Source organism: Ambystoma mexicanum, chromosome 2p, assembly GCF_040938575.1.
Source record: "Ambystoma mexicanum isolate Mex_15411 chromosome 2p, UKY_AmexF1_1, whole genome shotgun sequence".
NCBI lineage: Eukaryota > Metazoa > Chordata > Amphibia > Caudata > Ambystomatidae > Ambystoma > Ambystoma mexicanum.
The window spans coordinates 757,206,093-757,350,271 of record NC_090923.1 but is presented as its reverse complement, the minus strand read 5'-3'; positions in this window follow the sequence as shown (position 1 = coordinate 757,350,271).

Genomic DNA, 144,179 nt, shown 5'->3' with positions numbered 1-144,179 from the left:
TAAAAACATTGGGACACATTAGAAAACCATCGCACCATGACAAGTGCAGTTTGGCATGTTACAACAAGCACCAAGGCAAACATTGACCTAGTTAATGTTAATGTTAAAGGTTATTTGCACCGCACACTATAACCAATGGAGTGGTCCGCTGGCACTCTGGCGGATCTGAAAAAGAACGGTGTGAAACAGGGCGGCTGTGGGAGTGGTTAGTAGGGTGCAGTGGGAATAGGAAAGTGAGATATGATGTTCTGTTAGCAGCTTCAGTTCAGTTTGCACCATTCACTGAGCTTAGGTGTGATTTTCAAGTCTGAGCAATTCCCATGTGCTGTTGTGCATGGTTATGTGTTGTTTGTATGTTGCAGTGTGGCGTATGTTGTTGCAGTGTGGTGAATTATGTGCAGTTTGCTGTGCAGAGTGCAAAAAGGATACATTTGCACAGTATTTCAGCTTGAGGGCAAACTTTGCCTATGTGAAAAAATGCATCAAGGTTATTGGGATGGCTACTCCAAACCTGATTCCTCCTTTGCGCTTGAGTTTGTATCTTGGTATCCGGAGGATGCTGCTGTCAGTAGAGGACAAGTTCTAGGGAGGACAAACTGGCAAAGATTGTCTATCCAGTAGATGCACCCAGTGGCCCCATGACTTCATTGTCTGTGCAAGGAAGCGTCATCTCAATCCTCTCTTCGTTGAGCACAAGTTGGGGCGTTTTCATGCCTGGAGGGATGTGATCCCTGTTTTAGGCATATGATCATCCTTGCCACCAGTGCCTAATTTGTAAAACAAATGAGTGCCAGGGCTCAAATATTTTCTAGCACTCCTGTGACAATGCAGGTGAACTGTTCCCCACCACTGCTATCACCCATAGTTGCTCCCCACTGTGTTGACATGTTTGGAGTTACACTACAGCTCGCACCTGCTCATTCTAGTTGATGGATGCACTATCACCACTTCATAATTAAACTGCTGAGTCTAAAACAATGGGCCTCATTACGAGGTTGAAGGTACAACCCAGCCAACCCGTAACACTGTTTCCGCCGCCTGACATCCCGGTGCTACCGAGATATCATGGGTGGTGGCAGAACAGTTATTTCCCATTCCTGTGGAGCCCCATGGGAAACCTGAAGCAGCAGCACTGTTATTTAATTGTTTTGGTGGGAGACTGGATAAGTGTGCCAGAGGTCCAAGCAGTAGTTTCTCTCAATCCTTCTCAAGTCAGGTCACTATTGCTCCATTAAAGTTAGGAGTCTAGAGGTCAGTCTGATGTGGTTTCTTTAGGAACAGGATGCTGTGCACCTAGACTTGCAAGCCAATGAATAAAAGATGGCTTTGTTTGACTTTATACAAAACAGATGCTTGAGCCTGGTTTACAATCCCCAGAGAGGAGGCGACTTAGAGAGAACACTATCCCACCGTGAGTCGTTCTGGATAGATCATCTGGACACACTGATACTTAAAGGGATGAATGAAGAATTAAATGTATCCTTTTTTGTGTGATGTTATGAGTTTATTATCAGTTTGCTAAAATCTCTTTTTATTGATTTGTTATACCTATCCTCTGTATAGACCTATGAAATCTTGATATGCAGATAATGGTTAACTCTTCTTAAGCAGAGATGGTACGCATTATGTAATGATTAATAATCTTTTTACAATATCTGGATTTATTGTATATACATTCCATTTTAGTCATAAAATCCAAAGAGAATATGTTATTGACTACATCACCATAATTTGATATCTCAATTATCTCTATTTCTGTTCTCAGAACTTACATATTGTCTGACTGACCATGGTCTGATATCTTGTAAGAAAAAACGCTGCATGATAATTTTAATTTATTTTTCTCATTTGTTATTTTCACAGGTTCTCTTTGCACTGGTAATCTCACACAGGTACAACCTCCTTGTAGTTTTCTGTTTCTCTTTTGACATTCTTTCTAACACAAGTCAGTGCCCACATTATTAGCTTAATACTGTGAACACTTTGTTCACTGTTTACTATTCTACTTTCCTGAACTAATCGGCACAACTGTATTAAACATGCTCAGATGCATTCTCATGTCAACATGATGACATCATTGTGGTGGTGATGTCATTACACCTATCTATGCTAAATTACACAATTTGGCCATCTTGATATTTATATGGAAACTTCTCATTGAGCTCTGTGTTTAACTTAACTCTTTCCTCTTGGCGTACACATGAGGAATGATTAGTTGGTGAGTAATTACCTTTTTGATGTTTTAATCCTCTAGATTCTCTCATCCATTTCTGGAACTCTTTAGAACCTAGTTGACTGTCCTTTGTCTTTCCTCTCCAGATTAGATTCCATACTGGAAAAGTTGTTACTACCCTTTGGTTGGGAGCTCACCTTACTATTATTTAAGGTACTTTCACGAATCCTTTGATGTCATCCCTTTTCCCTGAGGGGGAGACCCTTTCCATGAGGTCAGGGAGGTGAGACCATCGCCCAATGGTCCCCTTGGGGGTGGCACTGAGCAGGAGGATCTCATGGGGAGTTATCCCCACCCCTGGGGATACAGGGAGGACATCATGGGCCCACAGAGTATAATCAACCCTCATCCACCTTTCTCCCTTTGCTTTCCTTACTTTCCTCTTACCCCATAAATTCCCCTTGCAATTATGTGACACCAATAGTACTAGTAGTATTGGAACAAGTTAGAATAGATTTGACTCTACTGAACTGTCATCTTGAGATACTTGGACGAGGAAGAAACTTGTAGCTTTGAAGAACGCTCAAGAAAATATCACTGAACACTCTAGTTCTCATATGAGATGGGACTTACAGATGGAAGAGGGACTTACCATAGGGTCAGTCCCTCCCAGGAGGCACCGTGAGTCAGGCAGAGAAGATGATTCTACAGCTGCTGACCGGGATGCAGCAAGAGAAGTTTTGACGTCCCTACCTGCTCCAGAGAAGACCAAAACAAAGAAGCCGGAAAAGGCAGAGGCTCCCAGAAGAGTATCGTGAGAGACGGTCAAGCAGGTATACACAACCCAGCTCCTGGGAAGTGCTGTTTAGCCAGGTATGGCAACACACTAACAGGACACAACTTCAAAGAACAATCGGAAGAGGCGTAGAAATCTGAGACAGAGTAGAGCAACCAGGAGTCCATATGGAAGGCACAGGGGCAGCTCGGGAACTTCAAGGGGACTAGAGACGCCAATGTGAAGGGGTCTGGGACCCAAGAACGAGAAGCAATTATAACGGGGTCAAGGACCATCAAGTGGAGAGCTGGTATACCTGGCAGGGGAGTGTGCCAGGGATGCTGGAGGAAAACTATTTGGGCAAATACATGGCGCTGGACTCGGCTGTGACTGAGGAGGAGTTCCTCAGACATACACCTTCATATGGCATTATCTGACAGTGGACTATACCAGGTCTGTCCAACTGAGCCACTGGAGAAGCTCATCAAGGGCCTGAGAATGGCCAGGGGGTGGAGACATTCCCCCTACTTTCTAGAACTGTGAAAACAAGCCTGAGTAAGGCCAGGAAAGAGAGGCATCCCCCCTACTTTGTGGAACTGTAAATACAAGCCTGAGAAGGGCCAAGGGAAAGGAGACATCCCCTACTTTGTGGGCCTATTGCAGCCAGCCAGGAAGCGCAGGGGAAATTAGACATTCCTCCGACTTTGTGGAACTGTGGAAACCTGCCTGAAAAGGCCAGGGGAAGGGAGACATTGCCCCTACTTTGTGAACTATACCCGTACAGAAGAAGGGAGTCATTCTTCTGGAAAGAGAAGAGATAAATGCAGGTTAGTTTGGTTATAGGTGTAAGGGATAGAAGTAGGGTTTTGACACGGGACGGTGGACTTTTTAGCTATGGACATTCTGATGTTTCCTTAGGATTTTGTTGAGGCAGGAAAACCCTTCATGGCTTTAGGGATAGGTAGGTTTTCTCTTCTTTTGCATATAAATAAAAGCATTTGCCCAAAGGAGTACCACCTGTGTGTCAGTCTGGTACTGCTGTACCCTTAAAGTACTTTCTTACTTTTTTACTCTCACCCTCTCTTTTTGATCCCCAATTTTTGATGAAAGAAACTATTCATCATCTTATTGCCGCTTAGCTCCAGACCTAAGTTAACTGAAACACTATTTCAGGTACTCTTAACTTGATTCATACAATAAGAATGACTTAATTTGTAATCATAGGATTCGACATACTAAACATATTGTCCATGATTGCCCCTTGAGTACATATACTCTTAGTTAAATACCTTTATATACACTTTTGATATAGTAATTGTTAATATTGGTTATATGACTTTGACATTATGAATGCTGCTTAATTATTTAATTATTCAATTTGCTCTTATTTGAACCCCATTCTGAAAAAAGATTTCTTCTATGTTCAATAGTTAGCTACTCTGATCCTGATGAAGGGATATACCTTATGAAATACATAGAGCTCAGATTGAATAGATTTGAATATATTCTAATCTACTTTGCAGTTGGACAACTGTTTTTGAATTTTTCTAAAAATAATTGTTTACTTCTGAACTAAAACTTGGTGTATCCGATCAAAAAATCAAAGGGAGGGTCATGGAGATTCATACAAGATATGAGACTGATTAACTAGATTGTAGAGGCAGAGTCTCCTTTAGTTCCTAATCCAGCAATGATACTATGCAGTTTCCTAGTAGAAGGGCAATATTTTACATTGATTGATTTGAAAAAAAAAAAAAATTCTCAATTCGCTGCAAGAGCACTCACAAGACTTGACTTCCTTTTTGTTCCACCAAATCCGACTGAAACATGCTTGTTTGCCTCAAAGGTACTGTGAGTCCCTGTCGATCTATAATAGGGTCCTTCAGATGGACATAGGCAATATTGATTTGAAGAGCATTGTGATAACAGTACGTAGATGACGTTCTGAATTGTAGCACTACAGAAGACGAATGCAGGCAAGACTCAATCCAGTTAATGACTATCCTAGCAGACAAGGGATATAAAGTAGTTAAAGAGAAGTTACAGTAATGTCAAGAAGAGATGTTGTACATAGGCCAGCTGATTTCACATGAGGGAAAAATGGTCACACCTGAAAGAGCTGAGGCGATCATGAAAACAGCAACGACGCACACAGTGAAGCAAATGCAGCAGTTTTTGAGACTTTGCCATTATATTCGAGCATGGGTGTTTGATTATAGTTCATACACTAAAGCCATTTTGCAAGCTCTAAAGGAAGCAAAGGTAAACCATGTGAAAATATAGTGAACTGAGGAAATGGAGGGAGGGTTTGAAAAACTGAAGAAAGCAATTTGTACAGCTCCCATTTTAGGAATTCCTAATTATGGCGAGGAGTTATTTTTATTTTAACACGCAAATGTGACAGTCACGACAGCAGTACTTACTCAGAGAACTAGGGTATAATCCTCTGGCATATTACAGTGGGATTCTAGATCCAGTTATGAAGGGACACTTTCCTTGCGAACAGTCGCTGGCAGCAGCCGAATTCGCAATTGATAAGTTTATCAGTATTGTAATGGGGTGTCCTATGACTTTTTTGTGGTGCATGCTTTGTTTACTATTTTGGAGAAACCTAAGGGTACATTGACATATCAGAGAGCTTCTACATAAGCAGTGATCATATTGAATTCACTGATTAAAAAAGTCAGATGTAGAATAGTGAACCCTGCCACATTTGTAGCTGGCCCAGTGGTAGAGGGTGAGCATGTGCACGATTGCGCAAACTATGAGGTGTTCTACGACGACATCCTGCACGGAAAGGAATCTGGCGGGAGATTCTGTTTATTGATGGTTCTTCGAAAATTGATCAAATAAGTGGAGAAATGCATTCTGGTGCAGCTGCAGTGAGACATAGAGAATTCGGTAAATTTGAGGTTGTAGTAAGTGCAAGCCTACCGTCTCACTTTTCAGATCAAGCGACAGAATTGTTAGCGATAGTTGTCAGGCTCGAAAATCATGCAGCGCAGGAAGTGATGGTGTACAGTGACTCCACATATGCTACGTCAACCATGCACGCAGAACTAACACATTGGAAAAGAAGTGGCTACCTCAGAGTGGATGGCACTCCAGTGCAACATGCAGCATCATTGGACAGGCTTAATAAGGAACTACAACTCCCAGTAGTCATAGCGATAGTTAAATAAGCAGCAAATACTGAGAAAACTGACTTTATTTCTCACGGGAATGAAGCCGCAGAGGTAGAGGCCAAAGGGGTTGCATAGTCACCAGATATTTAAAGTTTTGATACTCCAGATGTAAAGGAGAAAGTAGTCACGATTATGGTAGTAAATGAAGGGTTTAATCATTTACCGAGAACACAGTTGATGGAAATGCAGGGCAGTGAAGCGAGGAAGAGCAAGTATTATGAAAAAGAAGGGGGTGTTCTTTATCCCTTTCTGAAGCATTATCGAGACAAAACAGCACTGGAAAGCCGGTGATGCCAGTAGCATTGTAAAGGGTGGCGCTTGAATAGCTGCACTACCCTGCACATGCAAATTGGGAAAGCCTTGCAGCAACAATTGTGGAGGACTGGATCATACCGAAACTGTTAGAACACGTTGCATTTTATGTAGTAAATTGCATCGTATTTCAAAGGTTTACTGCTGGGTATACACTGTGAGTGATTAGAGGAGTGATTCCTCGACCGAATGGTCTTTTTAGCATTTACATATTGACTATGTTGATATGCTGCAAGTATGTAATGGATATAGGTATATGATAGTGGTGGTGTGTCCTGGTGGATCAAAGAAGGTCCTTGTACACACCCTGATGCCACTTGCGCAGCAAAGTTCTTAGTACGATAATTCCTTCCAAGATGGGGCATGTGTGAGATGCTGAGATCTGATAATGGGCCCCATTTTGTTAATGAAGTATTTGAACAGATTAGTGTCTCTGTCATTTCAGATCAACTCAAACGCCAGGGGGGGTCGGTCTCAGAACACACATGAAGACCATACAGGTACCGGAATTTCTGAACTATTCCCTGAACCTAGACTTTTTGCTGGAGACACAATATTGATTTGGAACTTTACCAGAAAGTGGCACGAGCCACGATTAAGTGGACCTTATATAGTCGAGTATGTTACTCTCTCGGCAGTGGAAGTCCAAGGGAGATGTGCTTGGATACATTTGAACAACGTCAAACTCCACACTGGTGAGACCGTCACACCCCTAACGATCGCTTTGGAAGCAAGACAAGAAGAAGAAGTTCAGCATGTGCAGACCAGATCAATAAAGAGGAAGAAGGACGCTAAGGTTGCTGATTCAATTAATGCAAGTGTGATATGATATGATATGATAGGTTATTTATAATGCACTTAATACCCAGAGGTTTCTAAGTGCGAACCCGGGGATCAAACCTGTGTTTCTCTGCGTCACCTAGCTTCCAAGGCTAGCAAGTTGCCGCTGAGCTATTCTCCTGAGACTGTGAATTTGGACTGTGGCTTGCCATGGACACTATAGAAATTATAGCTATTATAGCAGGAGTTCAACCTCAGTTCTTGAGTCACAGGAATCTTTGAAAAATGAACTTTAGAAAGTTGTTGACATGTTGTGGATATGTTTGAGCAACAACATCTGATAAGAGATTGGAAGCGTGACCAATACACTGATTCTTTTCATACAATGAAATTGTTTGGATGAGTCAATGATTCTGACAAACGACGATGCCCATAAGCTCATTCTCTCTGTTTTTGTATTTATTCTTCGAGCTTATCCTGCTCTTGCTGGGCGTAGTGTCAACATACCTACTTTTCTGCATGATCCTAAAAATGGCCCTGCGATAAGGAGGCTGCTTGTGGTGATAGTTGAACAGATCCTGTATCTACCTGATTTACTAGAATTGCCTGATTAAAATGTTTTTTTCCTCCCTTAAAGCAGTATACAGCCACAATGAGGAACTTTGAAAATGGTGCAGGTTTGGAAAATGAGCGAGCCCAGCGGAGTTCAAAATGGAGAGAATTGCTGGGAGTTAGCATGTTGGTTCGTGATATATGTATGTGCCACCATACTTTGTGTCTTTTTGTTTCTCCTGTTCAGCCTTCCTTATTATCTTGATGCTCCTGTTGAGATAGAGACTACTATAATTTCCCCCACTTCGGTAGCTTGCGTAAGGTTGCTTATTGCTGAGACAAATGTTCCTATGTTTCTCCCTAAAGGGAGGACCAAATCTGATATGCTTCTTGATTATTATGCAAACACTTACTTTGCAAAAGGGAGACACAGGTGAAGCACAAGGGAAGATGATAATGAATTAAATAATTATCAAGACAGCAAAGCGCACTTGGATAATAACATGTGGTATCAGCACATGAAAAAGGTGGGAAAGAGAACGTCCAAAGAGAGTTGCTATGTGTGTGCTCTCATACCTTATGCCATGGGGACGTCTAAGATATTTATAGCAGTAGAAGTCCAGAAAGCTCATTGCCTGATGCACCTTGCATTCTACCAGACAAGAGGTCAGTTCCAGGGTCGAACAACATCCTTGGTATGGGTGACTGAGAAGACATCTCCAAGAGAAGATAACTATGTGTAAGATTTAAAGACATAGAGACATCATTAACAAAGAATCATGTGATATGATAACAGCCTGGAATAAACAAAGCTGAAATCAGAAGAGAAGAAAACCAAATGCTCAGTTGTCAAGGAAAGAACCCTGACGAAACACAAAGATGCAAGGAAAGAGGTCAGCTGCAAATCAAGGGAACAGTGCTGACTCCAGAAGGATGGGTGGAAGGTCTGATTGTGTGCAAGGCGCAAGCACTTACAGGGTGACCTGAAGCAATTGTGTGACATGCAGAGAATTAATGCAAGCATCATTGGGCGAACATTGTGAAGTTGCTGATGTGGGTTGATGATAAAGGAGGACCTTTGCAGATAGTACCTCTAGCAAATGTGTCACTGTGTTTCAGAAACAATGGCACTAGAATGGTTGGAATGAATCAGCAGTGTGGCCGAATTTTCGATGTACTAGACATGAAGGATGGAACAACAGTGTTAATGGATCACTAATGGACCTGTGGATCCAGAACTCATATGAAGTTGGCTAAAGTTTGGGGAGGGCTGTGTTGCATAGTACTTATTCATGTTCCAGCATTAGTGATTCCAAAGAGTGACCTGATGCTTATATGAAGAACAGAAGATCATTTGGATTTCTCAATTGGGCAAGAAGAGAGAATTATTTTTCAGCTAATTCAATAGAAGCGTTTGACGCTATTCCGTATGAACACCGGTTGTTCACTCAGACTGCTGCGGCATTCACAACCATCTTTATGCCAGGGATTCAGACAGTGGTCAATGCTAAATGGCTACAGATTACCATATGGGAACTCCTGCAGACGATCAACAGTACTATAAAGTGATTCAACTATATAAAAGAAGAATTGAGAGCCGGAAGACTGATGACGCTCCAGAATAGGTATGTCCAGGACATGATTACAGCAATGGATGGAGGTGTTTGTGCCAAAATCAGAGAATCATGCTGCACATTCATACCTAGTTACGATGATGAAAATGGGACATTGACAGAGGCCATAAATTTGCTAATGAACTTGCACATCAAGATGGAAGATGAGACAGAAGATATTGCAGATGACAGCTGGTTTGCATCAATCTTTTTGTGGGTTCCACAATGGATGGTGAAAATCTTCAAGTTTCTTGGAGCACTATTGGTAAAAATTATGTTTGGATTCTGTCTGATCAGGATAATCATCACAGTGTAAGAAGACAGCAAAGAAAGCAGTAGGAATAAAGCTCATGATCGATGTTGAGTCTGGGTTCGGACCCAAGGAGCTGACAGATGAAGAAATCAGAAAATATATAGACGCAAGCATTCTAGCACCTGAGGGAACAAAGTTAGCAGGAGCTCTAAAGGGAGTAATGAAGGTATGCACTTCCTCCAGATAAGCACTTTTTCAGACGAGGATGTCTAGATGTGAAGAATGATGGGAGAGTAGTCGATGAATCAACCAGAAGGGTGAGTGTACAGGAGGAGCCAAATGCCTCTACCAGAAGTCCCGCCCCTATTCCGCCTATACGTTGGAAGCCAGAAATTGTGACATGCACAACGCCGACAATGATACCTATAACACGAAAGATCTTCCAAACAAGTATCCATTGAGAAAGCCCTATAAGGTGTACCCAAAAAGAGATGACGGTCTCCCAAGAGAGAGCCCCGAAGAAGTGTGAAGATGTGAACAAGATAGGGTGGTGACATCACAACAGATGAGAGTGACGCACTGATAAGGATGACCAGAGAAGAGAACGCATAGACCTTATAGAATCCGATAACAAAATAAATAATGGAGTAACCTTTCATGTGCGGAATGAAGATTGCACATGAGAAGTACACTGAAGAAAATATAAGTCACTTTTTACTTTTTAACTGTACAGATGCTGCAACACAAGTAGACTAAGTAATCATGAAGGCTGGCTATACATAGTGAATAGACTGCAGGCGGTGCCACCAATATATATATATGTATGGAATCTGGCTATTCAATGTTGCAACTTTAGTAAGCAAGGACCCATGAAATGGGAGGGCTGAAATTATGGCACATCAGAGAAAATGGCTGAAAATCGAGGAAGTATTCAGAAGGCTGTCTGGCCCAGTGTCAAGGTTTGGGGCAGCCAAGTACTGGTTATCTATTCAAGAAGATACAAAGAATGTGAGAAGCAAGGCAAGCTCTTCTTAAGGTGCGATGAAAAGACACTATGAGTGGCAAGTTTTATTCCTTTAATTTCATTAAATGCGAAGAAGGAGCTAAAACACGGTCTCCTGTCACATGGGGTAGATGGAAATAGAACATGGGCAAGCAGCACAGAGACTTGAAGATAAGAATGTGCAGCACTCCCTTATATTCACAGAGCAGTGATACTTTGCAAGGCCAAGATCAAAGACAATTCAAATGGCTGACGGCATGAGTGATGATGGATGGAGTGCTAATTGGACGGGAGGCATGGTCAAGTCCACCCACCAGCATTCGGTGTAACAGCTAGCGTGCTGCTAGTGAGTCGAATATTCCAGAAGGTTACACGCGTGCCAACCAATTATAGAGGGCCATGTATTGAAGAGCCCTATAGTTTGAGAGCCAATGGTGTGTTGCGTATCTAACAAATATTGAGAGTGACTTGCACAAGGGGTGGGCATAAGTTGTCCACCTAACTATAGAGACCCAATCACAATCAAATCCCCTACAGAAAGTATACTTAGATGTTCCTCTATAGAACAACCTGAATCCTAAATAGGTTTTCTTAGTTTGCCAAGTAGTATGACATCATTTATGACAGGTGTTATTTATTATTTGATGCGTTGAGATTATGCTGATGTTCATTGTACTCCCTGTTTTAGACAATTGAGAATAAAACAGATTACCTTTGCCAACTTCCTGAGTCGGTCGTGTTATTGGTGTAAGAGTTTTTCTTCATCCCCATCCATCTAGCGATGCACTACTTAATTTAAAAGGGTCTAATGGTTCACAAGCCTTAGTGAGTGGCTGTGACATGTGGAAGAAACCAAGAACCTTAATCAGTTATTGTGGGCTGTGAAAAAGCAAAAGAACCATAGTTTGGTGGATATGTCCTGTGAAAGGCATCAAAATGTTAGTGGGTGAGTGCACCCTGTGGGAAAACCCAAGAACTTCAGTGGGTGGCTTTACCTTGTGAAACAGCTCAAGAAACTTAGTGTGTGACTATGCCCTGTGGAAAAATATGAGAACTTCTATCAAGTGGTATAATCGTGAGTCAATACAAGGCCTCAAAAACATTACTTACAATCTCATCATTGGCATATCTATGAGAGCAGCCGGTCAGGGACTCTCATTCATAGCCCATACTGCAAACCATTTCCCAATCACAAGCAACATGAAACAACACAGTTACACTTTTCAGTGTCTGACATGTACTGGGTAAAGAATCATCATCATCATGCAAGCTGGCGTGTTGGGTAGGGTTAGATGTTGTCCTACAGTGTAATCTAATCACTATTCATTTTTATAAATATCAATTATTCCTCTTGCAGCACTGCAGGGTTTCTCTTGCAGTTAGAGACATAACTGCTGAACCCATGTGCATGCATTAGTAATGGCCGAACCCCAAACCCTCACCCATAATGATAGGCTCACAACTTGTTTCAAGTGTTGGCAATAAAAAGGCCGTAGGATTTTATTGTACAGATATGGGTTATGACAATAACAATATCACATATCATGATGGGATCCTACTTTTGGGCACCGGGTCCTGAGGTTACCCCCTCGGACCCGTGCCACCATCTGGGTCTTTGTTGTGTATGTGATGGGGGCCGCTGTTGTCGCAGCCCCCGCCGGATAGCCGACTGTCTGACCCCCCTGGTGGGGGCAGATCTTTGAACCTGGGCCCTGCCTGATGGTTGTTTCCTTGTGGCGCTTTAGCACCTTGCTGTTTGGAGGAAGGGTGCGATGACTGTTCGCACCTTACCCTTCCGTGGCTTTTGTGCTGCAGAGACTGCGTGTCTCTGTAGCTGGGGGGAAGGAGAGGAGCAGGCGCGGAGGGTTGGGGCTGCCCCTCTCCCAGCTGCCGAGGGTAACAGCAGTTACCCTGCCTCGCTTGTGGGATGCCCATGCAGCATTGCCCAATAGTATTAATGCACTAAAAACTCCCTCAGACTTCACACTTGCAAGGGGTACTGCTTAGTGATTCTACTGCTACTCACACTAGTACTGCTGGCAAGATGGACCACTTACTGTACCAGTATTGTAATGGCCATCATCCATTCCCATAAGTAAAGTGTCCAGTTGATAGACATCGGGCATCTGTGTGACTGTTGATGCCCCATTGACAACACATCTGTATTCAAGATGCCAAATCACATAGGTTAGTGTCCCCAAAGATTCTCCTAACTGTAGGCTGCACCCGCACTGTTTACAAAGCCTACAGTAGTTATCAGAGATCTATTGCTCATTGATTCCATCATTAATGAGCTTAACATGGCCAGTATTAATGGCACAATATGGGCTTGTTGTTGTTTTTTTCTGCTGCCTACGTTCTTTATCCCATTGATATTGCGAATGTTGCAACAACACATCCATGTATATTTGCAAAGTGTTTCCTCCTTTTTGTGCTTGATGTGAGTACCCTGAGACGCGTGGAGGCAAAACATAGGGCCTCATTACTAGTCCGGCGGTAACCGTGGTGTTAAAACTGCCTGGTTACCGCCGGACTCGTATTACCATTCTGCCTCTGTGATTCCCGGAATTACCGGGGCATTACAACCCCGGTTTTCTGGGAATCACGGAGGCGGAATGGTGTTAATCCCCATTCTCATTGAGTCCTATGGGACTCGATGGGAATGGGGATCATTGAAACACCGGCAGCATCTCGTAATGCTGCTGGTGTTTCCTCGTCCGCCTGCAGGCGGGCGGTGTTAAACCCGCCAGGTCAGACCTGGCAGGAACATCACCTCCCGCCTGCAGGAGTTGTGATCGCCCGGAATGGAAACAACGGTGGTGGCGGGTTTACCGCCACCGTTGTTTCCATACCGGGCGATTTGTAATGAGGCCCCATACAATTCTTCTTTGAAAAGCAGCAAAGAAACTAATAGAGACTTGATAATTGAAGTCTACAGCTATTCAAGGGTGTATTGAGACACCAGCACTACGACTATTACACTAAGAGATACGTAGTTTGTTTCTGAGATTGTTGAGGCAGGGTTGACAGCAACCTTGGACCTCACCTAGTACATTACGACTATGGAGCTTATGTACGGGTTTGTTGAGCTATGTTTCAAGCATAGACTGACTATAAGAGGTGAGTGATGGTCCCCCTTTTTTCTTTCTCCTGTTTTTAGAAGTAACTTTCTGGTTAAAAATTTGAACATTTTGTGTGGCCCGGGATTTCATGGTGGAGACTAAGAAAATCGTGTTGTTCTTCCCCTGAAGAAAGTTTGTGCAATTAGTGCAAAAAAGAATGGAAACATGTGGGGATCTATTTTTGTCTGCGTTAGTTTACTCAGAATGAGTAAGAGGTGTTAAAGCCAATTGTATGTTGTATGTTTTTTACTACTGTTTAATGTGTTTATATGTATGTGAATTCAGGGACTTATTTGTTTTTACACCTACCATGTTTTCTTGTGTTGAGTCATGTTCATGCTGAACATTTTTATGAGTTGGTTTTATCCTTTTGTAACTTTATAAAAATATTTTGAATACTATGCATAAGTATCACGTACTTGGTCTATTGTTTCAAGACTAGGGGTACAGGGAGGGCATGCTCATCAGGCTATCTGTATAGATCAGAAATCTTGAAAAAATCGAAACTGTCTTCTTTATATATACATATTTCTGGTCACCCCCTGACCGTGTGAGAGAGGGAGTATTCTAAGGGGTACTTTTTGCCTTTAGTAAGTTTGACCCACAAAGGGAGCCAGTGGGTACATTATTGTATCTTTAAATCCATCTAGTCATGGATCGCCATGCAAAGTGGCACAAGCCCCTGCCATGTTGGCCAGGTTAAGCTCAAGCAGGTACAGAAGGAGAACTTCACTCAGGGATGCATTGTGGTGGCTAATCCTACTGGCGGCCCCCTCGATGGTTTGTAGCATGGGGCAGAGGCCACTGACACGGTGTTAACAATGCCCTATCAAGTGATCTGCTGTGCGTGTTGCAGTAATTTGCAATGGCATTGCATTGCTCACATAGCCTGTCCACCATATGCAAAGTAGATAGCCAGCAGTTGGCAACTGAGGTCTTCAGGTTGTGCCGGGGTAACCTATGGCACACTGGTATTTGGTGCACACTGCATGGCAAGCCCTGCTAAAATGGAAGCTGCAGATTTACAGTACTGCTTTGTGAGAGAAAAAGCATCAGCTGGAAATTTGCCATTTCTGATTGACTTTCCCAATAAAGCACTGAAACCTCGGGTTTCCACAAAATACTAGGCCATGTGATGTATTTCCAATGCTATAGTCAGCTTAGAATCGAACTGATACTGTTTTTCATGGGTCTTGTGATGCTTTTTGCCACACTCAAATTCTTTCATAACACTATCCTAAGGCAAGGGGTTCACTGCTATGCACCGTTGGGCAGAGGGGGTAGAGCTTGGCTTTATTTTCAGGGGTAATTGTATGGTCTTCTGCAGGTATGCAAAGGTGTGCACTTCAATTCTTTTGATATGTCTGTGCATGATATGATATGCTATGATAGTTTGAGGAAGCTTTTTAATATCCTCAAAGAACTAGAGACTCCCTGCTCCCCACCGAGTTAGGTTGTTAAAAATGCAAAATGGTGCAATGGTATTCAAGAGGCATTCTTGGATAAACTAGAAAAAATGCAGGAAAACATCTGCTGTAAAAATAAGAGTATCCGGCGGACTTGAAGGACACTGCAGAGCATGTAATGCCCAAGACGTTTCCGGAGTTTGCCTTTCAGCCTATCTCGGAGCAGCATCTGGCCGAGATCCTTTGTAAATTAAAACCTACTAATTGCAAGGGTGATGTCTGTCCGGCCATCATGGTAAAAGCCTGTGCCCCACCCCTGGTCCCCCTTATAACGAAATTTGTCAATGCGTCTTTCAGGGAAAATGTTGTCCATAGGTCCATAAAACAAACCTGGATCTCCCCATTAATAAAAAACAAAAACTCTCTCGACCCGAGCATAGCGGGCAACTATCGGCCCATCACAAATGTACCTTATCTGTTATAGATCCTAGATAAAGTAGCACATCTACAGATCAAACCCTATTTAGTCGCACATGACATCCTGGGGGCGAAACAATCAGGCTTTAGAAGAGCTCATAGTATGGAGTCTACCCTTCTTGAGCTCAAGACCAATATATGACAGTCCATGGCAGAGGGAAAGATCACCATGCTGATGCTTCTTGAACTCTCTGCCACTTTTGATCTTGTGGATCACTCTATTCTGGCAGAGAGGTTACCGGTCTCAGCACATTTTTCTGGTCCAGCCATTGAATGAGTCAAATCTTTCTTGACAGATCGTAGAGCAAGGGAGGAAGTCAGGCCTGAGGAGTTCACTGTTTTATGCAGGGTTCCGCAAGGCTAGTACATGGCACCCACTCTTTTTAACATCTTCATGCTCACTCTATTCGAGCAATTATGAACCTTTTCAAACATGGATGCAAGTTAATAAACTCACCCTAAATAGCTCAAAGGCAGAACTTCTAATGCTAGGCACTGTGACACAGCTGAATCCGGAGTACCTTTCTTCCAAAATTGCAGATTGTAATATTGCCACCAAGCACAAAGTCAAGACGCTTGGGGTGACTTTTGATTAAGAACTGTCTATGAAAAATCAGGTTAATGGTCTTGTGTCTAGCACTTGTTACCATGTGAATCTCTTGGTCCAGCTACAGTCCTTCCATTCATTGGCTAATCACACCATAGTTGCGCAAACCATTATAGGAGCTAAAGTAGACTATTGTTCCAGTCTTCTGCAGGGAATTTCCAAACAAGACATGACTCAGTTACAAGTGATTCAAAACAACGAAGTGCATGTTGTAGCAGGCCTGAAAAGAAGAGAACATGTCACGGCTGCTAGGAGAGCCCTACATTGGCTTCCCGTTCGCACTCGAATTACCTATCATGTGATGTGCATTATGCACAATTGCATTAAGGGGCAAGCCCCCAAGTATTTGGCTAGCCGTATTTCGCACCTAGCGGCTCACAGAGTGTTGAGATTGAACAACACCTGCCTTCTTGAAAAGCCGAGATCTCATCTTACCTATTTGGAGCATAGATATTTTCTGTATGATGCTCCACGGATGTGGAATGCCCTTCCTCTGGATCTCAGATCTTGTATAGTTTGCAGCTTTTTAAATGCAGGCTGAAAACTTTTTTATTTGAGTAAATCGCTGACTACCGTAGCATGACCGTTTCTCCCTGACCTGCTCTGATCCTCCTGATTCATGTTTTGATATATTGTCTTGTTGGCGCCCCTATGCCTCCGGACGTTGTCTTGTGTGCGATATAAATAAAATAGATAAATAAACATGGGATTTATAACGTGCCTGTACACAGGTGTTTCATGGTGCTTCAGCATATGGGACACCTTAGATGTGGTATCTAGGTTCACCCGTGGCTTCCTCGGCACACTGTTTCCAGTGCAAGTGGCCAGTGGCCAGATTTGGTTGCTATTTATTGTCTGAAAAAGTTGTGTCACACTTTTGACTTTTGTAGTGGGCTCGGAAGCAGGCTGGATTCATATAGGCAAAAAGGTGCTGTTGCTGTGCTGTTCTGGAAGCCACTTAACAAAGTAATGTTTATTTACGTGTGTCAATGGTTTAAATAAAACCTTACACAAAATGCTCACACAATGATAAAGCCATACCAAAACATCATACATGATGTAATATAGCCATGAAATTACAAATAGCAATTAGTTAATGCTTAGCCAAATATAACATACTGTATCAATTTAAGTTTATAAAAAAGTAATTGATCATTGACAAAATATTACATACGATACCTATTTAGATTAAAAGAAAGATAATGACAAAATAAATACAGAATTGTTGTGAAGTATAAACCATGCAAGTACATAATACTACCTAGAATCATCCTATTAGGATTGCATTTCTAAAATGTGCATCAAATGTCTTAAGACCGCCAGAATTCGTGTAATTTGCTTACCAGCACACATTCAATGCTAGAAGGAATTGCTAACCAGGAATTCCAATCTCTACCAAGAATACGTTCAGCAATTACTAGAAACAATTTCACCAACTATTGGGTTTATGTGCAGTTTTGAAAAAGGCTAGGGGCCAAAACACGTGTGAACCTAAGGATACAAATGCTAGGAAAGAAAAGCAAATTCAATTTCAATCAAAAAACAAAATCCTGGCGCAATCTGTGGAGTGGCAATCCATTCTTTTCAGTCTATAAGAATGTGCTTTAACGTTTCAGTAGGAATGTGGCTGAAGGTTTAAATGGTTTAACCAATAAAATGTTAAAAACAATTTTTTGGCTATCACAGAATCGACAGGAGGAACATTTGACATTATCACTTGATCACAGGTTGGCAGAAGGTTAAACCCAAATAAAGAGATATCTCCATTTGGGACAGCACCATTTGATTGCATAATCATGAAGAGGTGTTTCCTCAGCAGACATGGTGTGGTATAGACGGTAAGTGCCAATCTTTTCTTTAGAACAACACCAATCGTACAGTTTTATTACACTTTTTCCAAGCTTTCCCAGCAGCCATCGTGAAAGACCGCCTGTCAGCACGAGAGAACTGTATTGACAGGCAGTCTTTCATGGTGTGTCAACACGAGAGTACCGTATGTAGGGAACTTGAATGATTAATGAGGATTGGGAGCAGAGCTCTCTCGAAGGGACGTAAGGGCAACATTTAGTCTGAAGAAATTGAGTACAGAGCTTATAAAAAGCTTTGTGTACAATGCAAAAGGATTCAACCAGCACACATTTCTCAACAGGGAGCCAGTGTAGCTGTTGTAAGACGGGAGTCATGTGAGCACCATAAGGAGGATGATGAACAGCTTGTGCAGCTATATTCTGCAAGAGTTAAAGCCGATAAGTCAGATGGGCCGGTTGAACAAGATAAAGTGGTTTGCAGTAATCAAATCCACTCATCACCAGAGAAGACACAACAGGGGCATAGAAATTAGAAGGAATAAAGGGTAGAACCTTACAAAGGGTCCTTAACTTTAAATGACCAGTTTGACAAACAGAAGCCACTTCATCAGACATTGACAGTGAGGCCGAGATTTTGATGCCCAGATCGTTCACCAGAATGGCAGGTGATGGGAAAGGGCCAAGACTGAGAGGCCAGAAATCCAGCATCCAGAAGGATGAAGGGTGAGCAGAACCTACAACCAGTACCTCTGTCTTTCCACCATTCAATTTAAGCCAGTTCTTGGTCATCCATTCACCCAATGCCAAGATGATCTATATATCATCATCATAGGAATATCACAGGAAGCTGTGGCAGTGGATCAGACCACAGAGTGCCTGGATATAAATGTTGAACAAGGTGGGTGACAGAGCAAAGCCTTGAGGGACTCCTCATGACAGAGAAACTGGTTTGGAAGAAAAAGGAGAAAGATAAATAGATTGTTTACAACCTGACAAAAACAAGCAGAACCAGGTAGGCACCTGGCCACACTAACCTGCAAGAGAAAGGTGGGTGACCAGGGTTGGGTGGTTCACGGTTTCAAATGCAGCAGAGAGATCTAATACAATAAGCACACCTACCCCACCCTGGTCCACCAGACATGCAAGGTTGTCCATCACTGATACAAGGACTGATTCATTGGCCCTGCCAAGGTGAAAACTGGACTAAAAGGAATCAAAGAAGAGAAAAGATTCTAGAAAATAGACAAGAAGAGGAGAGACCAGAGATTTGAGGAGCTTCATAGAAAACGAGAGAAGTGAGATAGGATGGAAATTAGAAGGAACCACAGGATCAAGAGAAGGTTTTTTTAAGAAGAGGGATAGCAAGTGCATACTTCAAGCAGTTAGGAATGTGACCAGACGAGAAGGACTCATTAACTGCTACTACAATCCAGGAAATAATGTCAGGTGAAATATCTTTAATGACAGAAAGAGGAATAGGAGGAAGGGGAGATGCAGATTTGAGCCTATTAATGGCATATAGAATATCTTGAGGAGAGAAGTTTGTGAAGGTAGACCAGACCATACTAGACCTAATGTCAATACAAGTAGCCTTGGGTGCAGTATGATGAAGATAGGAACTGATGATTTTGCTCCGAATGATGGTAATCTTTTCATTAACAAAAGTATACAGACAGTCACTGATCTTGTGAGGGAGTGATACTAGAATGTGTTTTGGCAGGCGAGAATAACGACTGAACCAATCTAAATAGAACTTTAGGTTGGTTAATCGCACTCTCGACTTGACTGCTACAAAGACCTTGCTTGGCACAATAAATGGCCTTCTGATATGTAACTATGGTGAGACGAAAGAGGACCTTATCAGCCAGCCGAATGCCAGTTCTCCATTTCCTTTCTGCTTGCCTACTTGAGAGCCTAGGGGATTTCAGATTGTCATTAAAACAGGGTTCTGATGGACAACTTTTAGATATGCAGCCTTTAAGAGGAGTAATGGAGTCAGCCACATTAGTAAATGCTTGGGACAGAATAGTTAGGGTACAGGAATCTGACTTAGCACAGTGGGTGGCAATATGAGTTCCTAAATCCTGAAAGGGAGCAAAGTGCCAGCCTCATTTCCAAGTTTTCTGTCTGGGTACTGAAGTGGGAGAATGGAACAAAAGGCTCCCACCAATCCCCTCACACCCCTGGCCTAGAGGATCGCGGCCCAGACACCCGCCACGAGAGGAGTTTGCCCATCTACCAGATGACCAGATACCCTGGTACAGGAACATACGGATGTGCCCACCAGCCTGCCCTGCCCATGCCGACGCCTGCGGCATGGATGAACTCGACTGAACCATTCAACAGTAAATGAACACATCGTTAGAGATGCCATGACGACCTAGCCATCGGTCAGCAGACCCGTGCAAACATGCACACTGGACACTCCTACACCAATCCACACGAAGAACATATTCAGTGCTATGACGTAGGTGACGGACACACCCACTGACGCGCATCTTTATTATTTTTCACATAGGTTCTTCAAAATGCAGAAACGCAAGACGCACAATGAACTCATCTAAAATGCTTGCTCACGCTTCTCCTAAACCCATGCATTGCAATGAGAAATATAACGAAGACATGATACTGGGGATAAAGCAATATGATACCATAACCTAAAGCGCCGTGCATCAAACGTTTCCACCTATGCACCAGGCCCAAGTAGACCGCAAGCAAGAGCTTCCATGAACATTGAATGAGCAAGAGTACAGTTGCTGACCCTGCAGAATGAGCCCGGCGAGAGCAGACAGTCAAGGGCACAATGTTGCAAACTCGCATGACGCAAGCCGACGCCAAGGTCACACCTGCAAATTAAGCCAGGCGCATAGTGGACAATGCAATATTAAATGTGCAGAATTCTGCCTCAACCACGGTCTCACCTCACGTGACCAAGCCGAACCTGACAGGGTGCCAGGCCCAGGAGGAGGGAGGCACCTGGATCCCACATTTCAAGACACAGGCAGATACAATTAAGCGACTCAATGGACATCTGAGGCGGTGGGAGTAGTCTGCCTTCCAGCATATGAATAAATCCTCACATTGTCTGCACATACCCATAGTGATACATTGTTGCAAATGACAGGTGCACCGCGAGCTGGGAACAGCGATGGTCCCAGACTGGGGGGCTCGCGAGTGGACCAATCAGAACACGGGGCTCTTATCACTGACGCCATTAACATTAGCCAATCCTCAGGGGTCTTCATGTAACAATTTTCATGTATCAAATTGAAGGGACAACCCAAGTATACCACCTGACTGACCCTCAACCACTAATAACGCTCTCTATACGTATGCTATACTAACCCTACCACTCGAGGAACCAATCCAGAGTGGCGATAGGTTTTTTGCTAACTTTCCCAGGTGACGCAAATAGTGCGTCATACTAAGGTAAAAAGGGCCTGCGAGCCCCACGATTGAAGAGAGAGTGTCAGGACGGACGCGTACGATCCTTGACCCATCCCTGCCGTTTTGTTTAATAAACAGCAAAACCACCTTGCTTCTTGTGTGTGTCTCATACTCATTTTTTGGGATATACGGGAGGAGTTGGGGCCTCCCTGCCCGGAGGTCCGCGGACGGCCCAGCCGACCCCGGGAGAATTCCCCCCGACAGTACCTATAAAATAGGGACCTCAAGAGAGATGGAAAATGGTACTGCATAATGGTCAGACCAGAAGACACGAAGTGGCGGGGAAACAGCAGTGGAAATCACTGGGGCAATAACAAGATCAAAGGTGTTACCCGGGTTATGAGTCAGGTAAACAACCAATTGAGATAGGTCTAAATCCAGCATAGATGCCAGAAAGTGAGATGCCTAATGCTCACTAAGTTTGTTAGCTGGAAGATTGAAATCACAGACAACAAGCAGATTGGAAAATGTCTGCTGAAGTTCAGATATAAATATTGGAACGTCATAGCAAAATAACTGATCATGCCCTGGAGGGCGATAGACTAATATGACATACAGAGTAGAGGTTGCAGATGCTGAGATGCGGACCAGTAAGCTTTCCATTTTTAGGGTGTGTTTAGTGTGTATAGAGGTGACTTTAAAGGATGTTTAAAAATCACTGTAATCACCCCCAACAGGGTGGGCAGATATGCGGTCACAGCATAGAATGTCATAATCAGAGGGCAGTGCTTGAATGACAGCGGGGTCAGAGTGGTCAATGAGCAAGGTTTCAGAGAGACAGAGTATATCAGGTTTGTGATCATCTATGAGATTTTAACAATCCTGGGCGTGAGCTACCAAGGAGCGAACATTAAGTTGAAAACAGCCCAGAAGAGCGTGCCTAACACCATGTATTTGCGTCACACTAAGCGATGGCATACTAAACCCCAGTGGCCAGAGCTTGATCACCAAAAGTTAAATAATTAGCATCTGCCATCCTGCAATTGGATTTTTAAGTAGCCAAATAATGCATTACCTGTAGAGCTCATACTTTTCCCATATAGCATAAGTGACATATATTGATACATTAAACCTAGCTCGAATAGCAATACGGCAATTGAAAGCCAGTTTAGCAATGACAAGTTTTGTGACCAAATCACCCGGTCCAATTTATTCGAGCATACTTCGTTATATTTTAACATTTATTTTAACACCTTTGTTATTAGAAAATGTAAATGTTGGTAATTACCAAGCTTGCTTTAGATCGTAAGATAGTATAAAATATTGTTTTCAGCTGGTGATCTATAAAACATGTAACCTACATTTTTAAATTGATCTGTTATTTCAATCTTAACATCTTCTAGGTGCCATGCGAAAACCAAATTTGTAAAGATTATTGAAGGTCAAAACTTTTGTTTTTTAACAGTTAATCTCAAAGCATTAAGGCTTTGTTGTAGTCCTACGTGTATTCTGTCAATAATTTCCAAATCGTCTGCAGAGACAAGATAGTGAATGGAACCTGGTTCCAATTTCGGAGGGAATTCAATAATTAATCAATATTTTGTAATGCGCTTAATACCGGAGACCAGTCTCTAAGCGCGGGACAGGGTTTTTGCTTTGTGTTGTCTTGCTTCCAAGACAAATGTGTTGCCCCTGAGCTATCCCCCTAGCCCGGGAAGGCTCTACCTTTACTCATGCCTGCCCCACATCTGCCCAATCGAGATTTAAAAGAGCTGGGGCCAACAGGCATCCCTGACGCAGCCACAAAAGGTGTTGACGGGTAATGACATCTTGCCTGAGGTGTCCAGCTTTATTGCGTGCCACAGTGAAGCTGGACTATATAGTATAGTAATCATTCTGCCATGTCCCAACATTTTTATTTACCACATCTTGGACCCATTAACCTTGTCAAAGGCAGAATCCAGATCAACAAAAGCCACGAAGAGTGATATTTTTTCTGTTTTCACTCTGACTGCATGCATGACAGAATTAGTCCTTTTAAATGAGTACCCATTTCTTTGGAAAACCTGATTAAAATGTGTCCCACAAGTTATTACCAAGATCCAATTGTTCAATTTGTCTAAAAGCAAAGCCCTAACAACTTTTCTAGGAACATCCAGAAGGGAAATTGGACAATAGTTGGACAGATCGCCCCGATTGCCCTTCTTGAAAATGCAGAAAATAAAAGAAGATAGAAAGGGCAGGGTTTTGAGAATGCTATTGATCACACAAGTTGCAGATTGTGATACCTTTCTTTGGGCTAACTGAAATATCTATGCAACAAAACATTAGCTAGATGTTTGAGAGATCAAATTAACATATGGTCTTTTTAAAAAATGTCTTAATCCTCTCTCTTCTTGTCCATACTTTCCATCTGAGAGGTTTAGAGGTGTTTTTTTTGCAAGTCATAGGTCCGTGATGGTGTCGGAGGACCCAGTAGATAGATGGGGGATAGTAATTCCTTGAATGGACAAAGAATTAGTCCTTTCACTCTGGGGCACCGCGAGCTGTGAGGCTTCATTAAGGGGCCACATCCCTTTCTCTTTTTCACCATTGGCCATCCCAGGGGCGTAGGAGACACACACAATCTGGGAGTGGGGGGCACCTTGGGGACTTTGCTACAGTGCAGACACAAAGCAGAGTAAAATCAGCCAATGTTTTGTAGTCAGTGATGATCATGCATATTTGTTCAAAAAAACAAATATTCTTTTCCAATGGACCAATCTCATTATAAAAACTTTGTAAATCAGGCCGAAAGAGTTCAGAACAATATAGGATGGTTCTGGTTTAGGTAACACATGCTAGCTTACTTGAGAATTCCATGACCGTAGGGTGCAGGACCCCTGACACTGGCACATTAAACATCATGTTATTGACTGCAACCTGGTAAATTTGCACAATGCTGGGAATTATAGCAACCGCTGGGGACATTAACAGACGGGCAACTCGGAAAAGCCCCTCCATGCCACCGTTTCCAAAAAGAAAGGAACCTGCGACGATGTAATTAAACGGTGTACACACCCCAACACAAATAAAAGCAGTTCAATACTTGAAATACAGGTAGCTCAAATGATTGTCCCTTGGCAGTGGTCAAAGTGTATGAAAAGTAGTAGTGGAACTACGTTCCCTGTTGGCTTACACTGCTCCCCACAAAACCCATCGCCTACTCCCTCATACACATAATACAACCCTCCAAACAAATGTGCCTGCTGTTAAAGGGAACGTTCAGTGCAGTGCACTGAAGCGCAAGTTGGAACTGCTTCCTACACTTTTATTTTAAAACAAAACCATTCTGGAACGGTTTCTTTTTAAAATAAGGTATAGGAACAGTAAAACACAATAATAAAAAGTAGAGGAGTACTGCCCCTAACCGCTCACGCCCACTTCGACCATTGTTCTTTGGTAAGTCAAGTGCCCTTCACTGAGAGTCTGTGACAACGCATACTTTCATCAAGTTTTTGCTCCTTGTAGCAATGCGTAATAATTGACTTGTAGACCGAAACACAGTCTCCAACTGCTTACGATTACCGCATATCAAAGCAAATATTATCGCTTCATCATCACATAAAATACAACAAATGCAAAGCCGCAGTCGATGGGACAATGCAGGAATTGGGAAACACTACGAACACGCCAGTACTACTGTGGGCAAAGCTTTATGCAGACTCACACACAGGGGCTGGCCATTGGCCTCTTTCTGAAAAATGTGCCAGAAGCTGCACAAGTGCCAGTGTGCAATCGGCAACCACTTACCATGAAACGTCAATTAACGACCCAATTGAAGATTACCCAACCATGCTTTTTTTTGTGCCCTGCACCATTTCGCAATATATTACCATCACTGGGCCACGTTTTGGGGAAGAGCAGGCCAGGCAAGCAGGAATGGCAGCAGTTTAAATTAAATAAATAATCAATACATGCGCTCTCGCATAATGGACGAATGTGCATCGATGGGTCTCTGCCATTCCTGCGCCCTGTTGGAATGAGCAATAAAAGCCTGCCCCAATTGTCAGTGCCATGGGGAATACATAACAGAGCCACATTCTACACCATGCCTTAACTGGCATGTTGGCCTAATTAATACCCTTCTTAATCTCACATTACGAATTTATGATTTACACCCTGCCACTTCACAATTAATCTGGTAGACAGACTGGTCACACTATGTGAGCTGCCAGCCTGTCCCTTAATGCTCCCCCATTCTGCCACCACAATGTTTACTTGATTACCAATGCCATATCTCGTCCGCCCCTTGCTTCACCTAAAATATGCTGTACCTCGCACACTCTTATCATGCAGCATATTATATATATATATACATATATATATATATGTTTTTTCCCACTAACCTTTTGCTCGTTTGTATCTCGCTAAATCAGACAAACGCGAGAGGCGTGACAATACAATCAACAGCCAGCAACCCCTTGAATTTCGCTGCTGCAAATATGCTGGCACAGCCTGACGTGACTGAGCACAAAGCATGCATTGCTGCCTGCTTGTGCTTGCTGCCTTGTCGATGACGAGTCAGCCAGCAGCAGCAGACTCAGGGCACAACCAGGCTGCGCTGTGCACTGCATCATGTGTGATGATGCCAGCAGGGCACGTGCAGCTTTTTCCCCGGGCGGTACCCCAAGTCAAAGGCGCATGCGTGTGCGAGCAGAGCTGGCATGTACATAGTAATTGACTAATAGTTCCTCCGCCAGCCAGGAATATGCCAGACTGCCAGCAGCACATACTCTCTCTCACTGTCACACATCTGATGAGGCCAACCGAGGAGATTTATCTCAGTAAAAGTTAAAGCACTAGTGGTAGCGATGTGAATTTTTCACAAAGTGAAAACGTGACACACAGAGCAATTTTCTGGAACAGGATGCATACAAGTGAATTCATGTCCGGTTTGAGCAAGAGTTTCTGGGGGGGATACATTAAATTATATCCCCCCTGCTTAAAATTCTGGGGGGGATTTGTCCCCCCTGAACACCCTATTTACAACGCCCATGGGCCATCCTGATATCCATAATTACCGAATCACACAATATGATGCTGTCCAATTATGTATTCTCACTTAGAGGCAGGGGCGTGATTGAATTCAGCAGTGGCGGCCTCTTAGTCGGTGGTTCGGATAGTCTAGTACTGTGATCATCAATAATGCGACCCGGTTTACTAATGTCTGGTGTAACCGAGTCTTTGATGTTTTTATTTTGGTGAGACAAGCCCTGTGTGATCAAAAAGTCTCTGACAACGACGTGCATATTTGCATTATCAAATTTAGAGAGAACGGATTCCAGAAGCACGATATTGTTTTTTGTCTCCATCTTCAAACTTTCATATAAGGAGTCTAGCACACACAGAACCTGATTGATCTCAACCAGGGAACCTGCCCAAGGAGGTGCCTGATCATTTTGCCTCAGAAAGGGATCATCATTTGTGTCCTTATCATGAAACTTCATTGGAGAATTGATTGTCGATAATGTGGCATCAAAATTCGGGGACATACATTCACCCCAAGTCCGAGGGAGTGTCCACAAAGCTGGAACTTACATTTGTTCGGATTAAAATAGATGCCACTGGGAGAGTGGCTCTTTGGGTGATTAAACAAGTCAGGGGTCTCCCCATAAGGATACATGTGCTGGAGACCAAAGGTACACCCGTCCCTACAAGGGGGGTAATTCATAGAATTCTGAGCACAAGTGGCGCATGCGGCTGGAGCACAGTGTGCGCATGAGACTTCCTGCGCCAGCCGTGTGCACTAAAATCCATTTACGCGCACAGCGTATTCATGGATTTTAACATCGAAAACCAGCCGTGGAACAGAGTGGCGCAGCGACCCTGCAGCAGCGCCAGTTATGCCCCCAACCCCTCCAGGTGCGCCATGTACAGCGCACAAATCCCGTAAATGGCGAACAGGCTCACAACCTCGAAAACGTCTGTAAAACTCCCCGCGCACCCCTCCGAATACACGTACCCCGCTGTGCGGGTAGTCTCACACGCGATTGGGCCTGTGCGAGCGGGGTATGTGGATAACTGGGGTGCGCGGGAAGTTTCACACGCGATTGGGCCTGTACGAGCGGGGTATGTGGATAACTGGGGTGGAAGGGAAGTTTCACACGCGATTGGGCCTGTGCGAGTGGGGTACGTGGATTACTGTGGTGCGCGGGAAGTTTCATACGCGATTGGCCCTGTGCGAGTGGGGTACGTGGATTACTGGGGTGCGCGGGAAGTTTAACACGCGATTGGCCCTGTGCGTGCGGCGTACGTGGATTACTGGTGTGCGCGGGAAGTTTCACACGCGATTGGCCCTGTGCGAGCGGGGTACGTGGATTACTGGGGTGCGCGGGAAGTTTCACACGGGATTGGCCCTGTGCGAGCGGGGTACGTGGATTACTGGGGTGTGCGGGAAGTCTCACACGCGATTGGGCCTGTGTGAGCAGGGTACGTGGACAACTGGGGTGTGCGGGAAGTTTCACACGCGATTGAGCCTTTGCGAGTGGGGTACATGGATAACTGGGGTGCACGGGAAGTCTCACACGTGATTGGGCCTGTGCGAGCGGGGTATGTGGATTACTGGGGTGTGCGGGAAGTTTAACACGCAATTGGTCCTGTGCGTGCGGGGTACGTGGATTACTGGGGGCGCGGGAAGTTTCACACGCGATTGGCCCAGTGCGAGCGGGGTACATGGATTACTGGGGTGCGTGGGAAGTTTCACATGCGACTGGCCCTGTGCGAGCGGGGTATGTGGATTACTGAGGTGCGCGGGAAGTTTAACACGCGATTGGCCCTGTGCGTGCGGGGTACGTGGATTACTGGGGTGTGCGGGAAGTTTCACACGCGATTGGCCCTGTGCGAGTGGGGTATGTGGATTACTGGGGTGCACCGGAAGTTTCACACGCGATTGGGCCTGTGCGAGAGGGATACGTGGATTACTGGGGTGCGCGGGAAGTCTCACACACGATTGGGCCTGTGCGAACAGGGTATGTGGATTACAGGGGTGCGTGGGAAGTTTCACACGCGATTGGCCCTGGGCAAGCGAGGTATGTGGATTACTGGGGTGCGCGGGAAGTTTCACATGCGACTGGCCCTGTGCGAGCGGGGTATGTGGATTACTGGGGTGCGCGGGAAGTTTAACACGTGATTGGCCCTGTGCTTGCGGGGTACGTGGATTACTGGGTGTGCGGGAAGTTTCACATGCGATTGGCCCTGTGCGAGCGGGGTACGTGGATAACTGGGGTGCACGGGAAGTCTCACACGCGATTGGGCCTGTGCGAGCGGGTTATGTGGATTACTGGGGTGCGCGGGAAGTTTAACACGCGATTGGCCGTGTGCGAGCGGGGTACGTGGATTACTGGGGTGTGCGGGAAGTTTCACACGTCAATTGGCAGTGTGGGTTCTCACAGGTGTGCCCTCTACCCCCTCCATGTACCCTATAGGCAAACCACACCACAGGGGACTACCGAGCACCCCTGGTCATGTCCCGCAGGCAGTCCATCCACCATGGGCATGCCCCCAGCCAGGCCACATGTAACCTTGCACTAGTGACCACCAACTCATGTCCCCCAGCACCCCCACCCCCCAGCAGTGATGGGCAGCTGCCAGCAGGCCCCCACTCATGTCCCACTCATGTCCCCCTGCACCCCCACCCCCCAGCAGTGAGGGTCACCTGCCAGCAGGCCCCCACTCATGTCCCCCGGCACCACCACGCCCCCAGCAGTGAGGGTCACCTCCCAGCAGGCCCCCACTCATGTCCCACTCATGTCCCCCAGCACCCTGACCCCCCAGTAGTGAGGGTCACCTGCCAGCAGGCCCACACTCATGTACCCCAGCACCCCCACCCCCCAGCAGTGAGGGTCACCTGCCAGCAGGCCCCCACTCATGTCCCACTCATGTCCCCCAGCACCCCCACCGCCCATCAGTGAGGTTCACCTGCCAGCAGGCCCCCACTCATGTCCCCTTGCACCCCCACCCCCCAGCAGTGAGGGTCACATGCCAGCAGGCCCCCACTCATGTCCGCCAGCACCCCCACCCCCCAGCAGTGAGGGGCACCTGCCAGCAGGCCCCCACTCATGTCCCACTCATGTCCCCCTGCACCCCCACCCCCGGCATTGAGGGCCACCTGCCAGCAGGCCCCCACTCATGTCCACCAGCACCCCCAAACCCCAGCAGTGAGGGGCACCTGCCAGCAGGCTCCAACTCAAGTCCCACTCATGTCCCCCTGCACCCCCACCCCCCAGCAGTGAGGGGCACCTGCCAGCAGGCCCCCACTCATGTCCCACTCATGTCCCCCTGCACTCCCACCCCCCCAGCAGTGAGGGGCACCTGCCAGCAGGCCCCCACTTATGTCCCTTTGCACCCCCACCCCCCAGCAGTGAGGGTCACCTGCCAGCAGGCCCCCACTCATGTCCCCCTGCAACCCCACCCTCCAGCAGTGAGGGTCACATGCCAGCAGGCCCCCACTCATGTCCCACTCATGTTCCCCTGTACCCCCACACCCCAGCAGCGAGGGTCACCTTCCAGCAGGCCCCACTCATGTCCCACGCATGTCCCCCTGCACCCCCACCCCTCATCAGTGAGGGTCACCTGCCAGCAGGCCCCCACTCATGTCCCACTCATGTCCCCCTGCACCCCCACCCCCAGCAGTGAGGGTCACCTGCCAGCAGGCCCCCACTCATGTCCCCCTACACCCCCACCCCCCAGCAGTGAGGGTCACCTGCCAGCAGGCCCCCACTCATGTCCCCCTGAACTCCCACACCCCAGCAGTGAGGGTCACCTGCCAGCAGGCCCCCACTCATGTCCCACTCATGTCCCCCCACCCACTCACCCACCCAGCAGTGACATGCCCATCTCATGACACAAACCAAATGTCAACTATGTACATCAACACATGTCCGTCACACACACACACACACACACACACACACACAGGTTGCCATTGATTGAGTAAACCCACATGCCAACATGCATAAACCCAATGAGTGAATCCCACACATTGAAGTAAAAGATCAAAATGTATTAACAAGAAAACCAATTGAAAGTACTTAAAGCATAAAATAATGGCAAAAATGAAATGAAATGCATGTCCAAATAAAAAAAATATAATTCCTCAAAAAAACCCAAGTAATCCAAAAGAAAAATGGCCAAAACTCTCTGTCCACCAAACCAAATCCAAATGAAACGCAAAAGGGTAACTCCATTGATCCATGGTGAAATGAAATTAAAATGTCCAAATAAATCCAATGTCCAACTATGTACAAACCAATTTTCAAGGGTCCATGAGCCCAACGAAACAAATGAAACCTATCTAATAACCTAACTAATAAAGAAACTATATACAAAAGTGTGGGGCATAGTCCAAAAGCCCCAAAATAAAAATAAAAAAAAGGAAACCTAACACTATAAACTATTTACAATGGCGACGGGCAAGACCTGCGGCTCACTCAGTGATGTTTTCGGCCAGGGCATCATCGAACTCCATGTCTATTTGCTGGAGGCGGGCCTCTGTCCTGGCCCCGAGGTCTTTCAGGGAGGCACTCATGGCCTGTTCCACCTCCCTGCGAGTCGCGTCGAGGCATTCTGCCCGCCTCAACGCCCGGCGCATGGAGAACTTCGCCCTGACCATGGTGAGCCGCGCCTCTTCCGCCCACCGCCGCTCCGCACCTTTACGCTGGCCCAACCGCAGCCACATGGAAGACACACCCATTCCAGGCTCCTCCTGCCCTCTGGCCGATGCCTGCCCCCCTGTTGTCGATGGCCCAGAGCCATCATTGCTCCCACCTAGAGCCTGCTCCTGCTGCTGCTGCTGTCCATGTGCCCTGTCCGATTATGCCTGCACATCCTCCATCAGCTGGTCTCCAGTTGTGGTGTCCACCCCTGCTGGACCGCCGACTCCTGACTGTGACAGGGATGGGATCTCCACCAAGCTGGCTGTGTTGGTCAGGCCAGGTCCACAGGGGACACTGGTGGAATATGGGCCGAAAGACGGTGGGGAGAACGACTGGCGCATAGTTTCCACAGAGGAGGAGAGGTCTGCCAGAGTATGCGTCACATGTAGGAACCCACCCTCCAGGGCCCCTCCCAACAGTAGCACGTCGCGACGCTGCTGTTCGTGATGGCGTGCGTTCTCCGCCCAGGAAGAACGCACATCATCACGAATTTCACGCGTGCGCAACGCGACACCAATCAGGACGGAGCCCATACGTTCATGGGACCCCTCGTCCGCAGGTAGTGGAGAGGCAGATGACATGGCACTCTCCCATACCTGCGGACGGGCCTGGGACGGGGCATCTCTGCTGGTGCATGGTGGTGCAGTCACAGGGTCAAGGACAGCGACATGCACAGGCCCCTCTGTGGTGACCTGTGCTGCCTCCTGGCCCTGTCCCTGGACTGCACCACTTGCACCAGTGGTACTACCCCCACCAGGCCCCATGTGCGGCTCAGTAGTGGGCTCCTCCTCCTCTGTGGAGACCACCAACCTGGATGTCTCCACACCGTCTTCTGCCATTGCAGGCCCCTGTGGGGGCTCACCCGGCCCTTCCACCACAGCCATAGTGGCAGACGCGGCACCAGCCCCCTCGCTCCCGGATGATGGCACGTCCTGGGAGGGTGGCTGGGCCTTGCGTCGCCGCCCGGTGGAGGCATCCCCGCTGCTTGGCTCCACAGCGCCATCTCCGCCCTCTTCTTCACTTGACGCTGCGTAGAGGGAGACATAGAACACAAGCATCAGGTTACAGTACAATATTCCCCTAGACAGGAAACAATAACACATGAGTGGAACTGTCAAACGTCACTTCCATCCTGTCCCTCCATGACACATGGGTGAATGCATGCAACACACATGCAGAAACAGGCCCGGCGCCTGCAATCAACATCAGCATCCATGTACAAGGGCCTCTATTAACTAAAATGTTGCTTTCAAACTCACATGCATCATGGCTCACACTGATCCCATGCACACACATCACCGGAGGGTCATGCATCATGGCTTGTACACCACAGACACAGTGGATGGACACAGTGCATACAACGGTGACCGCACTGCATGAGTGAATGTACACATCATCACAGACATGTGTCATGTATCTATGGCGTTTCAAAGTCACACACACACTTCTCATACACACACACATGTGCACCATACATGTACATGACAGCAGCACCCATCCCTCACACCTCATCCATGTCCAATAACAGAGACTGGCATGCTTTCATGTGTGCATTTGGCATACAGCTCCCCATATTGCATTGTAACACATGCACCAACCATGTTGTTCACACATTACTGGTCTCACATGCATGACCATGATGTCCCTGCACACACACATCCATATATGGCCTATGTCACACATACAGGCAAGTATCAGACCACCAGTACACTGCAACATGCCCTGTCTCACACACCAATGCTTGGCCACTTACCGCTCAACTCCAGACGGGTCTTCCTCTGAAGGATCTGGGTGTGGAGCGCTGGGCATACACGTTCCATGACCCGAATCTGGATGTCACTCATGCTGACCCGGCCCCCCTCCGTGAGGCGCCGGGCCTTGTAGAGGGTCCTGGACCTGAAGTCCTCCCAGCGCTTCTTGACGTGCTTGATGTCGTGGGTTGCCACCCCCTCCGCGTTGATGGCAACCACTACGTCGTCCCAGATCCTCTCCCGTCCTTCCTTGTTGGCGCATGATGTTCCGAAGAGGGCATCAAAATGCCCCGTGACATGCTCCACCAGGACACCAACTTCCTTCACACTGAAGCTGGTGGCCCTCTGCCTTTCTGACTGGCTGAGTGGTCTCAGATGGTGTTTGCCCCGACATGGCGACACCCAAGGCAGGAGTGGGTGGGCAACTGGGTCCTAGGGCTGGGCTGTGGAGCAATGGTATCCCAATCGGGAATCTTCTGTTCCAGCAGGGGTGGACACAGCAACTGGAACCCTGGCTGACGTGCAGGCACCAAATAGCAGGGCACATGGGCAGCAGGCAGGCAGGCAGCAGCAGATGACAGGTGGGAGCGTGCTTGGGGCTCTGGGGGGCAGTAATTCGTCCTTCTTGGCAGGAGCGTGGTCTTCTGTGTGTTGTTGTATGGCCAGCTTGATACGGAGTGATTTGGCACGTGAAAATTTTGCACGTCTGCGTGTAATTCGAGGAAAGGCCCTTAGCGCATAAGCGCGTCTGTGACGTTACACGCGCGGGCGTTTCCCTCGTGACGTGGGCATAGTGGTTCAGGATGCGTGAAAAAACTGCACGTCCGCGTGTGAATGCGTGTAATCCAAGGAAAGGGCCTACACGTCTGTGACGTGACGTGCAAGGGCGTTTCCCTCAACACGGGTGCATGTTCATCATACATGTGCAAAAACTGCACGTCCGAGTGTCTGCTCGTGTAATTGGAGGAAAGGGCCTTAGCGCGTGCACGCATAAGTGATGTTGTACGTGTGGGCGAGTTTAAAAGGTACATGTAGGACGCCATTTCCTTGTACATGCTTTTCGTGAATAGCGAGTGGGTGAATTCTGTACTTCTTGTTGCTTCACACACGATTACTTCACAGCGTTTCAAGTTCGTACTCCCTGTTACCTCTGACAGCGTTCATTTTTTTTGTTGGGCCTGTTTCCTCAAACAGCATTCACTTCTTCTTTTGTCCTGTCTCCTCAGACAGCATACAATTCTTCTTTTGGCGGGGGTGTTGCCAACGCGCACACACGCGGCTTTTTCACGTTCTTTTTCCAGGCAGACGGTGAGTCGCACACAGATTTACCAACTGTGCTTGCCCCATATGTCAGAGGTCATTGTAGGCTGCGTGTAACACGCGTACGCTTATTTTTGTGTTTCTGGGTGCCACAGCGAAGTGCAGGTTCATTTTTCCACGCACGTGGTCTACGAGGGGTTGCGTGCACGTTATTATTTGTTTTTTGGGTGCCTGTGCGTTGTGTGACCCGTCATCTTCCCCCAGGGGTCACAGACAGCCTTGCTAGAGCACTAGGGTACGAATTCCATCTAGTACCCTCCTCCTTTCACCCCCAATTGCCCAGGACAATTGTTTACTGCTACTCCCATACGCACAACAACATCAGTGCCATGGTTGGGAAGCGACCAAGAGGTAAGGGAGGCAAAGGTGGCCGACCTCCAAAAGGTGGGCGTGGTGGTCACGGTAGGGGACGTGGCCAGGATTTGCAGGGTGCCACTAGACCCCATGTGTGGAGGAGCAATCAGGGACGCCCATGCCCCCCCATGATTGTGGGAAACGTAGCTGACACCATCCCAGCTCAGCCCTTGTTGGACCAGCCCATTGTGGCACCTGAACCGGCACAGGATGACTCCCAGGCTGACTTCCAGGTCAGCATGTCTATGCCACGTGTGGCGGTGCAAGTTGGTGTCACCAGGCCACGTGGATCTGGGGCAGCTATGTCATCTGCTGCCCCAAGTAGGCAGGGTGGGAAGGCTGCAGCGGCAGCTGCAGCTCTATCCACCCCAGCTCTGAGTCTCCCAGCTGGGACAGTGTCGGTCCCGGTCCATCAAACAGACGTTGCCCCTGCCAACATCACCCTGCAGCCAATGCCTGCACCAAGACCTATGGTCAATGTGCATTCGCACACTCCTAGTACCCAGGCCACCGGCGCTTCTGCTCCTACTGACCAGAGCAGCGTAAGCCACTCAGGATCCGCACCACCTTCGATAAAGAGGAAGAAGGGTGCTCTGGCACTACAAGCTGAGACCCCAGACACAGCTACACACTCCGGCACGGAAGCCTAGTTTTAATGACGCCGAACTTGATGCACTAGTGGCCTATGTGTCGGCACATAGACGCAAAATGGTGGTGATTGCAGGGTGCAAGACCACACCTGGTCAACGTGAGGCACACTGGCAGACCATCGCGGACATCATTAGTGCCCTTGGATTTGTGAGGCGCTCAGCGGATGATTGCTACAAGCGGTGGAATGACCTGAAACGCAGAACAAAGAACAAGCTGGCCTCAAATCATGCTTCTACTCTGGTGACTGGCGGTGGGTCTCCACAAGAGGACAACCAACTCACTGAACATGAGTCTGTTGCTGGAACCTTCGTCACAGAGGAACAGATCCAAGGCATGGGAGACCTACCAGATTACGACCCATTGTCCGGTGAGTGCCCATGCATGTGTGTGTAATCCATGTGTATGTTGTGTGGGTGACGGGTTCTGATTGAGGGCCAGGTGAGGGTGTGTGCACCTGAGTGGTATGGGTCATCCATGTGCTTCCTCCAAAACATTAACTGGCCTTGGATTTGGGTATGACAGTATCCCTTCTGCCCACAGTAGCCATTTAGCGCCACATTACTGCAGTTGCCCTTGAACTGTCATCTTGCAACAACAATGTTCAGAATTTTTCAGTGTTCATTCAGGCTGATTGTTTTAATTCCCCCACTTTTGCAATGCATGTTTCAGCCCTATTGTCACATATGTGACATGCTTCTGTCATTGATTACACCCCACATTGGGCGACATTTGTTACCTTGTTATGTGAATGATTAGACCATTCAGGCTGATTGAGTATTGGCCTGCTCACATTGGTTTTTGGTGCATGTTTGTATGTGGTACATGATAGTGGTTTCCTGTGAAGTTTAAGTGACCAACCATTGATGTGTACATCTGCCTGCAATCACTGTATTCTTGTACACTGGATGTGTTGCAGTGAGTGTCACATGCGTATTGTGTCACACCATGTAGCATTTTTCATCTCATCATGTCCATCTCACATGGATGGCTGACAGTACTCATTCAGTGACATGTGGCTGTACTTGTCATATGTACCATGGCTATGCTACATGCCATCTGTGTGCTGGCATGTGTCATGTATGTGTATTGGACATGCCACTCACAGGCTAATGTGTGATGCCAGTGCTACCCAGCATGCAGCAAATTTGTTGCTTTTCCATCTTGGTGTCATCAGTGTCTGCTTTTTGCCTCCCTTCCAACTCAGTGACAGTGCATGCATGCCAGGGTTATAGTCATGTGGGACATGTGTAAATCATGTACTGGATCACTGGCTTGTCAGGCTTATGTGTGTGCTATGGTGCTAATGCCTGTTTCCATTTTTTGTCTTTCATGTTTTTGCAGGTGATGACGCACTTGATGATGTTGAGGTTGAGGAGATGGTGCAGACCCACGAGGAATCTCAGGCACGACGGGGCACCAGTGGGGGACGTGGTGTGGTGGTGGGTGAAAACCCAATCTTACTGCAGACCATACTGTCCAGGGGTGTCCCTGGGTGCACCTCCCCAGACCTCTATTCAGGTGCTGAATCGGATGATGAGACTTATGTGCCGTCGCAGGTGAGTGTTTCTGGCAGGGATTCTGGTCTGTCCAACCCACCTGAACCAGGGGTAGAACCCTCTATGGAGATGTCAGTGTTGGTAAGTCCGCCTTTGGCAGTTACGGATGCAGGGTCACACTCCACAACATCTGATCCTGTTCCTGGGCCAGCAGATCAGAGGGGGAATGCAGTCCTGCAGCCTCAGGCAGTGCCAGCACAGCAAGGTGCAGATCGCCTTGCCACGAACAGGTGTGGTGCCCGCTGACATGGTGGCCGTACGCCACCAGGCAATACTGTATGGGAAAACTCCATGTACGCTATGGCAACCCAACAGGCAGCATCAGTTGAAATGATGGCTCAGGCAATGGAGAGGGTGGCCACTTCCATTATGCCCCCTGAAAGGCAGATGGAGCAACAACAGCAGGCAACAGACTCCATTTGCCAATCACACAGGGAAGACATGTTGGCATCCAACAATGACCAATGGGAGGCACTGGAGACTCTGCGGGAAGCCATTTCTATAGAGTCACAGGGCCACATGGAAGCCCTGAGGGTAAAACTCCATAACCTCAGGGAGACTCTTGTTGAACTTGAGGCTTCCACAAATTTGAGGACAGAACAACAGCTGGAGCGGCTCACACGTTCGCTCTCAGCTGAGCTGCAGGCAACTCGGGAGGAGATCCGAGCATCACGGGAGGCCATGCGTGCAGAAATGCAGACAAACCGTCAGGTGCTGCATGGGGATCTCCGTACTATCATCCTCCAGAACGAGACCTTCCACACCCGCATGCTTGCTGCCATGGAGACCATACCAGGGCTTTGCATGGGCTGCCTCCCATAGCACCACCACCTCCTGATGCAGCAGCAGAGGGTGATGAGAGCAACAGCAGCACTTCTCCCACAGTAGCGTAGCCGTGCAGGCCATGAGCCCATGGAGGTGTTTTTTTTGCAACTTCCACACAGGTGGGTGTTGGTGTGCACCCTGTCCTCGGACCTCCTGGGTGGCCTCCCCCCCTGGCCCCCACATGGCCATTTTTGATTTTTGTGATTTTTTTTTTTTTACAGTGTGTTGCCTTGTGTGGCTCCCGTGGGCATCCACTGTGTATTCCGGCTGGGCACATGCAGGCTTGTCCTGTGTTTGGGTTAGATGATTGGGTTCCTGACACACACACCCCTCCTGCTTCGCGTTTCCATGGGCTTGCAAAGGGTGTGACCAAGTGACAGTGACTTACACAGTGAAATTGGGCTCCCATGAGCTGCGTGGGCAGTCTGTAGTCATAACTGTGTGGACATCCCTAGTGGGGTTTGTTTTTGTATTGAACACTGCATGGTGTATTGATTTGTGCTTGTGCATCCATGTCTTCCTCCTTATCTGCAGGTACCTTCTTCGTGTCTTCACAAGGCCGTCTCCTTTGCAGATGCAGTTCATGTTGTATGCAGTACACTGACACATTTGCCTGACAGCAACACTCTGGAGTTGGAAGGGGTTGATGTGCTGGCTTATTGAGGTTGTATGACTTACATTAATTTGAGTTTGTACTGTCATATTTTAGCAATGTTTCATGCTATGCTGCTGTATTGTGTTGCTGGTAAGTATTTGGTCATGTGTGCTGTTTGTTATTGATTACTGGGAGCATATTGTCTGTGACCTGTTTCCATTTGGGACAGTGCACTTTGTGACACTTGTGTCATGTGTTGTACATTCCTTTGTTTGCTTTCACATTGCAGGACATGCCATGGTGTGCTGGGTGGCGGAGATGGGGAGGGGTTGGGTGACATGGCGCTATTTTCATGTTGTTTTTTGCAAGGCGGTAGTCATTCATGCAGCATAAATGTGTGTATTTTTGTGACACAGCAATTGTTGTATTTGTGTAGGTAGGGATGCACACAAGGTAGCACTTCCAGGTGACCAATCTCAGGGTGGTATGGTTGTGACAGTTGACTGTCCCTTATGTCATCATCAGCCACCAGCTGCGTACGGGCTGCCTCACCATGTGCCCTTTCCCCTCCCATGCGCAGCGGGCGTGCTTGTGGTTGGGGATGTGGGGGTACCACCATGTCCACCGGCAGGCTCCGGCGTGTTGCAGCGTTGTGCAGGACACATGCTGCCACTATGATCCTGCACACTACTGGGGGTGCGTATAGCAGCTGCCCACCAGAGTGGTCAAGGGAGCGAAAGCGAGACTTGAGCACTCCGAATGTGCGCTCCACTATGCCCCGGGTTGCAATATGGGCTGTGTTGTATCTTACCTCGGGTGGTGTGGTGGGGTTCTGAATTGGCATCATCATGTGGGTGCTCAGAGGGTAGGCACTGTCCCCTGGGGAGGTGATGATGGGTATCATTAGTGGGGTTGTGACATTACTCAGTATCTGACATGCATGCATGTGCAGGGGCATTTATACTCACCAAGCAGCCATGTATCGCCATGCCACCCAGCTCCTAGGTCCCGGTTTAGGGTTGACATTCTGTAAATGAAACTGTCATGGGTGGACCCTGGATAGTTGGCATATACTGAGGTGATGATTCCCTTGGCATCACATACTACCTGCACGTTGATGGAATCCCAGTGCTTGCAGTTTTTGTAGATGTGCTCAGTTGCCCTGGGAGGACGTAGAGCCACATGGGTGCAGTCAATGGCACCTAGCACTTTAGGGAAGTGTGCCACCCCATAAAAATCCTGGACGACAGCCTGCCTTTCTGCAGGTGTTCTGGGCAGGTATATGTGCCTGCGGACTTATGGGCGTGCAGTCATGATGGCCAACACCTGGTGCAGGCAGCGTGATTGCGTGGCCTGTGACACCCCCCCCACTATGGCACTTGTCCGCTGAAATGAACCAGTGGCCAAGAAGTGCAGTACATTGAGCACAGGGTGGGTGATGTGAGGTCATCCTCCCACTCACTCACCAGGTCGAGTATTATGTGAGGTGGAAACCTGTACCTCCCATAGACCTGGTCATCAGGCATCCCAAAAAGGCTGGTTCTGGGTGTAAAAAATCTGGCCCTGACAATCCTCCTGCTCCTCCTGCAGTATCCCACGACCACTGCTGCGAGGAACGGTATATTCATCTTAGCGTCTGAGCTTGTTTTTTGTTTGCGTGCACTTTTATGCTGCGCTGGTCCACGTACGCCTGCTTCCTGCTGGCGTACATGTTTCCGGATTAGTGCGTCTTTTTTGGCGCACGCGTTAGCCCCATTCAATTCCATGAATACGTGTTGTGGGCGCGCGTGTGGCCGTTCCGCGCATTTGCCTCCTGTACTTCCCCCGTGACGCCCACATTTTCACGCGTTGTTCCCCATTCCACGTGTTACGCCCCGTGTTACGCCTACTTTTGTTGTGTGTGCTGCGCTATGTGCGCTTTCGCTGTGCGCATAGCGCACGCTGTTTGAAGACGTGTGCACCAGCGTGTGCCACGCAGAATTTTAGCGCACATCCATGGATTTACACGCGCACGGACTTCCATGAATCGCTGTGCGCAGCTTTCGCTTGCGATTTTCGCACTTGCGCTGTGATTCGCACGCTTTCACACGCTTGCGCAGAAATTTTCAGCGCACATTAATTCCATGAATTGGCCTGAAGGTTGTTAGGTAGAACAAAAGCGATAATAAGGCCTTGGCAGGGTAAATGCGTGACAACAGCAGCCCACAATTCTGTCCATGCCTGCTCCTCTGAACATTTGATATTCATCTCCCGGCTCGTGACATCACCGCAGGAGGTATGGCCTCCTGGGGGAGGCGGGCAGCAGGATGTTGGCCACGGCTAGCCATTCCTCATTCGATATGTACATAGCATGCTCATTAGGGGGCATTGTCAACGTTCTGCTTCTCCGGCCGTACATGAAAAAAGGGGACAAAGTGTTGCAAATGAATCACTGAATCCTGCGCTTTTTGTTAGTTTACAATGGAGAGCGTGGATGCCAGACAGTACGAGTGTGTAGCAGGCTGCCAAGGACTCACCCGATATTTGAATCAATCAAATCCTTAGGGTGTCACTCAGATCCACAACATGTAGAATTCGAGGGGGTGAGATCCTGTGGCCCAGCCCCAGCAGTCTGCAATGACTGCAAGGACTGGCACTCAATCGCCACTCCGTGCCACTCCACGATGGCTAAGGGTGTTATGTGCTCAGCTCCTCCTCTTCACGATAGAAATGGAAAACACACTTTCCACGAGGAAAGAAAGGTTTTCCCTGCACGGACTGCCACTCAATCGCCACTCTGCGCCACGGTAGCTCAGGGTGTTATGTGCTCAGCTCCTCCTCATGATAGCAATGGAAAACAGGCTTTCCACAAGGCAAGAAAGATTTTCCCTGCACGGACTGCCACTCAATCTCCAATCCGCATGTTTTTTTACTGCACCTGTTCACCACCATAGCGGTCTCAAAGCGCATAAACCTTGTTCGAGTAATTAGCAGTCTGTCCCACACCACGGATCGTAGAACCTTTATCTGCTGGAAATAATTGACGGGAAAATGAGTGTGTAATAAAGAGTCGAATACCAGAGTGTGTTTTGGCTTTTTAGGTGTGTTTTTACTTATGGATTTCCAAATGAAAGAAAGAAGAAAACGAACAGAGTGTCGTAAGGTGTATATGAAAAGTTTGAATGAGTGAGAGGCTCGAGATGTACTCTGGAAATCCGAAATAATAATTAAACTCTCCCAGCAACTTTATGCCCTACTTCACCCACCCTCTTCCAGGCAGCCTCCGGCTCCTTTTCACACCAAACACAAAATGCCTTTTTTTCCTTTTAGCCCTGCATCAGGCCCAACCCTCCATTCCATTCTGGCAGTCTGGGCAATTATTGTCACTCTTTGTTCCTTTAGGCTCACAGAGACATGCTAAATTGGTGGGACATGGAAGATATCTATAAACACCCAGCTGGCAAACATGCCCTTGCCTGTCTCATGAGGGTAGAATGACGTGGGCAGAGCAGGCTTCTGTCTTCTGCCACTGTCCCATTGCTGTTGCTGCCTGTTGATGAATAACAAAAAACAAAATACAGTCCGATCCCTCTCTATGGTGAGAGATTGAACCAGTGTTCAGCAGTGCCCACTTCCAAAGGTTCCACAGCCATTGTCTGGTTTCCCCACCACTAGAAAGGGTCCTGAGCTCAGCAACATGCTCTCTTCAACATGTTGTCTTCCACATAATGACAATAGGGCATTAAGGATGAGCGGTACCTTCTGAAAACCAAAGGTAAAAGCGTCAGAAGCATTTTTTACTATTTGCATACCTCCAAAGACTTTGACACGTTTCCCAGAATATCAAATACGTACGCAAGTAAATCCCAAATTAGCCCAAAACATGCCACTCTTACTATGAATATAAGTTTCTTTTTATAGAAAAAAAAAACATTGGGCACAACAGCGCATTTCACTGTGACAAGCCCCTGAGAGGCCTATCACTGTAAAATGCAATCCAAAAAGAGAAAACATTTCTATCCAGTTTGAGGAAAAGAAATACAAGTGAGGCATCAGTGATTCATACCTCTGTTATCACACGTAAAAAAGAAAGTTCGATGACAGGGTCAGGAAAGACACTATTATGCAGTGTGCGCCCCTTGCGCCTATTCACAGCAGATACATGTGGCTGCATTCGTTTTCTGCACATTTAAAAGCGCTTCTTGTTTGTAAAATGCACTTTTAAAGCTCAAATGTGCAGAGAGGTGCGCAGAGGTGAAAAGTGCATCTGAATGAAAACATATAAGATACACCATTCAGATGCCATCTGCGGATTGGGCTGCTCTTTATTTTGGCACAGTGATGAGATGTGCTAGTGCATTTCCTATCTCACGCCCACTCACTGGAATGCCCTACCTCCCACTATCCGAGGTGAGGCCTCCCTCACCACCTTCGGCAAAACTCTGAAAACTACCCTCTTCACATCAGCACAAATACTTATCATATATGTTGTAATATACGACCAAATGCAATATCTGTAACAACAGTATGATGTCTTGTGGTATTCATAATGTGTCAACAATCGCTATCATGCCTGCACCATGTAACTAAGTTATTGCAAGAAACAGCGCCTCAATGCCCCTGGGCTGCTTGCGCGCTCTATAAATATAAATACAATTTTAAAAAAATAAAAAATGTCATTAATTCTGGCCAAAAAGGTTTTGAGAACTTGGCCCCTCTATGGCATTTGTTTTTGTGGGTGTTTTAGCAAAAACTGCCATTGCCTTGTCTTTTGGTATCACAAAATCGCTGAAAGCTGGAGGGTCTGTTAATTATGTGGGGCTTCAGCGTCAATTAGGAGGCCAAAACTATTGGCATAGGAGTACAGAAAGGAAGGTGATAGGATGTGAGGAGGCACAAAGAGCCTGTGGAGGTTGTTTGGCAGTACACCCATCCATTGATCGCCATAACCATGCTTATCCCTATGTCCAGTCCCACCCACTACCAGTCCCCCCCAAATCACAACCTCCTGTATGTCTTTGAGCTAGCTCTTTAACGTGGCCACATCAAACTGTGGGCTCTTACCGAGCTGGAGTTAATTGTGTTGCAAATCAGCTCACTGTGTAATAAAAACATCTTAGCCACGAGCGCCTTCAGCCACTGGATTTTGGAGCAATATGGGTGTCCTTGTACCTGTTCCTTGCTTCGAATTCCTTTTAGAACCAGGCATTGGCAAACACGGCTACACACACCATTTGGCAGCTGTTGCAATATTCTGGTCTTGTGGTATCATTATGATATTGCCTGGCAAATGCCCATCTCGTGCCTATACACAAGACAAAACTGCTTGTTTTTTCAGCTTTGGCGCTCGTGTCTGTAGAGCCATTGGAAGCGCGCTGGAAGGCCAATGAGTCAGTACATTCCCATGATTTTATAATTAGTAGGGGACCGCGATCCAGATGTGGGGAAAGGAAGCAGTGGGGCTGGGGCGCAGGAAGGAAAGAGTAAAGGGGGAGGCAAGGCTTGTTTAGCAGCGATTACAAAACAAACGAGAGCCCGATTAGCCACCGCTTTTCTCACCACATGAGAAGGAGCATTGAGCTAAAAAACATCATACGTGCTCCCGTTGGCCATTGACTCCCGACGCCCGCTCCCTTCCAGCCTTTGTAGTTTAACAGCACCGCGTCCCTCGAAACACTTTGATTGGCTCCAGCAAGAGGTGGGAGGAGGCAGGAAGGAAAAGTTTCAACGACCGATTCGTGGGTCATTGCAGAGAGGAGCCGCCTTGTTTTAATTGTCCTCATGAGCTTTTAATTTCACTTACACGTTTTGTTTAGCGTATTAATATTATTACAATGATGTGATTATGTCACACAATGTTTCCTTGCCTGCGGCTGGCGCGCATGTGTTCCAACAGCTGGAAAGTGCTGAAATGCCGCCTTAAGACGGGCGATTCAGAAATTCGTCTCTTTTCCTGCCAGTCCTTTGACTCCTAACCCACTCCGATTGGCCTTCTGCATGTATCGAATATTTCGCATACAAAAAAGTGCATCTTTTATCACTGGCCTCGCAATATATCCGAAAATTAGTACCACCTGTAGTCCCCCTTCAGGGGTTCGTGATTTGGTGGCGGCGCGTGTGCATGGAGGCTCAAGCGGAGTCTGTTTCCCCCGGGCCCTTCTGCCTGAGATGTCGGTGCTGGCTGTGAACGCCACATGCTTTTGGTTTTTCTATTGTCATTGATAGCTACATTCCCAGGAATGTAGGCCTCCACATAGCCTCTCATCATTAAACTTCTCTTGCCTCCTCAGGCCTGTCTGTCTCTTTTTCTCCCATCCCATCTCAGCATTGTGTTAATTGCCTCCAATTCCAAGGGAGCTAGGGAAAGGGTAGATCTTTCGGCACCCCTTATTACAACATGTATCCTTGCATTCCGTGTAACTTCCGTTCCTTTCACTCCTTAAGTATAGCTTGCATTCAGCAAGTCCTTTGTCTTTAGGACCCGTCACAGCGACCACTTATGGTTTACTGGTGAGCCCTAGGAAAGTCTGAACCTTGCAGCACTCCAGATGTAAAGGACTGCGACTCCCATGAACCCTCACCATTGCCTATCGTGGATAAGGATGATGGGAGTTGTAGTCAAATACATTTGGAGAGCCACATGTTGTGTACAAAAATGAAGAGTGTCCACGGTCAGTGGATTACTCGCGTCCCCTGCAGACTCAAACAATTGTATGGTAACAAACAATGGATAAGTATGATTACATTAATTGTTAGTGGATTGGAGATCAATCCATTATGGTTATATAATAGGTGAAGGAAAAGATTGTTGTTGTTCTTTCAAGAATTCGAATCCGTATGAGGATCCAATTAGTTTTAGATTTAGTTCTTTGTGGACAGTGTAACAAATCAACTTGGTTTGACATAAATTTAGAGTTGAAACATCGTGTTTAATTTAACTCAAAAAAGTGGAGCAAACAATATTCCAAATATGAGAACAAAGTTACAATATTTCTTTCATGTTGGTACAATGTCATTACAAGTAATTCATATTAAAAACTCAACGCTTTTCGGAAAAACAGTTTCCTTCATCAGGAGTGGACTTGTAGGTATATTCAAAAAGTTCAGTAATTCCAATTCTGATATCTTCAAATTGTAAAGCAAATGAGTCTCTGTCAGTTTACATGTTTAGAGGAGATACACTTTCAAATAATTAATTAATGAACGGAGACCCTACCTCTCATAGGTGTCCCACTGAATTTCAGCCTGTGTCTGTGTTGGATAAGGGTCCAATTTCACAGCAAGTTTAATTGCCTCTAAAGGTTGATAAACACATAAGTAAAGGTACCCAGGGTTTCAAGAAGCACCTTATATCCATGTTTGGATTTGTTTCATGCAGTACTGAAGGACCTACCTTTACAAAATGGGTTGGTCTCAGGTTGTATGGAAGGTTAACAGTAGAGTTGCAAGGGGATGCTCATAGCTCTTAGAGCACACTTTCTGATATGTAGATTGGACGGCTCAACCCAATTTGTTTCCACTGGAAGGAAACATGATTAGACTTTAGAGTAGGGTTCTATGTGTATATAGCACTTCGATTATAGATAAATCACAAAAATGAGCTTGCCTCCCAACAGGAAGCTTGATTTTATGTGGTTAGTAACTAGGGTTTCTGTGCCAAGGTGCACATGAGGTCTTCATTTGCAATGAGAGTTCTTCTGAGTATCCCCATAGGTAGTTCAGGAAATGGAGGAAATGTCAAGCTGGATGATTACAGATAACCTCAGTTTGACTGTAAGAATATGATGGAATAAAGTAAGAACCTGATAAGGTTCGTTGTATGATGTTATATTAGGCATAATGTAAAATTTATAAGGATTCAAAATAATTTAGATAAAATAGTGTGGCATCACGGCCGTGATTGATACTAAAGTGCAGTGGCCATGTGATACCTGCTCTTAGAAATATAGCGTTATGCCTATAATGTAGTCTAATTAGAACGTGTATTTAAATGCACTAATGAAGGTGCATTAAGTCACCAAATCGTGCTGACTTCGCATATCAATAGTTTTTAACCAATCCGTGCTGAAAGATGCGTCATCCCACACCAGCAGAATGGCATTAAAAAAGTGAGGCTAGTGCTCACAACATTTACCTGGGCGGTAAACACTGCAAAGTGTCCTGCGGGATCGGTCCATAAACTCGGAGAATCCGAAGCCGTAGCCCGGAAGTACATATGCAGCTTGTGGAATGACGTATACCAACGCGAGCGTGATGTAAACATCTGACGTCATCACGTACCGCGCCATTATGTGCGATTATTCCCGTAAGTAATAAACAAGTGGAAAGTGTCAACAAAGTTTCTGGAAATGTTCGTGCTCAAAGGACAAGTGAATGACTATGAAAAGGTCTATAGGGAAATTAAAAGTTGATGAAGTAATGAAGTATAGACACCGATGGTCATCTTAATATGAGGTATGGAATAACAATAGGTATGATACACGACACAATTGTCTTACTTCTTTACGGAATCTCTAGGCCATTATAGTACTTAGAGTGATGTCTCTGTCCCGAAATAAAAGAAGAGGATATGATTCAGAATGCGTTAGGTACGAAATTATGCATGGGAATGGGGCACCTATGCTAAAAATCTTGTTTTACAAAGGAACGAGTTAACTCGATCTATTCACTGTCAGGTAGTTCAATACACAATATAAAAATACACCAATTAAAAAGTCAATATATCCTTATTTATGGAAATAGCTTACATGAAATGAATTGTTACAAACACTTTGAAACACTGAGTGTTTATATTCAACATTCTGTTGGTAATATTTATATTGTTGTGACTCTAGATATTACATAGTTGTTATAGAGACCAAGTAGTCTATCAAAATGTATTTGCCATAGAAAAGGAGATTAATGATATGTGTAATACGAATGATGGTTATTGCCTACAATTAGATCAAATACCCGGATGAGGCAGATTTAGGATGAATAGAGAGACCACCCAAGAGTGTATTTTTAGACAAAGTTGTGTAAACCTTGGATGTATTGGCTATTCCCTGAGAGAGTACAATCATCACTTGAATTGATTATGCCTTGTCTGCAATGATACTAATGGCCCACAGAATTTACCATAGGTACTTAGGGCCAGAATTCCTCCTGATACCGTGCAATTCCTTTGCGGGGTACAATAAGACCCCATAATGTCCAATGTAAGGTGGTTCCATTTTCTTAAATTCGTTCATTCCATGGGGACTCACTCCTGCCCTAGGAGCAATCAAAAAAATGCTGCATATCAGCTGTGATGGAGTCTACAATAATTATGAGTACTCTCGGCCAAATCTAAGGGCCTCATTACATGGTAGGCGGTAACCATGGCGCTATTACTGCCATGGTTGCCAGCGGTATTTTACCGTGTCCGCCTTGGTGGATGGCGGAATTACCACCCTACTCCAAGGTGAGCGGGGGTGGTAATTTCCCATTCACCAAGGCTCTTTCCCATTCCCATTTTTGCCCCCATAGGGCATAATGGGAATGGGGAAGGCGCTAATTACGGTACCGCAAATTGCGGTAACGTAATTAGCACCAAGGTCCCTTTGCAGGTTCGTTTTTTAAAGTACCAACCCGCAAAGGGACCTCGTAATAAGGCAGTAAGGGTTAACGGTCACCGGTAGCATTACCGGTGACCGTTAACCCTTACCGCCTTCCGTGTAATGAGGCCCTAAATGTTTGTTCTTGGAGAAAGACGGCTTAAGCCAAACTATGCTAAATGGTGCTTTTTCATAGGTGCAGGTGATAATGAAACTTCAAAGAACTAGCCAGAACCATATGGCAGATGAATAATTACTGGAAGGCCTTCCCCCACAGTGGTTAAGGCTAGTTGTGGTGGCAACCTTTAGTGCCAGAGGCAGAGGCAGATGGCTACTTAATGGGTACCAGTATTCTAAATGATTCAAAGTCAGTGGCAGCAGGTACACATTTTCAGTGGAGGAGCGTTACTATATTTAGTTTTCCAAATTATGTCAGCAACTGATCTATGCAAAGGAGCCCTTCATTCGTGGGGTTAACCGAAAGGCACAGTGCGTTTTACAGCACAATCTTTTTGAAAAATGGAGTAAATGGCCGCACAAATTTGAATCACTTCTGTAAGGTAACACACAAACAAATCCAATACATGCCAGGTCACTAGCAGCACACAGGATCATTTGACAACATGTTCATATTCCTTGTGCCCATAATATATGAGAGCTTTGACACTTTAAAATACGTTCATGATGTTGCGCCTACAATATACGCCAGCATTCCAATGTAACATACATTCACGATGTTGCCCACACAACATATGCTATTATTGCCACTGTAAGATGGACATGATGACATTGAGCATATGGCCCTAGGAACGTACATATGGAATGGATGCAATCACACCAGAATAATTCTGAGTCCAAATAACCAAACCAACTCAGGAAGATGGCAAAGTATTGTTTTATTAACAATTATCTAAAACAGGGAGGTCACAACGAACAACAAAGGACGTACACTCAGTCTCTCAATGATCTCCACACAAAATATGGTCTTTATACTAAATAATGCATCAGAGTGATGTCATACTACGTTGCAATAGTGAACAAACTATCAAGCGTCGGGATTGGTTAAAGGAACCATCTTATACATTCCTACAGGAGCTAGGTTTATTATTGGCTGCCTACCTCTTAAAACATGTAATTTCAGAAACAATAGATATACAGTTTCTCATTGGTCTTCAAACTATAAGGTCCTTCATTATATGGACTAATATAATTGGTTGGCACGCTTTTACTATGTCTGGACCATTCAGTTTATTTAGCAGCACATAAGCCCAGACCCAGGTGCAAGGAGATAGGACATGAAACCACCTCACCACCCAATTAGCCCATCATCTCTCATCACCCATGCCTTCTGCCATGAAATAGTCTTTGTACTTGGCCTTGCAGAGTATCCTTGTCTTTAAGAATGCACACGAGTGAAGGCACTCGCTATCGTGTCTGGAACTCAAAGTTCAAACTCTATTTCCATTTTTGGCTCACGTGGCAGTAGATCACAATCTCGTCCATTTCGGCAGATTTTAAATGCCCTTAATGAATTAAAACTTGGCATGCTTTGTGTTCGTTCTTGCACCTTAACATGAGGAGGTTCATCCTCTGCACACTCGTTCTGCTGACCTTGCGTTCTAGGATCTTGACTTCAGGCTAGGCAGCCTCGCCAGACAGTTCCACGAGCCTATCATTCTTGCTGTTACACAGTTTTCCATTCCCGCTTCATGGGTTCTGGCTTACCTAATTCATGATATGATATGATAGTTTATTTATATTGCACCTATACACAATGTGTTTCAAAGCGCATCAAGGCAAGGGGGGGGAACAAGGGAAAATACAATGACATTCTTACAGGCCAGGAACAGTAAGGATGTGAAGTTAACTATCATACTTGGTCTGACAACATTTCAGATAGTGCAAGAGCTAAGACATAGATAAGGAAGGGAAGGGGAGAGTGGGAAGGAAATGGAAACAGACAGGCGACTACCGAATAAGGCCTGACAGCATTTCTGGTAGAGCCAGAGAAAAACAAAAGGTGAGGGAGAGGGGTGCAGTAAGGGAGGAGAGGAACAAAACAAGAGACTATCGTACTAGGCCTGATGACATTTCAGATAGTTCTGGAGACGGGGGGGACACGTAAGGAGAGGGGGGAGGAGACAGATGAGGTTGCTATCATACTGGGTCCAGGGACAATTCTGATAGAGTAAGTGCACAGAAGAAAGTAAGGGGAGGAGGGAAGGGGATAGGAAAAGGGAGAAAGGGAGAGGAGGACAGAACAGAGAGTAAGCAGTCAAAAAGAGTGGATAAGCAAGTGGGGAGAGCAAATACAATTGCAGAAGTCAGTAGTAACACATAATGTTGCAAGCCAGGATACAACATGAAGATGGGAACAACATGATTCAGGGCCATCATGTGTACAAGATGCAAAGGAAGCCCAGTGTGAGAGTTGAGAAAGTGTGATGCACCATGAATCAATGAAGTCCATAAACGTCAAATCCAGCATTGGCCACAAGACAGTGATGGTGAAACCAGAATGTATCAGGACAGACTCCTGCAGAAGTAGGCTGGAGGGGGGCAGGGTGAGCAGGGTAGAAGAATTGGTATCATGATACCAATGTCAAGTTTTCTGTACAATGGCGGCTTCGCCTGCATTCTATTCACTACTTACAGCTGGCTTCTTTGATGACTTAGTCTACCTTGCATTTCAGCATCTGTACATCTTTTGAACGGTTGTTTTCTGCAGCACTTCATGCATGTGTAATCTTCTTCTTTTAAACTTGAGAGTTTACTTTATGCTTACTTCACCATTAGCCCTTTGAAATCCATACATCATCTTCAGCTAGTATCTCAGGACGCCGTGCATACTCTTTATGATGTCACTAACTCCTCTTCTTTGCTCTTTCTCATATTCCTTCAGGGAGTTCCTCCGGCAGGTTGTCATCTCTTCGGGGGTACATTTCATACGGTTCTCTTAATGGGTATCTTCTTCCAAACACTCGCTGTGGTATTGGCACGACGGCTGGTGTCAAACATGGCACAATCTCATGTCTCCAATATATGGGAGGGAGGGGGGCAGGATCTCCTGCAGATGTATACAGCTGCTCATCTACATTCCCCCCTCTGGTCGAGTCCTCAACCACCTCCTCAAGTTTTTCTACATCTTCATATATTATCTTGAAAACACATTTCTTGGGTGTCGATATTTTCATCACCCTCCTCAGGGTGCCCACTGTTGTAATGTGTTCATCCACACTCTAGGCCATGTAATTACATTGTCCATTCAGGGTACAGTAGACCCAGCATCCCACATACGTTTTATGATACTTTAGATACCAGAACTTTGTTCCTTCAGGTGCTACAATGCTGTCCTTTATATAATCTCTGAAAGCGTCATCAATTAGCTCTTTAGCATCTGGATCATCTTTGGCATCAACCATGATCTCTATTCCTGCTGCTTTCTTTTCTATTTTCTGACATTGTGCCATTTGTTTATACTGACTACACAGAATCCAACCATGATCAGCACCAGAATTGCTCCAAGAAACTTGAATATGTTTGCTATCCACTGAGGACTCCATGAAAACAAGAATGAAAACTAACTGTCATCTTCAATGCCATCTGTCTCTTCCTCCATTTTAGTATGCAGGTCTGTCAACATCGATATGGCCTCCATCAAAGTCCCACTCTCATTGTCATGGGAAGGTGTGAATGTGCAACATGATGGCCCGATCTTGGTGCAAACTACTCCTTGCATTGCTGTGATCATGTCAAGGGCATACCTGTTCTGGAGGGTCATCAGTCGTATGGACCTCAACTCTTCTTTTATGACATTAAATTCTTTCATAGTAGCATTGATTTTTTGCAAAAGCGCCCATCTGGTGATTTGTAGCCATATGGCATTCACCGCTGTTTGAAGTCCAGTCATAAATATAGATGTCATTATCACAGCAGTCTTGCTGAACAACTTGTGTTGTAATTCTTTCCATGACCCCGGAAACACATTGTCACATTGCCAATGGGACTATGGCAATGGGCCTGATTTATCTTCCACCCATGTCAGTAGTTTAGAGTACTTTGCCAAAGACTTCAAACACTCATCATGTACATTTTGTATTCCTCATACTGCTTGCTTCCTCAACAGATGGGCTACACAAGACATCATTCCATCTTTCTATCCTTAAATTGTGCTCACTTGTCCATAGATTAGCAGCTGTAATCTTTCCCAGCATCCGGCATCCAATCTATTTCTGTCATTTCAAAACAGTTAATTCTCTTAATTTCTTCAATGAGCACCTTATCTTCTCCTGCAGCAGGATAAATGACCTTCTTGTCTGTCCATCCAAGCTCCTTCTTCATCTGAGTAGTCTTGATATAGTCATCCTGGTACTGGAATGAATGTCTGGTTATCCGTCGCAAGGTTGCCCAACTGCCTTGGAATAGTTCCAGAGTAGTGCATGCTGCAATATGATTGAGGTACTTTGTATCGGATGTTGACAGCTCCTTTGAAATGAAAGTCTTTACTGCATTCATGACATAGGGGATGAGAGAGAACACATCGCAATTCTCATCATATTCTCTTTCCCCCACCTTTTTCATGTGTTGATACCACATGTTATTCCCTGGGTGAGCTGAATTATCAAGATAGATATTAATCCCCTGGTTATCTTCCTCTGTATCCCTCTTACGTCGTCTGACATGCCCATAAAGTTCAAAGAAATTATCACCATTTGTACTCATAGTAGGGAAAATCATAGGAGCTCTTTCTTCAATGGGACCATTAGGATAATAAAGACCTTGAAATGTAAGATACAAAAAGATAAAGAGAATACACATGCATATGTATATTACGCATATAATTCTGGAGAAACATTTGGTGTGCCATCCCAACACTTGTTGAACTTGTGCTCTCTCTATATTCACATTATCCTCATCCTGAATCATTTTTAATACAAATATAATATTGTTTACATTTCTAACTAGGCAATCTGATCAATGATAGCAATCAGGAGTCTTCTTCTTATCATTGGACCATTTTTGGGATCCTGTAAAAAAGTATGACTATTGACATCTCTTCTGACAAGAGCAGGATAAGACTAAAGTATAAATACAAAGATAGCAACCACAAGCTGATGTGTGTCACTGTCAACAGGTATCATGTATTTATCAATTTAAAACAGATATTGTCCTCGGAATGAATCTGGATATTGATCTCTCTTCCAATTTCTAATCAGGAAATAAGGTTTAGGCATGATACTGATACAATATTCTCTCCTTTCAAAATTTCTAAAAGTTAGTTTCAGCCTCTGGAATTTCTCTGCAAGTCTATGCACTCCCTGCTAAAGTGTGTAAGAAGTGTCCATTAAATACCAATCCAAAAGAAATATGTGCCAATCACCCATCATTTTATCGTCCTCCTTCTTGGTCAATGATCGAGTCTGCACATGCAGAAATTATTCTTCTTTTCTTGCTTCTTGGTCAGTAACCGCTGGAGGGAGGGTCTCGCCTTTGTAGATTTTCACATTGCTTAAATGCAGCCAAGCTCGTCTTCTCAATACCTTAACTGCAGAAGGGGAGACTTCCTCAACACAGAATGGACCATTGGACCTAGGTCCGTGCCACTTTCTAGTAAATTATTTTATGAGAATTAGATCACCAACATATAACTTTGGTGGTGGCAATAGTTCACTTGAATTGATCAATGGATTGTCATCTTCCATGTTCCTAGACCTCTCCCTCCGATGCTTGTCTTGATCTGAAATGAAAGAAACACTGGTAGTCATACATGTCAAATAATTGTGCATCTCATTACCTAGAGGCTTCGCTACAGTCTGGGCATCACTCCTTATTCTAGATGGAGGCACAAGAGGCGCTCTCATGTGGCACCCTGTCACTAACTTGTGAGGGGTGAGATGGTGGTCAGAACCTGGTTGATTCCAAAGGGCATACACGGCTAGGGGTATGCAATATAGCCATCCCTCCTTTAAAGTCAATTTGATCTTGGCAATCCTCTCCTTGAGGAGGCCGCTGAGTCTCTCACATATTCCATTTGCTTGTGGGTGATAAGCAGAAAAAAGTTATGCTTTATGCCTAATAGAAGCCCTACTTGTTTGAATAGCTCATTTACAAAATGCAGCCCATTATCGGATCGTATTACTTCACACACCCCACATCGGGAAGGCTTTGCGCACTAAAAACGAGTGGCATTAAGGTGTGTAAAGGGAACAGCTTCGATCAACCACCACCAATAGATACCTTTATTCTTGACATGTCTGCAGCACATCGATGTAGCCGATCTGTAAATGCTGAAATGGACCATTCGGTTGATGTACTACTCCTCTGATTGTTCTCAGTGTATGCCCAGCAGTAAACCTTTGACAAATGATGCAATTCACCATGAACTGTGCAACATGTTACAGTAAGTTGGGGATGAACCAGTCTTCTGCAATTGTGGCAGCAAGACTTTCTCTGGTTATATGCACGGGGAAATGCAGCTGCTCAAGTGCGACTTTTAATAATGCTGCTGGCATCACTGGTTCCCAGTGCTTCCCTGTTGCCATAATGCTTCCGTGAGGGATAAAGAACACCCTCTTCATTGCCATAACTCTTGTTCTTCTTGTGGGGCTCTCCCCTGAATCTCTATTAGCTGCGTTATTGACAGCATATTAAACCCCTCTTGTACTTACATGCTTCTAGTTAAAACTTCCTTAGGATTTTGAGTATCAAAACTGAATATGCCTATAGAATATGCAACTCTCTTGTCTTCTACATCTGCGGCTTCATTTCCGTGTGAGATAAAGCCTGTTAGTTTAGTATGGGCTGCGTATTTCATGACCACTATGGCTGCTGGGATTTGTAGTGCCTTAATAAGCCTGTCCAATAAAAATGCATGTTGCACTGGAGTACCCTCTGTGTGGAGGTAGCCCCTCCTTTTCCAATGTGACAGCCCTGCGTGTACAGTTGACGTCACATAAGTCACTGTACACTGTCACTTTCTGCCCTTCATGTTTCTCGAGCGCAACAATAAGTGCTACTAATTCTGCTGCTTGTGCTGAAAAGTGAGACAGTAGTCTTGTAATTACCACTACCTCACATTCACCATTTAATATGTGTCTTAAAACTGCAGAGCCTGAATGCCTCACCCCACTAGTCTGATCAATTTTCGAAGAGCAATCATATCAGAGAATTTCTTCTCCCGCCAAAGCATTTTCCTTCACATGGTGTATATCATCATAGAATTCAACATAGTTTGCACAATCATGCACATGATCACCTTCTTCTACTGGTTCAGCTACAAACGCGTTTGGTTCACTATTTTACATCTCACTATTTTAATCGCTGGGTTAGAAATCATTACTTCATAAGATGAAGATCTTTGTGACATCAATGTACACTTGGGCTCCTCTAAAATGGCAGATAAGGCATGCTCCAAGTAAAGGGTCATGGTACAGTCCATGACAATACTTGTGGCTTTCTCAATTGCAAATACGGCAGCAGCCAAAGATTGATCGCATGGACATTTTCCTCATTATTGGGTCTAAAATCCCACTGTAGTATGCCAAAGTCCTATACCCTAAGTGTGTCCATTGTGTGAGCACTGCTGTCATTACTGACCCATGTGTGTGTGAAAACAAATAAAATTCCTCGCTATAGTTAGGAATCCCTAAAATCAGAGCTGTACAAACTGCTCTTGTCAACTCCTCAGATCCTTCCTCCATTTCTTCAGTCCATTCTATCTTCTCCTTACCAACTTGTTCTTTCTTTAACGCATGCAAAAGTGGCTTCGCATATGTGCTGTAATCAAAAACCCAGGCTCTGCAATAGTTGCACAAGCTCAGAAACTGCTGCATTTGCCTCAGTGTGTTTGGCTTTGGCGTTTTCATAATAGCCTCAGCTCTTCCAGGTGTCACTTATTTTCCTTCATGTGAAAGTAACTGACCTATGTACAACACTTCTTCCTGATAATATTGTAATTTCTCCCTTTCCACCTTGTATCCTTTGTTTGCTAATATAATCAACTGAACAGAGTCTTGTCTGCATTCATCCTTTGTTTTACTGCAAATCAATATGTCATCTATGTAATGAATTACCACACTCTTGAGTTCAATATTACATAGATCCACCTGTAAGGCCCTGTTAAAGATCAATGGATATTCACAATACCCTTGAGGTAAATGAGTATGTTTTAGTATCTTTTGTCTGAACGCAAAGGAAGTCAAGTCTTGCGAGTCCTTATGCAACAAGATCGAGAAAAATTCATTTTTCAAATTGATCACTGTGAAATACTTAACTTCAACTGGGATACTCCACAATATCGTTGCAGGATTAGGAACTAAAAGAAACTCTACTTCTACAATCTGATTAAGTGGGCACAAGTCTTATAGAAATCTCTACAAACCCGCTTTCGATTTTTTAATCGGATATACTGTGGTATTACAAGATGATTCCAATAGCACTAGTATTCCCTGATTCATCAGTGCTGAAATAGTCTGGAAAATGCCCTCATGAGCTTCTCGAGTTTGCCACTCTTTTTCCACACTTAGCAAGCCCCGCCCACCTGGTGCCTTCCTGGTTGCCTTTCTGTTTCCCTACTTAAGGAGCCCTCCAGCCTCTTTTCCTTTGCAGATGGGAAGCAGGTGCAAGTGGATCTAGGTCACCTGGCCTAAGCCCCGCTCACCTGGTGCCTTCCAGGTTGCTGCTCTTTTTCCACACTTAGCAAGCCCTGCCCACCTGGTCCCTTCCTGGTTGCCTCTCTTTTTCCCTACTTAAGGAGCCCTCCAGCCTCTTTTCCTTTTCAGATGGGGAGCAGGTGCAAGTGGCTCTAGGTCACCTGGCCTAAGCCCCGCCCACCAGGTGCCTTCCAGATTGCTGCTCTTTTTCCCCACTTAGCAAGCCCCGCCCACCTAGTGCCTTCCTGGTTGCCGCTCTTTTTCCCTACTTAAGGAGCCCTACAACCTCTTTTCCTTTGCAGATGGGGGGCAGGTGCAAGTGGACCTAGGTCACCTAGCCTAAGCACCACCCACCTTCTAAGCCCTGCCTCTTCCTTCCTGCTCTTAACGCTTATATCAACGTTGTCTCTCGCCCAGGTGTCCACAGTAAAGGGCAGGCAAAGAAAGGGCAATTCCTGTTTGGACCTATTCGGACCAGGAGGACCCAGGGCCCGACACCCTGCTCAGACAGCAGGTAAGCATGCACCAACATGTGTTTACTCCCTCTGGCCCCACGGGCCATTTTCACCCCCTTTCCCCTGTGATGTTCCCTTGTGCCCCCCTTCTCGCACCAAGTGTTGCCTGTTTTGCTTGATTGTTCTACCCTGCTCCCCCTCCCCCATCCTACTTCTGCAGGAGTCTGTCCTGATACATTCTGGTTTCACCATCACCATCTTGTGGCCAATGCTGGATTTGACTTTTATGGACTTCACTGATTCACAGTGAATCACCCTTTCTCAACTCTCATGCTGGACCTCCTTCGCATCTTGTACTCATGGTGGCCCTGAGTCATGCTGTTCCCATCTTCATCTTGTATCCTCGCTTGCAACATTATGTGTTACTACTGACTTCTGCAATTGTATTCGCTCTCCCCTCTTGCTCCTCCACTCTTTTTAACTGCTTACTCTTTCTTCTCTCCCTTTCTCCCTTTCTCCCTTTTCCTATCTCATACCTCCTACCCTTACTTTCTTCTATGCACTTAGTGTATCAGAATTGTCCCTAGACCTAGTATGATAGCAACCTCATCTTTCTCCTGCCCCTTCCGCTTACTTGGTTACCCCCTCCCCTCCAGCACTATCTGAAATGTCGTCAGGGCTAGTACGATAGTCGTTTGTTTTGTTCCTCCCCTCCCTTTCTGCACCCCTCTCCGTGACCTTTCGTTTTTCTCCGGCTCTACCAAAAATGTTGTCAGGCCTAGTACGGTAGTTGCCTGTCTGTTTCCATTTCCTTCCCATTTCCCCCTGCCTTCCTTATCTATGTCTTAGCTCTTGCACTATCTGAATTGCCGTCAGGCTGAGTATGATAGTTAATTTCACATCCTGTTCATGGCCAGTAAGAATGTCATTGTATTTTTCCTTGTTCCCTCCCTTGTCTTGAAGCGCTTTGAACACATTGGGCCTCATTACAACCCTGGCGTTGGACCATGGTGCTATTAGCACCATGGTCCATGCCGGATTCCGCCATGGTGGATGGCGGATTTACCACCCCATTCCAAGGTTGGCGGGGCGGTAAATCCCCATTCACCATGGCCCCTTCCCCATTCCCATTTTTGGCCCATAGGGCTCAATGGGAATGGGGAAGGCGCTAATTACGGCACCGTAAATTACGGTGCCGTAATTAGCACCAAGGTCCCTTAGCGAGTTGGACTTTAACGCCTGCAAAAAGCAGGCGTTAAAGTGTGAATCGGGCGTTAAGAGTTTAACGGCGCCACAGCCTCTTACGGCGCCGTTAACCCCTTAACGCCAGGGTTGTAATGAGGCCCATTGTGTATAGGCACTATATAAATAAAGTATCATATGATATCATATCATAGGGTATTGTTTTGCTCTGGGTAAATTTGCTCCTGGCTTAAGCTTTATTTTAACCTCCCTTATTCCCTTCAATAGGCTTACGTCAAAGGGGACCATGGTCCACAAGACACTTGGCACCTTTTCTAGATCTTCCTGGAATGATGCTGGTTATTGCTGCATTATCTCCATTTGCTGTGGGATTTCTCTTTTCTGGATCCTTATCCAGTAAGTAATGCTCATAAAAACCATCACCTCATCATTGATACGTTCTTCTCTGAACATATCTTCAACTGTTATGTCAGTCAATCTGTACCCCTCTTCACTGTTCTCCATGATCTTCCTTCATCATCCACCCCTTCAAGCATTGCTATGTCTACTCGTACTATAGCTGCTTCCAGTTCTATAGGAATGGTGTGTCTGCCTTCCTCATCCATAGCAATGTGTAGTCCAAATAAAAACTCATCAGGTATCCTCACACTCCTCCCCAACAGTCCAGTTAGCCATGTCAATAAAATGCTTACCCCATAAAGTAAGACTTCTGGATCCACAAGAACCCCTCGTAGATCCGCTTGCCCTATGAATGCCAGTATGAACTCTCCTACATTTAAATAGTGTATTCCTGGAGTGGAGCACACTATTCCCTGATCAGTAAATGAAATCGTCATGTTAAGTTTTGTCATCAAATATCTTCCCAAGATATTAACTGGCGTCTGTCGTGAATATAACAAGGGGACAGACATGTCAAATTCCCCTATCGAAAAAGGCAATTATCAGTAAAAGGAACTATATTTGTAGCTCCAGAGAACCCTTGAGCATTCATGGCAATACCTGACACTGGATATTTTCCCTCCCATATACAAGAACTAATCACCCCCATGTCTACAAGAAAAGAAAAGGAGTTTCCTCCTATCGTCAAATTTACACTTGGTTCCTCTTGGGGATCTGGTGTCACAGATATTTCTGAACACATCAAGTCAACCTGTGAGCTGTCCTATTGAGGGTATAAGCTCATCTCCGTCCCTGTGAAAGGATATCCTCCTACCACAGTGACAACCCCTATCCTAGGTGTCAGTTTGTGCCCTGTATTCGCATTGTTTTGTGCTTGCATATGTGCTTGTTGCAACTGCCCTTGCAATGGGTGCATTTGTACTTGCCCCTGCTGTTGTACCTGCTGTACTTACAGCGCCTGTGCCTGATAGGATGTGTGATCCTGGGCAAAGCCCTCCCTTGTTTATATGCTGAATGGTGGCGGATAATCTGTCCCCTCTCTTTCAAACTGTCAGTTTTGTTGCACATTCCCTCAACCCCTACATATGCATGCAATGTGCCATATTATTCCAAAATTCCAACATACAGGGGGCGTCCCTCTGACAAACCATCCTTGGTTATATCCTCCCTGCGCATTCTGATTCTCATTCTAAGTGTCCTGAAATCCACCCTGGGTGTTCTGGAATCTGCCTCCTCTTCCTCTGAAACCTACCTACACCTTTACCTCGTGTCACAAACCTGTACCCACTTAGATCCATCGAATGTTCCCATTCCTTCTCCACTTGTCAATACGTCCCCTTCTATGGCAAACCTTGACCAATTTTTCAGAACTAATTTGGCATCCTCAATCTTTCTGTTCTCATCCTTCTTTTTGTTTCTCTCTTGTAATAACTGGCAATGATGCACAATCGTTAACTATATCTTAGCCCAAGGTTTCGCTTCCATCCCTACTTGTTTTTTAATTTGTCTTTGTACTGGTTCTGGTAATCCCTGGCATAAAATATGATAAAATAGTGCCACTGTTTTCTCACAAGGCGCACGAGTTTCAAGCACCCATTTCTCCTGAATATCCTAAATGTAAGCAATGGGGTCTTCATCTTCTCTCATTTTAAATGTCATGATTGCACCCACATCTGATGTGTCAGGATACTGTACCCTGAGAGCCCTCCAAACATCTGCCCTGCAATTATTAAATGGCACTCTGTCATGCGCTGTGTTTTGTGCTGTCACTCCCGCATATGCCTCCAAATGTCATCAGCCCTCTCCGAAAGAATAGCTGCCAATAGACCTTTTATGTCTCCTACGGCCATCATGTTTTATTCTGTCATTTTCTATAACTCATATATCCATTTCCCCGCCCTCTAGTCAAACTAGTGAGCTTGCATTTTAATTTATCCTTATGTATCTGTGGCCATGGAACATATTGCGGTCTCCCCCCCTTTCTAACAAGGGGAATTGTGAGAACACCATCCCATAGTCGTATCCCACTAGTTGTCTCTCTATGGCAGTGGTAATTTTCCCTATTCATTTTCTTGCTGGTAACAACCTTAACCTACTCACATGAGACATGAGATGGAGACACTCCTTTCTCACTACACAATTGTCTTCGGGGAAATTCAGGATATGATATGGGATCTAGTGTTCTTTCTTTACGGTGTTCCAGATCTGACCATCTTACTTCTTTATCCATCTGTTGGTTTCTGAGGGGGATGCACAAACCCCTTCCCTCTGCCCGACGGCCCGATTCTCTTTCCTTGTCTGACATTGCTAAACCCCAACTGGTATGACTCTCTACATCTTCTCGGTCTAAATCTAGCCTACTTAAGGATGATGCTCGATGTTCACTAGTGAGAATATTTTCCTCCTCAACCTGTGATTTCAATATTGGGGATTGCCCACTTCTTCCTCCTGTCCCATACTCACTACCCTGCCTCAGTTCTTGGTATACTTTATTGATCCTTTCCCCAATACTTTCCGCATCATCTCTTTCTTCTTCTCATTCTACCCTAGGTATTTCTGGCATTATTCCCTCTAACAGGGGAATCTTTCTTATTGTATCCCATCATATTTCCTTGCTTGGTCTCATTGGTTCCTTAAGGATGAGATTAGCATCCAGACCTCACTGCCTCCTATTCTGTTTGATTTCTTCATCCACTTCCCTTCACTTTCTCGCATCCCTTCTTACCCTCTCTTCCTTTTGTCTTCGTTCCTCCCTTCTTATTTCCTGTGTTCGTTCTTCTCCTTCCATCCTTCTCTGTTACCTTTTACCCTTCACCCTTTGTGCTTCTTCTTCCTCTCTCTTTATTTCCTTCCTATCCCTTTCTTCTTTCTCTCTTTTTTCTATTGTCATACTTTCTTTGTTCCTCTGCCTGTTTTTTAGTCTTTCTTTTGTCCCTCCCTGTATATCTGTTCCTGTCGATCCATGCTTTCCCTTCCTTGCTCATCCTCCCTCAATCTCTTTTCTCGTTCTCTGTCCTTCTTTTCTTACTCGTCCTTATCTGCTTTGATAAACTGACTTATCCATGATCAGGCACATCAATGCCCTTGCTTCTTCTACTGCCTATACTGCAAGACTCATCTCGCTGAGTAGGCAATTCCTTGCTCTGAGCAACTGCCTTACACTCGCTTAAGCACTGATTCTAACAAAACTGGATTACTGCAATGTCCTGCTCATGGGCACCACTGCTTCCAACATGTCCAAACTGCAATTACCTGAAAATAAAGCACTTAGAGCGTCCCTTGGATTAAAACACTCTGATCACATCACAGCAACCAGATACGAGACCCCCTGGCTCCCTATTAAAGCATGGGTTGACTTTAAAACTGTTGTCTATCGCGCAACGATGTGCATTACTCAAAACATCCCTGCCAGGCACTAAGATCCTGCTCTAACACTCTTCTGGTCTCTGTCGACTTCAAGAACAAATAGTCAGCGAGGTCAGCTTCTGAGTCACAGCTCCATCTCTCTGGAACACCTTACCAGCACCCATGGAAACGAATGAGCCTACACTACTTTAAAAAAAGGAGTTAACACTGTTTTCTGGTGCTCAACACCACTGCCTGCTATTAACTATACTGTCTTTACCAATTTACTGTACTTAACACCCTGATACCCTCAGGTCTGGGCGTTGTCACAAATGTAAAAATAAATAAAATATATAAATAAACTTTCATCACTCTTACTTTTCTTGCATCTACCCCCAGTGCCTCTCTACTTCACAAACTCAACATCACTTTGCTTCTACATCTCACTCTCTTTATATTGCTCTTTGGTGTGCATATTATGTCTGTAACAAGACTTCCTTTACCTCTAACTTCCTTCTTTCCCTTTCACCCTCGCCTGACCTCATTACCCTTACAGAAACCTGAAATTCTCCCCCATACTTTGCCACCCTTGCTGCCCTTCACGACCCTGCCTACACATTCACCATCCCCTCAATTGGCAAGGGTGTTGGCATAGGACTCTTCTCATCTTCTAAATTTCCTATCTCTCCTACTCTCCAATTTCCTGCAATTTCTCCCTCTTACGAATACAGTGTCTTCACAATTCCTCCCCCCACCCCCGAACAACATTCATATTATATCTGTCAGGTCCTGCAGTTCAGTTTATTGACCACCTCTCCCAACTAATTGACTCCCTTCTTCCCCAATGTCACCTCATCATCAGTGGTGACTTTATCCTTCCCCCTCTCCCCTCTCCTCTAATCACTGACCTTAGTTCTCTTCTCCTAAACCACTCACTCTCCTTTGTCCACCCTCTGCCTACCAATTGAAATAGTAACTCCATTGACCTTATTCTCATATTCTCTCAACTCTCCACCCCTAATATCTCTACCACTCCTTTCACTCCTAAATCCTCCCATCAATTGCCTTGAATTACAGCTTCCATCTCCATTCTTAAAACAACAATGAGTAAAAACCTAAACACATGACAACGATCTAGACATTCCTCAGATCTCCAACTCTACCTGACTGCTCTTCAAAACTACTCCTCTATTCTCAACGCCAAATGTGACTTCTATCTCTTTCTCATTTTGTTTCAATCCTCTCAACATAGGTGACTACAAAATCTCTCAACTCAATTCTCCCACATCCTAAAACCTCCTCCATCGCTTCTACTCTTTCCAATAATGATCTTACACTCTATTTTGCTTCTAAAATATCCCATTCAAAATACCCTCGCAAATTATCTTCTATCCCCCACCTGCTTACCTTTCTCCGCCACCTCTATCCTCTCCTCCTGCAACAAAGTCTTCCTTTGCTCCCACTAACCTGGATGAAATTCTTGCCCTTGTCCTAAGGGCTAACTCTTCACACGCCCTCATTGACCCTCTATCCCCATACATAGTGAAACTCATAGCTCACAGTGTTGGTCCCTATCTTACTTCCCTCTTCAACTCCTCTCTTGACAGTGCCACTTTTCCATCATCTTGCAAGTTGGCTCCTGTCATCCCCATCCTTAAAAAACCTGGCCTAGATTCTAAATGTCCTGCCAACATTTTTCCTACCTCTCTACTGCCTCATTATTCCATATCCTAGAATGTGCCATTTTCAACCGACTCACTGGGTTCATTGACACACGCGACCTCCGGAATCCTCCTCAATCTGGCTTTCGACCTCTGCCCTCTACTGAGTCAGCTCTTCTGAATGTCAGAAACTGCATCTGTTTCCGCTGTCATGCTAACCATTCATCTATTATTATTATTCTCAACCTCTCCTAGGTATCAGGGACAAGGCACTCATTTGGTTTTCTTCATATCTTGGCCCAGACACTTCCAGGTGTCCTGGTGTCCTGGAACATCTTTACCTCCCCACTCACCCTCCTTACGGTTTATATTCTCCTTGGGTCAGCTAGGGTTCACTTCTCTTCACTCGCCATACCTCTGCTCTTGGCACATTGATCTCCACCTTTGGTTTCTTGTATCAATTCTTCGTTGATGACACACCGATCTTCTCTTTTCCCTCCTTATCTGACAAGCTATGGTAAAAAATCTCTAGCTGTCTCTCCGCAATCAAATACTGGATGGTATCTCACATGCTCATGCTCAACTCCACTAAGACTAAAAGTCTTAACTGCCCATTCAAATAGGCTCTCTGTTCCTCTCCCCCTCTTCTAGTTTTCTCTCCTGACCACCTTCCCTAATCACTTCTGCTTGCAACCTTGGTGTCGTCTTCGACCATCTCAAAACGTTTTGCTCTTTATCTTCAACATTGAAATTATTAAAACACTTGTGTATAGGTGCATTATAAATGCCATATCATATCATATCATATATCATATCATATCATATAATTTCATATTTGCCACTGTGACCAGACTTGCTCTCCTCAACATCAGAAATAAGACTGTGGGCCTCATTACAGGGTCGATGGTAGAACCTGCTGGTATGCGGTGGGCTACCGCCGACCCAGTAAGACTGTTTCTGCTGCCTGAAATCCAGGTGCCACCGGAATGTCGTGGCAGGCGGCAGAAAGGTAAATCCCCATTCCCGTGGAGTCCCAAACGTGCGCCGAAAATCTTTGCGCAAGCAGGCGCAAGCGCAAAAAAACAGGCGCATGCGTGCGATTCATGGAAGTCCCTGCGCGTGTTTTCCTCAGGATGTGCGCCAAAACCGTGCATGGCGCACACATCACTGCAACATCCCGAAAGGCGTGCGCTACGCGCACAGTGAAAGCGCACAACCTCGGCGCATACACCAGAAAGTGGGCGGAACACGGGGCGTAACGCGCGGAATGGGGAACAACGCGCGAAAATAAGGGCGTAACTGGGGATGTACTGCAGGGAAGCAGACGGAACGCCCACACGCACTCGAACCACACGTATTCATGGAATCGAATAGGGCAAAGCCACGCACAGCCAAAGACACGCACAAGCCGAAACACGTCCACCACACGAAGGCTCGTGGTAGCGTCCCTGCGCATTACAAAAGTGGCAATATACAGCAATTGGGCCTGTGCGAGCGGGGCACGTGTATTTCGGGGGTGCGCGGGAAGTCACACACGCGATTGAGCGGGGTATGTGTATTTCGGGGTTGCGCGGGAAGTTACACACGCGATTCCATCAGGGTACGTGTATTACAGGGGTGCGCTTGAAGTTCCACACGCGAATGTGCAGGCTACGTGTATTTCGGGGTGCGCGGAAAGTTTCACACGCGATATCAGCAGGCTACGTGTATTTCGGGGTGCGCGGGAAGTTTCACACGCAATATCAGCAGGGTACGTGTATTCCAGGGGTGCGCGGGAAGTTCCACACGCGAATGTCCAGGCTACGTGTTTTTCGGGGTACGTGGGAAGTTTCTCACGCGATATCAGCAGAGTACGTGTATTCGAGGGGTGCGCGGGAAGTTTCACACGCGATATCAGCAGGGTACGTGTATTCCAGGGGTGTGCGGGAAGTTCCACACGCGATATCAGCAGGGTACGTGTGTTACAGGGGTGCGCGGGGAGCACCACATGTGAATTGCACGTGTGGGTCCTCCCAGGTGTTCCCTCTACACCCTCCACGGCCCCTGCAGGTGGCTCACACCACAGGGGCCTACCCTGCACATGTCCTAAAGGCACCCCATCCACCATGGCCATGCCCCCCAGCCAACCCACATGTCAACTTGCACTACTGCCCACCAACGCATGTCCCCCTGCACCCCCAGCCACCAGGGGCACCCTCCACCAGGCCCCCACCCATGTCTCCCACCACCACCACCCCCCAGCCACCAGGGACAGCCTCCACCAGGCCCCCACCCATGTCTCCCACCACCCCCACCCCCCAGCCACCAGGGCCAGCCTCCACCAGGCCCCACCCATGTCTCCCACCAGCCCCACCCCCCAGCAGTGCAGGGGCACCCTCCACCAGGCCCCCACCCATGTCTCCCACCACCCCCATCCCCCAGCAGTGCAGGGGCAGCCTCCACCAGGCCCCCACCCATGTGTACCACCCCCCCACCCACCACCCACCAGGGGCAGCCTCCACCAGGCCCACACTCATGTCCCCTATCAGCCCCACCCCCCAGCAGTGCAGGGGCAGCCTCCACCAGGCCCCCACCCATGTCTACCACCGCCCCCACCCCCCAGCACTGTGGGGCACCTGCCAGCAGGCCCCCACCCATGTCTCCCACCACCCCCACCCCCCAACACTGTGGGGCACCTGCCAGCAGGCCCACACCCATGTCTCCCACCACCCCCACCCCCCACCCACCAGGGGCAGCCTCCACCAGGCCCACACTCATGTCCCCTATTACCCCCACCCCCCAGCAGTGCAGGGGCAGCCTCCACCAGGCCCCCACCCATGTCTACCACCACCCCCACCCCGCAGCACTGTGGGGCACCTGCCAGCAGGCCCCCACCCATGTCTCCCACCACCCCTACCCCCCAGCACTGTGGGGCACCTGCCAGCAGGCCCCCACTCATGTCCCCACCACCCCAACCCCCAGCAGTGCAGGGGCAGCCTCCACCAGGCCCCCACCCATGTCTCTCACCACCCCTACCCCCCAGCACTGTGGGGCACCTGCCAGCAGGCCCACACCCATGCCTCCCACCACAACCACCCACCACCCACCAGGGGCAGCCTCCACCAGGCCCACACTCATGTCCCCTATCACCCCCACCCCCCAGCAGTACAGGGGCAGCCTCCACCAGGCCCCCACCCATGTCTCCCACCACCCCCACCCCCCAGCACTGTGGGGCACCTGCCAGCAGGCCCCCACCCATGTCTCCCACCACCCCCACCCCCCAGCACTGTGGGGCACCTGCCAGCAGGCCCCAACTCATGTTCCCCAGCCAACATGTCATCACAATCTAGATCCCTGGTACCTATGGTCAGCCTCCAAATGCAAAACACCCACCCGAGTATTGCATCCACCCACTCAGAAATGGCAATTACATGACAGAACACCAATTGCACGTTTCGAAACAAACACATGTCCCTCACATACACCCAATGGGTGTCAGTGAATCTCAAAACCCATATCATGATATGCATGAAACCAATGAGATGATACTACACATTGAATTTCGATCAAAAAATATGTATTAAAGGAAACATAAATAGATTCAAAAATAAAGAAACAGAAATGGCAATGTACAGAAATGAAAAGAAGCATGTCCGTGAAAAAAAGCAAAACCAAAAATCATAATCCAAAATAATGGTGTCCAAAGTCACTGTCCACAAAACAAAATCCAATGGGATATAATAATTGAAAGCCATTGCTTCATGGGTAAATTGTGAAAGTAAAATAAAATCCAAAAGTGAACTATGTACAGCCGAACAAGCCAGGGTCCATTATCCCAACAAAATAAATGAAACCTATCTAACTACACTAACTAATAAAATAAACTATATACAAAAATGTGGCCAATGTCCAAAAGGTCCAAAAAAAAACAAAAAACAAAGGAAACCTAACACTACCTACATAACTATGTACAAGGGCAGCGGGCTAGTCTGACGGCTCACTTTTGGATGTCCTGGGCCAGGGCATCATCGAACTCCTGCTCAATGTCCCGGAGGCGGTCCTCCTCCATGGCCCCGAGGGTCCGCAGGGCCGTCGACGTGTCCACCTCCAACCCCCTGCGGATTGCCTCGAGGCACTCGGCCCTCCTCAGGGCCCTCCGCATGGAGTTCTCCGCCCTGACCATTGTGAGCCGTGCCTCTTCCGCCCGCTGCCGCTCCGCATCTATGGCGTGGCCCAATTGCTGCCACACAGAAGACACTCCCTGTCCTGGGTCCCCCTGCCCTCCGGCCGATGCCTGCACCTCTGATGTTGAAGGCCCCGAGCCTTCATGGCTCCCACCACGTTGCTGCTGCTGCTGTGCCTCTGCCCGTGCACTGCCTCCTGCTGCCTGCACATCCTCCGCCGGCTGGGGTGCAGTCGTTGATGTGGCCACCCCTGCTGGACGTCCGACTCCCGACTGTGGCAGGGATGCCTCCTCCACCAGCCTGGCTGCACCGTCAGAGGCAGCTCCACAGGGCACCCAGGTGACTGATGGGTGGGAAGAGGGCACGGAGGACGACTGGCGCGTAGGGGGTTCCGTTGAGGAGGGGGTCGGAGAAAGCCCCATTAAACGGAGGAATCCGGCCTGGGTGACCTGTCCCAGCAGGCTGACGCGCTCAACGAGCCATTCAAGATGACGTGCAGTCTCCTCATGAAAAGACTGCAGGTCACCTCGCATGGCCCGTTGACGCAACGCCACACCAGTCAGGATAGGCTCAACCCGGACCCGGATAGCCACGTCCGCAGACAGAGGAAGGCCAGTTGTCGTTTGCTCATCCCCTGCCTGAAAACGGGTCTGGACGTAGGCATCCCTGCTGGTGCAAGATGATGCAGGGACAGGATCAGGGACAGGATTGCACACAGGCACCTTCGCGTCGGCCTGTGCTGCCTCCTGTCCCTGGTCCTGCACTGCACCACTAGCACCAGTGGGATCCCCACCTTCAGAACCCGTCTCTGTTGCTTGCACGGCCTCCTCCTCCACCAAACCCCCCACCAACCTGGATGACTCCATGCCATCTTCCCCCGTTGGGCCCTGTGGGGTCCCAGCTGCCCCTGGTGCTGCCGAGGAGTCCAACTCCAATCTCCGCCTCTTGGACCTTCCCCCGGCAGCTGCGGCCTGGGACGCGGCACCGGACTCCTCACTCCCCGACGAGATGACAACATGGGAGGGGAGCCGGGCCTTGCGTCTCCGGCTGGCGGTGGGATCCCCGCCGCTGTGCTCTACAGCACCTTCTCCGCCCTCTTCATCAGTTGACGCTGCAGACAGGGAGAAATAAAACACAGGCATCAGGGCACTGTACAATGGACACATACACACATGACAGTTGTACATGAGTGGCATTGGCAAACCTCAGACATGCCATCACAATACCCAACACACATGTCATTTCAACTCGCACACATGAGCCATACCACAGCCATATCGCAACTGCCAGCACCATCCATACACATACATCAGCATGAGCAGGCAAAGGTGAGCCAGACATCACATGCAACACAGGAAGTGCACCACACATGTACACACACCACCACATTTGCATGCATGTGTACACCTCTGCCAAGTGTCGCAGTGTTCAGATGGGCATCCATGTCACATCTGCCGATGAGGCTTCCACATCCCGCTGTCACATGCATCCATGTTGCATCACTGTTGCACCCTTGTCAAATACACACACATGCACATGTACACAGTGCTGATACATGCAGCTGAAAACAACATACATGCGTGACATTACGGACATGTCTACTTACATACACATTCATCCAAACATGTGTGCCCACACAACTGCATTTGGCATGCAAGCCTACACACACAAGCACCATCCATGTCTCACAAATTCCAGCCCTCGCATGTGTTAGCCCCACGGCCCTGTACACCCCCACCCATACTCGACCCCATACAAACAGATGTGCAACCTGCACACTACTGAAACATCACCAGACGCACAGCTCACAATCAGGATGCATGTACACTTACCGCTCGACTCCAGACGGGTCTGCCTCTCAAGGACCTGGACGTGGAGCGCTGGGGATATGCATTCCAGGACCCTCATCTGTTCTTCCGACAAGTGGCCCCGGCGCCCCTTGGCATCCGCTGCCTTCAAGAGGCGCCGGGCGTTGTTGAGGGTCCTGGACCTGAAGTCCTCCCAGCGCTTCTTGACATGTTGTAAGTCACGGACTGCCACCCCCTCCGCGTTGATTGCAGTCACGATGTCAGTCCAGATCTGAGTCGTCCTTCCTTGTCGGCGCGGGAACTTCCGAAGAGGGCATCATACTGCCCCAGGACTTGCTCCACCAGGACACCAACTTCGGTGGCACTGAAGCTGGTGCCCCTCTGCCTCTCTGGCCGGGGGTTGTCAGTGGTCTCAGATGGTGTTTGCCCCGACATGACAACCCCAGAGGCAGGAGTGGGTGGGCAACTGGGTCCTGGGGCTGGGCTGTGGAGCGATGGAATCCCAGTCGGGAGTCTTCGGTTCCAGCAGGGGTGGTCACAGCAACAGCACCCCTGGCTGATGTGCAGGCTGCAAATGGCAGGGCACGTGGGCAGCAGGCAGTCAGGCAGCAGCAGATGGCAGGTGGGAGCATGCTCGGGGCTCTGGGGGGCAGTAGTTCAGCCTTCTGGGCAGGAGAGTGGTCTTCCATGTGCTTACGCGTGGCCAGCGTGATACGGAGTGAATTGGCACGTGAAAATCCTGCACGTCTGCGTGTAAATCGAGGAAAGGCCCTTAGCGCGTATGCACGTCAGCACGCATATGCGATTTCATTGGACCAAGGCCCTTCGCGCGTAAGCGCGTCTGTGACGTGACGCGCGCGGGTGTTTCCCTCATTACACGTGATGACAGCGCACACGTGGATTTCCACCAATCGCGTGTGAAAGTTCCCGTGCACCCCGAAACACACGTACCGAAGCCAATCGCTTGTACGCTCACTTCCCTCCGATTACACGCGATGACACTCGGACGTACAGTTTTACCACGTATCCGAATACGGGAAACCCGCACACGGCAAAAGACGTGCACAGGCGTCAATGCGTCCGCCACACGAAGGCAGGCGGAAGCGACCCCGCGCACAGCATAAAAGTGCGCGCAAACAACAAACGCGTATATACAGCTACGATGAATGCCCCATTTGTCGCAGCACTGATCGTGGGACACCGCAGGAGGAGGAGAATAGCCAGGGCACGCATTTTCGCACCACGGACAAGCCTTTTTGGGATGCCTGACGACCAGGTCTATGGCAGGTATAGGTTTCCACCCCATATCATCCTAGACCTGGTCAGGGAGTGATGACCTTACATCCCCCACCCTTTGCTCCCAAGCATTGAGCCCCTTGGAGAAGCTGCTGAATTCCTGCATTTTTTGGACACTGGGTCATTTCAGCGGACCACTGCCATAGTGGGGGGGGTCTCACAGGCCACGCAGTCACGCTGCCTGCACCAGGTACTGGCAATCATGACAGCGCGCCCCTCAGTCCGCAGGCACATATACATGCCCAGAACACCCGCAGAAAGGCAGGCCGTTGTCCTGGATTTTTTCAGGGTGACACACTTCCCCAAAGTGCTCGGTGCCATAGATTGCACCCATGTGGCCCTACGTCCACCTATGGCCACTGAGCACATCTACCGAAACCGCAAGCACTGGCATTCCATCAATGTACAGGTGGTATGCGATGCAAAGGGAATAATCACCTCTGTCTATGCAAACTACCCTGGCTCCACCCATGACAGTTTCATATACAGAATGTCCGCCCTGAGCTGGGCCCTGGAAGCTGGACAGCATGGCGACACATGGCTCCTAGGTCAGCACAAATGCCCTTGCACATGCATGCAAGTCACACACAGACAAATATCCAAACCCTAATAATCTCAACTATTATCACCTCCCCAGGGGACAGTGCCTACCCTCTGAGCAACCACATGATGACCCCAATCTGGAAACCCACCACACCACCCCAGGTAAGATACAACACCGCCCATATTGCAACCAGGGGCATAGTGGAGCGCACATTCAGAGTGCTCAAGTCACGTTTCCGCTCCCTTGACCGCTCTGGTGGGCAACTACTATGTGCACCACCAGTAGTGTGCAGAATCATTGTGGCAGCATGTGTCCTGCACAATGTTGCAACACGGCAGGGCGTCCCGGTGGACATGGTGGTGCCCCCACACCCCCAACCACAGGCACAGGCGCTGCCCATGGGAGGGGACAGGGCACGTGGCGAGGAAGCCCGGACCCAGCTTATGGCCACATTTTTCACCTAAACTCCCACCCCTGCGGAGTGCACACAGGCCTGGCACATACCAGGTGACAATCGATGATGACAAAGAGGCAGTCAACTGTCACAACCCTACCACCCTGAGATAGTTGCCATGGAAGTGCCACATCGTCTGCATCCCTAGCTACTTAAACACAAGCTATCCCGTGTGACCAAAAGGCACACATATGACATATGATATTATATGGCCTATACACAAGTATTTCAAGGTGCGATGAGGCAGGGAGGGGGGAACAAGGGAAGACAGACAACGGTACTACTAGGCCAGGTGTCATTGAGATTGTGCAAGTGCAGGGGTAGGGGGAAGGGAAAAGTGCAAGGGGAAGGGGGGGGAGTGCAGTACAGGGGAAGTAGACCAAAATAAAAATACATAGGTCGGCTGGTGGCAACTGCAAAGGTAAGTGCAGACAAGTGCTGGGAAGGGTGGGCTGTAGGGATAGAGAGACAGTATCGCAGTGCAGGGGTTGCCAGGGAGGCAGTGCAAGTGGAGAGTGGCTGGGTCAGGGACCGAGGTCGGTGAGAGTGGCCCAGTTGCAGCTCCAGTGCAGTTCCAGGGAAGAATCCTGCAAGGGAGAGGCAGAGAGAAAGCAGAAGCTAAGAGGAAGGTCTTGTGGTGCTTCCAGAACTGGAGATGGTTCCCCTCAAGTTCAAGTGAGGCAGGAAGGATGTTCCAGAGGGAGAGCCCTGCCGCGGAGAGAGATCTACCCCCAGCTAGTTGCTCTGAGAAGCGACTGACCCTGACATGCAAGGTGTGCATCACACACACCTGCAAAACAGGCCATGGCCATCACTGTCATGTCACTCAAACCCTCCCAAACCACAACATGACATGGCAAGCAATACCCATACACCAACACAGTAACGATAAGGAACACATTGCCATGTCCTAAATGTACAGTCGCATCAGACAATGATGCCTGACCCGGAATCAGATGAAATGACAGACCAACAAAATCTCCCACCCAAAATAAGTCATTTCCAAATGCATTACAAGAGTCGTAGACGTAACATAACAATGAATGCTTGTCTACATGCACATTGTGCATTGCAAAATCAACACTGCAGCTCATGTGTGCTGTGTCCTACTCCTGCAACACACTGCTCAGCGCTCAGCACAGTTAACAGCCATTGTGTGTGATGCACACCCTGAGAATCACATCTAAGTGACAGACCACATCAAACAGCAAATCAGGCATGTACAGCATCCATAATCGGTCACAGAACATGTGCTGCAGGGACACAGTGGGCACCAGAAGGCAAACAGTGTACACGTGGATATGCAAGGGTGGGAGTACATGTAGTGCATCAGAGTGCAAGTGTGTGGTTCTGCAAGGACATGCACTCCACATATGCATGTGCACTCAAGTGACCATTAGTGTTCTCCACACATAACATGTGAACATTCACCATGTGTACACCCCAGCATGTCAAACCACAACTATCCCCTCGCACCTGAAAGGAAAACACAACACATGAACAGGCATTGATCAGCAGAACACAACATGTAAATAGGATACCACCATTAAAATGTCAGAGTTCCCATCACACTGCAGGGCAAGGGAACTATCAACAACAACCCCCCCCTCCCTCACAAATGACCATGACCCACTGAACAACTGCACCTGGGTCATGGAGCCTTCAAACCTCAATTCCACCTGGCCACAGGATCACCTTTACCCTTCGTCACCATCTCCCACCTTGTGTGTAAAAAGGTGCCTGCACCCTCATAATCCACACCCATGTCTAAAATCACAAAATCCAAGCCAGAAAAACGAACCAGAACACCCTCCAGTAGATGACTTGACGTAGCAGTACCTCACAAAGGCCAAGTACTACCACAATAATGCAACAACCAAGGTAGCACAGTAAAACAATGTCACAACAGGATGTGAAACATGTGTGGTACATGACATAGGATGATGCACCATGAACGGATGTGTACTGTCACAGGTCCCCTGTACTGTACAGGCGCGGGAGTGTCACGAAACAACCACCCCCACCATGTCCCGGGTGCCTGCAAGGTCAAACCCACACAGGCCCCTGAGACCCTGGTGGGGAAGGAGGTTCAGGGATATGCAGTCGGGACAGGTGTTGACACACTGGATGACTGGAATGAGTGGCAGGAGAGGGGAGGAGGAATGACACATGAAACTAGGGAATGTACGAAAATGTACTACCTGCATGAACACATACACAATCCAAACAAACTTAGACATTATTGTCATGGCCTTCTGTAGTCCAGGCTCAGGAGTGGTACGAACCAACCACCCCCTCTAGGGTTTTGGCGCCTGCAAGTTCGGGGCTTAAACAGGCATCCGCAACCCCAGCGGGGAAAGAGGGTCAGGGAACGTTGCTTGGATAGGTACGGGAAGCAGGAACACCGGGTAGAGGGTACAGGGTTCAAAATTGCATAGGAGTATGGGTGATAAGGGAGAAAAAACATACCAAATTGAACCACACATACATCCATGCATTAGTACACTCCCCAGCAAGCCTATGAAGAGCAGTTCGAAAGAAAAACAACAAGACACTTAGCTATGGTTTTGAGTGCTGGCCTCCTGCCTGCGCACTCTCAGGTCCGGTTACAGGAGCACTGCAATGCTGCAAAGAGAGCCACAGTCAACAACCTGTACGTGCCAATTACACAAAAACACAACACCAAACATGCCCCATAGCAACAAACTACTCTACAAACAGACAATCTGGTGTAGATGCTTCGTCCCCATATATAACATCACCCCTGTGACGGGTCATACACAGTCAATGCAGTAAGTAGGCCGCCGGTGGGTGCATGGCAAATGGAACACCAATGTGTCACAATTCACACAACATGCAATGTTCCCTGGGTAAGCAGACAGACCCATATAGCAAGCCATGACTTCTGAGCAAGTTGCGTACCACCATGGCCGAAACAAAGTTGGCAGTGCATTTATCATAAAGTACATGGAAAATACATGCACTGCACCCGAGTATGTCCCTTGCTGTATGTCCCTGTGAGCTGCCCCTTTCCATGTCACGGAAGGCTATATGATTGAAGCAAGTGCCTCAATGGACCTTGGTGTACCGGAGGGTATGTGCCACTGCCCCTGCATGTGTCCCAGACAACCCTACTATCAACAGCCATCAGTCCACCAACACATCTGAGCTGCATTGTGTGCTTCAACACCAATATTCGTCTAAGCTCACCCTCAGTGCTGTGACTAAGCCTGCATGTGCAACTCGCCTGGTGCAAGCTTTGCTGTGTCGTGGCCCCCCTGTGCTGCTCACCTTGCCTGGAGTTCCTTGGAACATGTCAGCAGTTCTAGGATGTGGGTCTGCAATCCCTGTGCCTCTGCTTGTGCACACATGTGCATGTGGGCACCAACAAACGTGTCCAGAATTCCGTCGTCCAATGGGCCATGTCTGCTGGCAAAGGTGCTCTGGAGGCTTATCCCCCTGCAGAAAGGGCATGAAACACATGATTAATGCTTCAAAGTCATCTGTGTGTGTCTCATCAGGAATCTCATTACTTGACCATGTCAGAGAGTCACATCACAAATCACAGCATCAGTCCGTCTTTCACATCCAAAGTGTGGAACACTATCTACAGCATGAATTGCAACAAGCACGTGTACAGTAAAGATATGAAACATACTACACAATGCATAGCAATTAATGTACACATTAATCATGACACACCCCATCTAGCAAAAGGTGAACAGTGGACAATAATACCAAAATAATCCCCACTAGGGGTGTCAACACAAGTCACACAGCACCAGACATGCCACAGATATGACAGTCCAAAGCCCTTGTGTAAAATTCTGTAACAGCGAACCATCCTTGCGAGCCCATGGATAAGGGCGGCAGGAGTGGCATATGTGAGTCAAGGACCCCAAGCAGCAAACACATACACAAGACAAGCATGAAGGGCCCAGCTGGAACAGACAGTGGATGCCTTCAAAAGCCACAAAGCACCGCACCGTCACATGAAAGCACAATAGACTGGCAATTTTAAACTAAATCAACTATTAACTAATTACACTAACAATGGAAAACCTACATTACCTAATTAAACTAACTATCAAACAGAAACTTAACTAACTAAACTAAAAGAAAAATCAAAAATGGCCACATACGCCCCGGGGGGGAGGGGAGGCACCCAGGAGAGGGGAGGTACAGGGTGCTGCTCAACATCCACATGCGATGATGCTGAGCCAAAAAAAAAACCTCCATGGGCTCGACGCCTGCACAGCCCGACCTATGTGGGAGATAGATGGTCGTCCGAGTCTGGCTCATCCTGTGAAGGAGGACGTGGCACAGTAGCCTGTCCACGCCTAGCCGCAGCTTGCCCCTCGTCGGCAGCAAGTCTGCCGGACGGGTGAGCCTGGTTCTGTGTGGCGATGTGACGTAGGTCTGCATGCAGAACCTCACGTGATACACGTGCTTCCTCTTGCAAGGTAGCATGTATAACTCGGAGTTCCTCCTGCAAGGCTTGGCTGGACAACCGCTGCACCTCCCGGCAAGCCTGTAGCTCAGCTGAGATGGTACGCTCAAGCAGTGCAAACCTCTCCTCTGCCTGCTGCCTCGGGGACATCATAAGGACACCCAGAGTGGATCTGAGGAAAGCATACTTCTCCCTCAGGGCATCCAAGTGCGCCTCTGCGTGAGCAGCAATTGCTTGACGCAGAGACGACATTTCAGCCTGGCGTGCCCTGTCTGAGGCCGCCATGCCCAGCCTGAGCGAGCGGGCCGTGGACCGTGCCGCCTGCTGCTGGAGAAGCACCTGCCTAGCAGGGGGGAGCACAGATCGGGCCACGCGCTCCATGCTCTCAGCGATGTTCTCCATTGCTGCCCCCTGCCGTTCGGAATTGGCAGTCATGTCTTGCTCCCACTCAGTATACAGCGGTTGCGCGCGGCGACCGCGTTGCCAAGCTTGACCCCTGCGGGACCCAAGGACCGGGGGTCCTCGCTGTGTTGGCACCGCCCGCAGCTGCACGACTACATGCCCCCGTCGACGTGATGTCCCAGGCACATCAGTGACTGGTGTGGAGGGTGACCCTGCGTCCCGATCCACCATGGGCGGAGGAACCAAGACTGTCTGATCCCTCAGTGCAGGGGTCGCAGACAGAGGAGTGTCCACATCAGAATCACTCACCCCTGACACATGGACCTGATGATCATCCAACTCAACATGGACGTCAGAGTCGTCATCAAGGCTGGACTCATAGGCAGCCAGAGACAAGATGGACTGCAGCACTTGGGGGTTTTCGTGGCCTACGACCCCACGACCCCCACTAGTGCCGGGTTGATGTGGTGTTACCAACCCTGTGTCTGGCATGACAACACCATCCTCCGCCTCCATTGAGTCATCACCTGAAAAATAGAGAGAAAAAAGGTCACTACACATGTCAGAAACACACAATACACAGATACACCGACAGCAAACGCATCCGGCAGACATGTGACACACAACATATAACCTGGCATGCATGCTACGTCAACTTTGAATAGCTTCTGTGATCAGACCTGTTGAAAGGTGGCAGTTTCCATGGAAGTGGGTCTATACAGTGCAGAAACTGTGTACGCCACTCACTACCTACATGTACAAGGACTCCATGGTGTGTGCCAGGAAATGTGAAGGCAGTGCAATGTCAAATTCAGACATCACGTGCATTGTGCATTCAATGTGTACCATATCTAGAAGCCAAGCACCCCTCCACCCCAGTACCAAAGCAGGGATGCCTAGCATGGTATCAAAAGGCTGACCATACACCTGTGTATTGACAGGCAGTGTTGACTGGCATCAACATCTTAATGTGATTCAAATGACAACACTGCAAATGATGCTGGGACAGTAGCAGGACACATGATGAAAACTCTGGAGGCCGCCCACGTGTGAAGAAGACACAACAAGAGTTGGACAGAGTCATTGGCCATTGAACAGGCAGAGGCCTGTGAGGCACACAGATTGTCAGAGCCCATACATGTGTGCAACGCAGGACTGAGCCACAGTTGACATGGGAAGGCTGATGAGATGGCAGGCGATGTATGTAACCAAGGACTTGTATTACAGTGATCATCCAGTCAAGGACACATAGGGGCATGCGTGCAATGCACATGGAGCATGAATGGGCACTCATGTCCCTGCGGGATTCTGACCCATGCACAGTACAAGTGAGATACCCTGCATCGAGTACTAAGGCTGTACCACACGGCATATGTCTGGCAGATTCTACGCTGGAAGTTTGCATCTACACAGGACACATGAACAAAAAAGTACACATTGGCAAGATTGAAGCAGACCAGTGCAAAGGTGGAACTGGGGTGCAGAGCGGCGGAGGAGGGGCAAGGGAGCATGCCTACATGGAGTCCCGCATGCAGGCAGAGGAGACATGCATGACGGAAGCATTGCATTACTTACACATCAGAACCATGTACACGTCACATGTAGCAGCAATCATGCACAACACATCCCACAAGTGAAACACACACGTCCTCAACAAACACGCATCAACACTCACTGGACTGCGCATCAAAGTCCAGCATCTCTCCCACTCCTTCGATCAATTCAGGTGGTATGAACTCCGCAACGAGAGCCTCATGCGGAGTGTGCTCTTCCTCCTCTGGTGCAGGCCCACCGCCAGTCACCATAGTCAAGTTGTAATTAGAGGCACGCTTAGCCTTAGTGCTGCGCTTGATGTCATTCCAACGCTTTTTGCACTCCTGCGCCGTGTGCACCTCATGGCCGAATGAACTGACATGTTCCGCAACATGCTTCCAGTGGGTGTCACGTTGGGCAGCCGTAGTCTGACTATTGGCACCCACTAGCATGTCACGGCTGTGGCCCCGCACGTAGTCCACGAGGAAGTCCAGTTCCTGCTTACAGAAAGGCTTCTTCCTCGACGTGCAGGAGGTCATGGCTGTGTGTGGGGTCCCAGCCTGTGCTGCAGGTGCAACCTTCCTCCTCTTGGACTGTGGCGCAGACTCTGGCTGGCTAATGCTGCCCTGACCAGTATGGCAAGTGGGTTCGGTGGATTGAGCCAAGGGAGTGGCAGGTGGAGGGATGACCAAAGGCCTGTCAGTGGCAGCTGGGTGCCCACTAATGGACCCTGCGCAGCAACATCAGCTGTGGCAGGGTCATTGACCGCAACGGTCCTGGTTGGCAGACTCACAACCGGGGTGCTGTTGGGTGCATCTGCCCCTGCACTTGCCAACACCCGGCTGTTCGGGGCAGCAGATGACATGACTGCCCCAGGGACACGTGTTTTGGTCTGAGCAGCCCGGTGTGCCCCTATGGTTTCCCCCCTGGCCTGTTGGAGATCTACCAAGGGCTCTTCAAGTGCCAACGCAGCCTGCTCTGGCAGACCCTGAGCCTGGGTGGCGGTGTCCACAGCTGCACCTGCAGCTACCACTACCCTTGGGCCCGTGGCAGTTGATGGAACGGACTGCCGGGTCGAACGGGTGCCAGTGCCAGATGCAGGAGCTGCATCCCCCGGAACCACAGGGGGTGGTGGCATGACTGCACCGACACATGGCACAACATTGTGCTCAAGTGGCGCACCCCTGCCTCTTCCCCCTCTGTGGCCGCCCTGGACACCCTGGAGTCCCCCTACTCCCTGGTCACCACGGCCACGTCCCCGACCACGCCCGCCACGAGGAGGACGCCCAGCTGAGGCGCCCCTCACCTTTGGTGCCCTCCCAACCATGGCACAGATGTAGTAGTGCTGGCACAGATGGAGTGGTACCATTGGGAGGTGTACACCACAATTGACCTGGGCAATTGGGGTGAAGGGGGTGGGAAGCAAGATGTTAACAGCCCCCCTGCACCTGCAAGGCTGTATGTGACCCCGGTGATGTGGTGGCGGGTCACGCAACGCTCAGGCACCCCAAAACTGCAGTAAAACCGTGCACGCAACCCTGCAGCCTACGTGCATGGATTCAACCTCACGCAGTACGCGGTGGCACCCAGTAACACGAATAACGCGTACACGTGGGACACGCAGGCTACTATGATATCGAAAATGGGTGCGATACACAGGGGCACCCGCAGTGGGAAAAAGAGCGTGTGCGACTCACCGTCTGACTAGCGCGATGCAGAAAAACACGCGTAGCCAATACCCCCGCCAAAAGAAGAGATACGTCCTTGATAGCTGTGAAGTTGTGATGGCGCGCGAAACAACAGGAAGCAGCAACACACGTCGGTCTCCACGAAAGGCACGTACAGCAAACTGCTGGGCCCGCTCACCTTTAACCCGTGCTGAGAGAAACGCACGCACGCGTCACGTCACTTACGCGCATGGGCCCTTTCCTCGTATAACACGCGGACGTGCAGTTTTTCACGCGCGCTGAAATGCCCATACACGCCTGTACGCGTCACGTCACAGGGGCGCTTGCGCTTGAGGGGCCTTCTGTCCAATGAAATTGCGTATGCGTGCAGACGCGCTTACGCGCTAAGGGCCTTTCCTCGAATTACACGCTGATGTGCCGAATTTTCACGTGCCAAATCACTCCGTATCAAGCTGGCCACGTGTAAGCACAGGGAAGACCACGCTCCTGCCCAGAAGGCCGAACTACTGCCCCCCAGAGCCCCGAGCACGCTCCCACCTGCCATCTGCTGCTGCCTGACTGCCTGCTGCCCACGTGCCCTGCCATTTGCTGCCTGCACATCAGCCAGGGGTGCTGTTGCTGTGACCACCCCTGCTGGAACCGAAGACTCCCGACTGGGATTCCATCGCTCCACAGCCCAGCCCCAGGACCCAGTTGCCCACCCACTCCTGCCTCTGGGGATGTCATGTCGGGGCAAACACCATCTGAGACCACTGACAACCCCCGGCCAGAGAGGCAGAGGGGCACCAGCTTCAGTGCCACCGAAGTTGGTGTCCTGGTGGAGCAAGTCCTGGGGCAGTATGATGCCCTCTTCGGAAGTTCCCGTGCCGACAAGGAAGGACGGACTGTGATCTGGACTGACATCATGACTGCCATCAACGTGGAGGGGGTGGCAGTCCGCGACTTACAACATGTCAAGAAGCGCTGGGAGGACTTCAGGTCCAGGACCCTGAACAAGGCCCTGCGCCTCTTAAAGGCAGCGGATGCCAAGGGACGCCGGGGCCACTTGTCGGAAGAACAGATGAGGGTCCTGGAACGCATATCCCCAGCGCTCCACATCCAGGTCCTTGAGAGGCAGACCCGTCTGGAGTCGAGCGGTAAGTGTACATGCATCCTGATTGTGAGCTGTGCGTCTGGTGATGTTTCAGTAGTGTGCAGGTTGCACATCTGTTTGTATGGGGTCGAGTATAGGTGGGGGTGTACAGGGCCGTGGGGCTAACACATGCGAGGGCTGGAATGTGTGACACATGGATGGTGCTTGTGTGTGTAGGCTTGCATGCCAAATGCAGTTGTGTGGGCACACATGTTTGGATGAATGTGTATGTAAGTAGACATGTCCGTGATGTCACGCATGTATGTTGTTTTCAGCTGCATGTATCAGCACTGTGTACATGTGCATGTGTGTGTATTTGACAAGGGTGCAACAGTGATGCAACATGGATGCCTGTGACAGCGGTATGTGGAAGCCTGATCGGCAGATGTGACATGGATGCCCATCTGAACACTGCGACACTTGGCAGAGGTGTACACATGCATGCAAGTGTGGTGGTGTGTGTACATGTGTGGTGCACTTCCTGTGTTGCATGTGATGTCTGGCTCACCTTTGCCTGCTCATGCTGTTGTATGTGTATGGATGGTGCTGGCAGTTGCGATATGGCTGTGGTATGGCTCATGTGTGCGAGTTGAAATGACATGTGTGTTGGGGATTGTGATGACATGTCTGAGGTTTGACAATGCGTCTCATGTACAACTGTCATGTGTGTATGTGTCCATTGTACAGTGCCCTGATGCCTGTGTTTTATTTCTCCCTGTCTGCAGCGTCAACTGATGAAGAGGGCGGAGAAGGTGCTGTGGAGCACAGCGGCGGGGATCCCACCGCCAGCCGGAGACGCAAGGTCCCGGCTCCCCTCCCATGTTGTCATCTCGTCTGGGAGTGAGGAGTCTGGTGCCGCGTCCCAGGCCGCAGCTGCCGGGGGGAGGTCCAAGAGGCGGAGTTTGGAGTTGGACTCCTCGGCAGCGGAAGGGGCAGCTGGGACCCCACAGGGCCCAACGGGGGAAGATGGCACGGAGTCATCCAGGTTGGTGGGGGGTTTGGTGGAGGAGGAGGCTGTGCAAGCAACAGAGATGGGGTCTGGAGGTGGGGATCCCACTGGTGCTAGTGGTGCAGTGCAGGACCAGGGACAGGAGGCAGCACAGGCTGCCGCGGAGGTGCCTGTGTGCAATCCTGTCCCTGATCCTGTCCCTGCATCATCTTGCACCAGCAGGGATGCCTACGTCCAGACCCGTTTTCAGGCAGGGGATGAGCTCACGACAACTGGCCTTCCTCTGCCTGCGGACGTGGCTATCCGGGTCCGGGTTGAGCCTGTTCTGACTGGTGTGGCGTTGCGTCAACGGGCCATGCGAGGTGACCTGCAGTCTTTTCATGGGGAGACTGCATGTCATCTCGAATGGCTCGTTGACCACGTCAGCCTGCTGGGACAGGTCACCCAGGCCGGATTCCTCCGTATGATGGGGCTTGCTCCGACCCCCTCCTCAACGGAACCCCCTACGTGCCAGTCGTCCTCCGTGCCATCTTCCCACCCATCAGTCACCTGGGTGCCCTGTGGAGCTGCCTCTGATGGTGCGGCCAGGCTGGTGGAGGAGACATTCCTGCCACAGTCGGGAGTCGGACGTCCAGCAGGGGTGGCCACATCAACGACTGCACCCCAGCTGGCGGAGGATGTGCAGGCAGCAGGAGGCAGTGCACGGCAGAGGCACAGCAGCAGCAGCAACGTGGAGGGAGCCATGAAGGCTCGGGGCCTTCAACATCGGAGGGGCAGGCATCGGCCGGAGGGCAGGAGGACCCAGGACAGGGAGTGTCTTCCGTGTGGCAGCGGTTGGGCCACGCCATAGATGCGGAGCGGCAGCGGGCGGAAGAGGCACGGCTCAAAATGGTCAGGGCGGAGAACTCAATGCGGAGGGCCCTGAGGCGGGCCGAGTGCCTCGAGGCAATCCGCAGGGGTTTGGAGGTGGACACGTCGACAGCCCTGCGGACCCTCGGGGCCATGAAGGAGAACCGCCTCTGGGACATTGAGCAGGAGTTCGATGATGCCCTGGCCCGGGACATCCAAAAGTGAGCCGTCAAACTAGCCCGCTGCCCTTGTACATAGTTATGTAGGTAGTGTTAGGTTTCCTTTTTTTTGGATTTATTTTGGACCTTTTGGACATTGGCCACATTTTTGTATATAGTTTATTTTATTAGTTAGTGTAGTTAGATAGGTTTCATTTATTTTGTTGGGATAATGGACCCTGGCTTGTTCGTATGTACATAGTTCACTGTTGGATTGTATTTTTCTTTCACATTTTAACCATGGAGCAATGGCTTTCAATTTTATTTCCCATTGGATTTTGTTTTCTGGACAGTGACTTTGGACACCATTAGTTTGGATTATGATTTTTGCTTTTGCTTTTTTTCACGGACATGCTTCTTTTCATTTTTGTACATTCCCATTTCTGTTTCTTTATTTTTGATTCTATTTATGTTTCCTTTAATACATATTTTTTTAGTGAACTTCCATGTGTAGTATCTCATTGGTTTCATGCATATCATGATATGGGTTTTGAGATTCACTGACACCCATTGGGTGTATGTGAGGGAAATGTGTTTGTTTCGGAACTTGCAATTGGTGTTCTGTCATGTAATTGCCAATTATGAGTGGGTGGATGCAATACTCGGGTGGGTGTTTTGCATTTGGAGGCTGACCATAGGGACCAGGGATCTAGATTGTGATGACATGTTGGCTGGGGAACATGAGTTGGACATGGGTGGGGGCCTGCTGGCAGGTGCACCACAGTGCTGGGGGGTGGGGGTGGTGGGGAACATGAGTTGGACATGGGTGGGGGCCTGCTGGCAGGTGCCCCACGGTGCTGGGGGGTGGGGGTGGTGGGGAACATGAGTTGGACATGGGTAGGGGCCTGCTGGCAGGTGCCCCACAGTGCTGGGGGGTGGGGGTGGTGGGGAACATGAGTTGGACATGGGTGGGGGCCTGCTGGCAGGTGACCCACAGTGCTGGGGGGTGGGGGTGGTGGGGACATGAGTTGGACATGGGTGGGGGCCTGCTGGCAGGTGCCCCACAGTGCTGGGGGGTGGGGGTGGTGGGAGACATGGGTGGGGGCCTGCTGGCAGGTGCACCACAGTGCTGGGGGGTGGGGGTGGTGGGGACATGAGTTGGACATGGGTGGGGGTCTGCTGGCAGGTGCCCCACAGTGCTGGGGGGTGGGGGTGGTGGGGAACATGAGTTGGACATGGGTGGGGGCCTGCTGACAGGTGCCCCACAGTGATGGGGAGTGGGGGTGGTGGGAGACATGGGTGGGGGCCTGCTGGCAGGTGCCCCACAGTGCTGGGGGGTGGGGGTGGTGGGAGACATGGGTGGGGGCCTGGTGGAGGCTGCCCCTGCACTGCTTGGGGGTGCGGGCGGTGGGGACATGAGTTGGACATGGGTGGGGGCCTGCTGGCAGGTGCCCCACAGTGCTGGGGGGTGGGGGTGGTGGGGAACATGAGTTGGACATGGGTGGGGGCCTGCTGGCAGGTGCCCCACAGTGCTGGGGGGTGGGGTGGGGGGACATGAGTGGGGGCCTGCTGGCAGGTGCCCCACAGTGCTGGGGGGTGGGGGTGGTGGGGAACATGAGTTGGACATGGGTGGGGGCCTGCTGGCAGGTGCCCCACGGTGCTGGGGGGTGGGGGTGGTGGGGAACATGAGTTGGACATGGGTAGGGGCCTGCTGGCAGGTGCCCCACAGTGCTGGGGGGTGGGGGTGGTTGGGAACATGAGTTGGACATGGGTGGGGGCCTGCTGGCAGGTGACCCACAGTGCTGGGGGGTGGGGCTGGTGGGGACATGAGTTGGACATGGGTGGGGGCCAGCTGGCAGGTGCCCCACAGTGCTGGGGGGTGGGGGTGGTGGGAGACATGGGTGGGGGCCTGCTGGCAGGTGCACCACAGTGCTGGGGGGTGGGGGTGGTGGGGACATGAGTTGGACATGGGTGGGGGCCCGCTGGCAGGTGCCCCACAGTGCTGGGGGTTGGGGGTGGTGGGAGACATGGGTGGGGGCCTGGTGGAGGCTGCCCCTGCACTGCTGGGGGGTGGGGGTGGTGGGGACATGAGTGGGGGCCTGCTGGCAGGTGCCCCACAGTGCTGGGGGGTGGGGGTGGTGGTGACATGAGTGGGGGCCTGCTGGTAGGTGCCCCACAGTGCTGGGGGGTGGGGGTGGTGGTGACATGAGTTGGACATGGGTGGGGGCCTGGTGTAGGCTGCCCCTGCACTGCTGGGGGGTGGGGGTGGTGGGGACATGAGTGGGGGCCTGCTGGCAGGTGCCCCACAGTGCTGGGGGGTGGGGGTGGTGGGGAACATGAGTTGGACATCGGTGGGGGCCTGCTGGCAGGTGCCCCACAGTGCTGGGGGGTGGGGGTGTTGGGAGACATGGGTGGGGGCCTGGTGGAGGCTGCCCCTGCACTGCTGGGGGGTGGGGGTGGTGGGGACATGATTTGGACATGGGTGGGGGCCTGCTGGCAGGTGCCCCACAGTGCTGGGGGGTGGGGGTGGTGGGGAACACGAGTTGGACATGGGTGGGGGCCTGCTGGCAGTGCCCCACAGTGCTGGGGGGTGGGGGTGGTGGGAGACGTGGGTGGGGGCCTGGTGGAGGCTGCCCGTGCACTGCTGGGGGGTGGGGGTGATAGGGGACATGAGCGTGGGCCTGGTGGAGGCTGCCCCTGGTGGGTGGGGGGTGGGGGTGGTGGGAGAAATGGGTGTGGGCCTGCTGGCAGATGCCCCACAGTGCTGGGGGGTGGGGGTGGTGGGGAACATGAGTTGGACATGGGTGGGGGCCTGCTACAGGTGCCCCACAGTGCTGGGGGGTGGGCGTGGTGGAGAACATGAGTTGGACATGGGTGGGGGCCTGCTGGCAAGTGCCCCACAGTGCTGGGGGGTGGTGGGGAACATGAGTTGGACATGGGTAGGGGCCTGCTGGCAGGTGCCCCACAGTGCTGGGGGGTGGGGGTGGTGGGGAACATGAGTTGGACATGGGTGGGGGCCTGCTGGCAGGTGCCCCACAGTGCTGGGGGGTGGGGGTGGTGGGAGACATGGGTGGGGGCCTGCTGGCAGGTGCACCACAGTGCTGGGGGGTGGGGGTGGTGGGGACATGAGTTGGACATGCGTGGGGGCCTGGTGGAGGCTGCCCCTGCACTGCTGGTGGGTGGGGGTGGTGGGAGACATGGGTGGGGGCCTGGTGGAGGGTGCCCCTGGTGGCTGGGGGTGCAGGGGGACATGCGTTGGTGGGCAGTAGTGCAAGTTGACATGTGGGTTGGCTGAGGGGCCTGGCCATGGTGGATTTGGTGCCTGCAGGACATGTGCAGGGTAGGCCCCTGTGGTGTGAGCCACCTGCAGGGGCCGTGTAGGGTGTAGAGGGAACACCTGGGAGGACCCACACGTGCAATTCACGTGTGGTGCTCCCCGCGCACCCCTGTAATACACGTACCCTGATGGAATCGCGTGTGGAACTTCCCACGCACCCCTGAAATACGCGTACCCTGCTCGCACGGGGCCAATCGCGTGTGGAACTTCTCGCGCACCCCTGTAATACACGTACCCTGATGGAATTGCATGTGGAACTTCCCGCGCACCCCTGGAATACACGTACCCTACTGATGTCACGTGTGACACTTCCCCCGCACCCCGAAATACACGTACCCTGATGGAATCGCGTGTGGAACTTACCGCGCACCCCTGGAATACACGTACCCTGCTGATGTTGCGTGTGATACTTCCCCCGCACCCCGTAATACACGTACCCTGATGAGATCGCATGTGGAACTTCCTGCGCACCCCTGTAATACACGTACCCTGATGGAATTGCGTGTGGACTTCCCGCGCACCCCTGAAATACACGTACCCTGCTGATGTCGCGTGTGACACTTCCCCCGCACCCCTGTAATACACGTACCCTGATGGAATCGCATGTGGAACTTCCCGCGCACCCCTGAAATACGCGTACCCTGCTCGCACAGGGCCAATCGCGTGTGGATCTTCCCGCGCACCCCTGGAATACACATACCCTGATGGAATCGTGTGTGGAACTTCCCGCGCACCCCTGGAATACACGTACCCTGCTGATGTCGCGTGTGACACTTCCCCCCGCACCCTGAAATACACGTACCCTGATGGACTTGCGTGTGGAACTTCCCGCGCACCCATGAAATACACGTATCCTGCGGAAATTGCGTGTGGAACTTCCCGCGCACCCCTGAAATACACGTACCCTGCGGAAATCGTGTGTGGAACTGGCCCGCACCCCTGAAATACGCGTACCCTGCTCGCACGGGGCCAATCACGTGAGGTACTTCCCGCGCACCCCAGTGATACACGTAGCCCGCTTGCCGTGCTGGTACAGGGTTGGCGCAGCCCTTTGCGCTGGATTTTGGGATTTTGATGGCTTTTCCCTGGGTGAGAGGCGTTCTTGGGGGCGTAACTGGTGCTGCTGCAGGGTCGCTGCGCCACTGTGCGCCACGGCTGGTTTTGGTAGCTGGAATCCATGAATACGCTGGGCGCGGAAATGGGTTTTGGCGCACGCGGCTGGCGCAGGAATTCGCACGCGCACACTGTGCGCCAGCCGCGTGCGCCACTTGTGCGCTGATTTCTATGAATTACCCCCTAAGTTTCTTGTGCTGCTGCACAAACCTAGTATGAATCAAAACAACAACTGTGCAAAGTTTCTCGTGCCGCTGCACAAAACTAGCATGGATCAGGGAAAACCACACAAAGTGAAATTAGCACGGATCGCAAAAGACCCGCACAAAGTTTTTATGTCCCTGCATGTACCTTGCATGACTTGAACTCCTGCATAAAGTTTCTCGTAGCACTGCGTGAAACTAGCATGGTTCGGAAAAACCTGCACAAATTTTCTTGTTTTACTGCACAAAGCTAACATGGAAAAAAAATACAGGTGCAGTTTCTCGTCTCATGAAACCAACATGGAAATGAAAAACCATGCTGCCCAAGAAACTGCAATTAAACCAAGCAAAATTTCAGTGGCGGTGGGACCTTAATAGTAATTTAGCAGAACATGCAGAAGGGGCATTGTAAGGAACCTGAGGACGTCCTTACTTCATTATCCTCAACATCCTCTACTCAGGTGACCAGGGATGGACCATCACTTTTGGATCCTGACTCTGGGCATGGAGATGCGAGGGAGGATTGCTGGGTTGGGAGACCGGGGGAGTTGTAGGGGCTGCCCTTAGATGAGACGCAGTAGCCCCCATTTCCATTCTGTAATGAACCTTTAATCCCAGATGCATTTATGGGATATTGGTACCCCTTTCCCTCTAGCCAGGATAATAGCAGAGGATATTATCAGTCTAGAAACATCAGGAAGAGGGTTAAAAGGAGGAGGTTCAAGGGTGAACCATGGTATTCCCCCTTTGCTGGGGAGAACCAACCTTACCCCCCCCCATTCCTTTATAGGCTGTTGTAAACCCTCTCCCCTCACTTATCCTCATTCAGACCATGATATTACTGGGACGAGGAAGAGGCGACTAACACTAGTGAACACTAACAGGTGATTTCACCACCCTAGAACTCAGATGACCAGATGAGGAGGAGGCCTGTGGACTGCTGTAATGATCAGACATGTCCCAATAACTATAGTCAGGTAAGTGAAACTTAGTTTTCACACCTGAAAACTATTAAATGGTTGCAGGCATATAAAAAGAGTCAGAAGCAGCAGAGAGGAGAACCCATTGGGCCAGAGAGCGCGGCCATCTAAGGACGAATAGGCAGAGTGTGGGTCAATGAAAATAACGCTGACAGCAGAGAAGCCAGAAAGATGCAGAGACCATTGTGGCTGTGAGAGGGTCCAGAGTTGTTCGAAGCCTGATGCCTTGTGTTCCCAATTGGGAGTGGGGAAAACAGAGATGCCGCTGACCGCTGCAGGAAGAACTGGTGGGGGCGAGAGCTGCTCGCCAGGGCTCCTCAGGAGTGAGAGAGGAGCATGCTAGAGCCCAGGAGCGAGACCAAGCACCTGGAGGAGCAGCAATACACCAGTGAGTGACAGGGAGGGTTCACTCAGAGCGGGGTTCTCCAGGGGCATGGTATGGGTTGCAGTGAATACCAAACAAGCAAGACTGTATGATAAACAGGTCTGGAAACCGAAAAGTGAATTATTGAATACAGAACGAAGTGTCAAGCAAGTAATGTGTTTTGAAAACTACTAAATGGGACGGCTGACTAAATGTGAACTATTGGATACCAAACAAGTTGAAAAGCACTAAATACATTTTGAATGCTGAATTAAAGAAAAGAATATGAGAATATCGCACAAATGAAATTGAAAGTGAAGTGCATTTGCTAACCGGAGGAATTTAAAGAAACAGCATTTGTAAGCAAAGTGAAAAGAGCGAAAGCAAAACACTGTTGGGCAGTGTGAAAGCAAGGTGGTACCTGGGAGAAATACCACGAAAGAAAGAGTATGAGAGTCACATGTTAATAAAGGCAAGAAGCCAGTAAAGTGAATCAGAAATATAGTTAGACATATAGCACAGGTGCAGAAAGGAAACCTGTGTTGTCAAGGAAGTCCTATGAGAAAGAATGAACTGTTGTAAAGTGCCAATGGTTATCGGTTGCTTGACCTATAATGGATGGACCATGTGGTCTGACAACTGCGACTATACAGAGGAACCCTTCCTTGGAGTAAACCAAGAGAAGTCAAGAGGTTGAAGCTAGTCAGCCTATGTTATTCAAGTGATGGAAAGAAAAGGCAAACTAAACAAGTTGATTAAACTGTGAATGGGAAGTCTTAAGAACTGTGCTGAACCTGGGTAAGGGAACCCTGAGACAATTTGGCCGAATTGTGTTGAACGTGGGGGAAGGAAACTCTGAAATCCTTTGTGGAACTGTGTCGAACTTGGGGAAAGGAACCCCAAGACCCTTTCGCTGGAACTGTCTTGAACTTGAGGAAGGGAGCCAAGAGCTAGCCTGGAGCTGGAAGCAGCTCAGAACTTTCATTTGAACACTGTTAATATGGTTGCTGACATCCCTACACATTATTTAACTTTAGTTGTGAGGGCAAGTATAGGTTTTGGAAACAGACACACTTTTAAGTTGAACTTACTGACTCTGACTATCCTTAGTTTATTTAGGTAGGGAAATCGTGCCTAATTAGCATACGACAAGTTAAGCCTTACACACTATCCTGACACTTAAATTAATAAAGAATTTTTATTTGAACTTTGAATCTGTTGTCTGTGTTTTGCTTCATGATGCCTTCACAGCATCCAGTACGAATTCCGTAATTTTCGCTTTGCGGTCCAACATTTCACCCATCCCTAATGTCAAATGACATCTACATAGGACAGATTCCCTATCTCTTGCCTGCAATGGGGGGTTGGGGAGATTGGTGGAGTGTAAAAGTGTCTCGATTGCTATGCTTCCACTAACTTTCTCCAGTACCATACTTGTCTTGATTCTGGAGAAAATTAAAGGTTTTCATCATACATGCATTATGAAAGATTTAGTGATTTGTTAGATTGAAAAATGTGTGATGTTTATACAGAAACCAATGTTAATCAGACATGTTAGTATGTCTACCGTCATTTAGATTACAATAATGTTCAGAGGAAGATTGCATGATTGAAAGTGGATGCCTCAGTGAACTTCATATAGGCAATTAAACATTCATGTTGGTTTATGTATTTATTTCGTTTACATATCATATCATATTGTAATGGTCTCAGGGTAAAACTGGAGACTCAGTTTGTTGAGACTATCTTCTTTTAAATACATTTAGATTTTTGAGTACCAAACTGTCTGTTCTTTGACCTGAATTGTGGGGGCTTGGATTGTATAAATGGGAGCAATCGATTGGGGTGTCGTGTCTGTGTGAGCTAAAATCAAAACATATAAAAATACTCGATGTCACAATATTTTAATGTATGTGCTGTTGAGTACCCTGCATGTCATTTTTTTACATTTATGAGTTAGAGTGGAAAAATGAAGACTAAAACTCGGCAAAATAGCCTTCAAGCTTCAGTTTTACTCTCCGTCTTGTCAAAAAGTAAACACTGCCTGCAACTTATGCTTTGAAGATAGCGTTTGCAAATGGATTCATCTGGAAACCGCCTGCTCTTTAGCAGGTCCTGAATCAAGGTGGATTTCATAAGAACCTGTTCGTTTTATGCTTGCATGAACATCTGATGGAAGTGTAAAAAGAAGTGTGCAGACAAGAATGAGGAGTAAAATACATCAGAGATGTAAACTGCGGGGGGCGTGGCCAGCGAGCACGGGATGAGGACGTGATCCCTCGGAGCTCCCGCGGCCGTCAGCCAAATCCTGGAAATATCCTGTAATTCGGGCACCACAACGGCGGAAAATATATCCAGGCGCAGCGGAACCCTGGGCGCTTAGATCGGCATAATACCGACCCGAACCGCAGCTCCAGTCGGGAGCAATTGGTCCGAGAAGCCCGAGACGCCGGCAACGGACAAGATGGCCGCCGGAACAGCGGCCTAGAAGAGGAAGCGTAATACGGCGCCAACCGCAGGAGGCAGACACCCTGCCCCGCTGGGGCCTGAACCAGCCGCGCAGAACCACAACGGAAAACGGAAAGCGGAGAGCGGAGGGGAGAGACGAGATCGTGGACTCCTGCCGGGCGGAACGAATCGTAGAGTGGGAGCCGCCTGCGACTGGGAAGGTAGGCGGTCCCCACTGCCGGCCACATCACACCGTGTGCTTCCGAGCGCACACGAATCCAATCCTCCGCACCCCCCCGTGGATGCGTTTGACCACCGGAGAGGCAGACACCCTGACCGGCTGGACCGGCTGGAGGGCGAAGGCGGGACACGAACCCGTGGAACGAGTCGCGCGGCGGGGGCTGCCCGCAACTGAGAAGGTAGGCGGCCCCGCTCCTAGAGACCACATCCAGCTGTGTGTTTTCGGGCGCACATGGGCCCGGCCCCCGCGGGAGCGCTGTCTCACTGGGGGCAGCCTTGACTCCGTGCCCCGGCCCACGGGATAGAGCTGGTGGAGGGTTGGGACTCTGGGGATCGGAGTGGAGAGAGCGGCACTGAGGCGCCGGAGACGACGCACCAAGCCACTGAGTGACCTGAGGCTTGGTGCTTGGAACGCAACCTGTGGACTGACCTCTTAGCAATCCCACAACGAGGGGCCAACAATCAAGCACACAGTGCGGCAATAGAGGAGTAGAGGCAAACCCACTCATCAACCGTTGGGCGCCACCAGATCCTACCAGCTCCGGAGCGGGGTGCCGCACCTGCCCGCCCTACGAACAGCCTCAAGAAGCATACGTCGCAAAGCCTTATCAACAGTGCGTGAGTGGGGCCAATCTCCCGAGGCCCACCTTCAGATATGGGTAAGGATAAGGCAAGAGGCACGACAACGCAGAGCAAAATAGAACAGTATGCGACCCCCGCCCAAGCCCTCCCGCCGGAACAACCCGGTACTACCGCAACACCAGAAACGGAGGAGAACATTTCGCTGAAGGATGTCATGAACGCCATAGCAAGTTCGAGAACCTCGATGGAAAAGAAGATGGATGGCATCAGCGCAGATGTGTCATTATTACGCCACGACCTCCAAAAACTCACAGCCCGCACTGGAGAAGCCGAGGGTCGAATATCAGAAACAGAGGACAATGTAAGGACGATGAACCAGCAAATGTCAGGAGCACTAGCTCGCCTCAGAGCATTGGAAGAAAGAGTGGAAGAGGGGGAGGGCAGAGCGAGACGAAACAACATTCGGATCCTCGGTCTGCCGGAGAAATCGGAAGGAGCAAGCATGGAACTGTTTCTAGAGCAATGGCTCGCAGACATCTTTGCCCCCAAGACCTTGTCGAACTTCTTTTCAATTGAACGGGCCCACCGAATGCCAACTGGCAGGCAAATCCCAGGTGCCCCACCCCGCACAGTGATTGCGAAACTGCTGAACTATAGAGACCGAGACGCAATACTCCAAATGGCCAGAGCCAAGGGCACTATAACCTTCAACGGCTCCAGAATAGGTTTTTTCCCGGATTTCACTAGAGAAGTGCAAAGAGCCAGACAATCCTTTGGCCCTCTCAAAAAACGTCTCCAGACCCTCAACGTAAAATACGGACTCCTATTCCCGGCGCAGCTGAAGATATACTTTAATGGAACAACTGTGCACTTCACGGACCCAGCTGAAGCTTGGAACTGGGCAGCAAGACACCTGGAGGGCGACTGGAGGCCAGACGGAAGAGAGGGTAATGGTAGGAATCGCCCAAGGCGGGACAGGGCACCTCCTGAACCCCCGCAGCACCAACCCCAGGCACAGCCAAACAGAGATAATGACTGAAATGGAGAATAAGGTACCCACTCGCAGTTACGCTTTGAGCCCTGGCGCCATGTTATTAGTCCATGCTAACAGCGAATTAACTGTGAACCCGATGTCTGTGTAACTGACGGCCCGGTCCACGCAACCCCCACGGCCGGAACAAGGCAACTTAGGACTAAGTAGTGTTATACCACTTGAGGAATAGTCCTGGGTTGATGAGTTGACTGTCCCCGGACAGTCGGTTGTATTTGTATGTTTGGGCGACAGGTACTTCAAGTTGGGGTGGAGTATAGGGTGGGGGAAGAAAGGGAAAGTTTTAATGTTGTTTTGTTAGCTTGGATTCATAGCACGCCCAACCACAGACCTGAGAACAGTCCGCTGTACATTACACCCTGCTGTACTATGTACTGGAACCATATCCCCAACAGACACACCAAGGGGAGGCAGCTCTCCCGACCCAAACACCCTGCGCGTCCCTTAACGGAAAGCTCTAGATGACACACCCACAAGCACACCCACCCCCACCCGATCGCCCCAGGTCCCTTAAGCTGCTTAGTTGGAATGTGAACGGAATGGGCTCTGGGATTAAAAGACGCCTGATTAAACAGCTGTTGAATAGGCATTCTCCCGATTTGGCCCTACTATCGGAAACGCACCTAGCGGGAACACACTGCACCTTTTTTCAGAGAACAAATTACAGGACCGCATTCCATGCAGGGTACATGATGGGATCCAGGGGCACCCTTATTCTTATACACAAAAGGCTCCCGTTCTCCCCACAGGTGGTGGAATTGGACCCACGGGGTCGCTATGTACTCATTCTAGGTACACTCTGGGGCGAAACGCTGGCCATTGTATCAATATATTCCCCACCCGGACTGGGCCAGGGACTCTTGGAGGATGTCACCGCTCTCCTGGGGACACACCACCCAGATCGATGGGTCCTGGGGGGAGACTTTAACGACGTCATGTGCAATGCTATAGATCGTACCCATCTTAGAGGGCGTAACCCAGATGCCCCCACGAAACTCTCCAACTTTGTGTCTGCCTTGGGCCTCCGAGATGTGTGGCGCGAATTACATCCCCAGGATAGAGGCTACTCATTCCACTCGGGAGCACATGGCTCCCTCTCTAGACTTGATTACTTCCTGGTCCCGAACACAGACCTACATAGGGCAATATCTGCTGAATACCTCCCTCGTGGAATCTCGGACCACTCCCCCCTATTGATTGAAATACGAACACACTTTGTAACCCCCCCTAGAACGTGGAGGCTAAACAGCTACCACCTTGGCTTCCCAGAGTTGGTAGACCGCCTTACGGAACGGTCTGATGAATACTTTGACATAAATATACCAGCAGTGGATGACCCGGTGGTGGTGTGGGAGGCCTATAAAACGGTGCTGCGTGGGGAGATCATCTCCTGGGTAGCAAACAAAAAGCGGGAGAGATTCCAAAAAATAGTAGAGGCAGAGGCTGAAATGGCCCAGGCCGAAAGCACGCATATACTTGACCCCACCCCGCAGACTCAAAGGTTCCTCAAACAAACCACAGAAACCCTCAGAAATATCATGCTAGATAATGCCAAACAGGCTCACTGGGACACCAGAGCGAGGATATACGAGCTGGGAGACAAGGCGGGCAAGATGCTGGCCTGGCTGGAGAGGAGGGAGGAGGGGAGACGTCATGTCAGGGAGATAGTTGCCCCAAATGGAGTTGGGTATCAGACGGACGCGGACATAGCAGAAGCATTCGCCCAGTTCTACGCGGAACTCTACCGAGCCCCGACAGCACCTTTCGACCCAACCCTATTGGATGAGATTACACTCCCGGTTCTGACACCACAACAACGGGAGGAGCTAGATTCGGATCTCGCTGAATCCGAGATAGCCGAAGCCCTAGCGCAACTCCAAACAGGGAAAACACCGGGCCCCAATGGCTTCCCGGCCGAGACCTGGCAGAGACTTGGAGGGAATAAAATGGCGACCCCCCTATACAGGATGTTTCTTGGTGCCCGCGACCAGGGCACCCTCCCACCTGACCTATGTAAAGCCACTATTGTGGTCATTCCCAAACCCGATAAGCCCCCGGAGCAGTGCGCCTCTTACCGGCCTATCTCGTTAATTAATAGCGAAGCCAAGGTTCTTGCGAAGCTCCTTGCCAACCGGCTGCAATCAGTAATCCATACCTTGATCCACCCGGATCAATGTGGCTTTATGCCACACAAATCAACGCGCATGAACCTGCGCCGGCTCCATCTGGCGCTGGAGCGGGCCCCGATCATTGACACCCCTCTCGCCCTACTGGCAGTAGATTTTGAAAAGGCCTTCGACTCGGTTAGGTGGGACTGCCTTTGGGAGGTCATGAAGCGCATGGGGTTTGGGGACAGCTTCCTGAAATGGGTGAAATTACTCTACACTAACACTCGAGCGGAGGTCAGAGTGAATGGTTGGTCGTCTCGGTCCTTCCCGTTGGGAAAAGGCACGAGACAGGGATGTCCCCTTTCTCCCCTTCTCTTTGCCCTGGCAATTGAACCTCTGGCCCTTTGGCTTCGACAAGACGCTGCATGGACGGGGTTCAGATGGCCTGAAGGACATGAGGACCGTGTTTCCTTGTATGCAGATGACCTCCTGATTTACCTGGGAGACCCAGCTCGGTCCTGCCCCAAGGTGACGCAGATGCTTGCCCGGTTTGGTGTCCTTAGCGGGCTTAAAATCAATTGGGGGAAATCAGTTCTCTTCCCGGTGAAAGGCAACGTGCAGGCTGACCCTCGGGAATGCCCGTACCGAACAGAACCGCAAGGTTTTCGATACTTGGGGATCTGGGTGACCACAAACCTGAGTGAATATACACTACGCAATTTTCAACCGGTCCTTGACCGTTTCGTTAATGACGCCCACCACTGGAGACTTCTTCCTCTTACGCCCATGGGAAGAGCCGCACTCTTTAAGATGATAACTCTCCCAAGGCTTCTCTATGTCTTACAAAATGCCCCACTGAGGATCCCGGACTCCGACTTTGGGCGGGTTGAATCCCTTTTTCGGGAACTAATATGGGGGGGTGGTCAACCGAGGATAGCGCTCACTACGCTCCAAAGATCGGTTTGGGAGGGTGGGATAGGAGCCCCGCGCCTCCAAACATATTATTGGGCTGCACAGCTGGCAGTAGTCAACGACCTGCTTCATGGAGATAGGGAGCTCCCCCACATCAAGGCCGAGGTTGCAGCCATGCACGATACCGACCCGTGGCAACTGCTATACCAAACTCTTCCGAGACCCCTCCCACCAACAACCATGGTTCATACTATTGTGGTTTGGAAACAGGCGCATAGATTCGTTGGGTGAGGAAATAGTGTAACTATGGCACAACCCTTGTGGAGAAATTGTAACCTGCCCGAGGTAAAGAAGCTTCAACCATGGTCTCGATGGGTAAGGGCTGGGATTCTGAGAGTTGGGGACATTCTTGAGGAGAGGGACATAGCCTCGTTTGAAACTATACAGCAAAAATTCCAACTCCCGGATACTGAGCGATATCACTATGTACAGCTGGCCCACGCCCTAAGAAACCACATACCGGCAGGTACCAATATCCCGGACTACACACCAATAGAACGTAATATGTTACCAGCTCTTATCCCCACCAAATGCACCTCCATCCTATACAATGCTATTACATCCTTTGCCACACCGGAACTCACGACCCTGAAAACTAAATGGGAGGCAGATGTAGGGGTGATCGATCCAGAAGACTGGATCCAAGTACTAATGCACCCACGGGAGGTGGCCATCTCTTCCAGGATTCGGCTGGTTCAATTAAAGATCCTGCACAGGGTCTATTACCCCAGGACGGTACTATACAGATGGGAAAGAGCCTTGAATCCGAACTGTCTCCGCTGTGGGGATGAGGAGGGGACCTTCTTCCACACCCTGTGGGCATGCCCCCAAATCCGTACCTTCTGGAGTGAATGCTGTACTGTACTTGGCAATGTCTTGGCGTGCCGCATACCACTAGACCCGAGGATTCTCATTTTGGGGGCGCCGGTTGAGACTGAACTTACTAAATGGGGCAAGCTGCTCCTGAACACAGCAGCAGGACTGATGAAGCGCAACATAGCGCAGAAATGGGGAGCCCCGGAGTCCCCAACGATGGAGCAATGGGCAACAGACATGAGCATTTGTGCCACCATAGAACACCGAGTATATACCGCCAGAGGATGCCCTACTAAGGCGGACAAGATATGGGGGAGGTGGGAGGAGATTGGTCCCTAGAACCGGCTGGACCTGGTCATATGCAATAAGAGGGATATGGTCGGAATGCACCAAAACCTGGGGTAATGTTATGAGTGATTGATACATGGTCTATTAATGGTTGTATTTTGGAAGGACATGCTAATCCATGAAAGCTGTTGTTGTGTAGTTTGGAATGTTTAAAACAATAAAAAATGTTTTATCAAAAAAAAAGAGATGTAAACTGCGCTCTGTGCTCTTTCTTCCCAATGGTCAAAGTGAGCGGGAGCGATGCTCCGCTACTTAAAAAGATAGCTTTACTATCCCTATACTTTGATTTTAAAACAGAAACCATTCTAGAATGTTTTACTTTGGAAATAAAAGTGTAGGTAAACGTTTAAACTTGCAGTTCAGTGCACTAAACATTCCTTTAAACAGCAGGTGTGTGTGTTTGGGGGTATGGATTGTGCGTGAGTGGACGCGGGGGCAGGCTAGCAGGGAACATAATTCCACTACTTCTTTTCGTACACTTTGACCACTCTTTCTTCCCCTTACTTGAATGGGATGGTGCATGAAATGGAGATGTAAAAGCATTATGCCTCGCTTTTATGCCTCCATATCATGCACTGCCCATTTCATAATGACTCCCAATAAATGCATGTATTGGCCTAATAAAGCTTCAATAAATATTTACACAACAATCAACTATAGGCATTACCAGGCATGGCGTTTGTGAAAAAATGACTTCTGCACTGCAGGGGCACAGGAATGACTATTGGTTTCTAAACACTTATTCAGCCCCACACTGCTACTATACCGGCTATGATCTCAATCATAAAGGTGAAACAGGCAGCTCAGGAAAGGTAGACCTCCCTCACCTCTTATAATAGGGAGGATTGAGGGTGGGCTACACCCTTCAAGAGGGGTGTGAGCTTGCACAGAAACTGTCCAAACAACAATAGCACTGTGGTCGCAAAATACTTTAATTAAACACAAATATACCAAACTAATTAAAACACTAACAGCTCACACCTGTTAATCATTGCACATAATGTGCAGACTTTGGAATGAAATGGACCACACTGAGTCTGAAGACAGGGGCAGACGAATAGTCTGTGCATCAATGTTCAAGTTCAAATGATAAGTCTTTTAGAAGGTAAAGAATCAATTGTTAAATGTCACTAGTGACCTTACAGACTGGTCTGGGGGATTCAATGACTACACATACCTTTCAGCCATGCTCTTTGGCCTTGACATTATCAATCTGGGAGCCTGGGAGCTTTCTGAGGCAGTGATTTGGTGTCAAGTTGGCGAGCGGGCCAATTAGCAGCAATGGCAATTGCCACACAGAAGCTTGGGACATGCAGGTGAAATCGAGGGCAGGTTATCTCAAAAGCATTTTTAGGAGGGAATCATAGCCCAGGCCTGCCCCTGGCTGGCTATGAGACCCAGACCGGGGTTCTCAAGAATAAGGTGAGTCCTTCTTCTGCCCTTCCCAGCCAGGAAGGTTGGTAGAGAGCACTTGCATGGCTGCTTCTTCCAGTAGGCATAGTCCTGGGCAACACTCTATCAGCAATCAGACAAGCCTTGGTGCAGCAGAAGGTACTTTGTGTGCTATGAGACCCTGCACTGAGTCCCTGCAGAAAGGTGAGTCCGTCGTCTGCCCTTTACAGATGGAAACTGCAGCAAACACCTGCAGTTGTGCCACTTCCAGTAGCCAGTCCTGGGTACCAGTGTCTGAGCAGACAGGCAGGCATTCAAAACAGCAGGCCACCCCAAAGGTTATCCTGGAGTGGCTGGGGTAAAGGTATTACTCCTTCCTTGGAATGATTTATCTTCCACTCAATGGCTCATGACTTTGGAAAGACTGTAACCCGATAGAGTTCTAACAGAATCCTTATTCTTCGGAAGTCCAATGATGATTCAATTAAAGGGGTAGCCTCAGACCCTTATGTAGTCAATCTGTCAAAGATTATTGGTCCCTTTAAAGCCTTCTGTCCAATCCTGTCTGCAGTAATCTGTTTCCTTTAACTAGTGATGTTAGTCCCAGAGTGTTTTGTCTGCAAGAGGTGGGCATGGCACACAGAAAATGGCATGACGTTAAGAGATTCCAAGATGGTTGGACCTTTCCTTGTACTGAGACTCCTCTCCTAGCTAGTCTATCTCTATCCCCCTCTCGTGTCTACCCTATAGCCAAGATTATTTAGTAATTACCACCCTGATGTGACCTTCCTATTGTCCTGGCAGGCTATCCTTTGCCACACGGATCTCCTCTTATCCCCTTCGGTATTCCCTGGCCTCTAGTGAAGATGATGTGCCGTTACAAGACAGAACAAAAGGGACATCTAGTATGAACTAAAATTGTTTGTTTTGGGGGAATCTCAATACCAGACAGCTGGTAACAAAGTACCTGCCAGTGAACTAGTTCATTGGAAGTCAGGATGATAATGAAATGACATCAACACGTTTTAGCCTGTATCAAGGAATATTCTGAGGTGCTACCATGTCGAACAAAGTATAGTTTATTTGTATGTATTAATCAAACTGCCATCAGACCAAGGGGATGTACAATAATATAGAAAACTGATTGCTTACTCTCAAAGGGATTGACATTTCTATTAAAAAAAGGATCAGTGTGAACATTAAATCAATCAATCAATGCAACTTTATTCGGCAGTAAAAAATCATCAAAGCTCATCATACAATTATAAAAATAGACAGAGTAGCTAAAATACAGAATAAAAGCAAAATCGTACCTAAGTTAAAAACATTAAAACAGAACATATATATAAGAAAAACCATAGGGAGAGTATACTCACAGCCCTATCAAACATAGTAACGTCTTCAGTGATCTGTCAAATACCCTAATGTAACATTTTTTCCGACATAACCAGGCCTGGTAAATGTATTGGGCTACACAAGCCACTCTTGAACAATCAACAGTGCGTATACAAAAATCCATTGCAACCCATGTGGTACGGATACTTGCTTCCTTTTTTTTATTATAATTTTTTTTATTGTTATTTGGCTAAAATCCTTAACCTTTAACACATAGTAAAGAAATACAAAAAGAGAAAAACAACAAGATAATTACAGAAGAATGCAAACAGTTAAAACAGCAAGATAATAACAAAACATCCTACCCGGATGCATAATTTCATACATGATTTCATTGAATAACATCCAATTTCAAAGATTTAAAAAAATTCACAACAGCAAGCACGGTAGATGTCATGGCACCACCCAAGCATAAAGACCAAATTTCATCTTTTGCCCACAAATCAAATAATTGAGAGAATTTCACCAGATATTTACATCTTTGCCCCGTACTTGAACAGCAATACAATCCAACAAGCTATGTTTAGACCTTTCAATTTTCATCATTACAGAATCTACACTTTGCTTGTGAGGGATCCTGCATACCATATCTCACCAATAATTATTTAGTTTCCAACAGATAGAGTGTTGGAAGGTTGACCTAACATACCTTGCTGGATAAATTGCCAAATACAGGACCAAAGTACCCAGCCTTTTATGGTCATTCTGAAGGTGTGCCAAAGATGGATAAGCATGCATCAATTCAGTTGTTTTTATCCAATCGAATGTATACAGCACTTTCTTAACCCTCTACGGATTGTCAAGAAAGTCACAAAGGGAGAGAGCCAACTCCTCCAAGAGAGTGTGACAGTACAAGTAAGCCTTGTTCATCCACACAGAGGTTTTACAGTTCAAGATTAACCCCAGATCCACATACCAGGAGTCCTCATACAGGGACATGATCTTATGTATCATAAATAAGATCTTCCATTGCCCTCGTGCTATTAAAGAGACCATCCTAAGTTCGTATCTCAAAGCGTGTATAGGCACAGAATTTGGAAGATGTAGAACGCTTCGCCAAATTACAGCTTTCAGCGATTCTAGGTAATCCACAGTCACTAAAGAGTTCATGTCGATACCATAGAGTATCTTCGGTACAATCTTAATCTTACCCTCATAGTATTTAATAGCAGGTAAGAGTGAGAACTTGCCAAAACGGGAGTCTTAATAGGGCAAGAGAGCAGTCCAAGTTGATTCAATCGGACCCAGACTTCAGAGCTTGAATACAGACCTATCAGCAAATGCATAAGGACGAAAGGTATTCCCCATCCATTAAGTTTCACCAATAACAGGTTTTGGTCGACCATGCCGAAGGTGGTAGTTAAGTCGATGGATGCTATAAACACTGATTAATACTTGCTGCCCCAAGCAAGAAGCCGAATTCTCTTTACAATAGCCCCATTAAGCGAGGTACCAAGATTCCTCATGAACCTTATTTGCCACTTATCAAGACGGCTAGCCCCAATGGCCCAAGATTCAAGATGGGACATCAAGATGCATTCAAAACCCTTGCTATCCGCATCTAGTATTGTGATTGGCCTATAATGCAATGGATAAGATCTAAGACCTCTTTAATAAATATTCACAATTTTCGATTTAGACAAAGATGGAGGAAATATGCCGGTACCCACTATTGACTTACAGAGGATGGATAAAGTAATAGCCCACACATGGGGATTTTGCTTGAACAGAAAGTAGACAAGGTGCAGAAACGTGCTGATGCTAAGAATGAGCTCCAGGACAATTTCAGAGTCAAAACTGGATAAACCAATTGTGTCCTCCAGATCACACAGCAAGCACACTTTATTAGATGCTCCTGGTGACCAGGAAAACAAGGTTCTAAAGTGGAATACCCAGTCGGTTTCAACAGCGGCATTCAGCTGCCCATAGGTTTGAGGCGAATCCAGGTTATTAACTGCCCTCCAAAGGCCCTGTATGTGTTTATTGCAGAGTGACTCCAGCATACTTTCTGCATCACGCTGGCTCTTTTTTGCCCTATTCTGTCGAGACCAGTTCCTATATGCCTGGCACACTTTTTTAGTCAGGAGGTCTTCCTCTCCAATGAGAGATTGGTACGGTCCATAATTTCACACACCAATTTTCTTTCTCCCCGCTTCCGGGTGAACATCTACAGGCTGAAAACTTGATGATGGGAATGATTTGTAGGCAAAAAGGCCCCTACCAGAAGTACAAGTAGAGACCAGGTTTTTGGCAAAGTTCTCAAAGTGTCCCACAGAGAAGGTATTATACTTCCAATTATGGTTGGTTGCATTTAGGTAATCTCCAAGGGTTTTATAAGCCTTAGCAGCCAATGCAACATTCCATGTGACTTTGCTACCCCCAGGATTCACCTGCAAACCCATGCACCCATATTCAGGCAGATTAGATGGCCCACATTCTACAGTGATGTATGCATGCAGAATGCAGTGGTCACTAAGAGGGGAATGCACCACATTCATCTTAACGCAATTTTCATGTGTCAAGGCCTCTACAAATATATAATCGATTGTTGATTCTGATTTCCCATTAGACCATGTTTAAGAGATGAGGTTGTCCCTGGGAACACTACCGTTTATTGGAGACAGGCCTAGACTCCCCAAATGGTTCATACAAATTCGTCCATTTCACTGTTTAGAAGCGCACGTGGGATCCAAAAGATCACATCAATATATTGTAGAAAGATGAAACACTCCGAATTCAGGTCACCCATAACCACGATTTTACCATTTTGATGCTCTCCATGCCAGTCATTAATGCAGATTGCAACTTTCTCCAGGAGATTACCCAAAACATTCATCCCCTCATGCCAATAGATGTTAAAGATAAGAAGATGTAGGGGTAATACGCCATTGAGGCGTATTGAGGCATAAACATGGATTATTTAAACACCAGAAAGAAGGCTCCAATGCCTGACAACTGTCATTTCTGGACCTGACCTAATCGGGATGCTAAGACTGCCAAACAGTCCTCCTAGGACACCTCTGCTAGCAGCCTGGCTGAATACCTCATAGCCATCAAACGATGGGGAAGAAAGCAGCCAGGTTTCCTGCAAACATATAATCCAAAAAGATTTAAACATAATACCGACGTTGGGGTTACTTAACAAGTGAAAATTCCCCATGTTGTTCCATGAAATAACAGACAAAGAGCCAGAAAGTAAGTTCCCACTAATGGTGACGGGTCAAGCCCAATAGCCACGACCAGTCATTAACCTCTTCTGACGCCCTCATCCTACTACGTGGGGCGGGCATTTCATCAGTCAGAACATGTTTGCTCACACCCAGATTATCAGCACTATTCCCCACATGGACTTCAGGGAAAAACAAATTCAGATCAAAACCCCGAGCGTGCAGAGCGTCTCATTCATTCAACACAGACTCAAGCACAAATTTGGAGCCAAAGTAGACCAAAGCCCGATCTTTTCAATGGATGTCAAAAAAGTCAACCCTCTGAAGGTCTCTTGTAGTAATGCCTACTAATCCATGTGCACTTTGAAGTAAGTGAAGGTTGTTACATCGATTAAAGACCAGTGCTCGATGGTCAGCGAGGGAACATTCCAACAGAAGCATGTTGCAATCCTCCTTGTAATTGTTTACTCCGCCAAACTGCTCATTGGCGGTAAGCCTCGTAGACCCCACTAGATGCCCAAGGGGTCACCGAGTTTCAGAAAGACTTCCAAAGATAGCATTACTCAGGACCCCATCATCTGGGATGAAGTTACAATCACAGCCGCCACCCCTATTTGGGCCGAATTGAACCCGACCCAAAACATGGTTTGAGAACACAGTATGCTGGCAACATGAAGGTGGAGCACAGGAGTTAGACACAGAGCCAAGCATAAGTGTAGAGTGGCGGGTGCCAATAGGATCAATCCACCCCTCACCTGCAACCAGGGCAGGGGTCAGACCCAACTGAGAACCCATCACAGTAGGCTAGGACAGGGGGCCCTTCCATGCTCGAACTGCTCCACCCCCAATGGACAAGGTTGGCACTGAATCAATTAATTTGCGAGCGTCGGCACCAAAAACTCCATCACCCAGATGAGAGTAGGGGGTAGGCAGTACAAGGGACCCCACCGGTCCAGGTATGGTCTCCATGTGCAAGATGTTCTTTTTCCCCATCAGGGGAGACACGACAAACAGATCCTTATCCACTGACTTCAATAAGGTAGATTTCACCACAGGTTTAGCGAGCAGGTTCTTCAAAAAGCGTCTTGATGAAAAATTATCCTGTTTCAGCCTCAAACAATTGTTGGATTTTTTCTTGTTCCTAGAAAGATAAAGGACTTTCTTTCTACCACTCTGCTTATAAGAGCACAGGATTTTGTCGTTTGTCTTTTATTTCCAACAACGAATCTCAGCAAAGTAACCTCTCTTGGTCATCGTGACTAGACAAACTGTGTGCACTAGCAACATTATTCCGATTTGGAGCTTTAGAGGAGACATTGAACTTTATTATTGGACACTCTACACAGTCTCAACAACGGTTAGGTCGACCGTCCCCAGTTGAAGGGTCACAGCTGTCTCGGCAGCTGTAAAATAACCAGGCTCCAGTTGGGATGTGCTGCACTGAGGCAGCATAATCCCACCACCTGTTGTTTCTCCCAGGCCAAGGGAGCGGGCATTAGTGTCAAAATTTGCTGTGCTAACCACCCCCGCCGGTCAGCCCTGCTTCAACAAGCAACGATTGAACAAGAACTCCTTCATTGTCGTGTGCAGTTTAAGGATCTCAAATTTAAATAGCAGTGACTCAAGGAGAACTGAGTTGGATTTCACTTCCGCCTTCAAGCCCTCATAAAGGGACACCAAGATGCAGAGCACTTGGTTTATCTCCACAAGAGAATGCCCAGCTGAGACTTCCTGCTCATTTTGTCGAGGGGGGGAGTTCCTCGGTATGCAGTCTTGTATCCAGAAATCCCAACAGAAGACAAAAATGAATCAAAGTCTGGCACATATCTAGGTTCAACTCCTAGCGGTGCATCCTCGAAGCTCAAGCCACTCCAGCCCTCCTTTGAGGAGGAAGAGGGTCCTACAAAGTCAATCACCTCCTATGCAATTTTAGGTAGCAAATGCCCCACTCTCGCTGGATTCACAGAACATAACAGGCCTTTCCCCTTAAGTCAAGACACAGCCCTACCCTTCAAGGGGAAATAGGTGGAGATCTTTTGGGACCCATCAGATTGCGCAGAGTGCGCAAAAAGTTCAGGACTTGGGGAGATGTTCACAGGGTCCTAGGCCACCCCTACAACTTCCAACTCTCCAGATAATGCAAAGATTAGAGGGGAGATAAGCGGCTATGACGTCGGTAAAGTTAAATTCACGAAAGCTTGCTAATATAGAATATGTTGTCTTCAATAGTGACCCGGAATGGTTTTTCGAACAGTCACATTTTTCACAACCATATCCTTGCTATTCAGCGCGTCATATGGAGTTCCAAACGGCTTACAGATGGAAATACTGCACCCGTTGGTGAGTGCATTTTCTATCACTCATACAATATAACGTGATTTCACGACCGTGATGCCCTGACACTCTTTTGATGGATTAGTATATGTATTTGTTAGCTGTATTTATATATTGACCAGCACATTTTTTTGACATTATGAGATTAGTCTTATTTGACATCTTCCCCAAAGATAATATAGCTCCTTTGAGATACCTAGATACTACCATGTAGCCGGTCGCCATTCACTTCCACCATCCCCCCTTTTTTCCCCACCATTATCATCATACCAAAGTTAATGCACATATACCTAGGCAACTTATTTGATCTGGTGTTTGTATCTAAATGAAACATTGATCTCGGACATCATGTACATATGTAACTTGGAAGGGACCCTCTAATAGGCCTCCCGGCATGTAGTCTGTCACGTGAAGTAATTCTCAATATGCTGACATTATATGGACTGAATAGCAGTTGCCTGATTGATATGCTCGATTTTGAATGTAAATGTTCAATCTCCTCTGTATGGGTAATAAAATAAGTCATTATGTCTTTTCTTTATGTGTGACATCTATCAACAGCCCTATTAGGCTTTTGAAGAAGAGGAATCGCCTTGAAACGTATTAGCCATCGACATTAGACTAATGGATGTGCTTTGCTTATATACTTCTTCATGATTAAATGACTTTGCTTTAGAATATCTGTTTATATGTACTTCTTATTTACCCGGCACATTGAAACAGTGGACGTATGAAAACTTGCTTATTACTGTTCTAATTGAATCACTAACCGCCATAAAGGTGGATGTAGATAATGTGCAGGGGACGGGAGGATTCTGACTTTGGATCCTTTTCATTTTCTCTTGTGTGTAGTGAGGCCTTGTGCCAAGACCTTAGTTCCTCCCCTGCACCTCTAAATTCCTGAAATCAGCATTGATGGACCCTAAAGCATTAAGTTCTGTTTGCTTTAAGTACTAGTGTGCACCCATTACAGCATTTCTAAAGGTAAATTCACGGCCACCATCATTTCCTCATCTGAAATGTGCTTAAAGTCACATTGAGGGAGGACCATAGTATCGGTACTGTGCAGGGCACACATCAAACACATAGGCGTGTAAGAGGATTCCATTCAACACTACAGCCAAGTCAATGCCTAGTCTGGGATGCTGAGGAAAACCCTTATTAACGTATTTTTATAATCAGTTCAGTACTCTGGATGACAAACCTTGTATAGCACCCCCCTCTTAGAATCCCCCTGACCCCACTGAGCCAAGAAGTAGGTTTGTTTTGCAAATTAAAAGGTTTATTTGAGAAATAAAACAAAATATAGATACCACGCTTTTATAATAAATTAATAATCGATATCGCCCTTATAAATATAATGTTAATCAACAATGGGTAATCTGACACTAGCACACTTCTTTATAATCAATGGGGAGTTGGTGTAGGATGGATAAGGCAGCGAAAATACTTTTATGGTTTCAAATGGATGCAATGAGGAATAAAACGCAGTACAGAAATACTTGATATGATTTTAGCAAAAGATAAGATAATCACTTTTTCTCTGGCAATTCACCCCCTTCCCCTATTGTAAGAAATGGAAGGAGATGGAAAGAGGAGCACACAGTTCTCAGGAATGTAATCAAATACAATACGAAATTCAATTCCCACCCCAGCAAGCTTAGAGAAAACAGGTGTGAGTTTTAAAACACAGGCCCAAGTGCTTTGAATGGGGTGGCAGTGAAGTGAGAAATATGCTGAAAATGCTTTTAATTCCCTTTAGGAGGTTCAGAGTGAGTGAGAGATACTTGGGATGAGCTCAGGCTCACTTTAGCAATGATTCAGGGATGGTTATTAAAAGACAAACAAGTTTTTAGCACAGGAAAGCAAAAAGCTGCTATCTTTTTACAGGTAAAGAAATCAGGTCAAATCGCAAATCGCGGCAAAATTCGCGAGTGCGTGAATCGTGATTGCGGCAAAAGTATAAGGAGTAGTTGGTTCTAGGTTTGTTGGAAAGCCTAGATTCTAAGCTTTCAGATGAAAGTTGAATTTCGTTCCTAGCCCAAACGGTTCAAGAGATACGGACGATTTAATAAAGGTAGATTTCGGATTTAAAGTAAAACTCAAAATGACAGGTGACAGCTTGCAGCTTCAGAATTGACAGGTGACAGTTGTGCAGTTTACAAATGACAGATGACACGATTTCTAGGAGGCTGTTCTACTTAGGTTAAAATAGTTTGGATTAGATTATTTTAACTAAGAGATTGGTTCTGCACAGTTCTGCTAGGTACTCACAATATAAATTTGAAATAGGCCTTGCCACGGATCTGGTCAGGTTTTGGACTGGACTCCGGTTCTGGCCTCGGCACTTCACAGTGATCTGGGTCAGCTCTCTGGTTCTGCTCACAGCGGTCTGGGTCACTCTGGATCTCTGGTCTGGTCTCTGGCAATTGTTCTTGGCAAAAGAATTCAGACAGCTCGCCCGGCTGTGGAATAGTTGCAAATGATTTCAAGGTTGCTGAGGCCTGCTGAGAAGAGTTCTCAGTTTGTGGGTTTAGGCCCTTGCTTTAGGTTCTGAAGTAAAGTTCTGGTCTTTGGAGATTGATGGATTTGAAGTCTGGATCTCTGGATGTGAAGTCGTCGGTCAGCATGCTCCGCAGCAAATGGAATTGAAACCCTCTACCTGTCCCAGCAGTCTCTTTTTATGTGTTTTGAAAATGGGTGTGTGCCTGGGCCTAGCTAAGCCTGCCCCTCTCTACTTGTCATTGGCCCAATTCTCCCCTCTCCCATGATTGGGGGAAGGAAATGGATTGTCATCATGATGAGGTCTGTTTATGGGTCAGAGGATCCTCCCCTGGTCAGTTTGACCACAAATCTATATTTGATTCAAATACATCTTTCCCAGATATACAATTTGGTGAAATTACATGTGCACATTATATATTCCTTATGGTCCATGCTTGTCCGCCTCTGATCTTCCTGGGGGCTTGCATTCAAAAATGACAACATTTTACGCTTTTTAACTGGTTTTGCAATATCGGACATTTACCCAAAATTACACACATGTGCGCAAGGAGTATGGACATTAATTGATGAAGTGTCAGATTTTTAACATGCAGACATTTGGAGTGAGACCCTATTTTCCGCTAGCAACCCCCCAGAATACACCACAGGGTCCTAACGCCTCTCAAAATGTTCACAGAAAAATCACAAAAATAATGATATTACTTATATAATTCTGACAAGTCCGCACTATGAGTTATCTATCTTTTTAAAATTATGCTCTGGCCCAGATGGGTGTGGTTTAAGTTCCAAAGCGCATGGGGGAAGCTTCTGTCTGTCCCCTCCTCCAGCTCAGGTGGCTCCCAGAGGCACTTCTTCTCCCACTTCTCCCAAGAGGAAGCCACTTTTACGACGCCCCCAATATAACATTTGCCTGAGTCCAGGACAGGCCTTTGTTCAACTCCCTGTAGTCCCCAGCTGCTCCACCCCTAATCTAATCAGAGAGGTGACAACTCCTTTTGGCAAGGGGAAGAGTGGCTGTTGATCCAGTTTCAACTCCTGTCGGGGGTAGATGTCAGGCAGAATTCAGTTTCATTAAGCCAGGTTTCAGCTAAATGTCACTTTTTGTTCCCAGTTTAAATCACTTACAATTTTTACATATACATTAAATAATTACTTCCTTCAAGTCATTTCAGAATATAGTTTTACATTCTTCCACCTCTTAGCAAGTCTTTCCTTGGTCTGGTTTTGTTTCATTTGTGCAGTTTTACACAAAAGTCTGGTGGTTTTAAAACGCCGGCTTTCTGATAGTGGTGAGTACTGGTAATGCAACCATTTTTGGGATTAAGAAAATGAATTCCCCACAAGAAGGTTGTATCTTTGGAGTGGTCTCGTGCCAACTGCGCAGTTCTCCTATTCTGGCGTGAATGTGGGCGGCGATAGCTCATCCCCACATCCACCCAGTCTATTGATTTAGTTTGTTCTGTGATAGAATAATGGGCGGCGACAGCTCATCCCCATATCTACCCAGTCTATTGATTCAACATGGGTCAAAACCCATGACAAATCCCCCCGCCCGACTGCGCTTTGATTCAAGTCGAGGGGAAGTCGGGTGCAAAGGAGGTTTTAAACCCTTGCGCTGGTATGTCCACATTATCTTCTGCCAATCCTGTAGGTGGCACAGTTCATCATCTTTTCCTCCCTCCAGTCGATCATTCAGTTCTCCTTGCTGGTCCTGATGGGAGGATTGGGCGGTACCCTGGGCCCCTCGGGTCTCTGCTCCCGGTCCCCGGTCGTCCTCCTTGGTCAGTCTCCAGGTTTTCTTTCTCCTAGGACGACAAAGGAAAAGCGGCAATACCTATTCGTAGACATTTTTCCATCACTACTAATGGTGTGGCAGACATATACATTTTATACTTTAACATACCTAACATTTTACTTTTGAGATACAAGTTATCATTCAAAGACAGTGGCTTACAAGAGTATAATATTTTAGAGACTATATGTGGGATATTTTAGGGTTGGAACTGAATTAATCTGGAGCGGTCCCCTCTGGTATTGCAGAGGACTCCTCCAGTTGCTGCAGAGTGTGCCTGGGATGGCAACACTTTAGCTGATTTATATGTACCCACTTGTCTTCTCCCTCTGCCAAACCGCCTTTGGGGATGCGGATCTTGTAGGCCACAGGGGAGATTTTGTCTATAATTTCAAACGGTCCCTTCCAGGTAGGCAAACATTTTCGCTATTTGGCCTGGTTTCTTTGGAAATTGTATAGATAGACCCGATCACCCACCTTATATTCCTTCCGGGTGGTCTTCAGGTCGTAGTGGGTCCTCATGCTCTCGGCTGATCTTTCTAGATTCCGCTGAGCATAGGCAAAAGCATGTTGAAGGTGTTTCCTTAAATTCTCCACATACTCATGAGTTGTGGAGGCATTTATCAGTGTCTGCTCTTGAGTCCTGTAGAGCAAATGCTGGGGAAGCACCATCTTGCGTCCAGTCATCAACTCAAATGGTGACATTTTGGTTGCAGATGAAGGGGTAGATCTGATGGCCATTAGGACCAGAGGTAATCGGATATCCCAACTTGGCCCAGAATCTGCCACAAACTTTTTTAAGATGCTCACAATGGTTCGGTTGTATCTCTTACTGCCCCAGAAGAAGCTGGCTGGTAAGCAATATGTAGCTTTCTTTTGACCCCCAGTATCTCCCACATCTTTGTCATTACTTCACTGGTGAAGTGGCTACACCTGTCTGACTCAATCCTTTGAGGTAGACCAAAGCGGGAAAAGATGTGGTTAATCATCAGGGCAGCTGCTGTTTCTGCCTTGCAGTTTGGGGCTGGGAGACATTCCACCCACTTGGTAAACAAGCATGTAACGGTCAACATGTACTTGTTTCCTCTAGACGAGCGATTCACAGGGCCTACAAAGTCGATTTGCAAATCTGACCATGGCAGTGTCATCCCCCTCTTTTGGAGAGGCGCACAGTGTGTGAGGGATGATGGCTGAAATTGTGCACACACAAGACACCCCTTCAAGTATTGGTCGAGGTCCTGCCCCATGTGTGGCCAGTATGCAACCTCTCTTAAGATTTCCAGTGTTGTGTGAAACCCCCTATGACCGGCGGTGGCCGCATCATGGGCGTGACTTAACATCAGGCTTCGGAATGAGGTAGGAACCACCCACTGATCGTGGCCAGCTTTGGATTTCCTTACCAGCAAACCGTCTTGGATTCGGAACATTTTTGGACATTTCATCAACACTCTTAGCTCCTCTTTCCCAATGTAATCGGTATCCGTCAGGGGAAAGTTCTCAGGGTCCTCAAGGTGTTGGTAAAACTTACCAATAATTGGATCCCCCTTCTGAGCTGTAATTAAATCAGCATCAGGGGTCTCCTTACTCCATTGTGCAGTTGAAAGATCATTGCGAGCATTTGTCTGGGACCTAGTGATAGCAGTGACCTGGATTTCCCCCAACAGGGACTCTATTTCTATTAGATCCCCTTGGATGGCCCCGGTTTTGGCCAGATGATCAGCTAAGTCATTTCCAGTTTTGTCTGGTCCCTCTACTTTGGAATGACCCTTGATCTTTTTCCAGTATATGGTCATCCCATTCGATGTGACCAGATCATCAAAGTTTTGGATTAACTTCCCATGTTTCAAGGGTTTGTTATTAGCACATAACATGCCTCTGGTTTTCCAATTAATCAGGTGCTCCACGAACCCGTTCCGTACATAATCCGAATCTGTGATTATGACCAGTTCGTGGAGTTGATGTTGGACAGCAGTGCGGATGGCCTGATGCACAGCCATCAATTCGGCCACCTGACTACTTCGGGGACCAATTTTGTATCCAGCGGAGGGTTCTGGGAACTCCTTCACCCATGCATTCCCTACGCCAGCCACCAGTTCTTTCTCCCCGTCGTTGTCAACATGGTGAGAGCATCCATCCACATAGACAGTGGGCATTCCCTCACACTTGTCTTCTTCAAAGACTTTGTGTGGGGAATTAAGGTATGCCTCCATGTTGTCCTTGATTTTTAGACTTTCGTCCTCGAGACAGTTTTCTCTGGCACAATCATGCAAGTCAGCCAAACCTTGCGTGAGGGGACTCTTCTTGTTTTGGCCATATCTGACCTCCACAGGAAAGCCTTGCATTGACAGAATCCAGGAAGTAATTCGGGAATTACTCACATTTCCGGCCCGGATTCTGTCACTTTGGAGATATTGCAGAGGCTGGTGTGGAGTCTCCACTATGATGTGTTCCCCCTGGATAAACGGGCAGTAATTCTTCAATGCCCACACCGTTGCCAGGAGTGCCTTCTCACAATCGTTGAATTTTTCCTCCACAGAAGATAAAGTTTTGCTCGCATAGGAGATTACTTTATTGACCTTGTCATGCTTTTGGTATAATACTGCCGTCAAACACGTATTAGAGAACCCCGTCTCCAGGAAGAACTCCTTGTTTCTGACAGGGTAAGCTAGGCAAGGCGCTTGTGAGAGGCTTCTTTTGAGTTGTCTTACCGCCTTGGATTGTTCTGGACCCCATTCCCACTTGACCCCCCCTTCAAGAGATGAATCAGGGGTCTAGTGATCTCTGCGTAGCCTTCAATGAATTTTCTGCTGTAATTAGTCAGTCCAAGGAGGCTCCTTAGTTCCCGCAGAGTTGTGGGGTCTTTCAGTTTCTGGAGTGCTTCCACTTTCTTTTCTTGGGGACAGAGACCTGAGGAGTAATCTCATGCCCCAAGAAATTAACACGGGTTCTACACCACTGTGCTTTCTGAAAGGAAAGTTTTGCTCCGGCGGCCATCAACTGTGTCAGAACATAACGGATCTCCGCTATGTGTTCCTCCACAGATGAACTTTTGATGAGGACATCATCTACATAAGCCAGGTTACCCCTCGCACCCAGGTCGGACATGGCCTTATGTAGGAAAATGTTGAATTCATTGCCGGAGTTGAGGTATCCGAAGGGAGTCCGGGTCCATGTGTACTGCTGGCCCCCAAAGGTAAAAGCCAGTTTGTATTGGTCCTCCCTACTGACAGGCACGGTCCAGTATCCATTGGTCAGGTCTATTGCTGTGAATACCTGTGACCCCTGAATCTGGGCCTGCCCTTGGTCAATGTAGGGCAGAGGCCATCGGGAAGTATGGACCCGTTTGTTGAGCTCCCTAAGGTCTGCGCAGAGTCTCCACTGGCCGTTTGGCTTCAATATTCCCAGCACCGGATTATTGAAAGTGCTGTGGACTGGACGGATTATTCCCCGGGACTCAAGGTTCTTAATTATTTCAGTAAGGGACTCCATGGATGCGAGAGGCAAGCGATATTGCTTCACAAACACTGGAGTCATTCCAGGGTCCGTGGGAATTGTTGTGGTGTGGATGTCGGTGCGACCACAGTCATATGAGTCTACCGCAAAGAGATCTTGGAAATCCAAGAAAACTTGTTTCAACTTTTGCTTCTGTTCCAGAGTCACACAGGCATCAGCTAGGTTGACTCTCTCTTCCACCATCTGCCTGAAGCCTGGAAAGACTTCTGGTTTGGCTATCTCAGCGGCCTCCTCCAGCTGGGTGGCGAAGTCCCTGGTCAGAGTGCTGATTTGGACAGGAGGCTTCAGGTGGGAAAGGCAGCCCTCATGGACCTGGAAAATCACCTCATCCCTCCTGAAGTCACAAGTCACATCTTCCTTACCATAAGGGCAAGAAGTGTACACCAGGAAGTTCCACCCATGCCGGGTGAAAACCCTGTCTGGTGTTGTATTGTCATCACTGTCACTGTCAAAACAGTCCTTGGGGATTGGTCCTAACAGTTCATTTCCTAAATCAATGGAGAAATGTCGGTCATCAATCGCCATTCCAATAATGGTGCCTGTGGCTAGAGTAATACTCTTTAAGTCGCTGTTATCCACCTCTATTGGAATGGTGTCATGTTCTTTGTTGACTAATGGAGTTGGGTTTACCCCCAACCCTTGCTGTTGGAGCGAAGCATTTATATGTATATAAGCATCAGGGTTTTGCAATTTTTGTCCTCTTTTGACTTTCACTTCCAGGGAGAATTGTCGGGTCCTTTCTGGGATGGTGACTTCCTCTTTGATCTGAATTTCAACTGCATAAAGTAGCAATTGAGCTGACCTAAATGCTTTTTCTGGATCGTCAAAGCCCACGGGACCAAGCTTTGAAGTTTATTAGGTCCAAACTAATGGCAAAGCGATTGAGAATGTCACTGCCTAAGTAAAAGGTGGCAGTGACGTCTCGCACGACCCAACAATTATGGACTATGCTCTTGTTGCCAATGGAGATTTTGAGCATACACCTGCTTGGCAGGAGATATTTGGAATTAGGTGCTTCCAGGTCCATTTCCCATTTGTCTATCAGTTTGAATGCGGGAATGGCTGGATCTTTTGGGAGTTGGCGGAACATGGCTTCGCTGATGAAGCTCTTACCGTTGTTCACACACACTCGAGCGAGAACAGAGTCCTTCCCATCATTTAACTGAACAGGGATGAACAACTGCTCTCCAATTTGCTGAATATCAGCCAGGCTCTGAGCTGATTTCAAATCTTTCTGGACTATAGGAGTGGGAGTTTCTGATTGTGGATTAGTAAAGAATTTCAGGGTGTTTCCTTCCAGTGTGGAATACCACCTTAAACTGGAAGGAAGGTTGATTTCAGAAATAGAGAGGACCCCCCATCACCAGTCTGTTGTCCTACTGCTATTACTGTCACGTCTGGAGGTTGGTTGTTCTGGAAGTGAAATTCTACTTGGTCAGATTTTTGTTCAACCATGTGGCAGGTGCCGTTTAAACTAACATGGTTGACACTCTGTTTTAATTTTATTGGTCGGCTAGTCTGGGTCCAGAGGACCTTGTTTACACAATCTATTAGGGGTGACAACCTTCTCCCCCCTTGGGCTGGAGGAGTCCACACATAACCCAGGATTGGTCGGTTTCCGTTGTAGCAGGGACTTACATAGTCAGGGGAGCGGGGGACCCCATTTGTGGGACTACCTCCTCGACTCCCTGTCTGTGACTGGCCCGAGGGCCTTCTGGGCTGTGAATTATTCGGTGCAGGCAGGTCTTTAGGCCCCCCCCATCTCCAAATCTAAAACGGGGGCAACCTTTACCTCTGCCACCTTGGCAGCAGCAGGGGTGCTGTTGGTTTTGGGGTTTTTCGGCGCGTTATTTTTATTTTCGATAGGCTTCTGCACCTCATAGATCCAGGTAGCCTGTTCAATGACCCAGTCTAAAGATCTTTTCTCATGAAAATCTCTCACGAGCTGGGTCATTATGTATTTGGGTAAGGCATGGAAAAACGTATTGATAAATTCTCTGCTATCCGTGCGCACCCTTCTGGTGGTCTGCGCAAAAGCACGCTTTAATACTTGCACAAACTCTTGTGGGGCCTGATCCTCCCCACATTGCAAATTGTAGGCTGCCTTGCGAGCCTCTTGAGGATTTCTGTGCACAGAAAAATGTTTCAAGATGGCCGCCCTGTATGTGGACCACCTTGAATGGTTTTGATCCTCCAGCCCCGCAAAGAAACTGGAGTATTCTGGTGAGAAGGTCCACTTTACATATTGAATACAGCTTTGGCTGTCCTTCAAATGGAAAGTCTCCATCATTTGCTCATAGAGCTTCAAGTGTTCCCAAACAGAATACTTGGTGTTCTTATGATAAGGCGTGATGACACTCCTTATTGCCTTTATTTGTTTCAATGGGTCCTTAAGCAAGGCTCTTTTTGCCTTATTGGCCCTTTTGGTTCGGGTAACCCTGGTCCATTCATCCTCCGACTCAGAAGCACTGCTCCCAGAGGTGCCCGTCTGATCTTCCAGGTTTTCCCGGATTCTGCGAGCCTGGGAATGGCTGGCAGAATGTGGGGACCTGGTCTCCTGTGTCCTGTACCGCTCAGAGGAGTCTTCAGATCCCTCCTTGCTGCCAGGATTTGCTGGGTATCCCCCCCACTGACCTAACTGGGCAGAGGCTTTCAGGATGCCCTTAATGGGCCTACTCTCCTGGGGTTCCCCACTAAATTGCACTGTGCTTGGGTGCCCATACCCGGATACCCGCCCATCCATTCCTGGGAGGTACTGGCCTATGAGCCCCATGCTTTTGGCTGGATAGTAATCTGCCATCCCTCTGGCCCGGTGCTCATGTGCGCCAAGGGACATAGGGGTGGCAGAGTCCAGGGACTGAGGGAGATGAAGGCCTCCGGTACTAGGGCTCCCAAGGTTATGTTCCGGTACTTCCCTTTCCCAGCAAACCTCGTCTCTATCAGCCCCTGCTCCCTGTTGCAATGCAAGAGCCTGCGCCTTCAGTTCCTCAGTTAAGGCCTTACTAGACTCTATCAGTCTCTCCTGCATGGCCACCTGTTTCTGGAGCCTATCATTGTGCTGACAGAGAGCCTCATTTTCTCTCTGTGCCTCCTGGTTGTTCCTGGAGTACTGGGCCAGTCTTTGCTGCAGGAGGATTACCTCCTGAGTCCCTTCCCTACTGGCCTGCTCCTTTCTTGCCAGAGCCTCCTCCACCCTCCTGGTGTGCTCTAACAAGTTCTGGTTTTCTTTTTGGAGGTCACCCAGTCCCTGGAGGGCCAGGTGATTTTCTTCCATTTTTCTTTTTAAATGGCAGACTTCCTGGCCTAAGGTGTCCCTTTCCTGACCAAGAGCCTGAATTTGTGACGCCAGGTCGTCCCTCTGCCTTTGAAAGGCACCAGCTTTCTGGCGCTCTTCATCAAACTCTGCCTGGGTATCCAGGTCTTTCAGAATCAGTTTGTTGCTCTCTGCCTTCACTCTATCTAGATGACTTTGCAGGGTGGCTACCTACTATGTGCATGCCCTGTTAAAGTCTAGTTGTTGCTCCAGCTTTTTCTGGCTCTGCAGGAGGGAGTCCAAACCTTCTTGGTGCTCCTTCTGCAAGGCCAGAAATCTGGTATCCTGGTCAGACTTTTCCTGTTGCAGGATACACATGTCCTCTTTGATTCTAATGAGATACTGTCTGCTCTCATTTTCTGACTCCTGGCTCCTCTGCAGCCTCTGCTCAGAAGAGACCAGGTCAGATTGGGCCTTCTCTAATGCCATCTGTTGCCTATTTGCCAGATCTTGGCCTTCAGCACATTTGTCCTGCATGGCTCCCATATATAGATACAAATATGCAGCTATCCTGGCAATCTTATTATGTTCATCTTTGGCTTTAGGGGCCATATATAGTTCACTCAGGTACTCATGTAGGGGACCCTGATCTCCCCATATATCTGACCCTGTTTCAGTGACCTGTTGCGCGATTGCCTGCAACCAGACCGTTTGGTCCTGATGAGTCCACTCACCTCTCACAAATAGCTTATGTAAGAAGTGCTCTCTGGCTATTTTCATATCTACCAAGGTCGTCATTCTGGAATTTGAGTTCCTTCCCGACTTACAGAAGTTTGTATTTTATTTTGCAAAACAGACCGTTTCCTTAGAGCGTTCCTTTGGGGGATGCTTTCACAGTGTAAAACAGCGTGGTGATCTAACCGGATATGTGTATCTGGTCAGTTGGCACACTGTATTAATCTGCACAAATGGTAAATCTAACCCAGAACATCCCGGCTCGAGCCCCCACTTTGTAAGAGGATTCAATTCAACACTACAGCCAAGTCAATGCCTAGTCTGGGATGCTGAGGAAAACCCTTATTAATGTATTTTTATAATCAGTTCAGTACTCTGGATGACAACCCTTGTATAACACCCCCTTCTTAGAATCCCCCTGACCCCACTGAGCCAAGAAGTAGGTTTGTTTTGCAAATTAAAAGGTTTATTTGAGAAATAAAACAAAATATAGATACCACCCTTTTATAATAAATTAATAATCGATATCGCCCTTATAAATATAATGTTAATCAACAATGGGTAATCTGACACTAGCACACTTCTTTATAATCAATGGGGAGTTGGTGTAGGATGGATAAGGCAGCGAAAATACTTTTATGGTTTCAAATGGATGCAATGAGGAATAAAACGCAGTACAGAAATACTTGATATGATTTTAGCAAAAGATAAGATAATCACTTTTTCTCTGGCAATTCACCCCCCTCCCCTATGCAATGTAAGAAATGGAAGGAGATGGAAAGAGGAGCACACAGTTCTCAGGAATGTAATCAAATACAATACGAAATTCAATTCCCACCCCAGCAAGCTTAGAGAAAACAGGTATGAGTTTTAAAACACAGGCCCAAGTGCTTTGAATGGGGTGGCAGTGAAGTGAGAAATATGCTGAAAATGCTTTTAATTCCCTTTAGGAGGTTCAGGGTGAGTGAGAGATACTTGGGATGAGCTCAGGCTCACTTTAGCAATGATTCAGGGATGTTATTAAGAGACAAACGAATTTTTAGCACAGGAAAGCAAAAAGCTGCTATCTTTTTACAGGTAAAGAAATCAGGTCAAATCGCAAATCGCGACAAAATTCGCGAGTGCGTGAATCGTGATTGCGGCAAAAGTATAAGGAGTAGTCGGTTCTAGGTTTGTTGGAAAGCCTAGATTCTAAGCTTTCAGATGAAAGTTGAATTTCGTTCCTAGCCCAAACGGTTCAAGAGATACGGACGATTTAATAAAGGTAGATTTCGGATTTAAAGTAAAACTCAAAATGACAGGTGACAGCTTGCAGCTTCAGAATTGACAGGTGACAGTTGTGCAGTTTACAAATGACAGATGACACGATTTCTAGGAGGCTGTTCTACTTAGGTTAAAATAGTTTGGATTAGATTATTTTAACTAAGAGATTAGTTCTGCACAGTTCTGCTAGGTACTCACAATATAAATTTGAAATAGGCCTCGCCACGGATCTGGTCAGGTTTTGGACTGGACTGCGGTTCTGGTCTCGGCACTTCACAGTGATCTGGGTCAGCTCTCTGGTTCTGCTCACAGCGGTCTGGGTCACTCTGGATCTCTGGTCTGGTCTCTGGCAATTGTTCTTGGCAAAAGAATTCAGACAGCTCGCCCGGCTGTGGAATAGTTGCAAATGATTTTAAGGTTGCTGAGGCCTGCTGAGAAGAGTTCTCAGTTTGTGGGTTTAGGCCCTTGCTTTAAGTTCTGAAGTAAAGTTCTGGTCTTTGGAGATTGATGGATTTGAAGTCTGGATCTCTGGATGTGAAGTCGTCGGTCAGCATGCTCTGCAGCAAATGGAATTGAAACCCTCTACCTGTTCCAGCAGTCTCTTTTTATGTGTTTTGAAAATGGGTGTGTGCCTGGGCCTAGCTAAGCCTGCCCCTCTCTACTTGTCATTGGCCCAATTCTCCCCACTCCCATGATTGGGGGAAGGAAATGGATTGTCATCATGATGAGGTCTGTTTATGGGTCAGAGGATCCTCCCCTGGTGAGTTTGACCACAAATCTAAATTTGATTCAAATACATCTTTCCCAGATATACAATTTGGTGAAATTACATGTGCACATTATATATTCCTTATGGTCCATGCTTGTCCGCCTCTGATCTTCCCGGGGGCTTGCATTCAAAAATGACAACATTTTGCGTTTTTTAACTGGTTTTGCAATATCGGACATTTACCCAAAATTACACACATGTGCGCAAGGAGTATGGACATTAATTGATGAAGTGTCAGATTTTTAACATGCAGACATTTGGAGTGAGACCCTATTTTCCGCTAGCAACCCCCCAGAATACACCACAGGGTCCTAACGCCTCTCAAAATGTTCACAGAAAAATCACAAAAATAATGATATTACTTATATAATTCTGACAAGTCCGCACTATGAGTTATCTATCTTTTTAAAATTATGCTCTGGCCCAGATGGGTGTGGTTTAGGTTCCAAAGCACATGGGGGAAGCTTCTGCCTGTCCCCGCCTCCAGCTCGGGTGGCTCCCAGAGGCACTTCTCCTCCCACTTCTCCCAAGAGGAAGCCACTTTTACGACGCCCCCAATATAACATTTGCCTGAGTCCAGGACAGGCCTTTGTTCAACTCCCTGTAGTCCCCAGCTGCTACACCCCTAATCTAATCAGAGAGGTGACAACTCCTTTTGGCAAGGGGAAGAGTGGCTGTTGATCCAGTTTCAACTCCTGTCGGGGGTAGTTGTCAGGCAGAATTCAGTTTCATTAAGCCAGGTTTCAGCTAAATGTCACTTTTTGTTCCCAGTTTAAATCACTTACAATTTTTACATATACTTTAAATAATTACTTCCTTCAAGTCATTTCAGAATATAGTTTTACATTCTTCCACCTCTTAGCAAGTCTTTCCTTGGTCTGGTTTTGTTTCATTTGTTCAGTTTTACACAAAAGTCTGGTGGTTTTAAAACGCCGGCTTTCTGATAGTGGTGAATACTGGTAATGCAACCATTTTTGAGATTAAGAAAATGAATTCCCCACAAGAAGGTTGTATCTTTGGAGTGGTCTCGTGCCAACTGCGCAGTTCTCCTATTCTGGTGTGAATGTGGGTGGCGATAGCTCATCCCCACATCCACCCAGTCTATTGATTTAGTTTGTTCTGTGATAGAATAATGGGCGGCGACAGCTCATCCCCACATCTACCCAGTCTATTGATTCAACATGGGTCAAAACCCATGACAGGCGGAAAAACAGTCACGCTTACCCCACTACGCAAGAGGAGATGCCCAGAATCCTGGCAGCCTGGACTGCCCAGACTGCACCTCTACGCAGCTCTGCGGCACTCTGCAGACCGAAAGGGTTTTTTAAAGGACCACCTCCTCTCCAGTTATTTAGCGGGTAGCGAAGACAGACATTCCAGCAAGTAGCAGATAAGCAGCAAAGTGAGGATAGCTGCCCAGCGTGCACCTCTATGCAGCCCCTGATTTCCTCAAGAGTGGTCTTAAGTACTGTACTCTTACATTTTTGATGCCTCACATTATAGCAAAAAATGAGCAAGTGTCTCCTCGCCACAGCCAACCAGGGGGCACACTCCAGGGTCCAAGACTTTGTGACACAGGAAATATGTAATGTGCCCATTCTAAAGCTAATACACAGGGCTCTTGCATATGGTGGACCGATGCTATCTAAATACTCCTCGGGTCCAAAGTTGAATTTGCATGCCAAGTAACCAGGACCTAGTTTCAACATACTTACTGCTTCTATCATTCTCCTCCTAGTTTCATCAACAAAGTTGTTCTTTAACCTATTAGAGGCTGTCCTTACAGTGCTATCTAGGTTATTCCATAGCTGTGCTTCATCCAAATAATACACCATTGTTTTCACATCGACAACCCACGGTATGCATTTCCCCCTGGGTAAACTCAAAAGGTGTTTTAGAGCATCCTGGGTATTTGCAAGCCCCTCAGTGGACCATAAACAAACACAATATAGGGCCGGGTATAGTGCGGCTTGGTCCCCAATTGGGCAGATGTCAAGTTCAAGATGGAGCACCGCATTGGGTGAAGGTATGGGAACCTGAACTAGACTTTTTAGATGTTTATTTTCAGTCTTTTCCAAGTTAACCACATGTTCTTATCCCCAATGATCTGCACCATATAATGAGGCTGCAATGACTTGTCTGCAGTATACTTCTAGGGCGGGCACAATGCCATGTCTTGAAAAAAAAGTTCCTTTGAGCGGTACTATGTATTCCTAGAGTGGCAAAGCCTTTAACAAATACGTTACCTAGGACTCAATTTCATTAAACCTTATTCCTAGGTAATCATTAGAGTCCAGTTATTCCAAGAGATTTCCAGCCATGATAATATTTAGTTTAAGATATTTGGGAAAACCGGGGCCTAAAAACAAGCCCATTTGTTTTCCCGATTTTCAGGTTAAGCTTTAATTCATCATATTTTATTACAAATATGTCCTAATTATGTTTTAAACCTTGTGGGGAAGTGGACAAGAGGATCGTGTTGTCAGTGTGAAACAGCGCATTGTACCTGTCCATTACCATTTTTGGACAATCAAGGCAATCACTCAATAATGCTGCAATAACCTCCTCTACATGAATACAAAATAAAATGTGGGTAAGGACACATCCTTCTCTTATACCCTGTTTAGTACACTGAAGGTGTCCCTTGCTTCACCACCAAAACTGTATTTCGCTGCGGCTTTGTTATTGTGGTATAGAGCATGTATTATAGTGATCACATGGACCGGAACATTCCTTTTCCTCAAGACTTGCCCAAGTATTCCACGAGATACATCATCAAAGGCTGGCTAGAGGTCAACAAAAACAGCATACAATTTCATACCCTTAATTAACATTTATTTCTGTATCATTAAAAACAAGCTAAAACGTTGGTCCATAGTACTTCTTTACTTTTGGAAACTGGCCTCTAAATCACCAATGGCATTGTTTTCCTCGGCCCAAATTGTGGATAAAACACTATCACCTGCGCTGTCCAGGAGCAAGATTGGCCTATAATTTGCCGGGAGCTCTCTACTGTCCTTTTTGTATATTGGTACAATTAGTGTGCATTGCCAGGAGGGTGTGCCCAGTGGTTGAAGAGTATGAAAAGAAGTAGTGGAACTATGTTACCTGGTGACCTGCACCACTCCCCACAAACCCCATCACCACTCTCCCTCCCACGCACAATACGAACCCCCAAACACATGCGCCTGCTTTTTAAGGGAACGTTCAGTGCAACTGCAAGTTTAAACAGCTCCCTACACTTTTATTTTAAAACGAAACCTTTCCGGAATGGTTTCGTTTTAAAATAAGTGTATAGGTACAGTAACATTTAATTTGAAAAAGAAGAGGAGCACCACTCCCAACTGCTCCCGCCCACTTCGACCACTGGGCAGGACTGTATTGAGATGTATGAGTTCATTAAACAACCTGCACAGAACAGGCCCCACACGCAAAGTCCACCTTCAAAAAGATCCAAAAGAACCCTATCTGGGAAAGGGGCCTTACTACTCTTCTGTGAAGAAATCGCATTACAAACATTGTGCACACTCACTACAAAATGACGCACCTCCCTGTGCGATTCCACACAATCCTGACTCATTGCACCCTCTAGTTAACACAGTAACCCCCAAGGGTTATACAACAGTCAATAGGGGGTTCCTCATTTGTGTCCTTCCCCACACCATGTTCCAATAGGCTGCCATGTCACCCTCTTCAATCATCTTCAAATTAAAATAACTTTGGTTCTAAACATGTCACTGTAATATATCAGTTTGGATGGCACCTTCCTAAAGTTGTTAAGAATTTCGCTCCCTCCCCCAATTGTAGACTTCTACAACTTGTGTAGGCAATGAGAGCACCAACATCAGGTTTCCATTTTTTAGTGAGCAAATAGGCTGTGGCATTTTTGAAAGTACCACCCCAGAGCTGTGATTCCACAACATACTTTTCCTCACCGTTTAATACTAGATAAAAAAAAGGTCAGATGTGTCAGTAGACAGCTGCGTGACGTGACATGGTTTCCTTAGTGCCAATTACGCGTGCAAAAGGAAACTTGCATGAGGAAACATTGCCCAGCTTCTGCATATGCTCATGTCTATCTGTGCATACTTTTATGTTAGGCAGAGCGAGGCCCATTAGCTCCTAGCATGCCAAATGTTGATGCCCAGCAGAAACTATGTGTGTTTTAATAGATGTTGATAAGTTCAATTACACACTCAATGGCTTGCAGGCCCATCTGGGTACAAACCCACCAACACCAGTTTTTAAAACACAGAGCACTGTCTGAAAGTGAGACAGTGTCTGATGGCAGAATCCCTTTTCTAGAAATCCTAACATTCCAAAGACCTGAAGATGACCTCTAGCAGATGGAAATCCATCACACCCATCTAGAGTATTTTTTTTTTTAAACTTTCTTTTTGTGGGGTTAGTTGGCATGCAGAACTCAAGTCCCAAAATGCAATGAAAACACGGATTCAGTGACCTACACCGGCTTTGCATGTGCCTTCTTAACAGCCCCGATTTAGTAATGTACCAAACACTATTTTCTGGACTTCAAATAAACCAACACTACAATGAAATATATACCCATATTCCCATTTCTCATGTTTAACCATGTTTTTTAAAAAAAATGATCTTCAGTTTTAAATGGCCCCACCAATAATTGTGTGAGGTAGCTCTCATGGTGGGATTGTGGGAGAGAAGTTAGGTTGATCAATGAGGTAAACAAACGTCTGGAACGGTACATTCCACAGAGAGTGCTCAGATCAGAAGGCAAAGGACTGCTTACAGTGCCTAAATATAAGCTGAAGAGAGGCTTGGGAAGATCTTTTGTAGTGCTGGCGCCACAGCTGTGGAACAGTCTTCCCCAAGATCTTAGACGGGAAGAAAACCACTTAAAATTTAGGAAAGTCTTGAAAACCTTCTTGTTTAGGTGATTAATGTTTCCTCCGTCTGGACAATCTAACGATATAGAGCTAGAATTGGTAGAATCTGATGGCGTGATGTACTTTTTGTTTGTTTAATTGTATTATTTGTCAAAGCGCCCTGATTCCCTTGGGCTGCTGGCGCTATAGAAGCAGACATAACATAACATAATATAACAGAAGGCTAAATAGGTGGGAGGGTAATGAGGTGTGGCCCCGGCTGAAAATAGATTGGGTGGCTAATATGTGAGTGAAGGTTGGTTGCAGTGGAGGTTCTGCGAGCTAGGTGGCAGCACTGGAGAGAAAGGACAAGAAAGTTTAAGACGAAATAGACATTAAGAAAGCCTGTAGATTCTTATGCTATTGTTATGGGCATTCAATTGGCATTTTCCAGGCATTGCACCATTTGCCAGCGGTTGTATCTTTGCTATCAAAGGATGCCTTCTAATGTGGTGCATGGGTAGTATAGCTCAGTGGCAACGCACTTGCAAACAAGACGGCGCAAAGTGACACAGGTTTGAATCCCGGGTACGCGCTTATGTATTAAGCGCATTATAAATAACCAATTACACTTATACTTATGTCCAGGTTCTCAGATCATTGGACAGGTGTTGAAAGACTGGAGTGGTAAATGCAAAATTGCCATCACGCTGCAGCACCCTTTATTCTGAAATGGCACGCTCTCCCTTTCTCTCGCTGGGCGTGCACTTTAGAGCAGGTGACATTGTATACTCTTTTGCAAAGCACTACATAGCACGTGTGGGGGCGGGGGGAGGATAGCCATGGCATGCAGAGCTTGGTCCGAAGCCCTTTGGGTTGATGTTTTTGGTAAGAGTTAAGTTTGTTACAAGGCATTTCAAAAAGGTGGGCGCAGAGACCTGGTAAAAAGGTAGGTCTGGCACTGTGAACAAAGTAAAATACCCACGCCTGCTCGGAGGCGAACTATGGCGACTCGGTGACGCGTTCCCAAACACTCCCTTGTCCCGGGGATTTCCAGGGATGGAGATGAACAAACAAGACACTGTGTGCCTCAGGGAAGCCCAGGCTGACTCACACCTCAAACAGCACCAGTGTAGACACCAGAGTCACGTGCAGGTGTGTACAAACAGTGCACCACGAAACGAGTGACAGTGAGGGCTAGGCGATGTCTTAAAACATGCCCAGCTCTCTTACATAGTGACTCATTCTGGGCCTAACATGCTCCTAAGCTCTGCGTGGTAGGTACAGCTTATGAAAGACCGGCAAAGAATGTGATTTGCCCAGGATCACGCAATTTGATGAAGGGAACTGTTAGAAAAGCAGCCCAAGTCATTGGTTCTGACAACTATCTGCTACACCACATCACCCGCCCTAAAGACGGCTGTGTCTTGTTTCTTGAGGACAGAGAGGTCTTACCTTTAGAGAGGGACTCTTTCAACCTGAGGCAACCCAACTTCTTCAAATGCGTTTTTGAAATCATTTTGGCAGACCATAAGAGACTACAAAACACTCTCTTAGGAGCTCGTCACCTCCATTACACATTCCCCAAAATTAACACTGTTAGCGGTGCTGACAAACACAGTAAGCTCAGGTTACTGCAATGTGAACATGTATTTACTGGATGCAAAACAGTACAATCTCCGTCTTCCAATCACAAGAGCAGTTGAAGGACATGTAGGGGCACACATAACCTCTGTTCTAAAGGACAGGTAGCAGCAACAGCGAATCCTTCAAAGCACAGGTGGTTATAACACATTTACTGTTTTTAATAGATCAGTCTTTGTGAGATTTAAGTGAAATAACTTAGTTTTCAATAGAGTGTTTTATAAAAGCTGACGTTCTAACTGCAGTTGTTTTTAAATAATGTTTGTATTCAGAGTGCTTTATGTAACAGCTGTTTATATGGTCGCGTTTTTGTAAAATATTTCACTTCAGAGTTGTTTATAAATGGAATAAAGTATCTTAAAAGGATATTGCAAGTCACTGAGGAGTTCCATGAGCCTGGATGAATGGTAACAGGTAATAATGTCCCCATACATAATGTCGCTGGGAAAAGCCATTGGCAACATTATGTATGGTGGCATTATGTATGGGGACGGGTTGCGGGGATGTTCCCTGCTCCCATTTAAAAAAAAACAAAAACGAAACAGGTGTTGTGGGGGTGTCTCCCTGCATGTTAAATGTAATAATGTCTCTGCAAAAAACAGTGACTTTTTTGTCAGGCGACATTTTTGCGGGGACATTATTACATGGAACCGGATGAATGAGGCTGGAGGCCGAGTTTTTTTTTTAACATTGCGTGACGTAGAGGCTAGCAGGTGGACCTGGAGACTGGTCTGAAATATTTCCACTGATTGAATTGATTTTAGGCCAGAGGGGGAAGGGTGGGGGGGCGAGGATTCCAGTGATGAGTGACCAGGAAAGAGAAAGAGTGGAAGTGGGGGAGGGTGCCAGGCATGCTGGGGACAGTTGTTGAGAGTTGGGGAGCAGAGAGGGAGAGATTTTGTATGGTGGGCTACCCGGTATTGTGGCAGTGTGGCAAGGAGGGCGAGGAGCTCAATAGATTGAAAGGGGTGGTCTATTAGAGGCTGCATTAGTAGTGGAGTTTGCTGAGGATCACAGTATAGCTAAGGGCTTTGGCAGAGTGGCGGGATAAATGTGGCCAAATGATTTACAGTACCTCCCTCTTTGTCCAGCATTATTCGACATGCCTACAGCCTTCTCACACAAAGTAATAAACGTAGGCTGTATATGGCAGTCTACTCTGACCTACTTCTTGCAGATATCCGCGAAAAGTGCTTAAATCTATCTATTATCGGATTAGACTTTTACGACCCATCCTCCCACTTATTTCTGCAAAAGATTGTCCAGCAGTTGTGGATGCATTGGTCAGTTCAAAGCCTGACTATAGCGATGCCATACTGACCGTTATCCCAGCATGCCAACATTCACTGCCTACAGCTTGCTCAGACTGCAGCGGTCAGGCTCTTTTTCCTTCGACCCAAAACCACACCTTTGTCTGTGTCACGCTGCTCACTCCATTGGTTGGCAGTACCTCCGAGGATCCTTTCTAAGGTCCTTTGTGTTGTTGTCAAGTGTATTCACGGCATGGTCCTGAATAACTGGCCTCTAAAATTACTTTTTATCATCTGTGACAATCTCTTTGTTTTTCTGCTCAAAAGCTACTGGCAGTTCCCACATCAGGCAGCAAACGCTTTGCTGAATTTTGTGCTCAGGCTTAGAATGCTCTCCCCTTTGATCTTCTAAATCTCAAGTCGTTCCAAGTATTTCGAAAGAAAATTAAAACTCATCTTGTTATCGAATCAACTATGCAGCTTCCCTTGATAGTTCTTTTAATTCAACATCAACGTCCAGATACCGTTTTTTTTGGCTTGTTCAGTTGTCTTTGTTGAGGAAGTAGCGTGGTATGAATAAATAAATCAAATCAAATAGTCTTGATATTTAGAAGGTTAATCCTAGTCGCATAGGTAGTGGTAGTGGTGAAGTGATTAGTTTAGATCATTTTAGAAACAGATCCCAAATGTGTGTGGTCAGCTGCAAAGGGTGGTTTTTTGCATTTAAGTTTCCAGAGGAATCTTGGTCAAAGGTCTGGTGGTATTAGGCTCCTATAGCCCGTAATGTAATTGGGTAATCCTATTTGTTCATTATAACCCAGACCTCCTCTATGATATGATATATGATATTTTATTTGTAACGTGCTCTTACACAAGTGTTTCAGAGCGGGACAAGGCAAGGGAGGGGAACAGGGGAGAACAAACAACAATCTTATTAGGCCCAGTGACATTGAGAACGTGCAAGTGCATGGGAAAGGGAAAGGGTAAAAGTGCATGGGGGAGGGAGGGAGTGGAAAGTGTGGTACAGCGGAGAAAATATAAACATAAACAAGATAAATAATAGATAATAGAGGCAATAAACAGTGGTATTGCAGTCAGCAAGAGGCAAAAGCTGTGTTTATGGCAGCAGACTTGGTAGGTCTAAATAAGTGCAGAAATGAAGAAAATGTAGGGGTGGGGCACTGTATGGGTACAGATACAATCCCCAGTGCAAGGGGTGGCCAGGAGGCAGTGCAGGAGGGTAGCAGGGTGAGCAGGTACCTGGGCCCAGGGGACAGAGGGTGGCCAGGTGCACAGTGCCAAGAGAGAGCAGATCAGCAGGGGAGAGGGGGGAACAAAGGCAGAAGCAAAGAGGAAGGCCTTGAGGTGTTTCTGGAGCCGGAGATGGTTCTCCTCATGCTTTAGAGTGACAAGGAGGCTGTTCCAGAGGGAGGCCCCAGCTGAAGACAGAAATCTACTCCCAGCTCGTTTCCTTGAAAAACGTCTGACCCTGAGGGAATTAGAGGTAGAGGAGCAAAGAGCTCGAGAGGGGAGGTATTTGCGGAGGAATAGCTGAAGGTATTTTGGACCCAGGCCCCAGAAAGCCCTGTGGACAATGCAGAGGGTGTTCAACTTAATCATTGCATCCACTGGGAGCCAATGGAGAGATTTCAGAGCTGGAGGGATACGATCGGAGGGCTTAAGTCCAAGGACAAGTCTCGCAGTCCTGTTCTGGATTAGTGGCAGAGGGCGGAGCATAGAGGCAGGTAGATTTAGAAAGAGGCTGTTACAATAGTCCAACCTAGAGAGAACTAGAGCTTGGGAGACAGTGAGCTTCTGGGGGAAGGAGAGGAAAAGCAGAGTACCTCTGAGGAGGTGCAGTAGGAAGTTTGACTTTTTAGAGACCTCAGAGATGTGGGCGGAGAAGGAACGCGTGGAGTCAAAGATGACCCTGAGGTTCTTTGCCTCACAGGTGGGGATAGGAGGAGGGCCAAGGGAGGTCGGCCAGAGAGTGAGGGGAAAGGATGGTGAAGGTGTGCCAATGAGGAGGATCTCCGTCTTGCTGGCATTCAGACAGAGATCATCTGCGGCACACCAATCTTGTATGGCAGTTAGGCAATCAGAGATGAGAGAGGGATAGGAGTGTGCCGAGGGCAGCCTGAAAATGAGTTGAATGTCATCAGCGTAGCACTGGAAATTGGAGCAGAAAATGGCAATGCAGTGGGCAAGAGTTGCCAGGTATTGGTTGAAGGGCCAGGGTGAGAGGTCAGACCCCTAGGGAACACTGCAGTTAGAGAGGAAGATAGATGATAAGAAGGACCCTTTATGGGGGGGGGGTTCCTTACCCCAAATACAAAAATCTCCAAACCTTGCCTTTCAGGTGAATGCATTTTGTTCTAAAGTGGCAAATCCCATTTATTCCAATCAGAACCCGGCCTTTCAAGTGGCATGTGGGGCTGATGGTTTGGGTGCATCAGCCCATGAGCCTGTAGGCAGTGCATGTCTTTCCTTGTAATTAAATATGTTATTGTGAGAGCAAGTGTGAGTACTGTCACCTCTGATTGAGTAATGTGAGTTCATTCTATTGATATCTTCCTAGTTAAACATGACATTCAAAGAGCTCACTGGGAGTCAAGCTAAGGAATGGGTTTCGTTCTCCAACTCAACATGCCGCCAAATGCTACCTGGCAAAATGGCAACTTAAGATCTAAGGCTACTGCCATCAGAGCATAAAGCCAAAGCGCAATTAACACCTTCCTTTTGTTGGCCTGTTCTGTCCCCCCCCACCCCTCTCAATCCCAGCTGCTGGTGAAACGTAATGCTACGAGTGGCTTATTACAGAAACTTTGCACCAGTGCAAGTCCTAGTAGCACTAAGTCAAACATTGCTGTATTACAAAAAACGAATTATGTTGATGCATTGTTGCACCAGGGCAGAGGGCTAGCACAAGAGAAAGCATTGTAAGAGAATGTTGGTGCAATAGGGCAATATTTCTGATACGTTTAATAGCACTTGCACTGGTGCAACATTTCTGTAATACCATTCAAAATCTCTTCACGAGTCCATAATAATAATTTGTGGAAAAACATAGACGGCGACAGAGAGGGTGTAAAGGACAGAAGACCCCTAACAGTTCCAAGCAGTTTGTATCATTGACAATCACTTGCCATTGCGTGACTTCCAAGCAGTTCCATTTCAGCAAAGCTTAGCTGCATAACCGGGTCAGAACCAGCCAGCCCAACCCCTGTGTATTGGAGTCCTCTGGTAACAACAGTGACTGCCTTTTGACAGTTCTTAGCACACTGTCATACTTTGCATTCTGATGAGGCATTGCCACAGTCTCAGACCCATCCAGCAAAAGCCCTGAACAGGAGTGCTTTAGGAGAGGGGCCAACTTCACTAAGCAGTCTGTGACTGGCATCACTACATGAATTACAGAAGATAGAAATGTCATTTAAGCGAGAAATTAAGTTTTGGGAGATCAACCTTTGCGAAAAGACACATCACGCTCTCAGATCACCCTAACAGCAGCTAGGCCCTTAAATGTAGTCCCGCACGGCAGTGTATGGCAGGTGGCTTAGGAGGTGAAGGAAGAAGAGTCCCAGCTGCCCCGTTGGAGCACAATGGGTGAAGCAGGCAGCTCTGGCATGCCGCCAGAGCTCCCCGAAGATCAGCAGCGCACCCCTGGATCCCTCTGATGCAGAAAAGACAGAGGGTGGGCATACTTGCCAACATTCTGTGACCAAAATAATACTTAGCATAACAATGACATCACAGAAAATGACAAAACATGCATTGTTGACACCACTTGAGCATTTTAAAATGCAAAGCCCATCAAACAGCACAACATGGAAAGATGCTCAAATGTTTAAAATGTATAATTGTGAATGGTAAGTTAACATCAAATTCAATTACCTAACTTCACAGAAATTAATCACACAGAGCTGGTAGGCGACGTTTGCCACTGCTCTGTAGCAGCAGTACGGGCAGTACTTATTTATCCCTGCAGTGCAGGTTGAACACTGAACTACATGGAGACTGATACCCTCCTCAGTCTGATAGGCAGATACTGTGCAATGGTGGTACGCTCTGCCACTTGCCTTCACTGGTGGTTCACATAAAATCTGTCCTGGCAAGAGCGCAGGGCAGAGTCATGCAGGTCAGTGAATTGATCTGAGCCCATCACTCAAATGTATCATTTACCCGCTCACTGCACGATTAATTGCCTTAGAGTCACATACATTACCTGCCACTCTAAAAATTGCTTTAGATCTGTCACCCAAATCTGTAGGTGGTAGGACTGCTTGAAAAGCAGTAGCCTACTGCCTAAATCAGTAGGGTTGGCAAGTATTGGTGGGGTGGCGAATACATCAGGGGCACTGTAGTGATGACGGCAACATCGCCTTGGAAACAGGGAAGCGCCTGAAGAAAATATTTTGACACGGGTGCAGTGCTGATTGTGGCAGCCCACAGGGCATGGGGCCACCCAGAAGAGGAAAATAAGGCTGTGGGTCTGCATCAGTGATCACCCTGAAGAGGCCAACAGGCTGCATGGATGCAGCAGCGACTGTGGCAGACCCCAAACCGGGTAAGGGGGGCCACAATGAGTATTTGCTTGGGGCCACCTTCGGAGGAAGGGTGGACCCACGTGGTGGAGGGGTCATCCAAGGAGATCTAAATGAGGCAGCAGCACACCTGTCATCCGAGGAAGCACCCAAGCCACCAGGACAGCAACAGAAGTTACTGAAAAGGGGTGGCTGACTGCAGCAGTCACTCATATGTAAAATGATGCTTTACATGTTTTAGTTGTTGTATGTCTACATGTATATCTACTGATATATATATATATATATATATATATACAGTTGTGTGGCTTGCAGGAATAGGTCTTAGACCTTAGGTGTATATAGGGAATGTTAAGTAGGAGGAATGTTAAGTAGGAGGAATGTTAAGTTGGGAGTAGGTTAAGTGGAAAGGTTAAAGGTTAAAGTTTAATGGGTGAGGTGCATAAGGCAGGCAAGGAAAGTGGTGACCTGACATAGAATGTCTAGGGGGTGTGACCGCCGACAGAGTCCATCCTCCAGCCTCCCTCTACAGCAGGTGATGCAAGGTGCAGGGCAGCAGTCTGTTCAGCCAGTTCCACCCCATGGGTCTCCCTGAAACCCTTCTAAGCATGGGTGGGCTGACAGAGCCGATCCTTTTAGAAAGAACTCTTGCCAGGAGAACTCATAAGGGTGGGGTGGTAATGATTAATAATACAAGTTTAAGTGTTTTCATAGATAAAGAGGAGTCACTGTTGGGATCCCAAAAAATCCACCTTGATGTCTGTGTCCTCCGATGGTATAAGGTAAGAACTCAGGCTATAATGATTTTACTGTGTAGGTGCATCACCCCTCACTCTCCATCTTGCCTGGGGGGTGAGGATGGTTGATGTACATGGGCACATCCCTGCTGGGGCAGTTAAAGAGCAATTCTGGCCCAGGATGAGAACAGAAAACAGAGGCTACATGACACATACACACACCATATACACAAACCAAACACACACGCACACACACACACACACACACACACACACACACACACGCACTGTAGCAAGTTTTAATTTAATAGATAGCCTTGGCTGTTGTTTGTGTGATGAGCATATTGCATTGTCTCCTGTGGTGATGAATGCTGCATAGTCTCATCTCATAGGATTTTGATATACGGTAAGGTTGTTTTGTCTAAACATGTGATCTCCAAACAACTCCCAAACAACTCCCACCCTATCACTATTTAAATCCAACCTCCTAGCTCTCCTCCTTTCCGATGAACCACTTGCATAGCAGTCACCCTGTTATCCCCTCCCTCTCCCTCTTTATGACAACCCCACAACACTTATCCCTCGCCCCTTCCTTCTAAAACTTAGCACTTCCTACACTATCCCGTTCCTATATCATGCTCTACTGTCCTTGTCACTGGTTCATGTTTCTACCTCCCTGCATCATCTAGTCTTACATCCTCATCTTCTCACCTACTGTTAAGGCCACTGGCCCTCTGCTATGTAAATCAATGTAAAAACGTTTAGTAATCATGTTTGTCCTAAAATGTATGATTTTCCCTGTAAAGTTCATTAAATCAATAAATAGATAAATGCAAAATAAAAATGTTATCTCTTCAATATCTCTTCAATATGTTATGTTTCATTGTCTCATCCTATCATGTTGTGCTATCTCATTTGAGCATATATTCTCACACACATACATTTTACCTGACAATGATACTTGTTGCATTCACTAGCCCTGCAACACTTTCCTATCCGATTCGAAGAGTAGTGGCTGAAAAGGTGTGGCTTGCAATTGTAGTAAGCTCAGGCCTCCCTCAACAGAGTTCACTGAAACCACACATCAAGACCTGGAGTGGCACACGCCCTCCAAGCTGGGTATACCAGTCACTAACCCAGCACTAACAACTGACACATCTGCACATAACACCCTGCAGGCAGCATAACTTTGCAGAATGGTTGTGGTTAGGCATAGACGTTTGTTATCTTAAAGCTGGTGTAATCAAAAGCAGTGTTGAAATGTAAATCAGGCTCTGCCAAGTGGTCCCTCATTATTAGGTCATTATGTTATCCAGTCTATCAGAATGATAGACAGAAAGATAAACCAATCAGCACCTAGACAAAAAAACAACATATTATGAAGTCATACCAATTTTAGGAGCTTGAGTCTTGGGATTTGCATTGACCTTCATTGTGCACTGGAGAATGTGTTGTTCCCAGCTTGTGTTTCTCTGATATCTGATCATGATGAAGAAAAGCAAGCCCATAAAAGCTATTTAGGAAACAGCAACTGTGTGAAGGTAGAGTGTGTGAGGAATTCAACCATCCGCACCGGGAGAGGGTGCTCGCCTGGGATTTATTTATATTTTAATAATGAAAATGAATGAGGGGAGACCAATCTCTGAGGAATGTGCGAGGCCATTCTGTGCACATTACATCTGCTTCCCACACAACATGCATAGTTGCATGTGCTCCGGGAAGACTGAGGCTACAGGTGCCATATTCCCCTGTCATATTCAGCTGGAATGTGACAGCTCCCGGTACATCAAAGCATCTCAAGGAGGGGGAAGACACACCTTCCTCCAGCATGGGCAGCCTAATTTAAATATCAAAGGCTCCATGAATCTGCATTCCTTTTGTCCTCCAGTTGGTGGCAGTGCATACTAACGAGCTAATTGAAGCAAGCCTGAAGGGGCCTGGTTGCCGGAATAGACAACAGGAAAGGTGGGGCTAACACCCCTTTGGTATGCAAAGTGTCAACTTGAAGCTAGTTCCCATCCCTCTGTATGAAAGGCACTGAAATGCATGTCTGGTTCTACTATTTGCCACAGGCAAACCCCTGCAGACTGACCCCTTGCAGAGGGTAGATGTATATGGTTTGGGGGAGACGGGAAGTCTGCTCCCAGCGCATAATTTAAGGGAACCCCACGCTTTTTAGAAGAAGAGCTGTCCGAGCCACCTTGACCAGCATTCCAGATCCGCCAACCAACACAAAGACAATGATTCTTGTCCCTGTGCCGTACAGCCTGCAGAGGTCCGTCCAACCTTGCTTGCCAAATTGCCTGCCACCTGGTACCCGCAGCTGTCTCCCACCACTAACTCTGTCTCAAGGGATGAAAAGCAACCTGGAACCGCCTCAACTCTGTCGAGCACCAAGAACTTCTTCAGCACCAGGTACATTGTGTTTCTGCCCCCGGGGTCCTTCTCCGAAGGCCCCTGTAAACAGTTACATCCCTTTCCCCCCTTGGTGCTGAAACCATTAACCTTGAACAGTAAGACTGATTACTTCACCAACTACCCTCCTGTCAGTATCCAGAGTGCATCCTTTTCCTTCGTGAAACTGTCTGCCCACTGTGTTCCATTGCAGGGTGTGTCATATTTGTAGTGTACAAGACTGTTGATTGTAGAAATGATAAAGTAGATATGTTTATAAAACCTAGACTGGATAATCCCTTTTATCATTGGGGAATAATTGTATTTTCGCTTTGTTGCAACTAACCAACGATCCACGACCTTGCAGAGATAAGCCTGTTCCATTCATGTTACCAAAATTGGACAAGGAGGTCTTATAATTGACTTGTATTCCAATCTGTTCGGATCCCTTCTGGCGTAGTAGATGTGTGGGGTTGGTTGATGGTTTAGAAACCGATATTAATCCCTGGACCGCTGGTGCCTCAGAAGTTGATTTGTCACAGAGTGGTGATTCGTTTGCAGGGTGAAAAGTGACACCTGAACTTCAAGAGGTATTTGCTTGAAGTAGGAATTAGCACTCTCCCAGATCTCAAGGTTGGCCCTAGAAGAGCAATGGTACCCCCCAACCCCTTCCAACAACCCCTATTCTCTCGCTGCCCCTAGAGTTTCTGATGTCTCTGCAACACCCCTGACTTTCGACAATGATGAGTGGTGGGTGAGATCATTCGTCCCTCCCACAATGCCCGTGAGACTGCCCTGAGGCACACGGCAGGATTATCTGTCTCAAGATCCCAGACACACTGGAGAAATCCCCACAGGTTTCTCTGTCTGAGTCCGACATGTGGAATGGCTCCTATCTCTTCCTTTGCAGATAATTATGAACACATGTGCCATATTGTTCTTTTCTGCTCAACTATTTTGTTTCTAGTCAGATATTGTTTTCTAAAAGGGATATAATAATTTCAGTACTGACCGTTTTTTGGTCTCCTATATTAGACAAAAGAAAAAATACAACTTTTCTCCGATCTGGCCTGTTCCCTCTTCCTTTGGGCGGGACCCAAGGGATGGGAATGGCACCCAGCGGTTGCAATACACTTTAAGAAGCACAATCCATGATTGCATCATCCAGCAGCCACCATTTTAAAGAGGATGGCAGGTGCAATAAATAAAGGAACATGTTTAATGGTTCACTGCCCTGGTGATATTAAGGCATCATTTAATGACACATACAAAACAAAGAGAAGCAGAACCTAAGGGTTCAGGATCCAGGTCTTCAATTGCTACTGGCCCCACAATTAGTCTCAAATGGGGTAATCGTTCTAGGAAGGAAAGTGTGGTGAAGAGAAACATTCCACTGGTGCAAGGCTGCATTTAATCATCTACCTCTGAATTCACAGGGAATACAGGCAACTTTATATTGTCTCGCTAAAATGAACTCTGGGGACACCCCCGAGTTGAAAGCGATGGATCTCACCTCGTATTCCTTTACATCAAAATGTTTTTTTGGACATAATAAAGGCATGAGAAGAACCTGCATAACCTTTATACACTTATGTGGAGGTAGCACTCAGAGGTCACTGACAAGGTTGCATTCCAGAAGAGTAAACTTCTACAACTCCTCTGCAGAAGGGGCTCTCAGCGCACGCTAACAGCATTAATTTAATGCTGCAATATAGACAAAACACTGTCGGGGTGTTCCAATTCCGAACTTATGGGTTACAACAAAGCCCACCTCCTGGCATGCAACACCTACGCAGTACTCCCGATGTGGCCACATTTCACTCTATCCTTGACACCAGGGTCAAATCACATAAGCACCTGTGCTGCAGTCCCGTGTGCACAGGCGAGAAATAACCTTCACACCTTCTGGCTCCAGAATGACAAGAGAAACCTCCCTCCCCCAATATGGAAAATGCTCTACCTCTTTTCAGCTGTAACTCACAGTGACCTCTATTGGTCAGCGAACGTCAGTGAAAGACACAGAGAATAAGCGCCCAAAATTCACCAGGGGCTGTGCCAGTCGATAATGGCACAATTCTCCCTCTGGAAAGGCTGTCCTGTTATCGATTAACCGTACAGTTTCACGTGTGTGTGGGTCCTTCGTCATTTGTAAGAGGAGAGAGCTCCCAGTGTAAAGGAATATACAGCAACCGGGGCATTTTAGGAGGAAACCTTGCCAGAACACCTGCCTCTTCAGGCCGCCCCCTCCCTCGCTCCTGAGGACCAAAAGAAATCTGTATGGCCCACTGTGAAAAATGCTTTCGTCCCACTGGTTATATAATACCTGTCAATCCACATAACTCTTCCCAGGTTACGCAATGCTAAAAGAGTAGCTCTTAACCCTACTGTACAGAATGCTGATCCACATATCCAAAGGCTGTCAAGTAAAATAGACCAATTAAATAATCTGGCAGTAATAGAAAAGGGAGCGATTAACTCTGTGAATGCCAGACCCTCCACGGACAGAAAAGAACACAACAGAAAGAAATAATTGCTGTGTGTAGGCCCTACTAAAGCAGAGGGGCAGGGGAACATGCTTCAGCCTTCTTTAATATAAACTGCACGTGGCACATTCTTTCATTGCTGGCATATGGCTCTTGTAAAATGATTCATTTCTAATAGGTCCAATAAAATGCTGATAACGGAACTCAGTGATTTAAGTAATAATTGCCCGGATATCCCTGTGATCAGAGGGTCACAGGCTCAAAACCTTTAGATTGACTCATCATTCCTACGTTGATAAAATAAGATTCAAAGCAATTCCAGTGTTTGTTAACAGCACAGTGTGCTCTCCTAACTTGTATCTTTAATTTGTTTTGTTATATTCAATGGAAATACTGTTCTCTTTACATGTAACACATCCTGTATCACAAACACACCTGATAGTTGTAACACAATAAAGCAACCAGTGCAAAATAAGCTCCAGACAATTTGAAGCGCCATGGTTCAAAATTGTATTTGTTTGTTATTGTAAATTACAACTAATGTCAATACAGTATAATTTAATTAAAACCTGAGGAACTGTGGTGGATGGCCATATCACATTGTGATACTGTTAATTTGACTAACATGCAACACAATTAAATATACTGTGGGATACAAACTTCAAATTGAGTGAATATGAACCTTGTCTCCAATTGGTGCCATACTTGTTCAGAGGAGAATTGCCTTGCATTTCAGTGCTGGATTGCCCCAGGGCAGGATAAAAAACAATATGTTATGGATATTTCTCCTCTGTGAAGGAGATAGTGAGCTAAAGAATCTGGATAACAATCTTGGAACTGGAACTAATGGCTGGTAGAGGGACTCCCAGGGCCCCCCTTGTTTTTGAATAATTGAAGTAACTTTGGGTCTCACCCTAAGTTACTAAGGTATTCCAGACATGGATCCACAGCTCCACCCTACTGATGAGGTCCAACCAGACTGAAACATGTGTCTGGGGTTGCTATTGGTACTCTAATTCAGAGGACAATTGCCTGGCATTTTAGTGCTGGACTGCCCCAGGGCAGGACAAAAACCAATATGTTATGGATATTTTCCCTCTGTGAAAGAGATAGTGAGCTAACAAATCTGGGTAATACTCTCGAAACTGGGACTAATGGCTGGTAGAGGGACTCCCAGGACCCCACCCTTGTTTTTGCATCCTTAGGAATAGTTAAGATGCTACGGATGTACATGATACAATATCGAATCATGGAGCATCACTAACTGTGGTTAATTTACTGTCACAGGAGATTGATATACTTTGGGATAGTAATTGTGACATTTAGTGAATGTGAATCATATGGCCAAGTGATGCCTTATTCAGGAATAGAAAGGATGATACAAACTTATATGACAGAATGTTCTGGCATGGATCATCACCAATAATGGTCGATGTCTCTTGAAAGAGATTCTGTTATACTTACTATTGTTTCACCTTTACACTTACTAATTGTTTCACCTTTTCTTAACATTTTTTTTTATGTCGTGCGCTATATGGCTACATCATTCTGCATGGTTATGAGATCACGTCAGATAAGGCTAAAATGGCCGTTTAACAGAACAGTGGAATGACGTCACAATGTGTGTGACATCACTGTGTTAAGAAACATCAAAACAGGATTCTATAAACAATGTACAACAAGATGGCAGCGGCGACCCTATATGCGGGACGCCACCGCCAATTGTGAAAGAATGTGCTGATTTGAAGGTAAGGGGAACAAGCAGATCAAGGGCTTTATAGGGCATCTATGTGCTTGGTCCACCTTGAAATTGGTATTTTAAAAGGTGGCTGCTTATTGATTGTAGATTCCAATGGTTCAAATTATTGAAAGACGGAGTAGAATAATTATTGCGGCGAAAGGATTTAAGATGCATGAATCTATATAAAGTAATACATGGTCTATGAAGGATCTGTATAGCATTGGAGCATGCACTACTGAGAATCATTTATATGGGGTTGTTCATCTCTCATGCACTAAATTTCCTGAAAACTATGACATAGAATATACTGGAAGATTGGGGGTTGCTCAAGTAGGGGTGACGTTAAGAATCGACAAGATAACTACATGTAAACAGCTGTTCTTTTATACTGTTTGGATTAATGTGCTTTTAACACATGGGGTAGATGTCAAACTGTTACAAGTTTGGATCACAACTAGAATAGATCTAATGGAGATTTTATTTCATATCATAGGTCATAGAACTTACAATGTCCATTCAGATTTCTTGATCAAAGACTGAAATGGATCCATTATTCATGTTCCTATGAAGGTGGAAGGATTTTGTAGCTAGGTGTGAACTGAATAACAGGAATTGTGGAATGCGTATTTGATATAAGTATTGGGGTGAGGGGTACAGCACGGGTTTACTTTGTGTGGGTTGGAGTAGATTGGTTGTTAGGAAAGAAGCGCAAAGAAGGTTTACTTGAACATTTAACATTATCATCATATTGGGGTAAAATACAGTATTATCTGTACTTGGGGGAATTTAGTTCTAATTAGATGTGCATTACAGTATGCTGTCCAGTTTGGGGAGGTGCAGGACAGCCGTGTGGGGTTGGAATCTCGATTAGATATAAAATGCTGTATATGTCTGGACCAAAAATGGGTCTGGATAGGTATGAAAAGTCTAAAAAAATATTTTCTACTGAGAACTGACTGCTCACTTCCTTTTCTTCACTTTTTCTCACAATGATTTGTTATTCTCTCCCTTTCTTTTTAGATATCATACATAAAAGGATTGTGGACTCTAAGGAATGCAATGTTAAAATGTCCACAACCACATATATATGTGCTAACATAATGAATGTAGGATTGGCAGGAACTGCTTTGATATTGTGGTGAACTGAAATAACAACATGGTAATGGAAATATAACAACAGTGTGATATTATAATGTTTGTGATTATTGACTAATTGTTACAAATACTACCTGGATAAAGCCCTGGAGGGCGAAACATCAGCACATACTCTCTCATGAGTTCATGATTCATGCCAGGTTGTATTTTATTCACGTCAGGGTATTTCTTTGGTTGATTGTGCAAGTACTTACATATGGACAATTGTGCAAATACTCATATGTTTGAGCGAGTCATTTTTTAATCAAATTATACTGTAATGAAATTGGTTGTAATTTAAAATAAAAACAATACAATTTTGAACCATAGCGCATCAAATTGTCTGGAGCCTATTTTGATCAAATAAGACTTTACTTTGCCTAAATATATGCAGAGGGAAATATGCTGTACGGCTGCCTCCGCACTAAGCTTTTCCCTGCATGTTTGCTCCCTGCTAGGCATTGTTCCTGCTAGGTGCTTTCCAGTGGTGTTCTTCTGATCTCTACTCCACTCTAGTCTCATTGCTGGCTGAAGTTCTGTGGGAGATGTCCTTTCAGAAGGGGCTCAGGCAAACGACTCATGGTTTCCCCTCTTAGGTGGGGGCCTGGGAGAGCAGGGCTATCTGAAGCAGTGATGTGCAGTACATGGTCTTTATGTAGAGCACAGTGTTTACACACATATGATATAGGTTTGGTTGCTAATCATGTTATATGAAAACATTAATATTGTAATGTATAAATGCCAGATTCTCATTACTCGTACCTTGACTTTTTATCTTTGAAGTTGTTGCTCCCAATAAGTACTGTTGAGGGACAGATGAATATGTCATCCATAACTATGGCTCCTCCCCTGGCTGAATATCGTAAAGGTGGAAACGTTACTCCTTAAGACAAGCCAACCGCCCCTATCACAGGCAGGTAGGGTTCTATAAATCCAATAAAACGAGGTACATCAGGGGATGAACACGATGTAAGCTGAAGATGGCAGGAACAACTAACACTGATAATAGAACCATACATATGCATCGACTAGACATGAAGCACATTTGCACTCAATGTAAACAGAACGCACTAGGTAAAAAATTAATTTACACATGAAGACTCTTAACATTGCAACCATAAAGACATGACAAATATTAATATAAGCACTATATAAGCTGAAGGCAAAACTAACAACATGTGAGTATGGCTCACTAACAATAGAAATGCAGCAGTAATGGACAGCCATCTTTTCTATGATTGCCTCATTGCAGAGCTCAGACAGTAGAGCTCGTAGCTCGTAGCTTGAGCCAATGTTACTAAGAAATTATGGAGGGTATGAGTGTCACAGAGAAGGTACGGGATATGTATTTCCAGGACGTAATGGTATACTCCCAAATTAATTAAAGTCTGGAAAAGTACAACAGACCATTTTGAGCCATGTGAAGGATAATTACTAGTGAGAAGACCCTATGAGGAATAAGCTCAAGAGAGTCCCAGATGAAGAGCAGACCATAACATCCATATTATTATCAGCTAAAATACTTATAAATGTTGCGAGAATTGATTCTAAACACAGTCCTCTCACACCTGACCCATAATTGAATTCATCAGCAAAGGACACAGATAGGACACCTGCCTCACTCCTTACGCATATTCCCAGACACAGGGCCGCACAAGGTTAACTACAAAGGCAAGCACCCTGGCTCATGGCCTAGAGATGAGGGATGGTATTTACATGAATTGAACAAAAGAAGTCTGTGGACCTCCCTCCCCTACTCCTATTTGGATTATGGCTTGATGACCTGTTAATTGTCCAAGTTTGATTAGTAGAATGCCAACCAATCAAACCCCCTGATGCTAGGCCATCCATTACGTATTGCGTCAACCAACAGTCAATCGTATAAGTGATGTATTTTTGATATCATCAGATTTGGCGTGGTCTTAGAAGGAGCAATCAGTCAAGCATTATCCAATTACAAGTTTAACCCATATAGAAAATGTATGTAGTCAATTCTGTTAACCAATCTCCTCACCCTGTAGGTTTTGCACTATAGAGCCCTGAGAGCTCTAACCCTTTTGCTTGTATGTTGTCCTCGCTTTATTGTATGTGCTAATAAAGCTGGCATTTGCCTTTCACTTTGACAATTTCTGTTATTGAGTCTATGTTTTTTGGCTCCTCATCCTCTGCATAATATTGGAGTTTCTGAGGCCGTTTTATCAGAACGATGTTACTTTAGTATCCAGACCCTTTCCTGCTGAAGAGCATAATGGTGCCACTTAAGCAATAAATCCTGATGAGCAAGGGTATTACTGGGTCAGGTAATGTCCCGGGTCAGAGTTACAGTCCTAGCACAGAGAGGGCCTTAACATTAGCCACAGGGGCATTACCAGATCTGGTAGTGTCCCCCACTAGGAGGAGTTTATTGCTATTAGCATCCTGGATGTTTTTTTAGGATGCTAACCTTTTTTTTATTTGATAAATTGCATGGTTGCCATTTCTCAACTTTAAAAAAAACCTTCAAAACAAGATGGCCTCCATGAACAAGGGAGAAGGGAACTTCACATAGTCCCTTCTCCCTTTCCATGAAGGCCATGGACCGCAGCAGAGAAGAACCGTGACTGAGTGTTCATTGCATTGTTAAGGGACGAGGAAGCTGAAGGAAAGTGAGATGGGAGTGGGGGAGAGAAGGGATGGAAGTGGAAGTGGAGGATTAGAAGGGGGCATGGAGGTGCACTTACCTGCAGCCCGGCTCGGAAGATGGCAGCTTCCCACATCTGAGGAGGCTCAGAACACAGGCTTTACCACGCTTCATTGGCTAGGAGGCCCGCTGACCCCTCCTCCCCCCACACAGGGGTGATAATACTTAATACTAGTGCTATATAAAAATATGTAAAATATAAAGCAAAACCATCATCTTGAACGTAAGAGCCATTTTGTTACATAAATCACTCAGCCTGCAAAGAAAAACTAAATATAGATGAACAATACCAAAATGACTTACATAACTTCAGTTCCCAGAAAAGCCTTGATGGGTGGGTTATCACCCCACCACAACACACCAAATCACTATCAGTCACAGTTTTTTGATTATACAGCTGAAACCTAGGGCAGGACCTCTTTTTTAATTAATGAACTCAGCAAGAACAGCCTCAATTCAAGTTTGGAACAGCATTAAAGGAACATCTCACGCGGCGACGTTCCTGGAAACTGGTGGAGTGGAATCTAAAGCCATGATGAATGGGGGCTTTAGTTCTTCTGTGAAAACATTCTTCGTCCGTTCCAATAATTAGGCCAAAGCCACTGGAAAACATACACATAATCACCATAAAGAGAGCGTATTTCAGGAAGGAAAATCTACGCCCCTCCCTCAGTAATAAAATTAAGATTTTCCTTTCACAGCTCGTGAGGAAAATCGTGATTTTATTGCGAGGCACTGAAGCAACATTTTTTGAAAATTCAAAGTGTGTTGTTGACCTTTTGCAAAACAGGCTTCAGGGTATTGTGTAGAAGTCGGAAGCTGATGTAAGCTTGGCACAGTTATGTGTGTGAAAGCGGGCTAGCTTGATGAGTGACTGCACAGAGTTCTACCTTTGACCAATGCCACTAATCAAATAATATGTGCCACACATTTTCCCAAAAGCACTCTTCGGTAATACTCAAACAGTTTGTCACAAAAACAAAACAAATTGGCCTTTGTGACCTTGGGCCATCTTTTTTTATTCATGTACCTATTGTATGGCCCAGTTCCTTTCTGTGTATAATGTGCGCTTGTGTACACATTCCGAGGTCCGTGTTGTCGTGCTGTGTATGTGTGGGCGTGCGTAACTCACACACTGAGGTGCATGCTACCAT